The 144,179-nt window shown below is 40.5% G+C and overlaps 1 protein-coding gene and 1 long non-coding RNA gene across 2 annotated transcripts; one reads left to right on the top strand and one right to left on the bottom strand.

Annotated features, from left to right (window-relative positions):
* The first annotated feature begins 79,899 nt into the window (after positions 1–79,899).
* Positions 79,900–81,628, top strand: LOC119253472 (uncharacterized). The gene is made up of 3 exons (XR_005127090.2): positions 79,900–80,149; positions 80,235–80,290; positions 81,327–81,628. It is a non-coding gene; the product is annotated as an uncharacterized LOC119253472 (long non-coding RNA).
* A 10,930-nt stretch (positions 81,629–92,558) lies between these two features.
* SAMD5 (sterile alpha motif domain containing 5) lies at positions 92,559–143,774 on the bottom strand. The gene is made up of 2 exons (XM_037520540.2): positions 143,125–143,774; positions 92,559–98,458 (listed from the first exon to the last, which is right to left on the bottom strand). Exons 1-2 carry the CDS (start codon positions 143,587–143,589, stop codon positions 98,396–98,398), a joined length of 528 nt encoding a protein of 175 aa, XP_037376437.1. The 5' UTR covers positions 143,590–143,774; the 3' UTR covers positions 92,559–98,395.
* Positions 143,775–144,179: the final 405 nt, after the last annotated feature.

Raw genomic sequence — 144,179 nt, 5'->3', positions numbered from 1 at the left:
TTTATGGTGGGAGTCTATCAAATTCAATACATTTTACATGATTGCAAATTCCTTAAAATATGAAGATGCTAAAACAATGTAACAATGAGGGACTATGGTACTTTGCAATAACAAATTTTGTTATTCTTTGTAAATTCTGCTTTTTTATTTTTAATAGTAACAAGACACAAAATGCTATCGATGTTATTTTCAAATAAATGAATATGTGTGTTTTAATGTGCATATGAAAAGGTTAAGAACTGCCTTGCCTTTTTTCAGAAGCATAAGACTGGCATAGAAAATAACAAGAAGACAATCTGATGGATAAAATGCATCTATAAATATCTATGATCATTACTATAGACTTTATCTTGCTACCCCCCCCACCTGTTGGTGAAGTAAATGTTCTTAACCAAAGATTTTGGATGAGGACAGACTGTACCACTCTTTATATTTTCTGCATAAGTTCTACTAAATACAACCCTAACTGGAGAAGCAATATGGGGTAGTATGACATTTAGGATATACCAGGAGTGTTTCGAATATCCAAGAGTAGCCCCAGCCTGGAAGTGGTTTACTTGCTCACTCTTTGCTTGGGTCTAACAGGTCATCATGTACGACACTCCCTGTGAGCTGTGACCCACCACCCTCAGTCCTTCTGCCCATGCAATGCCACTGCAGCACTAATGTCAGTGTCAGGCTTGACACCCCCACACCTCACTTCTCCTGAGGCATACCTACAATCACTAGGCACTGCCCTGCCTCCATCATGACATCATGGGGACCCAAGACTCTTCTGCTGCCCTTCTCACTCTGTGCTTCATCCTTTCTGGGTTTTTCATCCCATTCTCTGTGTTACACATTAACTACATAACCAATCTTTTCTTCTTCCTTCTCCCATTTAGTTTTTCTCAAACTCAAAACCTGATCCTCAAAATCTTCCCTGGGCAGCTGCTATTTCTCCAACATCAGAGTCTGGGGCCGGGGCGGGGGTGGGGGCAGCCACTGCTGCTCCCAGTGGCTGCTTTCCCAGTTCACCAAGGCTCCTGCACAGAGGTCAGGGCATCAAGGGTACCTGCTCTCCCCTCCTTCCACTTTACTCACGGGATCCACCTCATCACTGGAGAACTTACCACCTCCAATGCCCTGTCCTTCCAGAAGCTCCTTAGCCTGCCTAACACAGGGAGGACCAGGCCCACCTCCTGTCGGTCACACTGCCCATCTCTCAGAATTCTCAAATAGTCCTTGCTAATCACAGTGGACTGTCCACTGTCACCTGCTTCCCTGTCACCCTTTGCTGCTAAGTCTCAGCACAGATTTGGTATTATTAATATAATCACAATCACCAAAATGACATTTTCTAGTTATCTGAACCAAAACATCGATATCATTAGTAGCTTTGAAGATTTGGTTTATAAGCTGAAGTCATAAAAACCAGGAAAACAGATGCTGTCTTTAAGAAAGAAAATTCTCCTTTTGATTTATCACAGCAAGTTCATCTATATGCTAATTTTAATTTTTATCAGTCCTTCACCATCTGGCTCCAACATCCTTCATTTTTCTATTCCCAATCCATCCTCCTCTATCCCACAGCCCTGCCAGTGCCCTAATCCTGGCTCTCTAGCCACTCCTTCCTCCCTAGGCAAGGTGTGACATTGTTCATGGTTACTCTCAACTGGAAGCTACATCCCCATGTTAATTCCTATCAATTCTTGGACTAGTTCAAAAACATTTGAACATATGCTTTGAATATTACCCCAGCTCTTTTAGGAATATTAATCCCCACTGAGTTGTTTATTGAGTCCCTGCTACAAGTCAAGCACACTCTAGAATCTAGACATTCATAAATAAACAGAACAGATGAAAATTCTTGCCTTCCTGGAATTTGTCTTCCCATGGGAGGAAACTGATAATAATCAAGATAGTAAATGACAAAAATAATGTATTATTTACTAATTTTTTTTAATAAGTGCTACCAATTGGATTAGAATAATAAGAGGTGCTGAGAGTTGAGAAGGAAGTTGCAATAATAATGGTCAAAGAAGGTTCCATTGAACAGCGACCTTTGAGCAAACATCTGCGGGAGGTGAGGAAGTGAGGCTGCAGTTGAAGAATAGCATAAAGACCAATGTTCACTGCTAATATCTTGATGTCCTAAGTTGGACTGTGACTTGGGGAGGAGCTATTTCTTATCGATGTTGGCCCCTCCAGCTTCCAGTATGGAACCTGGCACTTCAAAGATGGTTGAAAAAAATTATGTTTCAATTGAAATTAATAACTACGGCATGCTCTGTTTCTCCCTGTCTGAGACAGTTCCCATTTTCAAGTCACCTTTTCTCAGGGGTAACACTGCAAACAGGCAACTGAGTGAACGATGACAATCTTCAATTACCGTAAAAGCAACATATTCCCCAATTTCAGCAGTCCTTGTAAAATAAACAGTTAGAAGGTAACTGTCCTTGGTGTTGATATATTGGACCTTAAAGTGAAATCCTTGGCCTTCTCCAACATATTTACAAGAGACTAATAAAATGCAGAGGAAGTTTATTTCTTTTGCATTGCATTTTATTAAAGTAAATGACCAAAAGCTCCATGCAATGCATTATCCTTGAAATGTAATGATTCGCTGCAGCACCACATTAATGAAAAATCACTGTCAGCTCACTTTAAATGGATTCTGTGAAGGTATTACAGTCTTCCCCAGCATAAAAATATCCTGGAATCTATATTTAAATTATACTATTAAACCAATAAGTGACTACAATACTGTATCAAATGCAGCAAATTTAACAGATACCTTAATGACATATCTCATGTAAGTCTTAATCAAAATAAATCAGAAATTAGTAACCAACTGCCATCAAATTTTCACATAAAAAGGTTTTACATATGAAACCCTCATAGAATGAGTTGAAGTGACTCATAAGAAAAGAACAAAGATGGGTTTATTCTACGAAGGTGACATCACTGAAGAGTAAAACTATCTCTAGAATATCTGTGTCAAGTATGCTGTTGGCAAAGCAGGCATGTTTGATAGTGTGGGTGTGTAGGTGCTCACTTGGAGAGATGACCTCAATAGTGAAGTAGTGAGAAAATATTTGAAATGAAATTAACACAGCATGATCTACCTCAGGATATTTCCCATTCAGAATGGGCTTCGCACAGTTCAGAACTTGTAGCTATAATTCTAAAGGAAGCCCATGGATATAGGCTGGAACATACTTTCATCATAATTAAAGCATTTAGTCTCCTTGTTAGAATGATAGATTAGCCATAAAATCTAAGGGGAAAAGAACGTTTGATGTGTGAGCTGCCTACTACTCTCTGCATATGATTGTTTATGCATCAACATTATGGTTTTATGTCTTTGGGGGTTTTGTTCAAGTTGTGGGCAGTTCATAAGGTCCTTTTTTACACGTCACTTTCAATCGATTAGTAGTGGCTGGCCAGATAGCTGTGCTGAGAAGAATGTAGGTCAAATCTCTATCAGCAGGCGAGACTGCTGTAATCAATTATTAATGTCTGCCTTGGGCAAGGGTTAGTGTTATCATATATGCTGTTTTTGGCTTCAAAGGATGAGCAGGCACAGTGATGGAAGAGAAAATCTAGCTTGAGTCTGAAAAGAAATATGAAACAGCAGCAAGAGAGGAGGTAAAAATTTTGTCTAGCTGTCCCTTCTCACTTGTGGGTTCTGCATCTTTTTCTAAAAGCTTGGGTTTTTATATATTTTTGTTTTAATAGAACAGAGTAGCTACCTTTCAGGATATTAGAAAGTGACAGTGTCTTTATTATAGTTTGGTCAGGAAAGTAGACTCCACCTTAGATCTTTTAGGCAGTAAGAAGTTTATCCAAGGCTCTATAACAGAGCTCAATACCAGAAAGGTCATACAAACAAGGTGTGAGGCCCCCATGAGCTCCCAAAAACCCAGGTTAGTTGAGACACAGATTTAAAGATCATCCACTAGATCTTTCACAAGGAAAACCTCATTTTGGTGTGCACTAGAGGTGTAGTTATTTGTGCTGCTACTATAGGCTTTTGGGTTGGTGTTACAGAATGTGAAAGAGGAAATGGAAACAGGTGAACAATAAGGCTGAGAGAACGATGGCCCCAGGTCATCCTAGGTCTGCAGGCCAGTTTCCAGGAGGTAAATGCTGGCAGTAGCGCCTTGCTCCACCTCTATTACCTAGGAAAAGCTGAGATTGTCTTGCATTTCCTATGAACTTCTGTGCCAGCACGTTTAGGGAAATGCAACACTTAGGAAATGACAATTTATTGTGACCAGTGTCCCCTATTTCTCTCTTACACAAACAGGGCATAAAAGAATTGTTTTCCATTTATATTTAGGGCACATTAGTGGACTCACTAAACAACTATGATTAAATACAAATTTAAACTTACTGCTAACCTTTCCTAATAATCCCAGTACTTGAAATTGCCTTGTACAGTATAATTATTTTTATTCACTGTCCAGATATTTGATGATCCCATTATGTTTTTCCCCCTGGCAAATTGATCGCAGCTTTCTTTTAAAATCCTTTTCCTGAATCAATTAAACCCTCTCCTTTCCACCCAGCTTTCATTCATGTTCTTGCTGATAATGCCTGAAATTTATGTGAGCTTCATTGTAATGCCATCATTGAGGAATTGACATTTAAGAATTTTATTTTTTCCATGTAGACTTCTAAATAATTAATCAATATGCAAGGCATTCCACTAGAGTCTGGACAAGATAAGTATAAAGAGTATTATCATTACTACTTAACATCATTCTAGGAGTTCTAGCAAATGAGATATGAAAAAAAAAAGAGACAAGCAGCATAATTTTAGGAAGAAAAGAAACAAAGATATATACTAAAAATGCAACACAAATGAAATCACGGCACTATTTGCCCAGCAAAAAAAAAAAAAAAAAAGTTAAAGAATTAAATATAATAATAATAGCTATCAAGCTATCTCCAGCCACAGAGCACAAGTTCAATCCCAGGTCTGGGAGCTAACCCACATGGCGCAGCAGACCTCTCCTGTCTCGCCTGATGCTCCCCTCAGCAGTGTATTTCAGTAGATCAGCCTGTTCTGCTCCCCACTCTCTCTCTGGTGAATCCTCTCATGCCCGCACCTCTGGCCTACATCCCTGTTCTTATATGCATAAATAAATAAAATAAATCTTTAAAAATAAGTTAATTTAAAAAATAGTGATATTATTATTTGGGAGGAAATGAAGGAGCAAAAGAGAGGTGCTTAAAAAAACTGAGTTTTCACCTGGAACATCTATAGAAGGTGATGTATCAAGAGAGCAGTATAATCACAACATACAAAAGTATGGAAAAAATGCCAGAAAAATAATAAAAAATTGCTTAAAGTGGTGGCTTTACCACTTTAAATGTAACCCACACATCATATAAACATATGCATATAGGTGTATATATTTGGTTAAACATACATCATGACTATCCATGCTATGAAGTAACATGTGTTTTCTCAAAACAGTACATTCACATGTACTAACATGAAAATAAGTCTAACATATGATAAATGAAAATTCATGTTGCAAAATTATAAAATGATAAAAGTGATAGAGAAGTATTTCTCTTTATACTTCATAATCTTGGACTCTGCATATTTTACCCCTTTTATTATTTTGTATCTTAAAAAGAGATCGTGAATAAGAAAATCTTATGAAAGTATATAGACAAAGGTAAACAAAAACAATAGCTTTACTATGTATCTTTAACAGCCTTTAAAACATATAATGTGAAAATTTCCCATTCACAATGGTGACAAAAGGTATAAAGTGTTAGCAATAAGGCAAAAAAAATCAAATGTACATGGGCTATAACATTTTACAAAAAGCTACAAATGAAAACATGTAAGTGGAGAGGCTAACCATGTTCTTGGTTGGAAAACTCAATATTGTAAACCCATAAACTCTCCTAAAATTAATTTATAGATTTAATGCACACTGCAATAAAATCCCCAGTAGAATTTTCTATGGAATTTGTCCAGTTGATTCCAAAATCCATCTGGAAGAATAAACGTGCAAGATTAGCTAAAAAATTTCTGAAAAAAAAAGAAAAATGGAAAGGAACTTGCTCTAGGAGCTATAAAATATAAATCTCCAGTAATTTTTAAAATGTGGCATCAGTGCAGGCATAAACAAGATAATAAATGGAGATGGAAAAGAGAAAAGCAATTCACATTCAGGAAATATCACAAACACATGAATACATGCTAAATTTCCTTGACAATAGGAGAACAGCATGTGATGAAATGCTTGCTGCCCAATTAGTTAAAAAATATTAAGAAAAAAGTTATTAAAGCCAATTCTGGAAGACACAGGGAAAAGCTGTGTTCATTTATGCTATTTCTTTTTTCAGCCATGCTGGGGATAACTGGACAGAAAATCTACACCTTAAATGTGCTTAAACCTTCACCAAGAAATTCTACTTCCACAACTCTATCCTGAAAATACATTCATACATGTGCCATAATATTTGGTGACAAAAATTATGGAACTTATTCAAGTGTCAATCATTATAGGAAACATTACAAACTATGTAGCCATAAAAATCAATGTGGAAGAGTCTTCAATATTAATACGGACAGATTTCCCCAGGTATACTTTATATTGAAAGTGAAAATAGCAAGCTGTAGAAAATTATGTAGCATATGATATAAGTTATCTGTAATGTAGATAGACAGATAGATAATATCTATCCATACCGCATCGGAAACTATTAGCAAGAATATGCATAAAATGCTTAACAAAGGTCCTTCTGGAAAGAAGAGAGGGACTGGGATAGGATAAAGGCAACAATTCACGTTTTACTTATATATATTCTAGTATAAATGTCAAATTTTTGCTTAGGGCAGATTTTTTTTCATCCATTTGTAATTAGACATTTTCACACTGAAATATTAAAAATATTGTAAACCAATCTAGCAAAGAAGAAAAGCCGATGGCAAGTATATTTTGATCATTTTGTGTTAAATTGAAACTTTAATTTTATCGCCCAACTTCTTGTAGTAAAAAAATTATAAGCAGCACAGACTTTCAAAATTAAATGTTTAATTCTCAGTTTTATCGGTATCATTTTTCTCACTATGATATTGGTAGAAAAGGAGATTAGGAAGAAGGAAGAGGAAGTAAGGAAATTTTGAGTAATCCCAGAAGATGTGCAAAAAACTTAGGTGCATTCTCACTGAATAAAGTTGCCATTCACAGCATAGAAATCGATACCTTTGGATTATTATAATATAAGGAGACAAGAGTTTGAGTTAGTGTAGGTCTCAGGACATAGAAAACAGTCTTCCTGCTGTACACATCAGATGCAAATGGGACAAGAGCAAACAGCCCTCTTCCTGCCTTTTTTTTTTTATTATATATCTCTACCTATTAGATTTGTCATAAAGATGTTCCAGGCCAGGCTTTGCCATTAAGTCTTCCCCATTATGATAAGCCAACGCCTTTTTGTAAAACCTCAAATCGCCATACAAATTGTTAGATGTGATTATTACCAATTTCTGCAAATTACTTTTTAATGCCTTTCTTCCTTTCTCTAATCAACACCTCACCATAAAAATAAATAAATGTTGGGAATTCAAATTAAACAACAACAATAAACTCTTACCTGGTGCTTAATATGTGCAAAACTCTTAGCAATAAATTGTGGGAAAACAAAAGATGAACAAGACTAGGTTTTCCTCTCTAAAAACCCTAATCGTGTTGCAGAGAGGACAGATAAGTAAACAAGCACATTAATTCCAGGCTAAATTTGATAAAAGGATTTACTCATGGTGCAGCTCACAAGGAGTAGGGTGGATTTTAACCAGATGGGCTCTAGAAAGCTGCATGTCATCTACACCTGGAAAAAAATGGGGCAGAAAGATATTACAAGAATGATGCAGATGACAAAGAGCTTAAGGGTGAGAAATGCCAGTAATTGGGTGGTGAAATTTGGTGGAAAGGGGAAAGATAAAAGGAAGGAAGGTAGATGTAAACAGAAATCAATCTGAAAGTTACCAACAGCATCTGATTAAATGTCTCTGCTTATTTGAGGGCCCTTTTTTTCCCTCCTGGCTTGGGATGTATTTCTTGCCTATAGGAGCTATGTAATATGAAGACTCCCCCATATTTCACTCTATTTCCTAAATTGGGATTTTGAATCAAATAGAAAAGATCTGTTATTTCCAAATCATTTCATTTCTACTCTGATCACAAAAAGAAAGGGTATTCCAACTCAGGCACAGAGGGAGAGTGGAGCCAGCTGAGGCCGCCAGCAGGGCTACATTTCAGTCCTCTGCTTTCAAAGCTGCTGGGGACCAGGAAGGAAGAAGGTCCAGAGCACTTGACAGCAGACAGGAAAAATAGAAGTTGGCTGTTAGATGCACCTTGTCCTTATAAGAAGAGTATGAATGAAGTCATTTGGGGAAATATTTTCATTTAAGGTCCTCTTCTGAAAATAAGCATATACATCCCAAGGAGCTGGTACAAACACATTCTACCCAATTCCTTGTTCTAAATCAAAGTAAGGCACACTCACTGAACCATTTTGTAAGGAAAGCAAAAATGGAAAAAAAAAAAAACACTTATACAGAGCGGTAAGATATTTCTTAGACTGGGAAACTGTCAGGTCTTTCCTAGTCTTTGCCTAAATAAGCACCCTAAGAGGACAAAAGCAATACAGAAAGTTAAAACTCTGCTAAGTTCATTTCTAAGGCTTCCAGAAAACAAAAACATAACTTATGAAGACTTTCACACTGAGGCAAAACATCTCCTTCATTGCAAGATGCTATTATACCAAGGATTATCTTGGCAAAAATTATGTCAGTTGCCATTTCAGGGACCCCATCCCCAGCTGTGGGAATGGTTTCTGCGGCTGGTGGAAGGGGCAGATTCCAAAAGCAGTAGGAAGTCACCCTCTAATTATATCAGGCTGGAATCCTGACCATGGACTTGATTGGTGAAAGCTCCCCAGTAGGGAGTCAGCAAGGCCTGATCTTTACTGATCTGATGTTCATTCTTTCTAGAAAAGAGTTTTTTGTCTCTTCTGATTATATCTCATTATCAATGATGAATTTTTAGAGGATGCAAAAACCTTCCAAAAAGGAAATAAAACTCACCCATCATCATACTGATGGAACCTTAGAGTTGGAAATTTGGGAAGGAGGCATCACAAGTCCAGAAACTGTAGGTCAGGATAGAGATTATTAACATCACCATTGAAACAGTTACAGTAATGAAAAGTCCTCAGTCCTGCAAGAAGTAGGGATAAGGAACTTGTCAGCCAGTACAAAGACCTGCTATAGAAAACACCCACAGGCATGGATCAGAGGTGGGGAGATGGAGATTGAGGGCCATTATAGAGGAACAAGGGTCCTTACAAAGTAATTGAGCAATAGATAACAATTCCACAAGGGATAAACACCTCCCATAGAAAGATTATGTAAAAAGAAGCCGGTCCCTTTTGAAGGCAGCCTGCTTTTGTAGCTGCAAGTGTTTTCACCTTCATTTTTTAATGATAACCTCCCCTTTGGGATGTAACCAAGTCTTGGTCTCACATGCCACTGAAAGAGGAACTATGATGAAACTTTCCTAAGAGGTATCCCAAGGAACCCCCTCTCTGAACCTAACACCTCCAAAATGACATCACCATGAAAATGTAATAACTTATCATTTTGATGTTTCTCACTTTTTTTTCCTATGTCATTCCAACATTTTCAAAACATTCATTTATAAGATACATCATAGGGTTTCTCTGATTGGTTCTGACAAAAGAGAAAAAGACCTAGCCATACAAAATGAAAAAGTATGTTGGCAGAATTGTACAAACTACAGTAAACTGTACATTCAGTTGTTTAAATATTACCTGGAAATGCAATAAAGGCAAAACAACAAAAGATATAATAAAAACAAAACATCCTTTTAGGAGAAGTTATTCATTACCAGACCATGTTCTACAGTAACCATGCAAATGCCCATTCTAGTTAAACAAGGTTGAGTGAGTCTCCCTTGCTACTCTACATCTTGGTTCACAATAAAGAAATCGCTACCCTAGTAAATTTTATAAAGTTACTGTAGGCCAAACACAGAGAACAAGGGTTTATGGGAGAGGGGCGGGGGACAATATTCAAAGCAGCAACAAAAACATAATTTAAATCCTCCAGCAGATGTCTGCTTGGTGCTATTTGTTTTACCTTTTGTAGGATTTAGGAATTTCTAATTGCAAAAAAAACAACAACAACAACAACAAAAAACCCTAGATACATCGTGCTTTTGAATATGATACACATATCAAATATACAATTTCCAATTAATTCTGCAAATACTCAGCACAATCATGAGAGATTAGAACAAAATGCCAATAAAATTTACATATGGTGATTAATGCTTCTGGGTTTGTGTTTTTATTTTTAATTTATGGAGATCCTATTTGCCAAACACTAGCATATATTTTCATCTAAAATGGAGACCACCCCCCCTTCCAATAAGCACAACGGGCATATTTTGACACGAAATATATTAATATTTTTTCTATGAAAGGATCACAAACAAGCACATCTTTGGGCATCAGTGAGAAACTTGGTCTTATAGAGGAAATCTTTCTGCACAATACCTGGGCCTCAAAGGGATCGTGACCAGTTTGGCCCACTCAGAAGATGACTTATAGTATATTTATCTCTGCTGGTCTCCTGGAGTTATAATGATTACTGTCAGCAGGGATGCCCTCTCCTCTGACAGAGCTGACACTGCTGAGGACAAATTAAAGCAAAATCAGATTTTTTTTCCGTCTCTGAAAGGGTGGTGCAAATGAGGGAAGGGAAACCTTTCCTTCCATATTTTTCTTCTATTTTGAGTTTGTCCAGGAGACTCAGATCTAGGCAATTTAAACAGAGATGATGCATATTGAATGGGAATGTTTTTATTATTGAGTGAAATAGACAGAGGCGATGACTGCTTAGAAATCCCCCAGGTTCCCTCTCACTTCCTTAACCGTCATCAAGACCAACAAGACGCGCCCTGGGCCTGCTCAGAGCATTTTCTCAGCTTAATCTGTTAGAACTGAAATATCACGTTTTGCAACCAAGCATATACATTTCTTTTAAAAAATAATTGCCCATGTAAAAGTCACAGAGAAATGGATGACTGAAACAATTGTATAATTCTCTTGTCATTGGAGATTCCTCGATTAAGGTTTCAGGATTTCACTGTGATAGACACAATGCAGTATTTTTGAATAGCTGATCAAAAGTGTAACATAAATGCAATATTATTATTAAATCTCATATTCATGTTTTTCTCTAGCTTCATGGCAATTTGCACTAAAAATGAAAGTCAAACCCTATTCTGACTAGAGCCTTAATTGCGTAGAGGTATGCTAATGTGGTAATGACATATTATCAGATGTTGCTTTTATAAAATAGCCTACAAGACAGTTACTACTATACTGTGAAATATTAATAATTAAAAACAAATCACACTTGTCAAAATAAATACATCTGTCTATTATAATATCCTTGTTTCTTTGCTTGCACTTGTTTTCTGAAATGGCAGGTGTCAAAGTGGATCTTTTTGTTGTGGTACATGTACCCAATTATGCACACAGTTTAGAAAAAAACTGACAGCAGATTGAAGTGATTAGATTTGAGCAAAAAGTGATGTAGCAAAAGGGGAAAATTCTCTGGAACTATTGTTCTAGGACAATTAAAGATAATAGAATGGGTCCCACTCCAGCTATTAATATAATCCATCAGGGATATTTGGCCCACGCCTTGGCACCCCCAATATCCTCATGTTCACTACAGAGAGTGGACTGAGGGGTGCTGATGTATGGTTGTACATTGCCAACAAGGCGAAAGCAATCAATATTCCCAGGGGAATTTCATTCATCATATAATTTACTGCATAATACAGTGACTAGATTCCTCCCTTTCATTTTTAACTTTTAAATCTTCCACTAATTCAAATAATTTGCTTACATATCAAAACGGAAATTAGCCATTTCTCTCTGTTTCTATGATTTCCTGTTCTCATCCATTTCCATTGAACATAAGCCAGAGAGTCCGTCTTCTAGTTTAGGGTGAGACCCTTAATTGCCAAGTGGACGACAGTGTCGCAAAGGCACGGAGCATCCATCTCTGAGAGGAGATAGTTATAACCTCATTTGTTTCTGTTCCAAAGTTTGATAAATTACAAATGAGATGAACTTGAGCTTTTTAATTAAGAAAGGTGAATAAATACATAAAATACTATACTTCTTTCATCTTTCACTTATTTCAGACCATTATACCAACGATCTTTTGCTGCCCAGTAAGAGCCTTACTAAGTTAGTCCCTGCCCTTCCCTTCAGAGTATCTATAGATCATCTGCCCATCTGCCTTTTGCTGATGAGTCTTTCTTATCCATGTGAGGATGTGAAAAATAAAGAAAAGGAGGAAATAGGTGGAGGAAGATTATTTATAGGTTACAAAAATGAGGAAAACATGAACTTAAACCAGTGGTAAGCTCTCTTAGAAGAATAGAGGGACTTCCTTCTTCTGAATGAGGGTGGCCTGGTTAATCTCAACATTGCTCTTTCCAGCAAGCCAGTATCTTAGCTGATGAGTTCTGTTTTGAGTGTGACTAATAATTTGACAACTAACAACTCCTCCAAAGATCCTATGATGTTTGCATATTTCTCAGACATTTATGAGAATTTTAAAGAAAACTGCCTTAAACAATTTAAAAGTTATTGTTTTCCATCACAATATGGTATCTAGTTGGGTTTTCCTAAATATTTTATGTAATTACTCCTTCCAAGTAAACAAAATCTTTTCTTTTATATCTAAATTTTTTAAACTATATTCTTCAATTTAAAGTCTGAAAGGGAGATTTATCTGGAATCTCAAGAGTTTATTTTTATTTCATGCCTATTCTTTGCCAGGAAAAGACAAAAAAGAGAGGCAAATTTTGGTCATCAAGGGATACCCACAGAAAGCTGCCATTGCCACCTAGAATTTAGGTCTGGCATCCAACGTAGAGATTTGTACCTCCTGATCCCACATATAGGGACAAATCTGTGGGTAACCCCACTGGGCACCTTAGTAGACAGGAAGGGTGATATAAATGAAATTTCGGAGTTGAGTCTTGAAACATCATCCCAAAGAAACCATGAGACTTCCCCAAATTTAAAGATCTTAGATGGGCTGTTTGACCAGTTTCACCCAACACTTACCCAGCAGGGTAGAGAGACAGGGTGGCCCGAGGACAAAGGTCCTGGGGAAGGGAAGAGTCTTGCATGTCACTCTATAACCCTGTTTCCTAGGGCATGTGAATTTCAGTTGGAGAACAAACCACTACCATAGCTGCATCCACATGGACTTACTGCACTCGTGTGGAATAAACTGTGGAAATCTGAAGACATGTAGGAGATGAAATCATTTAGATGTTCACACATATGCAGCTCCAATTCTTGCCTGAGCATCCTTCCCCAGGAGGAGCTGGGTCATTCCAGTTGGTATGAAGACATGCAGACTTCTAATTCAAGGCTCTCGAGACCCATCGGTTCTCAGCAAATCTAAGCATTTGAGCTCTATCAGGGTGATCCTAATAGCATCGTGATTGCCAAGTGATTGAGGACAATCACTTGTCCTCAGGAATGGCCTATGAGGACCTTGGGGCTATTGTTCCTCTCTCCCCACAGGCATTACAGAGGAGTGGCCTACAGCAGATTTGCTATAACTTCTCCTACTTCTGTTTTCAGCCACTACCAGTTATAAAAACCTAACACAGAGAAGTGGGGGAAAATGGGAAACATACCCAAATGCTATAAATACATAATCTATTGCTAGATCTGTCAAAAATAGTATTCGATGTAGTTTATTTCTTATACTGTAATTGCTACTTGTCTCATTTTTTTTTTTTTTAGTAAAAGCAAGTTAACAGAAATTACTAAGAAGGCTGAGGTTGGTGTGTAAAAATACAATTACTTTTGTATTCTCTTCCTCTGATTCCATGATCTTTTGGGGAATCTCCCACATCATCACTGAGAAAACATGCTGACAGAAAAACAGCATGGAGTAAAGAAATTCACAAGATGGACAAGATGAAAAACCCCACAATTTCCCAGACAAGCTTTCAATGCCAACAATGTGGGAACTATGTTTTTTAATGTTCTGTGAACATACCCTGCTTCCCAGTTTTATTTGATCAGGAAACTCATCTCCTCAAAGAATGACCTATTAGTCTACTGACAACTCACAGCACACCAACCATCATCTGCCAATTTTAAAGCTGTTAAGGACTCACTGTTATATTCCAGACCATCCTATTACATAGTCCTCATCTTTGTATCCTCTACACAAGTTTGCTCTCGAGAAGGTGTCTTCTAAACTCATTTATTCTGTATTAAATACCCTTAATCTCAGAGTCAATCTGTTTTAGTAGCTCAAGTTCTGAAGTAATTGCCACTCATTAACGGAGAAAATTACATCTCTGTGGCTGTTTCCTCATCGCTAAAATGAAGACAGGGAGCAAATTCGCTGATTCATCCAAGGGTTTATCTCAAAGTGTTCCCAAGAACACTCCAGAAATTCAGCTATTACCAGTATCATTTAAATACCCAAAAAGATTGAGATCAATCCTCACAAAATAAACACAATCTGTATTTGCCTTACCTTCTTTCCAGTGTGTCATGCCGGCACCCATCCACCCACAATCTCACTTGAAAGTAGAAACAACCAAGTTATCTCAGTAGGAGATGAACATCTGGGCTTCTAATTTCTTTAAAATCCATCATGCCATCTTAATTAAGTTGCTTTTAAGTACGTAGATGGGTAGAAAACTGTGCTAAGACTTTAAAAACTGCTGTTTGGGCTTTCTTGCTAAGGTTTTCTATATTTTGAGATGAGTAATATCAATTGTCCCAGCTGCTAAATTAACCACTGTTTTGCAGGAAAAATTCACGAGAGTTCCATTCACTCTGGTCCTTTATCTCGAGGGGTTCTAGCCTGGGCACCTTTAAGTAGAGCATACTCCCTCCTGCAGTTCACACAAAGAGCTCGGAAAAAATACTGATCTTCACACTATCTCATTCACACCCTCTGCAGTACAACCATAGTGACACTAAAGGTGACCAGTCTATGGGCTGGCTGGTCACTGGCTGCTGGGAGTGGATCTCCCTGGAGTGGTCTCTTGAGAGAGAACACTGGACTGACTGCAGTAGCCCTGGGGCTGGCCTGAAAGGTTTAGAATCTGATGCCTTTGGACAAAGTGACAAAGATCATCATTGAACAGCTGTTGAAGCCCCCTTTAGGTGCAAGTGAGAAATCTAAATTTTCCCATTTTGATAGATCATTAATTGGGAGACAATTTCAATGCTTAAGATAACACAAAAATGAATATAGAAAAATCCTCAACTTCCGTTGACCAGATTTACTTATTTTTAACCCTCTAGCCTATTTGCTTTATCATTCAATCTCTCTCTCATTTTTTTTTTCATGAACCATTTGAAGGTAGGTTATCCCTGAAATAGCTATGTCCATCAAGCCCTTTATAATCTAAGAATAGAGATATTGTCTTACATGGCCACTATACTGTTTCCAACTTCAATAGGTTTTACATTAATACCAAACTCTAATCTACAACTAGTATTCCAAATTTTATCAGTTGTCTCAAATATGTCTTTTACTACATTTTTCTACTTTATAGGCCAGGATCTAGCCTGGGGTCACAAATTTCCTTTACTTGTTATATCTGTAGATTTTTTAATCTGGAACATTTATGTAATCTTTAATAATAACTATCAATAACTTTTACATTTGTTTAAAGAAAATAGTTTCCTATATCTTTATTATTTTATTTTTTAAAGGTTTATTCATTTATACATACAAGAGCCAGGGTACAGGCCAGAGGTGCAGGGTGTCAGAGAACTCACCAGAGACAGTGTGGGGAGAACAGGTGGGTCTACTGAAATACACTGCTGAGGGGAGCAGCGGGCAAGGCAGGAGAGGTCTGCTGTGCCATGTGGGTCACCTCCCTGGCCAGGGATCAAACTTGTGCTGCAGTGGCTGTGGACAGCTTCATAGTGCTGTGGCTTAACCCCTTGTGTCACCAGAGAGACCTCTGCTTATTATTTTAATAGGACATTCCTTTCCAGTTGTCTGATTCCCGTGATTATGTTCAGGCATCATTCTAGGCCAGAGATCTGCCTAGAGGAGGTGTCCTTTCTCAGGGTCCCAGCTGATGGTCCACACTGCCTCACTGCTGATGCTAATTTTGATCAATTTCTGGTCTGTAAAATTCTAGACATTTTTTTCTCCCTCATCACTAGTAAGCAGTATGAGGAAGATACTGATCTCATACAAATATCCTCCTTCTTGTCACCAAAATTTCTCCCTAAATGGAACATCAATTGATGATTCTTATCTGGTCCAGTCTTTGCCATCACTTTTCAAATTCCTGTATATCCTCTGCCCTCAGCATCCCACTGAAAGCAGAGCTCTGCTTTCTTCCTCCTTTTATTATTGTTTTTGGCATAGTAAAGTTCAGTAAATAAATGTATGCTTCTTAATTTTTCCTTCTGTCATGTATGAAAAGAAGCATATGAACAGATTTTTTTTTGCACACAGCTTTTTCACTAAAGTAGGCATCCTGGAAATCACTCCATTATAGAGGTGTTCCTCATAATTCTTTTATAGTTGTAGAATACTAGGGTGTGTATATATTACAGTATATGCAACTAATCTATGCCTGGGCACTTAAGTCATTTCCAATACTTTGCAATCATAACATACTTCAGTGAAGTATCTTATGCACACATATTTTTGTATTCTTGGAGGCTCACCAAGGTTAAATTCTTAGAAGTGGGATTGCTGAGTCAAAAGCAAATGCACAGATATTTTTGGCCAGATCCTCCTCTGTAAAGACTGAACCATTTTCTAATTACATCAGCAATGTCTGAGACTGACTGTTTCCATATCACTTTGCCAAAAGAATGGACCATTACGCTTTAAGTTTGCTAGTTTGTTAAATGAGAAATATTTACCAGTGTTGTTTCAATTTGTATTTCTCTTGCTATAAGTGAATTTAAGCATCTTTTTATATGTTCCCTTGATGAATTACTTCCTCCTGCCACCTGCCTATTATTACAGGATTTCCCTGCTCATTTTCCCATTCATTTTTAAAAGACAATTATTAATTAGTGGTATGAGTCCATCCATGATAGATACTGAAAATATTTCCTCCTAGTGTGATGTGTCTTTTAAACTCAACTTCTTTGCTTAGCATTTTCCTTTTCAAGTATCTTCAGTCTTGACAGGCAAAGGGTTTTATTGTGTATGTAGTCAAATTTATCTTTTGTTTTGCTATATTAGAATTTCTAATAATCACTGAAAAGCCTTTCCCCACACCCAGGTTAGAGAAATTCATTCATTTTATTCTGTTATATATATTCTTTTATTTTTTCACTTTTAGATAGCTGATGCATTTGCAGTTGTTTTTATGTGGTATATGAAGTGGATCTAAATTTACCTTTTTCAAATGGCTAGCAGTTGTCCAAACACCATTTATTATTAAGAGAGCATATTTATCCCATGGTATGAAGAGATTACTCTTATTTTATACTGAATTTCTATATGCAATTGGATTGCTCTGGAGTTTGTTTTTTATTCCATTGGTTTCTGTTTTAAGTAGGTGGATACTGTGTTATTTGGTGCATAGATATTCCTAATTGTTACACTTCATTGTAAAGCGTGGCTTCCAATAAAGTATTTTTCTTTGTCTTAATGCTTATGAAGTTCACTTTTTCTTAAACCCTATAAGAGTTTTGCATTTACATGATTTTAAATGTCGAATTTATTGTACTCTGATTAACACATTTATTTTTTGTTCACTAGCCCAGCTTTGCACTAGAACAGCACAATAAAAAGTAATTAATTAGATGTCTGAGGCGGAGAGTTTGCAACCTGCTCTGTTTACCTGACATGGTACCTCTAGAGTTCAAGCACATATTCCAATTAATAAATTACATAAACGTTCTTTTGCACTTGTTGTGATGGCTTTAATGAATGTTCTCCAGGAGCTGATTTTGTTACACAAATTCTGATTAATACAGTCACTCTGAAAGTCTTCGTGTAGAAATTTGTTTTGCTGTCTATTCAGTAATCTAGTTTTGAGAAACTTAAATATATTACAAGAGAATTAGGCCGAAGTGGATACATGTGCTTAATTATTGTTTCAGAAGATAAAATGTACACAAATAAAAAAAGGTTGAACTTTTCATTCTGGAAGAGATCAACATATCACAAAAATGAGGTGCAACAAGGTGAAGTGACTTGCCTAGTCACTTAGCGGGTTAGTACAAAATCACATCTATCTCTCTGCTTAACCTCTAGTCAAGTTTTCTTTTCAGACTTACATAGTAAGTCAATTTCTGTACATATCAGAGTGCCTTCTTCATTTTGAAGAAGTCTTGGCAAAGAGAAAATGCGAGCCCAAGCAAGTGTTTGTTACCCAAGTGCACTTATTTTCATCCTCCTTTTCACAGGCCATTCATATGAGAAATGAAATCTTAAAGGGCATCCACCTCTTCTTTAGGAAATAATGTGGGAAGTGCAAGGAAAAGACAAAGGACAGGAGTGAAAATGGATTTTGTTGCCTGGACACCCCCTATGACGACTGATGTGTGGGACAAGTAGACGCACTTGGTCCTGATCATTTGGGCTCAGTCTTCTTGTCATGTCTTGTCTGAACGTGATCACCACCATTGAGTCCCAGGCTGATCCAGATGATCTTACTGGTGAACTGACAACAAGCAGACTTCTAAAGTGCTAGGAAGGCATTTGGGATCCCCAGTCTGCTTTTGGACTTTAAGATAATATCTAGCTACTATAGAAGTATATCTATATAGATCTCTATTAATAGATAGGTATCTATCCAGATATAGCTATAGTGATATAGAGATTTTTAAAGAACAAAATAGACAAACCAATAATCAGGCAGAAAAAAATATTCTTACATAAAAGCTGCTAAGAGATATGAATTTAAAAAAAAAAAAAGCCTGTCCTGCATGCTGGGGCTCTGAATACACTGCTTACTCACAGGCACTTATAACAGTACAGCAGAAAGCAGAGGTTGATTAGAAGTCCTAAAAATGCTAAAATGGAGCATCAGATGCTTTGGTTAAAAAAAAAAACAAAACAAAAAAACACACATAGCAGCGAAGAATTTAACTCCCTGAGATTCACTGAAATTGTACAGAACTCCCTCTACTCTCCCCTACGAGTTCCAAGCCTTGTAAATCCCCCAGGGAGCTCTTTGTGCAGAGATAATTTCTCAGACTACTTAGGAGGTAAATTCATACATTTATAGGGAGGCATGTGATGATGGTGTGTTTCTATGTGAAAGAGGAACAAGGCACCTACTAGTCTCTCCATTTTCAAGGGAGAAAACTCAAAGGATCTTCACACCACCACCTATGGATCAGGACAATGCCTTCCAGAAAAATAAACAGGTTTCCTTTCATGGTTTTCAAAACTGCAATGCAAAATTCAATTATTTATTTTAAAATCCCTAAAAGGACTGTTTCATCTTTCAGGAAAAAGGTCCCCTTAGTAAAAGGAATCACAAGTGCTAACAAAAAATAGAAAAAAAAGACAAAAAGGCTCATTATAGAATCCTCAGTGTCAGGGGATTCTTTTCTAAACTGTTTATTAAATTCTTCTTGTCATTCTCAATTGCATCTGCCAGGCTGTGGTTGGTGTTATAAAAGGACAGGAGAAGCAGGAAGTCTCCAGGGCTACTACTCCTCTCCTCCACATCCATGGGGAATATCTGAGAGCTCACAATGGGTTAATAAAGAACCCCTGATTCTTGATCTCCTGGATAAAGAGCTCACCAATTAACAGGCCCACAGGAAAGCACAAAGCAGCTTCATATCAAAACAGAAAGGAAGCCCTGCAATTTGCAAAAGTCCAAGAAATGTATGAAATATCAATAAATCATGGAGAGGAATAGAAATTTTAAAACAGACTTGGTGCATATTTAAAAGTGTCTTTTTCCAGATAAATAATTTGAGATGAACAATTTTATAAACATAGAACATTTGAATAATTCCATAGAATCCATTTTACTAGATCTTTCTGCCTAATTACAAGTCTTTGAACCAGACGACAGTACTTGAAAGATCAATGCCTGGCTGCACAAAGCATATATAAAGCGTAATTAAGAGGACTGCTTGATCGAGCAATAGATAACATGCATATGGATGCGTGAAGTCTTCACACATACACACTTTATATTTCTGATATGTGCAGTGGAGAAGTATGCTTCCACTTCCTAAATGTCTTTGGCTGCCATTTTGTAAATGAGACAATCAATTGAAAATGAAATGAAAAATACTATTGCAATCTTGCATTACATACATTTTTCTTCCATGAAATTTTAAATATAAAGTGAGTCTAATTAGCTCCCTCTAAGAATATTTATTTCTAACACTAGTTTAGTTGCAACTGAGGTCAAAACGTGATCCATTTCTAGGAAATAGGTAGATTTTCCATGTCATAATTTGTTCAGTGCTTCTCATTTTCTTACACTTAATCAAGACAATGAAACAGTGAGATATGAATTACTCAGAAGGCATATTATACCTTTCAGGAAGGACGATGGCTAAGTGTGTATTTAAATAGGGGCATTCTGATTGAGAATTAGGAAGGTGCGGGTAATCTGTCATCTCTGAGCACCAAGCACCTGGAATTAGCTGGAATTGGATGTTCTCAATTCTCATAGGAGAGATGTCTGATGACTATAAGAGATGACAGGCAAAACAAAAAACAAAAAAAAAACAGCATCTAAGAAGTGGCTGGCACCAAGTAGATAAATAATAAACAGTAAATGAATGTTGAGTAGATAAAATGAAAGGCTCACACAACACATTAGATGAGAAAAAGTATGAGGAGTGACAAATTGCGGGAGAATGAGAATGAATATCTTGACTGTAGAGGGTAACAGACTGATAGAATTGCAAGGGCCCATGAGAACAACCGCGCAGGATGAAGGAGCGAGAGACTCTGGATCAGATGAGAGGCCGCGTGGAACCTCCCTGCCTTCCCCACTTTCCTGAGGAACCAGGCAGCTCCAGCATCTGGAGCTCTCACTCATGAGCTTTCGGTCAACAGCATCATAGAAAATCAATGGGCGAAAATAGCAGAGGACCTCACAATCTTACTTCTCTCTCTCTCTGTTTCTGCTAGATTGGGAAGAGAATGGCAATTTTTATAAAACGTTTATAATATGGTTTCAAAAGCCACTTTACAGAGAGAAAAAAAAAAAAACCTCTTATTAAACCAGAGGCAATATTTGGACCTTGTGATGAAACCAAATCGTTTTTAGTGCCATTAAATAAAGGACATGTAACGAGAAAGATAACATACTTGGTATTTTGCAATTAAGAAGAAAAATGCAAAGCAACTGCATAAGAAATGCTCTTTTGTCTCCCTTCATTTCCTGTCCTTACATTTTGGCAATTAAGATGGAGTTATTATGCACTTTATTTATCAGTATTTTGAGACAGCAGTGGCTTTTAAATGGCTAAAATTGTATTTATTGAGGAAGGAAGGCAATGAGCATTAATTTTCACAGGATCCTGAGCTGGGAGGAGCCCAATAGGAGTTGATTCAGGAGCAGCACAATGACCCCCACCCCACTACCAAGCGCAAATGTCTGACCTTAGGGGAAGGCACTGAAAAGCGGTTGTCTCCAGCTTCCTTTTCTGAAATGGACACAGATAAAGAATCTCTAATGTCGCCTCATTGTACTCTGATTATTTTCCCTCTTATTTGATTTTGTCCTTTATGTAAATGTTGAATACTAGTAAGACAAGCAACTCTCAGAGGGGAAATCATATGTGAAAGATTAGCAGAGGAGAGAGTGGTAGTAGCTACAATATGTCAGGATTGTTTGTGGATTTCAATGAACCAAAGCCTCTCCATCCTCACAATTCAGGCTGGATTGTAACCATTTGCTATTTCTAACCAGGAAGCTGTAATTACCTCTCCTTATTATGAAACAGTGATAACAGTGACCTTTTAAAATTTGATTTTTGGCTCAAAATCTCTTTTGCCTATTTCTTTGGACACTAAATACTGAATGGTAGTATTTCATGTCTCCCAGACAAATGTTTCGTTCATGAAAGTGGGTGGGGATGCAAGAATTTCAAAATGTCATCATTTTAGCCACCATTTATTCTACTCTATTACAAATTCAATAACCTTGAACCAGAGTTAATAGAAATTCATGATAAGTAATGAAAATCAGACTGGCCTCAAATTCCCATGGCTATAAAGCCTGCCTATAAACTACCAATTCCTCAATTTCTCTTTCCAGCCTGGCTTTCTATGCTGAGATCCAACCTAAATTACATAGATGGAGATCTCCACCCTGGATGTATTACTAGAGCTTCAAAAGGAACACATCTATCCTTGTTCCCTTTCCCTAAGCCAGATCCTTCTTCAATGTTTTGTGCTACTGAGAATGTTTCTACCATCCTGTTTGACTCAATGACACATTTCTCTCCTCTGTCCCCAACACTGTTGATTCAATCTCCTTCATGTCATCAGACAAGTCTCAATCTTCTCCACAAAGAGCTTCTAAATCCAGCATCCTAAAATGCAGGTCTGACTTTCCTACTTAAAAATATGCTGGCATCCTACAGGTAAAATCTAATTTCCTAGCATTACATGCCAGATGGTTTATAATCAGAGCTCTGTCTTCCTGGTCTGCCTCATCTTAAGGCCCTGCTCTTCTTTCCACCAAACATTCATATCATTCCAAGTCTTTACAGTTTTCTAATGTCTCATATATTACTGTCCCCTCTAGTTGTTGTTTATATATTCTTTCTTAGTGGGAATGTCCTATGCTCTCTTCTTTGCTAGGCTAACTCCACTAATCCTTTGAAAGTCACCCAGCCTTGTTATTCAGCCTCAGCCTTCAGGGGCTGAGCACATTTCTCCCCTTACTATAAAAAGCATCCTTCATGACATGTCATGCCATGATTGTTGGACTGTGTCAGACATTTCACTGCTGTTGGGCTGTGAGCCCTTAAGGGCAGAGTCTGTGTTGTATTTATTTATTGACTAATGTCTGGCATATAACAACGTTCAATAAATGTGTCATATATTAACAAATATGTATATAGTAAAGGGTCCATGAGGAGGGTAATCCTACTCTAAGGTGCCTGGGAAAATCTGGGTACACACTTGTCAAAGTCTGACTATTGATAGCAACCCCTTTCACTCAAAAGTCTCCAGGGGTGGATAATAAGTTATATGTTCACTTTCGGTGAGTTAGCAAATAAGGCATACTTACAGCCTTATCAGTATCATTTAAAAAAATATGGCATTACATTCACAAAGAGAGATCTGGAATGATGGTAAAATTTCCAGTGACCTCTTTTTTCTCCTATTTGTACCTTTATTAATCGATGTTCCTTTCATTCATTGGGCATGTATCACTTTGACAAAAATAAAAAAGCCATTTGGAAAAAAATCATAGTTTAATCATCTTCGAGAATAATCATCTTCATTTTTAGAGCTATGGAAAATGCCAAGATTCTTCAAATCATAACTCAGCTAAACATATGACAAAAGGATCCGATCATAAAGATAAAAGCCATCTGAAGTTTGTGATCATTTTCACAAATATGTCACCCAAACCATTATTCCTTGAAAAATAAAACCAAACTAAAATAAAATAAGCAGTTTTGGCAGTCAGAACGCCAGAATATTCAGACATTTGGTTTGAAGCTGCTGCATAGGGTCTAGACTTCCACAGCTGGTGATGAGAATGAATTCACAGACCTAACTTTCAAATAGTAACAGCATATGGAAATCATTAAATGGAACATAAACATCACTAATCAGAATCCAACAGAGGTAATCTAAAAAATATCCTCTTGTGTGAATGCACTTGCACAATCATGCCACTTTTCAGGACCATAGCTTTTAGCAGTTCAAACAGCAAAAACTTAACGGAATTTTGGTGTGGAAGAGAAGTAATCATGCATCCTATCAGGTTTTTAGAGTGATTAAATGTATAGAGTGAATCATCAGTGCTTAGGAACTTTTAGCCAGTACTTATGAAAGTTCAGAGTAAATTTCTGTTGGAGTTACAATTCTAAATAAAGTTCCAGACCAATTACTGTTAGTTACTTTATATTTTCACTGACATGCAGATGTATCAAAAGAGAAAAATGCAGCACATTTGTTCTGCCTACAAAGAGATATTGAAGAAATCAGCTTCAATTTTGTAGATCCAAAATTGAGATGATTGCTTCCATCAGAGCAATGAATGGTCGGTCTTGTACATCAACTGAGAGAAAAATGAAGGTAGGGGTGCATCTTGGTTAACCAGAGACCTTAATCTTTTCTGGTAGTAAATCAGATGTACACAGGAGCTCTTCCACATGTGCTTCTTTAAAAGATAGTTGAAGTCCCCCCACTAACCAGGTTCAAGCTAACCAACAGGTATGTGGCAAAATCAACTAAGTCCTGGAGATCCAGGTTCTAAATGTGTCATATCATGTAACCTCGATCAATTTACTAATCTGTTAAAGAGTACCCATAGAGTACTGGGGTTAAGTGAACATGAGCACGCTGCCACCTAAATTGTAGAGGCATTTTATTTGCCATAAGCTCAAAGCTTCAGTAGAGGGTATGGGTTATTCAAGAGAACAATGATTCCTCAGTCACCTAAATTTCCTAGTGGAAGATGAATTTAGCACTACAGTGGGGATATTCCACCTGCTCAGAGTAACATCCCCCAGGAGCATCAGAAGCACTGGTGAGAGCTGCCTTCGGCAATTAAAAATGTTTGAACAAATACTCTGAAAACAAACGCACCTATTGTTAGTACAAGAGGTCTATCTTGGTGAACCCATCCTCGTCCATAAACTTCATCAACATCTACACACTTACAATTTATTTGCTCACCCCATTGCTCCTCAGAAATCTCACCATCTGATTTCTAGAAATTTCCACTGGAATTTCCCACTTGTTATTGCATACTTAGGACTTCATACTTGGTACTTTTTGTATACTATTTTATACAAAGACTCAACCCATCCATACCTGATCACTTATATGACAACCCCCTTACAGCCAGTTCTTTCAAACACTTAGTATTTGTAAATGGTTTTACCATCTGCACAATCAGCAAAATAGAAATCAAAACCTCATCTTTGATTATTCTTTGTAACTCCCTGTATCTACTCAGTCACCATTTGTGACTACATACTTCTTAAATATTTCATGGCAAGGAATTATCCCCTCCCCTAGATTACCCCCATCTAGTTTTCCAAAGGTCTGCCTGCCTCTATTATCATCCCCTACAAACAGTGACATCCTCAATCTATTCACTCCATATTGTGGTCAGAGTGATTATCCCAAAACTCAGAGTATCCAGTCATTTAAAAGTCTGTTTGTGAAACAACCATAGATCAAATACTTAAATATAAGATTTGAAAAAGTAAAACTCCTAGAAGAAAACATAGGAGGAAAAGTCTCTTGTCATTGGCCTTAGCAATGATTTTTTTGGATATGACACCAAAAGCACAGACAAAAGAAAAAACAAACAAGTGGGACTCAACTCACCTAAAAAAAATTTACACAACATGGGAAACCAACAAAATGAAAAGGCAACCTATAGAACAGGAGGAAAATGGTTGCATATATCTAATAAGGAGTTAATATTCAAAATATATAAGGAAACAGACAAATCCATAGCAAAATACTAAAAACCCAACTTTAAAATGGGTAAATATGAAAAATATTTTCCTAAGAAGACATACAAATGGCCGACAAGAACATGAAAAGTTCAACATTCTAATCAACAGGGAAATGCAAATCAATCTCAAAATGAGACAAGACCGAACACAACTGTTATCAAAAAAGCAAGAGATAATAAATTCTAGTGAGGATATGGAGAAACGGGAACCCCTGTGAACTGTTTGTGGGGTTATAAAAGTGTGTAGCTATTATGGAAGGAATTATGGAGGTTCCTCAAAAAATTAAAAACAGAACTCACTTAAGATCTAGTGATTGCATGGAGAAACATAACAAAGGATGAGTGAAAACCAAACTGAACGGGGCACTGGTGGTGGGTAGGTTGTGAAAGCATACATTTCTAGAGGTTTGAACCTCTATGCCCAGAGCAGATAAAAAGATGTAAGCCTCTTTTACTTCAATAAACATAATTTGGGGGAAAATAAATTAATCAAACAAAAAAGATCTAGTGATTCTACTTCTGGGTATATAACCAAAGGAAATCAGTATCTTGAATAGGCATCTATGCTCTCATGTTCACAATAATCAGGACATGGATATAACCTAAAATATCTGTTGATGGATGAATAAGAAAACTTATGTATGTTATAAATATACAATCTCACGTGTCTCTCATATATACATAATGAAATATTATTCAACCATAAAAAAGGAAACCTGCCATCTACCATTTGCCACAACATAGATGAACCAAGAAGACATTATGCTAAGTGAATTAGGCCAGACCCATTAAGATAGATGCTTTATAGTCTCACTTACATGTGCAATCTAAAAAAAGTCCAAGTCATAGAACCAGAGTGCACAGCAGTGGTTACCAAGGCTAGTGGTAGGGAGAAAAGTGGAGATGATGTTGATCAAAGGGTAGTTTCATCCAGAAGATGAAATTTAAGTTCTAGGGACCTGATATATAGTATGGCAATAATTATTAATAATAGTTATTAATACTTTACTATTTGAAGTTTGTGGAAAGTGTCGATTTAAGTGTTTTCACATACAAAAATGAAATAACAATAGGAAGTGAGGAGATGTGTTGATTAACTTGATTGTGGTAATCATTTCACAATATATGGGTATATTAAATCAGCATGCTGGACACCATTTTAAAAAAGTCACATAAGGGCCTCCCTGGTGGCACAGCGGTTGAGCGCTGGGTTGCAAAGCTGCCCGCAGCCTCTGCAGCGCTGGCTCGATCCCCGGCTGCTCCCCGGCCACTGGAGGAGGGTCCCACGTGGCGCGCAGACCTCTCCTGCCGCCCGCTGCTCCCCTCAGCAGTGTGCTTCGGTCCTTCTGCCTGCTCTGCTCCCCGCTCTGGCTCTGGTGAGTTCTCTCACCCTCCCGCGCTTCTGACTGTACCCAGTGCTTGTGTAAAGAAATAAATAAAAATAAATCTTAAAAAAAAAAAAAAGTTTAAAAAAAAAAAAGTCACATAATACAACCTAAATATACACAATTCTATTGGTCAATCATACTTTCAATAGAACTGGGAAAAAAATAAAATTCTTAGTGTTCCCTTTGTTTTCTCTCTTCAGCTTCCTTTCTTCCTGCCATTCCCCAATTTTATCTCTATCTCTAGTTACCCCAAACACCTATCGTTTCATAGGACACCTGTCCTCTCCCATCTCTGGGATTCCTGCTGCTAAGCCTGCAAGGCCACATGCCTTCATTCAGTCAGCTCCTACTCATCCCTCAGCCTCCTATCCTGGATGTCTTCCGCTATGTGCTCCAAAAGCATCTGATTCTTGCCTCACCTCCTGTATTTTAACTAATATAAATACTAAGTACTAGTATATTTGTATCATTTCTTATTGCATTCCAAGGACTTGGCAAGTCCCCGACAGATATTTTTATATTCAGGAAATACCTGCTAACTCAAATTTTGAGTATGCAATGGGATCTTTCTCCACCTATAAATTAGCTACTAAATCCTAGGCATTTACCTAATCCACTGAACATCAGTATCCTTATCAGTAAAACAGGACAACAATCTGTTTTACAAGGTTGTGGTAGAGATTAGGAGTTCACATATACCCAACACTTGGCACAGAGTTTGACATGTAATTAGCCATTTAATGATGCTGGTATGTGGCAAATTGATGACACAAGGGCCAGTTCTAGGCTGTAAATGCACTTCATTAATTCAAACTGTGAATACTGAAATTTTTCACATAAAAACTTGAGAATTTACTTATTGCAAAAACAAGCTGACAGCCGGGTTCTATATTTCTTATGCAGCAATCACCTAGGGCTGAGTAATACCAACTTCGCCTGGATGAGACACAGGGTTCAGTTTGCTACAGACCTCCATAATCCTTATGCTGTTAACCCTGGCCTGCTTTTCACCTTAAGGCCATCTGTGCTTAAAACACCAATTGTACAAAATGATGGAAAATCCTTTGAGATGAAAAGCATTAGTACATATGTGCGAGATCTGACCTAGTATGCTGGAATTCAATGTAACTGGCTCTTTCTGTCTCCCCAGATGGCCTACATGGTTAAGTTGCATTAAATTTATAAATATATTTAGCTACAAAAAATCTCAGTGACTCTAACCTGGGAGTCAGCATTATCATCTCAAGCAGAAGGAGGGATAATGTTCCCTTTGTTTTAGAAAGAGATGGCAATGCATCTAGAGTACGAACCTGGAGAGTTCGTGGAGAGTGCTTTTATGAAAACAGTTTCCAAACCAGCTTCACAGGTGGTGTTGACGGGAACGTTGACCTGAGAAAGCCCAGGGGAGCGGATCTGGCTCAATTTCTTGAAAGAAATATGTCAGGCACAGAGCCTCCCATGCGGGATCGTCATCCCTCCCTGCACTTGTCATCAGCTGCTGGTGGCTTTTCTTCAATCAGCCAGGCATCCTGTTGTGCATGGTGGGGGTGCACAGCCTGGCAGCCCCATGGAGCCTGACTGTGGCTTCCCCTCCTGCGAGTTCTGAGATGCTGGTGTTGTACATCGTCTGTGGGGGCTTCCCATGTGGTCTCTGATGTTCAGTTTTGTTGTGTCTTTTCTGAGTCCAGAAACCTGCTAGTGAGTGTCCTGACCTGAGCTTCTCTGCAGATCAAATCACAGCCAGCAGGCTTCAAGAGCAGGCTCCACGTTCAGGCTCACTGGTGAACTCTGATTCTGACCCCAGACCTAATTAATTGTTTAACCAAGGGCTAATCAAGGGGATTGTATGAATCCCATTTCTCTTTGATGACTGGGAGAATTATTGGATTAAAGTATCACATACACATATCAATAGCATGCACATAAAATTATTGATAAACATGATGAACTCATGCTTTCACTATAATCTAATTAAATGAAAGGGCTATAAAGCAAAGCAAAACTATCAATCAGTGGAAATACTTGATAATGTTTGTAAAAAATACCACAAATATTTAGCTTTTGACCAAATTGTAAGGAAGACCCTCTAAATCTTGAAGAGACACTAGACGCATTATACAGGAAAAGTTTACCACATCCCAGTCTCATAGTCAAGGTTATTTATGCAAAGGGATTAAATTTATAACTAAAAAAGTATATTAGATCAATAGAGAAACTTTAAAAACACAAAACAATAGACAAAGAATAAATCTGATTTCTTATAGTAGAGACTTCAAAAATATCACCTAAGGAATATGAATAAAAATCTATATCTGCTGATCTCTAAGATTTCTTAGAATTGCTCTGCTAAATATAAAGACAGATTAAGGAAATGATAATCTCAAAAGGGCAGAATTCCAAGTCTCCCTGCTTCTGATTGGGTTAAAAAAAACAAAACACTTTTCTAATTGGAGCAGTATTTCAGAGAGCAAACACTTCTAGACTTGGTGTCTACATTTAGAGTCAGTAAGAAATATTGTTTATAATTTCACGGAAGGTAAAACATTTCACCAAGGGCAAACATTCATCACCCAATGAATCAACATCCAGTCACCTTTATCCCTATTCACATGCAAATGACATCCCTATTTTCTGACTTGTCATTAGATGTGACATTTAAACCCAGTTCCTTTGGACCTACAACACTAGTTAACCCCAGGCAAGTTAAGACACAAATGAACCCTTGCTAATGTGTCAGGAACTCATAATTTCTTTCTTTCTTTGACTTTAATAAATAGAGCCTTCATAAAAGCCTACCTAATTTTGCAGAACAAAATAGTTCAGACTATACATTTTACACAAGCGGAAAGCACAACTTGAATTTGCTTCTTAGTGGTGACAAGTCTAATGACATCAAGGTGATTTTTCCAATTGGAGATTTTGTCCTCTTCCCTCTTAATATTACCAAAGGATTAAAGAAATAAAATTCAAATGAGACTAGTGGTCCACTTTCCTTTTACTACATCAAAGTCAAATGAAGGAATAGAACAACTATCACACAGTTGGGTAAAATTAGCTTCTGTTCTGTATGTTTCAGTTAGTCTTGTCCCCATTGCCATAGATATTAAGGGGGGAAAAATCTAGCCACAAGATTAAAAGGGCTGTATAAGGCACATCTAATTGCTAAGCAAATAGTTAATTCCTTTTCAAAAACCAATGGAGTGCTGAAGCCCATAGTAAAATATATTTAGGAAGACATGTCTGGGAAAGGACTCTGGGTGTCTTGGTGTTGGATGTGATGTGGCAACATACACCCAAAGAGGTGGGGTCTTCTATTTCTGAATCATATATAGTGTTGTAAATTAATGTTACCACAAAAATATATAAAAAATGAAAAATACGTCAAATGCAGAGAAAAAATAGAATACATAGAGAGGATATAGAACAAAAATCACATATAGTATATATTTGCATTAACAATAAATTAAAAAAATGAGACCTGTTAGCAATAGAAGCACAGTCTTTTCAATTTAGCAAAAAATTTCAGGTGTTCTCATCATAGTATGATAATACTATTCCTCAGGCTTTCTTGATACTCCTTGATAATTGTTACTTGCTAGAACAGTCATTCTATGGAACGGCTTTCACTTAAATGCCTTTGTTTCAGTTTTATGCATTTGATTTAGGTATTTTATGGTCATTTGATTATGAATCCTTTCCCCAGCCCCACTGCTCCAATTTACATCACTCCGGAATTTCTTCCATGAGCTGGTCACTAGAGATTAGGAAGCTGCTGTCTGCTGTCGGAGAAGCATGTGGATAATTTTACTGAATACATACACAGGGCCTGCTCGTGAACACTGCACAAGTCACCCAGTCTTCTCTCTGCCCAGCTCCAGGCTTTGGTCAGTGGGTGGAACTTTCAGTTCTCTGCTTCCACACAGCAGACAGCCCTGTGCGACAGCTGAGGCCAGAGGGTCTGTGGTCTCTAGCCTCCGGCTCCGGCTCTAGCCCAGCTAATTACACAGAGACAGTGACATACTTCTACTTGTCCCTTCATGAAACCTGTGGTTTTATTAGTCTGGCAACATTTTTATTCTCTTTTAAAGGCATTTTAAAACAATGAAATTTTTAAGTATCTACAAAAATGATGGACACTCTTTGGGGTAGGTGGCTGGGCATGCCCCTCTCCCAGGATACAGGACAAAATTTAGTTTTCAACTTTAGGCAGACCTTGCTGCCATAACTGTTATATCACTTGATATTGTTCTGAAATCCCACAAAAGTCCCATTGCAAAACACTAGAAGCAATTTTGGCAGGGATGCCATGCTTCAAGGCCCAAGGCACTGGGTAAGATCAAATTATATATTCAACATTGTAGAAAAACAGAATGTTATGATGGTGGGAAGATTTTAAAACTGTTTTTCATCCCTGCTGGGTTGTTGGATAAGATGGTGGATAACTTAAAATCTGATTAAAATTTCTGGCAGGATTCAGTTGTGGGTACAGAAGAGGAGGCCACCATACTTGACCGAACCCATCTCAAGATCATCTCTAAATAGCTAGGCCCTGCAAGGAAAGCATGAGTGTTGCTAAAGATGATAAACTGCTTCTACCATGAGTGTTATGAGTGGTCAGTGTCACACTCATTTTGGGTAATTTGAAGGCCTCTGAGAGAAACATGAGTGATACTGTCAACTCACACCACACTTTATCCCATCAGAGCTACAAATCTCCAGACCAAGCAATTCTTTCTTGAGTTTATCACAGGCCTAGGCACAGAGCTCCGATCTAAAAAATCAATCTCTTGAATGTGCAAAAGGCCAGCATTAACATCTCAATATTGTAAGATGAAAGGTAAGTAAATAAAGCAATAATTCACATGTCTGTCGACATGTAGGTTTGCAGTATCAAACAGAATATCACAGCAGAGAGAATGAAATAGATATGAAACAGCTAAGTGTTTCTCACCAGAATTAATGAATAAAACTGTATTACATCATGATGACTTTATTACTAAATTTCTTCTATCTGTGAAGGTAATAATTATCTTCCCTACATAGGCACCTCTAAGCAGTGTGTGTTTGCTGCTTCTTTTTGGGCATCTTTTTCTGGGGTAACAATGGATCAGATGCCAACCAGAGAACTCTGGGGGGCCTGCAAACATGGGTATTAAGCTCTGTACCCCAGACAGGCAAGAAAGGTAGCCCCAGAGGCATTAGGTAGGTTTCAACCATAACCAGGAAGGTTTTATAGAATTAGCTTTGAGGTTTTGCAACCTCAGTTTGGGATTATTTATAGTAAGACTGGGGTTGCATAGCTACTAGGAAAAAAAAACAAAAACAAAAACAAAAAGTCAGTTTATTTGCTCTCACATTGATGTTTCAGTAAAACACTGTTTTGTTTTCCTTATCTATAAAATGAATGGGTTGGGCTGTATGACTGCAGGCAGAACATGAAAGAGATAAAACACAAGTGTCTTTCATAGAACCTGCAAAAGAGGAGCTTACAGCTTGAATGCAAAGGTCACAACTACAAATATATAGTTCATGACCAGACTAATTCACCACTGAAGAGATTAATTAACCTGGATTGCTGTCAGGTAGAGTGTCCTCTCAGCTGGAGCCTTAAAAAAGCTCTGGAATCATCTAGACTAATTCTCCCATTTTACAGATGAGGCATCTAAATACCAGAGAGGTGCCATTTGGACTACTGGGGTTATTATTCAGGGCCACTTTCATAACTGGTGAGAAAACAGAATTAAGTACACTAAGAATTAAAGAATGGAATGAGAATAGGCACAAACCAATGCTTTTATCAAATTTTTAAAATGAGGTTTAACAGGAAATGTTTTGTGTGTTTTTTTTTTTTTTTAACTAAGAAGTAATTACATGTGCCACATACATTCTTACAGTGGACTATAATCTAGCTTGTTCTTTTCCTACCAAGAAAGAGAAAAAACATTGTGTGATGTGTGTATAATAACCTCATTGTTCACTTTCACAGGATACAAAAGGCAAAGTTTTCACAAAAGGTATAATTCATTATTTCTGGATCTATATGAATTAAACTAGAACAAAAAGGTAAGAAAATAAATCAGACATCTTCATGCTAGACTGTCATTGCTTAAACAAAAAACCAAGTATTCTAAGAATATGATTTTCTTCTAACCATTGTATAAATGAATTAAGGAAAAATAATTTTAGTAAACACATCATGAATTCAAACTCCAGTGAAACAAAATTAAGAAATTTTAAAGTTAAGTTATTCAGAGTTCCTAGTTAAAACAAATAGTCTCTGCATTGTTTGCTTCTCATCAAGCCTTATAAGTATAACCACAAAAGTGTGGCGATAGTGAGCAGGGAAGGACAGCAAAGAAAGCTCACAGCAGGGCTTCAAGACAGCTGGATGCTGATCATGTGCAAAACTATCACATGCAAAACTCTTAAAGATTTAGGATCTGAATCATCATTGAAAAGCACACATACTCTTAACAGACATTTTGAAATTTTATGAGACTAGTCATCTAACCATTACATTTTTTAGCCAGAAAATCTTTTCAGCAGAATGAAAGGGAGTTTGTGAATTGCACAGAGCAATAATCACATTGGAGAGGTTGATCTGAGGTGGATATCTGAAAATGTGCTCCTACTTCTTGGCCACTCTCCTGAACTGCACTTGCCCAAGTCCAGAAGGTCTATCTTCCAGGTAAGGGTGACTTGCTCTATCACACACCTTGTTATGAGAATCCTTTGACTTCACTGAAGCCAATGAAGCATTTGATTCCACAATGGAAGTCCCCAGCAAGTAGGCAGAGCATGAATACTGTGTGCTACTGAAACCTATTCCAATGGAGGGCTGTAGGTAAGGAAATTTTGGGGGGCATCTTCTGATTTGGGTCTCCAACTTTGAATGAAGTTTTGTAATGGCAAGGGCTGGGCTAAGCTTCAGCAGGTTGTCTCAGGCAGAAGAATTCAGGGATCACATTAATAATGTGGGTCTTGCCCCACTCTTCAAAGCAGTGGCCACCCATCATTATCCAACTGTTATTAATGTCTACTGGATGTTAAAACAGGTTTACAGAGGATTAAGGAGCCCGAATGTACTCTTAGCAATTTTAAAGATTCTACATGAGTTTGCTGAATCTTCAAAGGGATATTTGAGGAGTTGGGGAGGCAGAAGGAAAGAAGCTAACATTAAATTAAAACATACTTAATTGCTAAGCAACAAGATAAGCATCTGTGTGCTCTTAAAGGCAAAGTCCCCAGGTCTAACTTTGCAGGTCATGACATTGATAGAAAATCTTGCAGAGCCAGTGTCCATGTGGCTTGACAACTCTCTGTAAGGTTTTCTATTTTGATATTAATGAAACAGCATCATAAACTTGTATTTCTTTTAGTAGGGATGTATCCCACTGAATGTGCTTTAAATGGAATAATCACAATAATTCTGGTTTATTTGGATAATTCTGGTTTATTTGGTTGATCACAATAATTCTGGTTTAAAAGTTAAAAATGTGTCTTTCTTCCATTTGTGAGAAAATTTTTAGCATTCCAACCACACTTTTTCAAGGTTCCTTCTTGGAACATGGCTAGATTTTGCAGAGCTCTGCCTGACTGAGGTTTAGTGTCCCTTACTATTAAAGATTTTTGATATAATATGCGTGTCTGCACAAGTCAGATCACAAATTCTCCCCCCATCTCTACTCTTATAAAAGGGTTAGTGAATATTCTTGCCCTTCACACTCAGCAGCGATCTTTCCTAACAAAAGTAAGTCAGGGGCCTCCCTTGGGGGCACAAGGGGTTCACACACAACCTATGAAGATGTCCGCAGCCACTGTAGCATGAGTTCGATCCCCAGCCAGGAAGCTACCCACATGGCACAGCAGACCTCTCTTGACACGCCCGCTGCTCCCCTAAGCAGTGTATTTCAGTCAATCTGCCTGTTCTGTTCCCTACTCTGTCTCTGGTGAATCCTCTCATCCCCCACACCTCTGGCCTGTACCCCAGTTCTTGTATGCATAAATAAATATTAAAAAAAAAAAAACAAAGTAAGTCAATAAGTAATTGTCTCAATGAGAAGATATCCCTGAACTACATGGTTCTCAAAAGTTATGTTTGCTGAATTTTTTAGGGTCTGAGCAGCAAAACAGAGTGGAGGCTCAAATTGATACATTAAAAAAATTAGTTCGTGATTTTCTGAGAGCAAACATATAAATCCATCCAAAGAAAGATGCAGAGTGAACATTTATAAGCACGCTTTTCAATGCTCAGTGGACAGCAAGGTGTGGCTATGAGGGAACGCAGGTTTAATGCTGCCCTGGATCCTGCACCTCATTCAGACTTATAGCTGACAAAACAGAAGGTTGGGGAAGGGGCCATATAGTGCCCACACTTTGGTAGTGGAGCCCACAATGATGTGGCACCCACAGATGACCCTTAAATGAGGAGTTGAGCTGCCCCCAGGTTGAGTGACAATCAGTTTTTCTTGTAAGCTGACAATGTAAAGTTACAGTATCCATAAATACAGTTCAACAGTGTAAATGTATTATATTTTCCTTATGATTTTCTTCATTGCATTTTCTTTTCTCTAACTACTTAACAGTAAGTGTACAATATATAAAAACCTGAAATACAAAATACATGTTAATCAACTGCTTACATTATGGGTAAGGTTTCCATTGAACACTAGACTATTAAGTTTGGGAAGAGTCAAAAATTCTATGTGGGGGACCTCCCTGGTGGCCTAGGGGTTAAATCTCAGCACTATCACTGCAACAGCCTGAGTTCGATCCCCAGCCAGGGAGCTAACCCACATATGGTGCAGCAGACCTCTCCTGTCTCGCCCACTGCTTCTCATACAGTGTATTTCAGTAAATCCACCTGTTCTACTCCCCACACTGTCTCTGGTGAATCCTCTCACCAACCCCACCACACACACACCCCAGTTCTTCTATGCAAAAATAAATTTTAAAAAATCTTTAAAAAAATTTTATGTGGGTTTTCGACTGTATCAGGGGTAAGTTTCCCTAGCTCAGTGCTGTTCCAGGGCCAACTGTGCATGCTTCCTGGTCATATGGGTATAGCCTTGAGTTATTTATGCATGAAGTTTGGTGAAAATACCATTCATACTCATAATCATTTATACTGGTTATATAGAATAAAAGTTTAATATCCTTATGTACACCCATATTTTCATAGATAAAATACTGGATAATGTTCAAGCTTTTTAAAATTATAAACTTCATTAATTGTGCTTTTTAGTTCATTAAAAATTCATCAAACTACAGTATTATACTTAGATCAGAATTGTAACCACAGCAAAGTCAGAAATTCTGACTTCCTGGCATAGATTCCAAGATTATTAAAATTCAACAGATCTTAGAAACTGAATAGCTTTCATTTACCAACTACTTGCAATTTACAGCTTAAATAATTAACTTTGTCTTGTCTATCTCTAAAACCAGAACACATAACACAATGCCTGGCCCAGAATTTGCCCAGATCAGTTATGCTTATATATCCACCCTAATTAGTCTCTCTTCATGGGAAAAACAACCTGTATGTGGTCTCACAAAAAAAATAATAAACATATTTGAAAACACTAGCTTACCAAGTCATCAGCAAGTAAATTAATATATTAATTTTTCATCAAAATGCTCATCCAGATAATGCAAAGTAAATTTAACAGCACTGTCCTTGAATTTCAAGACATTACCATCTAACAGAAAATACCAAAGTTGACAGTATTTATTCAGAAAGAATAAATGTGCATTTAATTTAGTTCATCATGGGCTGTAAAAGTGTCTGGCATTACAGACTGAGGTCCTCCATATGTATTTGCCTGAAGATGACATGGCCAGGCTGCCGGTCTCGGCAGACACAGCCTCTGAGACCTACAAGCAGCACAATAATGCCACCCAGCCCAGGACATGCCCTGCTGGGCTGAGGCAGCTTTCCCTGCAGGCTCAGCACCATCACACACCAGTCACTCTCATCTTTTCTGAGTCAGGTTTTTCAAAGGAATTCCCAAGGCAGATGTGATTCACGGAATGGCTGGGGAAAATGCAGTGATGCTACTTTAAAACAAAATCAAATTGCCAAAGTATATATCGAGGTGGAAAAATACCTTTATGTCATTCTTTTGAAGCCTTTGGTGAGCAAAAGGAACATTTTCAGTAGTGTAGATAAATGGACTAATGGTCCTACCTGACAAATTCTAAGAAAAGGACACGTCCCATAACTATCCTGCTTCTTATCAAGAAGCAAAGCATTTTTCCAGAGTCATTTTTTAAAATAGCACAGAAGTAACTTTTCCTTTGCTTTTTGCTAGATTTCGTCCTAATATTTGATAGAAAGAGAGAGAGCACACAAGCAAGCAGGTCTAACCGGTCATGCCTTTCTCTGCAGTCCCCATAATCATTACGAAATGTAATTGAATGTATCCCTGGGTCTCTGTAGGAATGTGATAGGCTAACACACTCTAATTTTCATTAGTTTCTCAAAACTGTCATGTGAGGAATTTAAAATATGTACATGAAAGGAATTAATAATGGCTGGTACTGAACTAAAGTATGAAACAGGTTTTAAATAAAATAATAATAACAAAGCAAAACTTGCCAATGCAAAGGAAGATGCTTAAATCCTACACAGGCAAGCGCACTGGTAACAACCCACCATCCATTGTCCAGAAATAGCTGCTGGGTCAAAGAGAGAGAGTAAACTGCTAAGTCCTCACATCTTCCTCATAGTGAACAGTCTTGTTGCACCACAGCGAAGGCAGAAAAGCTACAAACAGTGAAGAAACAAAGGGTTTCTCTTCCTTTTTTCAAAATGAAGAGGCACAGAAACCTCAACATAGTCTCACCAGTTAGTGGGCAGGTTTTTCTTAAGAACAGATGGCTGAAGAAAAATCCAGCCTCCCTAAGGTGTTCATAGCTGGGTGCCTTTAGGGAGGACCAGATAGCAACCATTTTCTTGTCTTTTTCATCCTTCCATCCAATAGGGTTTAAGTCCATTCAAAGTGGGTGTTATCTCCCTTCCCTTACAGATAGGAAAGTTGCAAGTCATAGACATATTCACCCTGACCCAGGTTGATTCAAGGTCATCAGGGATTAGAGCTACCAGTAAGGTTTATGGAGAGCCTGGAGGGTCTCAGACCCTGAGGTGCTAGGTTAGAAATGAGGAGACACTCCTCACCCAACCAGAATTCTCTCTACAGTGGCCATGGGACCCCCTCTTGGCTTACGATGGAGAGGGCGGCACCAATGGAGCCCTGTTGCCTGGAGTGTCTGAACTGATGGCAGAGACTGGTCCAGCTTGTGGGCTGCTGCTCTGTGCCAGGCGAGTGATGCATACCTCCAGGCACCAGATCTCAGCCCGCTACTCAAACACTATGCGGGGCTACCAGTTCCCTCTCTACCATCCCTGCAAGGCTTGGGGCATTGCAGCAGGCATGAGTGATTCTAAGACACATACCTCTTCATTAGAGACAATGCTTTTTAAAAAGTAATTTTCCCTGAGTTCATCATTTGGTCTGAATGAAAGATATATTTAAAATTAATCTGAGGACCACCAGGATCATAGCATTAGCGAGCAGCAGGGCAAAGCTGGATCTCAGAGGTGGTTCATCAAGGGTTTAGATCAAATAATGAAAAACAATATATAATTTAATAAAAAATAAATTAAAATTTATTTTTAATTTAAATAAAAACAACATTTAATTTAGTAATGGCCAGTCATATGACTGACCTTTTAGGAGAATTATTAAGATGACTTGAGGGCAGGCTTTTCACCAAGTTCACCAAGGTTCATCCAACCCAAGAGTCTAAATGCTTGCCCTTTGAGCAGATCTACTCCCAGCCGGGTGACCACACACACACACAAAAAAGTAAAAATTGCCAGAGACAGATATAGGAATCCAATGACAGTTATCTTTTTCTCACAATCCTGGTCAAGTGACATAAAAAGAACAAAACAAAGGGATTGTAGCTTCATTCTTATGGTTTCATGCAAATATCTTGACTATATGCTCATACCAATAAATTTTACTTGGCAGAGATTCCAATTTCTCAATTCTTGATGAGAATGTCATCTCTATTTGCTAAAAACATGATGGAAAACCTCATGAAAATGAACATTCCTTGATGTTCAAGGGAGTTAAATTATCCTACTCCCAGCATACATTACTTTGCATTTGAATAGCCCCTCAGTCTTTCTAGATATCTCCAATCAGTCATAAGATCTCTTGGAACATCCAAAGCATCGATATGCCACCTGCTGGGGCACTTACCAGGTTTGATCCTGTCTTCTATTACATATGACACACTGTCTTTCCCGACTAAACACCAAACTCAACACAACAAAGACTTTACTGGATCTATCTTTCTATGCCCAATATCCACTACAATGACTGGCATGTAGTAGAGAACTGAGTCAGCCTTGGTTGAATTAATTATTAAATGAACAAATGAAAGCACAGATACTATTGTAATAGTATTGCCACTGTAAGTCTGTGTAACAAACACCCTACCCAGTGGCTTGCTGGGTCAAACATTTATTCTCATGCTCACAAATTTGCATTGTTGGTCTGATCTGAATGAGTTTCAGGTAGAGGGTCTGTTGCACTTGTCACCTGGTCATTGGCTGCAGGCAGGTTAGCTCATTCTGCCCCATCTATATTTATTCTAGGGTTCAGACTGAAGGAGCAGTGGCTATTTGGGCAACTTCTATCCCTGGTGCATCAGTGGTATATGAAAGGCAAGTTGAAGAATGCAGGCATTTTAAGACTTCTGCCTACAAAACACCTCAATATTCCACTGGCTAACGTCAATGATATAAGCCCAAAATAATATGGTGGGGAAAATAAGCCACCCACTGGGGGAAGGAGATATGTGAATATTTGCTAGCAATTGTCTAGCCAACATAAATACTAAATCATCACATTGCTAACATGTTGCAAACATTGAAATAAGTCTAAAAATATGGGAGTTACAACTAAGAATTATTTTAGAAGAATGTATAGACATCAGAGTCAGTCAAACCTAGTTCAAATTTCAACCTTACTCTTCTCAGGTATAAAACTGGGGAATTATTAGGAAGATGAACAAAACAACCCATGTGAAATATTTTAGCGCAGTGTCCTGAACATGAAGCCATTTTAATACATTGTAATATGCATTCAATAAATGTCCATGATGATGATGATGGTAGTGGTGATAATGAGATGGTGACAATTACAAAAAATTCATTTATTTATGAACCATTTTACATTCTAATTTAAGCAGTTTTAGGATATATAAACTAAGCAAGCAAAACAAAACAAAATCTTGGCAGTTATCTCTGCCAAAATTTGCAAGGCAATATATAATGAATAATCAAAAATCTTGACTCTTATTCAAACGTCTATGCAGGTTTCTCTTTTTTATTTCATATTCAATCAATGATGTCAAACCAATTCTTTTACTTTCAAACTTTTCCTGCATAATCTTTACTCTGTCAAAGCTAAAAAGATGCCAAACTCATTTTTCCACATTTACCTCTAGAACATTAATTCAGCAAAGCTGAATTTATATTATGTTGTAGGTGCTGTATTACATGTTGCAAAAAAATATATAACACTAGTAGGAAGGAGAAAAATTCCTACCCTCAACATACTTATAACCCAACAAAAAAGTTAAAAACTTGAATCTTCAACATAATGACAGAGTTCAAATATGGTATACATGAACAAGAGAATATTATTCAGTCATAAAAAGGAATAAAGTAGTGATACATACTATAACATGGATGGATCCTGGCAACTTATACTAAGTGAAAGAAACCCATAAAAAGTACCACATAGTACATAATTCCATTTCTCTTAAATGTCCATTTTAGGCAAATCTTCAGACATGACAAGTAGATTAGCAGTTGCCAAGGGCTGGGGCAAGGGATAGATGCAGGGAAACGGGAAATGACTGTTAATGGGTAAGGGTTCATTTTTGAAATATTAAAATTGTTCTAAATTTTATTATGGTGTCAACTACACAGCTCTGTAAATATACTAAAATTATTAAACTGTATTGAATTAAATGGCATTTAGATTGTATCTCAATAAAACTATTTTTTTAAAGAAATAAATATAGTTTTGCACCAAAAACAAAAAATGCACAAACAAGAAAAGTAACAGGAGGAGAAGGAAGAGAAGAAAAAGAAAAAGCAGCATTTGCTAGAATGCTTTAAATGAAATATCTGAAAATTTTAAATTATATACAAATCACCAGATCAATTTGAATGCTTTGCAATATAAGTTGTTGTGTGTTGGCCTCCAGAGAAAATTATTTCCAAACCAATATCATTAATTTCCTTTACTTAGAAAAATAGCGGTTTCAGCCTATGAGGGTGTAGCTTTCTCCCTAAGGCTAGCTCCACAAAATGCTAGACCACACTAGTGTGAGCAGAAGATGTCCCCAGTCACTCCTGATCCATTCAGCAAACAGCAAAGCTGATAATGTCATTGGCTATTTTCCCCCAGGGGGAGAAGGAATAAGAAATGCAGCCTGAAGGAGCCCCAGGGTTATGAAACCTGACAAAGAGGCAGGATAGTGGGAGGTGCCAGCTGAGATATTTTATTTTTTTCAAAGCAGGTAGTATGTAATCCTGGTGAAAGTTTATCAATAGTAATTACCACAGTCTTAAAAGAAAGAAGGAGGCACTTTGCCTAAAAATGCTATTTTTGATTGATTTTAGAAAAGAACATCACCAAGTTGTATGCACAGAATTAGATGACTCTCTTTTCAGTGTGCAAGATCCCCCACCCTATCTGGATGTAGCACATTCCCAAGAAACCTTTCATAAGCCAAAGTGCTATCAAAGGAAGAAGTAATTTATATGGGAAATTTTTGAGCATTCCAAGAACCAAAAATAACGTGCCAAATCATATCAAATAACACATAATACCTAAAGTAACACTAATTTGTAGTAAAAGCAAGAATGATCTGATATACAGCCCCTAGAGAGTAAAAATATCATGTGTCGGTCACTTTGACTTACCAGAGTGGGAGGGCAGTGAACACACTGGAAGACTCAGAGGGGATGATGGAGGCGTGTTAGGCTGAGTCTTTGGAGGTTGGGGTGGTGGGAGGTACAGGAGACTGGGGTGTAGGAGAGAGAGAGGAAGAGGGTCAACTATTAACATATCATCCATCAGGGCAGACAGGTCACTAATATCTACACCTTCTCCCATGTCTGCCTGTGGCTGATATGGAGCGCTCGGAATGCAACAGGATGCTTCGTTACTTAGCCTGTGCCTTTTCTATCACACGCTTCTTGGCAGGCATTCAAAACATCTTGAAAACCTGCCCTAAAACTAATGTCTTTCAAAGTCAAAGTCATACTTTTCTACAATTACTGCCCCACTGTCAATTGTAGAGAAAACCCGCACGTGAGGGATTCAAGTTCAGTTTCTGACAACTGCTTACAGGCTGTTTGCTGTTGTCTTCAGTTTCCATCCACATCCCTTTTCTTGCAACCACATCAACTCTTCCTCTGTCCGTTCTTGGTCATGGGATGCCAAAACCTCTTCCAAATCATTTTTGTTCACTTTCACAAACCAGTCTCCTGAGTCAAACCTTTAAAACTGTTCACTGCTTGAGGACAGTTTTCTCAACCTCTCGAGAGCACCTTCAAGATTTGGTGATTGCCAAATCCACACTGTAGTTTTTCCAAAGCTCTCCTAGAGAAGCTCCAGAGTTACTTGGGCAATGGCACTTATGATGAAAGGTGTCACATTTGTCCTAGAAAGTCTGAATCTGGCTATTTGTCCGGGCCTATGAGGTTCTAGCAACACCTCGGCCTTAAAACAGACATGGACAGGCGTCGCTTATCACCATTCGTTGTAAAACCAAATTTCTTTTGGGTAGTGAAAAGAGGACTCGTGTAGGTCTTTGGTAAAAACGAAGTGGTGTAATGTGAACTTTCAAAAACCAAGGGAAGTCAAAATGCATCTGTTGCCACAGGACAGGTGTCAAGTCTGTGCTCTGAACTAGCCCTCACCTTTTGACTCATTCAGGTGAGAAAACTGGACAATTTTGTCTTCAGAAAACCCAAAGATCACGACTCTGTGAAAACTCAGGGGGTGGGAGGACTTGATCATCCCCAATATTTGTATCTACCCACGAAATGTCCTCTTTTTTTTAAAGATGTATTTATTTATATATACAAGAGCTGGGGTATAGGACAGAGATGCTGGGGGTGAGAAGATTCACCAGAGACAGAGCGGGGTACAGAACAGGCAGACTGAGTGAAATACATGGCTGAGGGGAGCAGCGGGCGGGACAGGAGAGGTCTGGTGTGCCATGTGGGTTGCTCCCTGGCCGGCCAGGGATTGAACTCATGCTGCATACCCAAGAAATTTCTAAAGTAGGAAGTGTGGGGCATAAGGGATGGAGCGCAGCATCCAGGCTTCCAGCAGGACACTAATGAGCACTGTTTGCATATGCTCATTCAGTCCACTATGAATCTGACCTAAGAGAGTATCAGGTGGGGCACTGGTTTTCCATCTGTTCTCCAAAGAGTTCGAAGTTCCACAGGATGCAAGGGGTCAAGGGAGCAAAGAGAGAGGTGCTCTCTCCTCTCCCTAACACAACTCTTTCTCTTTCTCTGTGCACCCCCCGCCCCCGGCCAATATTACATTTTTTCTTGTTCGTCAGTTCAGAAAAAAACTCCTCTTGTGTTCAAACGAATCTTTGAAAACCATTGATTTAGACCAAATTTCTCTATTTCCTATGAGTATATCATGAGATCCTTTGACAAATGTCTTTTAAAATTCAGATAGACTGTTCTGACCTTCACCTCACTATCACTCCAGTAATCCTCTCATCAAAGCAAATAATCCTAGCAAATCCACGTAGGCTCCTGGTGATCAGCTTCTTCTTTTAAATTCTTGAAATATGTTTGTTTTAAAAACTCTTACTCTGGGCTGAAATGGGTATTACATTTGCTGTTTTTGGCAAATTAGAATGATATCTCCCAAACCAGATAATTTTAGAAATTATCATTTCCCTAGAAATCCTTAATAATGATCAATAATGGCCTATAAATATGATTTGCAAGTTCTTCCAGTCCATTAGATTGTAATTCTTTCCTAGAAGGGATAAAAGTCATTTAAAGGACATAGAAGCTGTTTTATAACCTCCTTCTATTTGGAGCCTCATACTCCCTTATCTAAAGCTTGTGACGAGATTAAAGAAAGTTCATCAGCATCAGAGAAACAAGCAATAGCTACTGGACCGCAATAATATGTTCCTTCACAAAGAACTATTACATTTTCACAGACTGAAAATAGTTACTTGGCTTTTCATTCAGTTTTCAGCAACCATTTTGAACAAATCCTCAGTATTGGGATATAGTGGCTGATATTATTAACCCTTCTGCACAATCAAAGATATAGAACCAGTGAATGTTTGTACAAAACAGAAGATAAATAATGTCCTTAAAACTGATAAAATTACATTTTTTGCCAATAGCTTGCTCCCCTTTGAGCCAAATTTCTTGTAGGTATAAGACTGGCAGTACTTTAGGCTGTCATCCAAATACAAAGAAATTTTCGCTGCAGATTTACTAGATAGCAATGCAAAATCTAGACTGGGCATCATAAAGAACACAGGAAAAAGGCAGGATAATTATGTAAAGCCAACATTTGAATGCATTGTGTGTGGCTGGCAGACTTCTCCTGACTCACATTAATATTCACATCGGGCACTGTTTAATGATGCCATTCAGAATGGGGATATGGAGCAGGAAGAGGTATAGAGGCAATCAAAAAATAATTTATTGCAATAGAAATATTCCTCCCTTTGAAGCATCATTTTAGAAAGAGGCACTTTTTTTCCCCTGTTCCTAATTTTACTAAATATTCTCTTCCTTGTCAAAACCCCAAGGGTTCTTTATGAGAAATATAAATTGGTATGATAAAAAATCCCTACACAAATGTATATCACTCAGGTGACGTATTACACGGGTCCTTTAAAACCATCAAACTGTGTTCGACATAACAACGGCCTCCAGTGGGGCATGAGCTTCTTCCCTAAATAATTTTAGCCAGTTTACCCAGTTTAACTTTTGAAATCTAAAAGAAAAAGAATCGTTTCCTCTACTTTCTTTTTTTAACAACCTGCCTGCTATCTTTTGTATTCTAAATCTGTCCAATATCAACATTCAAATTAAAATTACACCCAGGAAGCAGAAAGCTTCCGGTTATTTCCAACTTGGAATTGAAAAGTTAAAGCCGTTCCTCCTCAGGTATTATTTGCTGATAGTGCTTTTGCACCAGTAGAAAAGGAGTCCCATATATAACCCCAAATGCTATTCCTTTATTTAAAATCTCAGAAAAGCAAGGAGAATTGGACCTCCCCTGTGGTGCAGCGTTTGAGCGCTGGGCTGCGAAGTTGCCCGCAGCCTCTGCAGTGCCAGTTTGATCCCCAGCCGCCGGCAAGGGTCCCACATGGGGCGCAGACCTCTCCTGCCTTGCCCGCTGCTCCCCTCAGCAGTGTGTTTCATCAGTCTGCCTGTTCTGTTCCCCGCTCTGTCTCTCGTGAATTCTCTCACCCTCCCGTGCTTCTGACTGTACCCAGTGCTTGTATAAATAAATAAATCTTAACAAAGAAAAGAAAGGAGAATTACAACAACAAAGCAATAGCAGCAACAATAACACACAATTTTGAGCATTAATTATGTGCCAAACACGATGGTAAGTGCTTTATATTCATTAGTATTTTTATTCCCAAAAAGGACTGTATGAGGTAGGTGCTACTATTTTTCCCATTTCACAAAGCTGGAAACTGAAAGAGTAAGTGGTTTTCCAAGGTAATACAGGTGATCTTAAATGCATAAAATCAACACAAATTACAAAGGTTAAATCTATATCACAGTGAAGTAATCAGGAGATGGGACAATTATAAATAAATACGTATCAGAAAAAAATCCTGTAACTTTTATTTGACGAAGCAATATTGCCTAAAACACTGGAAGCTACTGGAATTTTTGAACCTGAATAGAGCCTCTATCAGTAGGAAGGTATTTGACTGCAAGTAAGAGATAAAATAATTGCAGTGGCTTAGATAAGCATGGGTTGAATTTTCTCGCGCACACCAATGTCTGTTGCCATTTTCTCATGTAACAAAAGAGCTGCTGCAACTCCAGCCATCATATCACATGCAAATAAGTAGGACAAATGTTCTGAAAGGAACACATCAGATAAGCAAAAACTTTGCCCAAGTGATTCCCTGTCCTCCAATCAGATTTCCACTTTGGTTTCATACACCGAACTAGCTCAAATGACTATTTTTCACTGCCAAACAGGTAAGGAATATGAACAGTGCTTGACCAGTTTGGATTATTTGTCACTACCTGCAGTTGAGCATCCTGTCGTCTAGAACTGAAGTGGTAAAGACAGTAAATATTTCAGATTTTGATGGACACATATGAATTTTCATCTAGGTTTAAGAGGGCACATCTTCATCCTTTTTGTGTTTTAAACAATCCTTAAAAAATTCTTAGTTCCTGGGTGACCTCAAATAAGCTGTAAGTGAAGCTATAGTTTGATGACACAGTTTTGAAAAAATTCTGATTAGTTAAGACTGCTGACGAGGCATAATATTTTCCTGTATCTATACTTCCATTGGCTCGAAAATTAAGACTGTCAAGAAAACCAGTTTCCTAGTCTAATAAGTAACTTAATTTAATACAATTAACTGATGAGTAACTGGGTGACTCATCTAATCATTTTAGTTCTGTTGGTGTCAGACTGTGTTCTGTAGAGATTAGACTGGATGAGCCACAAGTCCCTTCTAGTTCTTATAGGCTGATCCCAACGTTGTAAAAGCACAGAAGACAGAAGCACAGCCTTTATTTTGATGACTAGAAACCCCAACAGTGCAAACAGTGTCAGCAGGAACCATAAAATGCTATTGGGTTGATTCTACGATGCTGGGAGATCCTGAGTGCAGTGTAGCCACGGAATATCCCCACTGTTCATGGGAATATTCAACACACTTCCCATGGACACTCCTCAGAGCCCACATCAAACTCACAACAAAGGGCTGTCAGGAAGAAAAGCTGCCCATTTCTCTAGGTCTCCAACTCCTCCACCCCACCCAACCACCAGTAAATGGGTCTGAGCCAGAGGAAGACTGACCTAAACAGGCAGTTTCTAATTAAAATTTTTTTAATTAAAAATAATTGAGCTCTTCTTGCATTCTCTCTGTAATCTATCCCTGTTTGCTTTAACATAAAAATAATGGTTTTCATTACATTACATTAATCCATGCTCCAAGAAAATGAGGCCCAGTGCCTGTGGCCCATGTTCTGGGGGCACTTGGACATACATTTCCTGGGGTAGGGGTGCATGATGCCCAGCCAGGAGCCATGGCCAGGCCAGCTGGGCATCTCCAATTTTTTGGGGGGTTCACTGTCACCCTAACTGGAGAGTTTAAGAGTCCCTTCTCCCTTTGATTTGAGTATTACAAAAATTTGGATTGTAAAATAAATTTACACAGGAATTAAATACAATAAAAAACAAATGTATATGCCCTTAGTTAAATTTCAGTCTAATTGAAACATCTTAACTGGCCTCTACCATTTACCAATTCTTCATCTCTCTAATGTATTCAATCTTACTTAAATTTAATGGCCCTTTGAGATCTTAAGTTTTCAGATACACTAGGCATAATGTGGTCAGCATAATGATGAGCAAAAGCTACTTTTTTCACAAAATACTCTGTTTTTAGGAAGAATCGTTGCAAGTATCTGCTGAGTTTTATCATTTTGTTCAATGAAAATGTTTTAAGAGGAAAATAAATCATGGATATAGCAAAGATGACATCAGATTTACTCCATTTACCCTGTTCCTTCCTATAAATGCTTTGGGGGGGAGAAGGAGAACACCTTGCTTAATATTAGTGTAATATTTGCTATAGTTGAAAAACACAATATATGCCCTAAAACGTAGACATGACATTTTGTGTCAAAATCTATGAATAGTCAAATAATGATTTTAACATTAAAGTAATTTGTCCTATGCACCTAATTATTCATGGAGGGTCTGATTGTGGGGGGAGAATTGGAGTTACTGGAAGATATTAACAAAATAAGTGATGAGTAGTAAACATATTCTGGAGTGTCTGTAGGGGCAGGAATGGACACGGTGCAGGTTTTCTCCAATCCAGCAGACCGGGCAAAGGAGGAGTCAGAGTCCCCAGTGGTCCTCCGCAGGTCCCCCATTGGGACTACCAGGTACACGGCAGGCGGGGTGCTGGCCCAGCAGGCCTCCCGGCCCCCAGCAAGTCTCCACTCTATCTGGGCTCTCCGGCCCTGCCTTCTTCTCTCTCAGCTTCTGTTCGTTCTCGGCTCCTTGGCTTCTTTTGGCTTCTGCTGCTCTTCCGTTCGTTCTTGGCTTCTCTTTCGGCTTCTGCTGGTGTCCCCATGACGCCGCCCTTAAAAGCCCAGTCTCAGCCCAGGTGAATCCCATCTACCTATGCCCACACCCTATTCCAGGTGTCCGCCATCAGGCATGCATTCAGGACCGCAAGGATCCATCATCCATCCTGATGGCGGGAGAGCAGAAAAGCCTGACATTTTTCCTTACCCTACAGTGTCTGAGCAGCTCATAAGCATAAGCTTCTCCTCTTGATGGTCCCTGCACACACACCCCCCATACACAGCTGCCAAGCTAATAATCTGTAAGCTCACAGCCAGGCAACTAACTAAACCAGGTCAGACTGTTTTTCTAAGTATGTGAGATTAGGACCAAGTAACTACTCATTCTGGGTTGGTCTCCTGAAGAAGAGGTGCTTCGTGGCTGTCTCCCTGCTACGTGACCTGGGAAGTGGAGAGTCAGTCTGCAGGAGGAGGAAGACAGGAATGAGCTCCTGGTGCCTCTTGCAGTGCCAGACTCCTCCCTTCCCTGAGGCCCAGCTGCATTCCAGCAGGTGACTTCTAGAAGACACTCCTGAAAACAAATTCTCCTTTACAGCTTAAATCCGTTCGAGTTACTTTCTGGTATTTGCCTTGAAAAGAGCAGCAGCAGGCCCGGCGCCTGGCCCTGGGAACGGTGTGTCCCACTGGTGCGCTTCAGGCGAGGATGTGATGTCCGCGGGAGCACAGCTGGGACTCGGCGCCTGGTCTTCACTCTCTTCCTGTCTGCACACCACACTCACCTCCTCTTCCTCTCCTCTTCCTCCTCCTCTTCTTCATCCTTACCTCAATTAAGATATATTTGGTCCCAAGCAACAAAAGAGGGACGCGACAGATATGCGTGGTCTTATTATACAGTCTGGAGCTCTCCGCGGCTGGTTCCCAGGCCAGCAAGGTCAGGTCTGCATGGGCTCCTCGGAGATTCTCCACTCCATGTGGGAAGAGGCCAGCCACAGCTCCTGGCATCAAATTTGTTCAGAAGAGCTTTCAACCAGAGGGAGAAGAGAGCAAAGGGACCAACTCCTCAGCTGTTCTCTTTTGGCGAAGTCCCAGCTGACGTCTCTTATTTAGCTGGTTGACCACACCTGGGTCACTGCTGCACTCTGCGGTCACTCGAGACCAGCTCGGGCCAAGGAGGACTGAGAGTGCAGCTTTGTGCCAGCAAATGAAGGGGGCCAATATCTCTGTGTGCTACACAAAAACCCTCACTGATTACCAGAGCTTTTGAATGAAATGCAAGCTCATCAGGCTGGCACAGGAGACCCTCAGGCCCACCTTGCCAGCTGTTGCCTCACTCACATGAACACTCAGAAGCAGCCATGCTCCTTCTAACTTTGTCCCCCACTGAACTCCTGCTCACACCCCCAAGCCCAACGCCCACATGTAAGCCCTGTGTAAGAGAGTGTTCTTACCTTCTTCACATCAGGGCTCACACGGAAAATAATACTGTTTGTCCAGCTCACACAGGTAACAACAGCCTCCACACAAGCCAGGCCCCCAGCAGGCTGACTGTGCAAGGGATGGCGGGTGAGCCACTTGCATCCTATTCCCAGCATCCTCGTGAGGAAGCCCTGCGTCAGGGAACAGCCTGCTTCACAGAGTCTGTGGGTTCTTCTGGAAGTGTTTTCTTCCTCTTTAATCTGCTGTTCCACAACCATCCCAGGCCGGGTAGGTTCATTGTCAGTTCATGGAGCTTCAAAGAGAAACTTGGGGCCCTTGGCTTCATCCCACAGGTTAGGAGCAAACAAGCCAGGAGGGAGACTGCAATTTAGGCCTCCCTGTGAATCCCTAATGTTTTCCCTCTCAGAGCCATTCTCCGCTGCTCGCCACTCACTCCTACACTCTTATAGGCTTGGTCTGTAGGCTCAGGTGTGCCCACTTAGGCACGTCCACACCATACTCCAGGTGTCCACCATCGGGCATGCGTGTCCCAAGCCCATGGTCCCAAGAGCCTCATGCAATCAAGGCCACAGGTGATAGCCACAGAGGCCAATGGGGCAAAAGCCTGAGGAATCTTCATTTACCCTACATTTACCTTGTTTTTTTTATGAAAAAGGTAAGGTATTATTTTTGTTCAACTGTACCATATTTATTGTGGTAACATTGGTTTATAACACTGTATATGATTAAGGGTTAAAGGTCCGAACCTTTTCAGCTGTGTGTTACCACATCGTACTCACCACCAAAGCACCCACAGTCCTCCAGTGGCTCTTACTACTTCTGCCTTGAAGCAGGATTAATTACGTCTGTGTCTGTCTCCCCCAAAACTGTGAATTCCTGTCCATGCTGTGCCCATAACTGGATACACGGAACACAAGTTTAGGAATAAACATGCAAATCAAATATGTGATAAGATCTTTGTTCTGAGAGCAGAGCCCAGTGGGGGAAGTTGTCACTTACCATTGTCCAGATCAGGCGTGTGCTGCTTTTCTGTCAGGATAGAGGAACTAAATAACCAGTGCATTCCCCTTTCACCCTGGCCACCTTTTCACCCTGGCCATCTGAACTTATATATAAGTTCAGATATAAATGCAGAGTTCATTTAAGTGCTTAATTCAAGTACATAGTGACTTTCTATGATTTTTTTTTTCCATTTTAGATTTCCTACCTTAAATATTTCTGGAAACAATGAGGAGGAAGATGTTTTTAAAAGATTTGAAAGCATATCTCCCATTCAACTTTGTTTTTGCAAGAAGTTCCAACTTCTTAGTCAGGGAGACATTTTCCATGAGAAGTAACTCAAAAACATTAGTGAACCAAGTAATGAGGCCAAGGGTGGATTAGGGGTAGGGAGAGCACAATGGCAGAGAACAATGGGTGCTTTGGTGGTGGGAGAGGTTCGATAACCTCACCTAAGTGGAGAACTCCTGTACTATCAAAACATTAACAAAGATGGGAGCTCCCCAGTGGCGCACTGTTTGAGCACTGGGTTGCGAAGCTATCTACAGCCTCTGCAGCACCAGTTCGATCCCCGCCACCGGGTGAGGGTCCCACATGGTCTCTTCTGCTGCCCGCTGCTCCCCTCAGCAGTGTACTTCATTATTCTGCCTGCTCTGCTCCCCGCTCTGACTCTGGTGAATTCTCTCACCCTCCCGCGCTTCTGATTGTACCCAGTGCTTGTATAAATAAATTTAAAAAACATTAACAAAGATGTAAAACAATGGTACTTCATTAATAATAATTTTAAAAAAAACCATTATAATGTGCCAAAAGAAATACAATGCTTTGAAGAAACGAATCCCACAGGTAAATCTCACATCACTTACAGAGAAATGGAACGCTCAGGAATATAAGCTTGAATGGCGTAAGTGTCTTTTCTGCTCTGGGATGGCCAAGCAAGTACAGGTGGCCCTTTTCGAAAGTTCTCATTACGGTCACTTTGCTTTTATGAAAGATCTACATTTGTGTCTATTTTTATAATGGAAAAAAAAATCCGATAATGATTTTTGACTTTATGTCAAAAAAGTGAAAATAGCAAGTTTTGTTTTGCAGCAGCTGTTCTAGAGGCAAACCTGAGCAGCCAGAGTGGCCCCCCAAGCTCTTTCCTCAGGGACCACTTTATACAGTTACCATAGCATTCCTGCTTTCACTCTAGGAGTGTTATTTTAGGATTTATGGGTCACTTGGCATGAGTTCGTAGGCTATTTGGAGGTCTTTGAACACTAAACAATTTTTCCATATCATTTTCCTTACACCAATTCAGCTTAAGAAAGGTTTCATGGAACACTCTGCCTTCAGATATTGGGGGACAGCTGTAATTGGGTCCAAGCCTCAGCAGAATTGTAGCTGCCAGGCTGGCTAGTTAATGGAATTCATGAAGGACCTGGTATAAGCAGAGCATCTGTCTTCTCATGTATGGCAATGGATAAACTTCCTGAGTTTCTGATCCACCTTGCTCATCTGTTCAGTTCCTGATCATTTGATTTACTTTGACATCTAATATCATCAACACTGATTCCAGCGCACTCTCTTTGGTCCAGATTGCTTCCAAACCACCTATAGAGCATTTGCCCCAGGCTCCACTTAGTCCTGCCTCCTCCAGTCTCTTGGAATTTGCCCCACTGCCAACCATGCAGTCTAAAGTGCTAGTGGATAACCCTCTCCAGGGCTCCCCCAGCACAAACCCATTTTTCCATGTTTAGCTTAAATAGAAGCCAACTAGACTTTATAATGCACTTGTGCCTGGGACTGATCTTATTATGTTCTGAGCATTCAGCATAGGGTCTTGCACATTCACATCATTCAGCAAATACTGGGTAATTCATTTAACCTCTTTGACTCAGTTGTTTCAGTTCCCCACCCCACAGAGCAGAAATGATAGACCTATTGTGAGTATTCAACACTAAAATTAGTGTCCTGGCATATTCTAAGCATTCACTAAAATGTAACTATTACCATCAGGCACTCAATAAATGTTTGTTGAATGTAAGACAAAGTACGTATTGATACAATGACAAAGTCAACATTTAAAAAATTAAATGATTCAGCTAAAAGTTTCTCTTCTAATACTGTCATAGTCAATTAATTCAACAAGTCTGTGTGATAGTGAGGATGCAGGTATTATTACTTAACATGCACTTGCCTGTACTGGACAGAGCTGGAAAAGCACCGCACATGTGTATACATGGAAGACTATGAGCAAATTCTGCCCCTCCTACCCCTGCACTCTTTCCTAAGACACAGGCCAGAGTGACAATTTTACATGTGAAACAGTGGAGAAAGTAACCCCCATAAGCTAATGTAACCCAGCATTTGTTTCCGGCATCTGCCAGAGCAATTTCAATTAGCTTCCAGAATAGACACTGCCATGTAGCTGATGCAGCAATTTCCATTTAAAGCACTATGAAGCAATTTCATTTCATAAAGCTATCCCTGCAGCTTAGATTCGAGAGTATGCCACATTTGCGAAGATGGAAATGACATAATTATGTTCTAAGTTGAGTCTATAAGTCACAAACCAATTCCAAAGGCCAATGAATCAGAAAAGTTGCTTTCTCCAGGTATTTTTTTTCAGTCCTCTGGAGCCCAGTGGCATGGTGCCCGGGGCTGAGCACACTAACTACACAACCGATTCTGCTTTTACCACAGATCTTGAGCCTTCTAACTTGTCCATCAAGGTATACTACTACTTTTCTTGATGTCCTTTTGAGTTACCATGACCCTATGCAAATCATTCACCAGCAGATAGCATCTTCTCACATCAGGTGTAAGGTTCACTTAGAAGAAGATAAACCCTCATATGACAGAGATTCACACGAAGAGCAGAGCGCTGACTGGGCATGATCCCAAGTCTAATTCAGCAATGAGAAACTTGTACCCCATAATTTCAGCCCGTTCTATCTCAGTGGAATATATTTATTAACACTGAAAACTGGGGGGAAATGTATCTGAACCAGATCCTTCATTTGTTTATTTTTAAAGATTTATTTATTTATGCATACAAGAGCTGGGGTGCAGGCCAGAGATGCAGGGGGTGAGAGGATTCACCAGAGACAGAGTGGGGAGCAGTACAGGCAGACTGACTGAAATACACTGCTGAGGGGAGCAGCAAGCAAGACAGGAGAGGTCTGCTGCGCCATGTGTGTCATGTCTCTGGCCAAGATCCAACTCCTGCTGCAGTGGCTGTGGATAGCTGTGTAGTGTTGTGTCTTAACCACTTGCACCACCAGGGAGGTCCCAGATTTCTTTCTTGATAATATATATTCTACAATGACTTTGTAGCAGGTGAGTAGAACCACTGAAGCTACACAGCAGTATTATGAGGGGAGCCATTGCAACTGCCCCACAGTGGCCAGGAAGTCCCTGGGGAAGGAAGGAGAGGGGCAAGTGTGTAGTAAGCATCTCTTCTTCGTCATATCCTGTGCCTCCATCTTGCCATACCATTCAGTCCTCATAAGGCCACACATACAGGTACATCCAGATATAGAGGCAGGTACTAGTGACTCAGCTCTTACAGATAAGGGCATTAAGCCTCAGCAAGTTTACAGAAAAAGGCGTAGGTCACCCAGCCACACAACCTGGGGATCCTGAATTTAACCCAACCTCTACCAACTTCTCATGGCCAGGCCCTCCGCCACATTCTCTCTTAACAATAGAAAAGCTAGGATGAGAGTCAAGATCTTGGTCTACAGCAACACAGTTACAATAAAGACACTACTTATTCTCTGGTATATTTCAAACTGTGGAAACAAAATTTATTTATATAAAAAAATACACATAGAATTTTTGTTCATAAATAACAGGACTCATGCTGGCCAATATTTTCCTATCACTCTGCTGGGGATGGTCTGTGTATACGGACACACACTTCAGGCACATTTCAGAGATCTAAACATGCATTAATATTTGGATTTCGCTGGTACAGTATACACAGTAAGTTCTTTAGCTATTTCTGGAGGGTTTTATAAACAACTTCATAATCATGAATGAAATAAGGGGTACTTCCCCTCAGACAAATAAACCCCAATTTTTTCTCAATTTTATTAATTTTGCAATGAGTAACAATGAGTACTTTTCCCCAAATCATGGAAAATAGGTGCCGAAAAGGCATGAGAAAAACATTAGTGGGGATCTATTTTTAAGTTAATAAATATTTAAAAGTACACATGTAATGAATCTAATCTTAACGTCAGAAATATAATATATTCTCATGGTTAATAGAGTCTAATTTTAAATTTCAAGAAAACTTTTTAAAAGCAAGAAAAAAATGATGAAGCCAGGGTTAGTTTGTAGCCCTTTATTTAACCGTATTGGTACTTCAAATGTACTATTCTACATGTATAATTTCTTCTGCTTAGCTTCATTTTTTAATTGCAGTATATTTTATAGATAGTAAAATGCAAAAATTTTAAGCGTGCAGCTTAATGAATTTTGACTTATGTATATTCCATGATCTAAATCAACACGCAGAAATTACAACACCCCAGAATGTTCTCATGAGCCCCCTTTACGCAATACTACCCTCCAATCCCAGGTAATCATTCCCAGCTTCTAAAATGGTAAATTAATTTTGCCTTAGTAGGTTTTATTTTCATAGAAATGGGATCACAGGGATGCCTCTCAAGTGTCTGGCTTCTTTTACTCTGTGCAGTGTTGCTGAGTTTCCCACATGGCTGCCTGTGTCCAGAGTTGGCTTATCCTTTTGCAGGCTGCTCTCTTCAATCTTAGATGCCACCTTCTTTTCCCCGCAAATCCGCTGATCTTGCTAAACTCTCCCCGTGTCATCTCCTCCCTCAAACTTTTTCTTGATCACCCCAGACAAAATTAGCAGTTTCTTCTCTGTTCACGTCGTCTTCGTTAAAATGTATTTCAGGCTGCTACTTGTGATGTGAAGCTCCTGCCTACAAATCCATCCAGGCAGAGAGCAGGCTAGACAAACGAATAGTCATGTGAATCGTGATAGATGAGTTAGTGGAAGGTCCAGCTGTGATGGAAAAAAACGTTCAATTTGCACAAAGACCTATTTTCACCAATTTCCTTCCCTCATTTCTCTTCTGCCATCTTTTTAATCTCTGCTATCTGTATTCCTTCCTTTTCTCCGCCTCTATTATCTCCCACTCTCTTTCTCTTAATCACATTCATGCTGCTTTCTTTATCCGTATGTCCATTGCTTTCTTTCCCTTCATTAGCTTATTCATGTGAAAGACATTTAAGGGAATATCCAGCTACTGTGTTTCCAGAAGTTTCCTGACTCTGCCAAGAGAACAGATGATGGGTCTGGTGGCCGCTGTGCAGGTACCACAAAGACATACGAGTGACTCAGGTGTGCCAACAGAAAAGCACAAGCGTTAGGAGAAGAGAATAAGCCCCCATGAAAGACCAGGTAAGTGTCCACAGGTTTCACTAGGCAGGACGGTGTTGAGAAATCTGATGATAAGTCAGCCTGATCTCCAAGACATTTATGGGGATTCAGGGGTTCAGTAGGAAGGAAAGCCTCAGATTCACAGGACACAGACCTGTTCACTGGAAACCCTCGCTCTGCACAGCACAGCCACTCTGGGAATGCAGGAAGGTGGGAATCAGATTCTAGGGCAAGTGCTCTGTAAGATGTCATTGTCATGAATTTTCAAACACAAGCTGGACTTTAAATGCCATGACTTCAGAATATTAAAAACAGAGAGAGGACAGAGTCCAGCCAATAGCTCAGTCCCACAGAAGGAATAAGAGCAAGAAGGAACTTAGAAGACACAATATAATTTTGTATATTTTATAAAAGCCAATGGCCTAGAGATGAACAGTGAGTTATCCAATATCACACAGCAGGTTTGCCTTCTCTCCAGCAGTGGTTAAAGATCAAGTCTAGTGTTGTTTCCACCCCATTTCTCAAAAAAGACATTCAAGAGCATGAAAGAAATTCAAGAAAGCAGAGAAGTTTAGAAGAGATTACTAATGGAAGAAGAGGTTAGGGAATAATGAGGTCACATTACTAAGGATTTCCATGCTAAGTAATGAAGTATCAACTTGATCCTTAACCAACAGTAATGAAATTAAGGACATTTGTTTAGTCAGAGAAAACATGAGGCAGAAACAAGGTTTCCACGAGTCAGTCTGGCAGCTGTGCATGCCTGGGACTACTGGGGCACTCTGTGCGACCAATTGGATCTGAGAATGGTACCGGACCCACAGCCCCAGCCAAAGACACTATGTGACCTTCCCATAATGGCCAGAGATGGTCACTTGACCCAACATCTGCTCCTGGACAGCGACAAGACAATAGTCCAGCCAACTCAATCAGTGCTCCCGTTGCTTTGTGAGAGTCTAACCCTGAGACAGAGTGACAGAGAAGCAATCGGTTGGGTATAGAACCTAAAAGGCATTTGTAGGAAACAGATTCAGAGGGAGATGTGAACCACACCAAAGGCTCATATCACGGCAGGGATCTACACCAGCGTGCTAAGATAATCACAGCAGGAAGACAATCCCAAGTTCCAGCTGATTTAGAGCCTGATGTTAATTCTTTTCCCAGATCACATTGTCATCTCCATGGGCCCAATGGAGACTGTTTCCAGGGCTCGAGGCAACCTCAGTGAGATTCCAGCAAGGGATCCTCAGACTATCATTTCAGGTGATTAAGTGCAGTCCTGTTGCTCCTACTAGAGAATTTAACCTCTAGAAAAGCTGACTAACTCCATTTCAGATCTTCAGAGGAGACCAAGCCTCCATTCACAGTACACGCTGGAAACCCCAGAGAAGGGCAGAGCAATTGTCCCTCATTCTCCTGTCTTATTTCATTTTTTTAAAGATTTACTTTATTTATTTATACATACAAGAGCTGGAGTGCAGGCCAGAGGTGGGCGTGGGCGGGGTGAGAGGATCCACCAGAGACAGAGTAGGGAACAGAACAGGTGGATCTACTGAAATACACTGCTGAGGAGAGCAGCAAGTGAGACAGGAGAGGTCTGCTGTGACATGTGGGTAGCTCCCTGGCCAGGGATCAAACTCATGCTGCAGTGGCTGCAGATAGCTTCATAGTGCTGCGTCTCAACCCCTTGTACCACCAGGGAGACCCCTCCTGGCTTATTTCTAAACATCTTCCATTTGAATCTACGCTCAGTCTCTGCGCTCAGGGTCGCTCTCACACTTTCCATTTAAAGCGTGCAGTCACTCCACAGCCATGCTTCTTAGAGTCCAATAATGAATACTGCATTGACCTCCACTGCCTCTTTCTGCCTCAGTTTCTCTCCAGTGGAACATGCATCCCAGGCCATTCTTTTGCGTCCAACCCCAAATCCCTATCAAACCTTCTACACTGTGAGGAACATGAAGGCCAAACCCTCACCAGAACGACTGATCAATGACTTAGGTCAACTGCACAGACCGAGGCTGATCTCCAGGGGCAGTGTGGGAAGGTCTATGACAAGGATTAGGAGGTGACCACAGTGCCAAAGATACTCTGTTATGACTTTGACATGTCCAGCAAGTATCTTACTCATGGAAAACTACCAGTCATGATACAAATTTCAATTCCACACTTGAATACAAATTTTGCAGGAAATGTGTTGCACAACAGATGGTGACAGGGAGAGACAGCTAAGGAAGCGCATCCCATGGGCGCCGCTCACACGGAACACAGCCCAGCACGTCGTCATTGCGCCAGAGTCAGTCATTCCTGAACCAAGTCTCTGCGCCAAGGGGATATTTTTCTCCTATGCCTATTCCAACAGGGTGGCTCCTTTAGGAATAATAAAAGTTGAAATGGACTAAATGCTGCAGGTAAATTATTCATTTCATTCCCTGCACCGTGTGTTTATCAGCCAGCCCAAATATTTTTTCACATATAAATGTAAATGGAAAGCTGAACTCGCACACACGCACCACGTAAGATGTGTAACAAGAGGTTTGTGCCCAGCATGGAAAGTATCTCATAAGTGAGGAAATGATACTCGTCACTCATGGAGCACAGTATTCGGCATAATGCGCATCTTCATGCTTTGTTGGTGGCGATTTCCCCAACTGTTTAATGAGAGCAGCAAATGCCAGGCGTGGTATTAACTTGAACTGGACGGTGAGAAAATGAAAGCCAGATGTATCGAAGGGAAAAGAAAAGTTTACTATAAGGCAACTTTTTTTCTGAGCTATTAAAAATTTTTCTTCTTTTTGCAATCCAGGGCAGATGTGAAGTTATTCAGGGGGAGTATTCCTTGCCTGGGGAGGTGGTAAAAAAAAAAAAATAGCACAAACCAAGTGGTTTAAACAACAGATACTGTCTAGTGATTCTGGAGGCTTCAAGTCCCACATCAAAATGCTGACAGGGTTGGTTCCTGCTGCAGGCTAAGAACACCTGCTCCAGGCCTCTGTCCTCCATGGTAGAAGATCATCTTCAAGTTCACTTGGCATTCTCCCTCGTTCATGTCTGTCTGCAAATAGCCCCTCTTTCAAGGGCACCAGTTCTGTTTGGATTAGAGGCCATTCAAATAACCTCACTTTAACTTGACAACCTCTGTAAAGACTATCTCTAAGTAAGGTCACATTCAGAGGTGCTGGAGGTCCAGGCTTCAGCAGATGAATTGGGGATGCTGTGGGAGGGATACAGAAAATCCACAGTAGGGGTCTTAAAAGTTAATAGCTTTTAAAGGCAGCTCTTACCCATCTGATACAGGAAAAGAAGTATCTTTTCAAGAGTAATGGTGTTCTGTTTTCAAAAAAGAATTCAAATCAAAATTCTATTAGAGTTCATCAAAACAATTCCAAGAATTAAAAAGCAGTTGAAACATACCTATTTGTGCCACAGACAGTATTGCCTCAGAGGATCCACCTGGAGCCCCACAGGCCCACCCACCTCACTCATACTTTCTTGTTTTGCTTCGTTTGAATATGTTTTAAGGGCACTATTAAAACCTCAACATTTGCCAAAACAGAATGAGGAAACTGAATAGGAATTTAAGAAAAATAAATTAAAAAGATCACTTTATAGCATGTCAGAAGCATGTCACCTGACCCAACCTGAGCACGTCCTGAGTCCTCACCAGAGCACCCCCACTGAGGGGTCATGCAGGCTGCACTGGGCAGCAAACCCACCACAGAGGATGCTCAAACCCCCTCAAACAGCTGGAAGGTAAACAGGTCTTCCTGTTTTTTTAGCAGAAGAGATTCTCATTCTCTCTGTGGACCAAACAGAATCTCTCTAGGTTCTCTGCCATGTAACAGCCCCCGACTGTCTAAAGTCCTGTACTCATTGACATGTTCAACAAGCATTTCCTCTGTATGTGCTACGAGGAGGATACAGCCCCAGGCCCACTAGATTCCTCTATACGATAAATATCCTTGTGCCTGCAAATATCCCGCATGGGGCTTCTTCTTTCAAATGAGGGAATTTTGTCCTTTTTAAATATATTGCCCAGAGCCAGAAAAATCCTGATGGTTAATTTAGTATTTTTTGGTTCAACTTGTCACTCCATCTTCAAACTGTATGATAAATTTGCAAAATGTTCCAATCTAGTGATTGTAAATATACTCTGTTGAATTTAAGAAACATGAAGGAGCAAGGGGTTGGTTCGGATGGAATTTTAATAGACTTTTTTAAATGCATTAATGTTTTTTTAATCTCTCCTATCTGTTCCATTTTCTGCAAGTTGTGTTGCTTATTATTAAAAAGAAAAAAAAACTTGAAAAATATTTATTTTTTTATGTATCTGCAGTATTTTTTTCAGAATAGGATTAAACCACAAAGATTACATACAGATTCTTCACCATTCATTCCTACCGATACATTTTATAAAATAAAAATACTCTTAGAAACAGCAACAGGTGCACAACATTGACCTAGCACTGAAGGTGACACCGAGGATCACGTCAAAACTCACATGTGGAGGTACAACGAGACCATATTTCTTATCTAGGTGGCCAAGACTGATTAACCTCACAAGATACATAGAAGCAGCATCTTGTATGACATAACAGTGGCTTCCCTTTAGAGCTTTAAAAATTCTTCTGGAAAACATGTTAACTTCCTAGCTATCTTTTCTATTTTATTTCTTTAAATAACGATTCTACTCTCCATGCTGCATAACCCAGTAAGGTCCAGTCCACGTTTTCCCAGCTCAGGAGGAAAGGCGCTCTTGGAGAACCTCATGGGAAGCGACCGTTAAGGCAATTACGTACTAGGTGAATTCATTCGGTAAATTTGCCAGCCTTGGTTCACAAATTCCATGATGCTGAAGCTTAATTAAGTCAACGTGTCAGAGGATCAAAAGAATTCTTCCAACGAAGCTGAGCAAAGGCTCTTTGGCTTCAAGGAAAGATGAGGCAAAACTAGTTCCCTTCCTGAAAACCAGAACTGAAATTGGATCCTCCTTTAACACCGCTGGCATGGACTCTTGTGTTTCAAAACTCCCCCAATCTGCCAACTGTTTTTCCCCCCTCTTGAAAATGATTTTGTAATTTCATAGCACTTAACCTAACAGGGAAACCATCTCCTGGCTCAGATTTAGTGGGGTGGGGTGGGAGGGCATCATTTCCTCACAATCTTACCCCACCAGGGGACATTCTGACTGTCTTTTTAAACTATATTAATCAAGAACCACTGTGTCTTTCTAGTTGGAAAAATTAAAAGTAGTATTAAAAATGAGATTTTTCACCGATGTAAGCATTTCTGCTAGCCATACAGATGCTGTTTGAGATGTTGATATTTAACCATTATTAAATTAAAAAGTCAGTACATATTGTGTAAAAAATGATCTTGCTAGTCTGTTGCTGTGGTGGTTTCACTAAATCTAAAGTTTCTCCAGACATCCGTCTTCATGTTAGAAAGAAAACAGTATTTTCTAATAATATTAAGCCTATAACCCACATTAAAAACCAGGGTAATTAGATTTTAAACTATATATTTTTAGTCCAGCCACTAAGAAACATTACAACTTAAACATATACAAGTGACCTCATAATTAAAACAGAATGTCTTTTTGAAAAATCATTAAAGAATAGCAACCACTGTGGCTAGAAGCACAGAGGGACTGAAGCCACCCTGCCTAGCTTACAATCCTTGTCTTTAAATAAGGTAAAATCTAAATCTCTAGGGGCCTCCCTGGTGGCGCAAGGGGTTAAGACACAACCTATGAAGCTAACCGCAGTCACTGCAGCATGAGTTCGATCCCCAGCCAAGGAGCAATCCACATAGCGTAGAAGACTCTCCTGTCTTGCCCGCTGCACCCCTCAGCAGTGTATTTCAGTCAATCTGCCTGTTCTGTTCCCCACTCTGTCTCTGGTGAATCCTCTCACCCCCCACACCTCTGGCCTGTACCCAGCTCCTGTGTCCATAAAAATAAAAAAATAAATAAAAATAAAAAATATCTAAATCTCCATCTCAATCATCAAAAGGGTTTTCTCCATTCATAAATAAGCTAAGGGTCATTTTACTGAAATTCCTGGTATAATAATTTAAGGAACACTGGTCTGGGAACTGGGAAACCTGACTTTCACACTCTACTTCACTAGTTATGTGACACAAGTCACATGCCCTTCCTGAGCATCAAAATAAAAACTGAACCAAAAAAATAACCCTAAAAAAAAGCAATTATCAAAAAACACAGGCCCTGGGACGATGTGTAGGAGAGGCTGCTGCTGAGAGGGAGGGCACAGGTGTTCCTCACTCCCCAGCTCAACTTCTATGGCTCGCTTATAATTGGAGCAACTTTGAAGCACTGATGTCTATAGCTTCTCTCTCTCTCTGTCTCTCTCTGTCTCTCTCTGTCTCTCTCTCTCTCTCACCCCCTTAAATTGTAGTAAGACCATTTAACAGGAGAGGTACCACTTTAACAAACTTTTAAATGTACAGTACAGTATGGTTCACTACAGGCCCACAACAGATTTCTAGAACTTAGCCATCTTACATAACTGAAACTTTCTACCTCCCTGAATAATAACTCCCCACTTCCCCCTCCCTTCAGCTATAGCAACCAGCATTCTACCATCTGCTTCTATGGGTTTGATTATTTTAGATACCTCCTGTAAGTGACATTATGCAGTATTTGTCTTTCTGTGACTGGCTGATTTCATTCAGCAAAAATAACCCCACAGAAAGGATTTCCTTCTTTTTTTTTTTTTGTGGGACCCCTCGTTCCGGGGAACGAACCTGCACTACAGAAACTGCGGGCAGCCTCGCAGCCCAGTGCTCAACTGCTGCGCCACCAGGGGAGGCCCAATTTCCTTCTTTTTTAAGGCTGAATAATATTCCCGTGAATGTACACCACGGCACATTTTGTTTATCCATTCAACTGCTAATGGGCACTGAAGTGATTTCCACATCTTGGCTACTGTGAATAATGCTGCAATGAGCATGGGATTGCAAATACTGCCTCGAGATCTTGATTTTGATTTCTGTAGTTTTAAAGCACAGATTGCCTTCGGGGAATGCCTGCCTCTAATAAAAAAGACAGGCCAAAACTAGAAACATAATGAACACTATCTATTAGTCAATAGAAACCCAGATTAACATCTGTATAGACCTCCACACAAAAACATTGTTGTAACGAGCACTAAAAATATTACACTTGCCTGGACGATATATCAGTGGGCTTAAAATTATGCTGACAATAAACTCTGTTTTGTTCATAACCTGAGATATTTTCCTCCCTAAAATTCAATTTAATTTCTGGCATAATCACCTAGCGGTAACTTCAGTTAGCATATCTGATATAAATTCCCAGGAAGAAAAGTAGATCAGTTTTAAAAAAAAAAAAAAAAAAAGAATGAGAACCTTGAATTTAGCAGTCTTATCTTTTCAATTTCATCTTTTCCTTTACATGGCTTTAAAATCACATCATGGCAATTTGTTTCATACTTAAAGACATGTATTTCCAAGACATTCAATCTAGTTGATGCTTATCAACTTCACATAATGTAGCCTTATTCCCCAGCACCAATAACTTCTATTCCCCTCACACTTTTGTTTCAATTCTTGACCTGAACTTGTCTCTCTTTTTTAATTTTTAGAAAATTTTAATTTAATTTTTAAGTCCCTAACGATTTTTCTTACTTTGAAATTATTCTTATCTTATTAGATGAAACTACTTTTGACTGATGGTTTCCACAGGATGCTTTCAAACATGCTAAAGTCATAATTCCAAAATACAACCTAATAGCCTATTTTCATATGTAATTTTAAACATATTTATTACAATAGAACAGGTTAGGTTGGTGGTATAAAACTGCAGGATTAATGGCGCTGGCTCAGCACTGTCATTCTTTTCGGTTCAGAAGTTCGGTTTCAAATTCAAAATGTTTTATGAAATATGATGCATTGCACAACAGAAAAAGGGGCGCATGCAGATTTGAACCTGTCCAGTCACAAACAGGCATGAAAAATATTTTCTAAGAGACAGTTCACTACTTTTAAAGCTGTTACATAGCTCTTGATCTGTGCTAAGATATTTAAAAAATGTAAAGCACTTTTGTGTCTTTTGCAAAGTAAGACAGCACCTATGAAATGAAAGGAGTTACTGTAATTTGGGGTGAGCAGATTCAGGCAGCTGCTTGGTGCTAACAAAACTGGAGGTCATCTTCTCGTCTTGCAGAGTCTTAAGTCCCTTCCTTTAGGATAACTGAGTGCTAATTCAAGTGAAGGAGGCAATCGACCAAGATTAGTTATCATAAAATATAAACACTCCCTAGCTTACATGAACTCTGGCAACTGCTTCTTCATGACAGCAGTGGCATGAAAGAACTCACATTGGAGTGAGGTTAGTTATGTCAAATCCATCGGTCACTAAAAACATAGCGTGATTAATCCTTTAGTATCATGTGAGACAAGAATAACAATAATATAAGACCAAAAAAACCTTTAACCTTTAATTATTTAATTTTTCCCTTAGTTTATATCTTCCTAATGAGTGTTGCCATTCCCAACCAGGATGGAAGACTATAATCCAAGGCATGTGTATGTTGTATGTTGTAGACCTCAGGAGGTCCTCAGTTCCAAAACATATTAAAGACACACACACTATTAAAATAGTGTTTAAAATAATAATAAATGGCAAGTATGGTTAAAAACAAATCTTACACTAAAATAAGCGCTTACATGAGTCAGACAAGTTGTTCTAGAGAGAAAAATAACCTGATTATCCAAACACCCATGTGAGTCAGCGTCATGCAAACCACCAGAAAAATTCCAATTTAAGATGCTTGGTGCATGGAGAGTGTTGTGAATTGATAATCTGTTAATTGATATGGCTGAATCCTGATGGATTTCATGATTTATTTCTGGATATTCATTTCTCATGAACTGCTGCCAGCTTGGTGGGCATGCCATAAAGATCCAAAGTAGGAGATGGCTCTCCAATAAGAATGGCGGTTTCATCTGTCTGGAACATTCCATAGGAAACCTATGGAAAGCTGAGCAGCGTCAGTTGTTCACGTTATGTTTGTCACACAATAAAACAATCTTCACAAACAGTCTTCACAGGACAGTCCCAATCCCAGCAAGAAAAAAGCACATGTCTTTTTGAAAGTTGTGCTCTTGTGGATGACTTGTTCTCTGTTTTAGCATCCAGGCCCTATCGCCTGGTGCACCATTCACGCAGGGAGCCAAGGGCAGTACGGTTGTCGTGAGGTTTGATTTCCTTATGGAATTCTAATGTGGTGCAGCCTCATCTCTGCCCTCACCCACAAGAATCCATAATTTGTTCTCACACCTCTGCTTCCTCCACATCTCTCAAAGGTGTCCTATTACCATCCAGCAGAACACAGAGACCTGTGATCAAGTCTTGACAAGCCTCATCTCATTAGTGCCTTTTTTAATCATCAAGGGTGACAACCCATGATAAATTATGTCAAAACACAGGATTCTAAATGAGGAGAGGAAAAGTGGAGAAAGGTAATGTACTCCAAGAATAGATCTGTTTATTCATCTAGTTTGAAATTACAGAGAAAGACTAACTGGAGCACAGGGAGCACTTTGAATTAGAAGGCAGGAGGGAGGTGGCATTCCAGAGGAAAGTCCCCCAGAGGAAGGGAAGGGGAACTGGTCACTTCTCAGTTCTGTTTAGTTATCTCTTCCATCTATCAACTAATAGAGAATTTGTCTGAGAGCAAGGGAAAAAAAAAAAAAAAAGAGTTTGGCATCCCCAGCTCCAGACCTGGCGAGCTGCTGGGCAGGACCCCCTGACTCCCTGCTCACCTTCCTGAGCAGGGCTGGAGTGAAAGCAGAGGTAGCCCGGCGAGGAAAGACAGATGGGAGAACCACCCAAAACTCCTTCCAACCCTGGGCTAAGGAGAGGAGGGTGTCCAGAGCAGCCACACCCCAGGGAGAGCTTCTCAAGGACCCAGAGGCTGACTGAACATGGATCCGGTTCCAACCACACCATGAAGATCACTGGTGTCCTCTCCTTGCTTGATTTTCATCACGAATAAGGGTGACCCCCCCACCTCCTGAAAATAGAAAACCCCAGGGAAACAAGTTAGGGGGAAGAACGGAGAGGACCCAGAGCTCCCCTAGTTAGGGATTCCCCGAGGCCCTGCAGGCTGAGTTCAGCATCTGTTCCAGCCCCACAGGTCAGGTGAGTCTAATAAGACCATGTAAATAAGACCGTTCAATGAACAACTAAGAGAAATTACCCAGGACCACTTTGACAGATACAGTGGGATGTTCGTTTTACCAAGCAGCCAAGCAAAGAAAGACGTGTTCATTTTTACAAATGTCCTGTGATGAGAAACTGGCTGAAACATGAACTGACAGAGGATCTGGTTCTCATTGTTTCTAATTGTAAGGGTAGAAACATGTGAGGTGAACTCTGAGAAATAAAGATATTCACAGGAAAGGATTTGATTCTTTCTCCCCTGATCTATTTCACTCGTCAAAATATCAGACTTAATCTAGGAGGGGAAAGATTTAAAAAATAATGCACTTCTCCAACTGACAAATTCTATAGTTAGATTAGAATTTATACTTTACCTTAATAATTAAAATTGAAGTGACAGACGAATTGTCATTTTTATGATTTTAGAAATCTCCTGTCATGGCAAATCTGACATTGTTTTGGCAAGCAGAGCTCTCTACAACACATCACAACATGCTCACTCTCCTCCAGTTCACATTAGCCCTTTGATCTTCTTGCCTGCCTTCCCTCCTTCAAAAGCACACTTCTTCCAAAAATTTTGTATTTTCTCTTAGTCACTTCTCACCCTATGGCAATTTGGCATCCTGGGCACTACTCCATCAGGGTCACCAATGTCCTAGCCTTACTCAACCCACCAGAGCTGTTGAAGCATTTATCACGCTGCCCTCTAACTCTGAGGAATGCCATCCACTGGGCTCTCCCTAGCTTTTCAGGAATCATACTATGTCCATGTAGTGTTTGCTCCCATTAAATGTCTCTGGTCCCCAGAGACCCTGTCTTTTTAGCTTCTCTCTCTATATAAAGATGAGGACAAATAGGACTCCCTGGAGGCACAAGGGGTTAAGTCTTAGCACCATGAAGCGTTCAGCAGTCACTGCAGCACGAGTTCGATCCCCGGCCAGGGAGCTACCCACATGGCACAACAGACCTCTCCTGTCTCACCCGCTGCTCCCCTCAGCAGTGTATTTCAGTCAGTCTGCCTGTTCTGTTTCCCATTCTGTTCTCTGGTGAATCCTCTCACCCCCTGCACCTATGGCCTGCACCCCAGCTCTTGTATGCATAAATAAATCAAATAAATCTTAAAAAAAAAAAAAGATGAGGACAAATAGGTCCACAGATCAACTGCATACAGCTCGGGAATTTGTCTTCTCCCATCCTCTTCCCCACCCTGACGTGCTTGTGACACACCATCAAGATATAAACCAACCTTGTGCTAAACACATAATGGATGCCCAGTAAGTACTGACTGATGAACAAATGAATGAAGGAATGCACACGTCTCTAGTACAGGAAAAGTTGTTAACTTTGCTGGGGGATCCAAGGACTTAGTGTCTAAAGAAGGCCTTAGGGCTAGTCTTTCAAATGCCACATCTCATTGTCTCCTGGAAAGTCACCATCATCATCCTTACCCTGTTTAGTCTGTTGCAGATTCTGGGTGAACAAATGCTTCAAATCTAAAGTCGACATTGTTTTCTGCTATATTATATCGCCGCACCCAAAGGTGGGGATCATTTGCTCTCACTTTTTTTTTTTAACTGAACAAGTTAAAGTTTATTGCTTTTTTTGGCCATTTATTTTTTTTTAATTATTATTTATTTTATTTTATATTTTTTTACATCATTATTCATGTGGTACATATATACAATGGAATATTACTCAGCAATCAAAAATGATAAACTCATGCCATTTGCAGCAACATGGATGGCGCTGGAAGGGATCATGCTCAGTGAAATAAGCCAGAAAGAAAAAGAAAAATACCGGATGGTCTCACTCATACCAGAAGTTTAGAAAACCTAAATAAGTGACAAGGAAAAAGACTAATAGTAAAGTAAAAATCAAAATCAACAAGCAACTATAAACCAGAGATGCACTGCAGGGGTGGCGGGAGGAGGAAGTAGGATCAAAACAAGGAGGGGGTGGGAATTGTATGGGGACTATAACCAATATAAAAATGCATACATTGTGCATAAATGAAAAATGATGTTCTCACTTTTAAAAGGAAAACCCTGCAGCTTTGTCACCTCAAGGATTTCCCTGTTTCAGTGGGGCTGACGCTGTGCCTGGCGGGCTTGAGATAACTCAGAGAAACCAGAGTTGTCCAGGAAGAAGATAGAAGTAGCAGCAGGAGTGACCAAGCAAGGCAGAGGTGCTGAGGGGTCTGCAGAGGAGAGAGGAGGTGGCTCGGCCTGGTCAGAATCCAGGTGACTCGCGGCTGGAGCAGTGCAACCACAATGAAGGAGGAAGTCACCTCTAAACCTACCTAAGCAGGACCCCAGGGGCTGCCTGGTACGGTCCTTGGGCAGAGCAGGGGGCCTGAGAGCCACACGAGTGTGAAGCAAGAAGCCCTGGCAAACAGTTTGCCACACAAAGTTTTTCCTTAGAAAACAGGGGTTCTCAGAGCAGTGATGAAATTTATATGACTAGAAATATCGGTGTAATTTTCTTGCTTTATTGAAATAAATAAATCATGGTTTAGAATGTGATGACTCCTCTCTTTTCAGTTGCAATGTTTAATTTTGTAAGTACACTTTCCAGTCTGGTGAGAGGAACTACATCTGAAAAGCTATTAAGATTTTATCAAACGTTATCAATTCACGACACAGAAGTATGTCACATACGTGAGTGAGAAGGATAACCTGAAATAATTACAAATGGATTTTTGCTCACAGCAAACCCACAACAAGCTCTCTTAATAAATAGTCTCCTTTTACTGTAAAGTTGAGTAAGTGGAAGGAATTAATTCTTGGTCTGCAAACACATCCCAGCAGTGCTCAGGGGACAGTATCTCAATAGACATCTGGAGAAGCCACTGATTAATTAATAGATTAATTAATCAGACAGCTGTACTCTTAGGAGAGAATTTAATTGTTTGGATTAATAACCCTACTAATTAATCCTAAAAATCAACAGCCCCACAGTTGAGAAAATGCTGCTTTTCGAAAGACCCATCTGTATGATAAATACCCATCTCAAATACCCACTGGCGAACTAGACCTTGACATAGCGGGATGTTCAGTACTATGGAGAATCCAGGTGATTTCTCAGCGGGTCACCACTCACCCCCAACATCACAACCTGAGAAGCACCCACAGTCTTCCCATGCTGTCTATTTGAAATTTGAGATGTGCGGCACTAACGGATAAGTCATTTCCTAGAAATAAGGCTCTGAATAAATTTAAAGAAAGATTACTAACAGATGGTATAATTAGTCCACACGGCATTTTTCAAAATGAATTAAAACAGGCTCTTCTTGCATAGCACCTATCTAAGAGAGAAAACAGAACTATCCATATGTTAGTACTGGCAAGTCTGTCAAGTAACTAAGAAAAGTCTAATTTTACAGAAATTTTGTCACATGATATGCAAGTGACTACAGTAAATCTAAATGATGTTTATAAACAATCATTCTTACAACTTTAAGGAGTTGTGGGTAACACTTCATTAATAATGAGAGAAAGAGAAAAAATGATTGAAAAGTCTATTTAAGGGCCTCCCTGGTGGCACAAGGGGTTAAGACACAACCTATGAAGTTATCTGTAGCCAACTGCAGCACAAATTCGATCCCCAGCCAGGGAGCTACCCACATGGTGCAGCAGACCTCTCCTGACTTGCCCGCTACTCCCCTCAGCAGTGTATTTCTGTCGCTCTGCCTGTTCTGTTCCCCACTCTGTCTCTGGTGAATCCTCTCACTCCCTGCACTTATGACCTATACCCCAACTCTTGTAAGCATGCATAAATAAATAAATCTTTAAAAAAGATGAAAACTTTGAGAATATTTTATAAGAAAGTTTATAGTCTATAAGTCATAAAATAAAGACAAAGTCATGGACCATTAGATCCTGGAAAAGAGGAAAAGGTGAGTGGGGTCAAAAGAAATCATTAAATAATGTAATTTTCAGAATAGAAGGGGAAGGATGGTGAGTCAATTAGGTAAAAAGGGTCAACTGTGTGATGAAGAACAGTATGAGACTTTGAATGGGGAATTTAATGCAGTGTACAGATGTTGACTATAATGATGCACTCCTGACACAGATACATGTACAATGTCATGTTACAGCAATTTTTAAGAAAGGCAAAATCATGATTCTCATACAAATACAAAATGATCTGGCTTTCTAGATCATTTTTAGTGACTTCTACTTGGCCCCGAGTAGCTTACTTATTTGGGAACCCAGCAAATACAGAATGCTTAGAGCTAAACATGTTGGCAGAACAGGCTATATCTCAAAGATACTGCCCTTTGACATTCCTGGTCAACAAAATCAATCCTGCCATAAGTTTATAGCACATTCACCTGTATCTTAAAAATAAAATAATAAGGATAATATCAAGCCCTGTATCAGGCAATTATTATTTTCCAGATTTAAAAAATCTAAGGTGTGAAGAGTATGGATGACTTGACTAAAAATTAATATTTGGTAGTGCAACTATTATTAAAGATGGGGTGAACTAGTGATCAACCCCATAACCCCAGTAACCCTCTGCTCTCCACTAGGGAATGGCCTCAAGGCAGCTTCCACCCCTCCCCTATTGTGTGATCATAATAAATGTTCCTTGTTTGAAAACAAAAAGGAATGAAGGAGGGAGGTAGGGAGGGAGAAAATGAGGGAGGGATAGGGGGGCACCAGCCCAGGGCACCTTCATTCTAAGGGGTTCAGAATGGTAAAGGACTATAGGTCGCACTGAAGACCTGAGTTAGAATTTGGGCTCCACTGTCTAACTCTTAGGAAAATTATTCTAAGCTGCAAACTACCAAATGAGGGAAATACTAGCACCTGCCTCCCAGGGATGACGTAAGCATTAAGCTATACGCTGCTTGTAAAGCTTTTTGCATGCTGTTAATAACAGTAATGCTTGTTTTTGTCCTTACTATGAATGTAGATCTGTGTAAGCATTCCAAATATAGCACGGATATTTTAAGGTGTTGCTCAAGATAGAGTGAGTCTCAGAGCTAAGTCACTTCTCCAGGTGACATGTTATGTAGTGATTTTTAACAGGCAGAGCAAGTTCTGGGGAAGTTTATGAAAATTATTCTACCATGTAAATAAATGACTTCACTAGGCTTTTCTCTGTAGTTTTAGGCAAGTCGAATAGACTCTGTTTTGAAGTTGGGGTTGAAGGAGGGATGTGCTAGTTGAGTAAATATTTGGTAAACAGAACTGTCCCACGCTACGGGGCACAGATCACCACTTTTAAAGAAAGTCTATATAAATACTTAAAATTGACACTGAAGTCACTTCAGTTCTCCTATGAGGCTTCAGAAGGTGCTTCAACACCCTTGAGTTACCTAAAGAGCTTCAAGCTAAAGCCTGATTTTCCTCACATGACCACAGTTTAGAGACAGTCCACTGGGTGACAATCACTGATGAAGCGATTGACAGAACTTAGATATTTTTCAAAAAATCAGCTGCAGTTTCAATGGACTCTGGACTTACCCCATCTTCCCTGCTCCATCTTCCTGCTGAGTATCTTTTCTGTTGCTCTATGAAACTGGCTGTCAGAAAAATTCCACTCAATCTGTTCAGTAATATTCTTTAAAGCGGAAATGACTATTTACCAATACCTGCCTTTGTAACATAATGGTTTAGATCAAAACGTGTAAAATAAGCTCAGTCTCAATTATCTCCACTGCTCAGAACTGGGCATAATTAAAGGCAATGACATTATCCACAAACATTGTTAAAATCTCATTTTACCTTCAATCTTCTTTGCCACCAAAACCTTTTACAAGAGCTATTAATAAAAAGGAAAAGACACTATTGCATTCTCCTCATTCTGCTCTTAGCTAACCTCTGATCAAGTCTTAACAAGCAAAGAAATGAGCAAAAGATGAGCCAGGAAGGGGGGAGGAAGAAAAAGACCACAGTGCTCAGATGATGCACAAACGGACTAATTAAGGCTGGGAAATAGAAGCGCTCAGGGCTGCACTTTACTCTTTTGCTCCTGCTGCTATTTTACTTTCAAGGGGATGAGTTTGAAAAAAAAAAAAAAAAGGTGGCCCTACAATGAATGCGCTCTCGAAGCCTTTGGACGCAGAGAAAGAAAGTAAGTGTAAGCAATGATTACAGAAAAGAGCACACTGCTGCAGGATTTTGCAGGTTTAATTCCTTAGAAATCTATGTTCAAGTCATGCCAGTGTAAAATCCTTCAGATACAGGCGGCTGAAAAGGGCTGCTTTGGGCAACAGCGAATGCCCAGTGCCAGCACTACTACATAAAGCTGGGGCATTAGCTACCCTTTTAGATACATTAACAATGAAGAACACACCAAATGTAATGATCAGGCATTTTACAGTAGTAAATTGGTAAATTTTTGTTTAAAATTTTAAATTTTTGTTTAAAGTTCCTCTCGCTCCCTTAATCTAAAGCAGTTTCCCCTTTTCCTCAGTCACCTGGTCCTTTGGCTTCTATTGGTCACTCTTTTTATTTGAATTTGATCTGTATTTGTGTTGTCTGCCTCTCTACTGGACTGTAAGTTCTGTTGGGACAGGGAGCCAGGTTTGCTTTGTTTGCCACGATAAATCCACATATTTTTGTAGTATGATACAGGGTAGATTCTCAATAGTTATCAAAATGAATGAATGAGTGGATGAATGAATGATAAAACGCATGTGTGCTGGATTCCAGTACTGGTCACTCCCCTTTACCATAAGTTATTTTCTCGGGCATGTGAACACAAATACAAAACACCACAAATGCTTAATTATATCGCTGCAATATCCCAAGACACAGTTAAATATTTTTTTAAAAAAACCAACTCTCAGGCCACATGATATTAAAGCCCTTCAGGAGCCTATGATTCTCCCCCTGCTTGAAGAGGGGTGTATAACTATACACTAACTATAATGTGGAAAAGATGAAGAATGGTGACAGCCATCACTGCCTTCTATGAATGCCCGTTCCATGCCAGATGCCAGGCCAGGAACTCTCATCTGTTCTCTGACCTACTCCTCAATTAACCTTTATATATGGATATTATTTTTTCCATTTTGCAAATGAGCGCAAGATGCCTCACAGCTAAAGGAAGTTCGGAATCATCAGCATCACTTAGTCCCCACTGTGCTGATGTTATTCACACAGACTGTCTTCTAGGACCTCAGGGTCTATTTAAGTAAGCAAGTGGGAAAACTTCTGTTGCTTCATTCATCGTGAGGAGAATGTAGATCAGCGAGCTTGGACGAGTGAGGACGTGGACTTTAAGAGTCAGAAAAGAGGAGAAGGCAAACCGAATGGGACCCAAAGAGTTTGGGGACCACAGGCAGCGGTGATGGGCATGTAAGTCTGGATAGTGGGAGGGTGAGAAAGAAGTCTAGAAATATGGATGGGAAATGGATTGAGTAGAGTAGAACTTTAAATATCAGGACTTCATTCTTTAAATCATCAAGAACCAATCTGTTGGCTTTGGGACATGCTGACGGTTTAACTAGGATGCCTCAGCCCTTCCTGAACACCTGGGACCATGTCAGGTGCCAGTCCTGTGTCCCCAGGCAGGCTGTGTCTTCTTCCTCTCCCCTTTCCCAGCATTAACCCTACCCTATTCTAGCTGCCTCTTCATTGTATGGTGGGAGGGAAACATTTTCCCCTTAAATATGAATAAAACAAAGCCACTGCAAGTGTGGAATAATTCAGAGTAGTCAAAGTAGTGCTTTGTTTAGGAAATATCTGAGCCTCTCCTTGAATATCAAAGGTGGACTCCAGGACATTCAAAGAGAAAGACTCTCCAATCCTTCCTAGTCCACTGATGGGCTTGCTCACTGCCCCTGAGGCTGTCTGCTCACCACCTGCCCCGTTTGCAAGACATTGAAGAGACTGTGGAGACAGACTAGCTGCTTGCAGAGGGACCATACAGCCTGCCCTCCCCCACCTCCCAAGCCCAGCCTTTCTCAGTAGGGGGGCTGTGGATTCAGAAGTTCAAGTTCCTGGAGCCTGTATGCTGCCCTGGGGTTGGGGATTGTGGGGAGACAGCTACATGTGGGAGCTACATGCTTGTCACAGCTCATCATTTTCCAAAAAATGTCACAGTGGTCTTTATAGCCTAATTCTAAACACAGTAAGTCAAATTAGTGAAAATCTAATTCGAAGTTAACCGAAACCCTCTGTTTCAGTGAAGAACCGAGCAACACCTGAACGGCTGATAGGAATTTATGTTGGAATGCCAACCCTTTCATTGCAACCTAGTTACAAAAATACAATTAAAAACCTGGCATAAAGTCTCACTTACTAAGTAAGGTGAAGTAGGTATCTTATTACTGAACTTTGCTCCTAGTAAATAAAAGCGGGAACCAGAAATTTTGAGTGGTGAAGGTTACGTAAAATACACGGTTTTTGATTTATAATGCTGTACACTTAAAACCTATATAATGTTATTTTAATAAAAATGGGAGGAAGGAAGAGAGGGAGGTCAGGAGGGAGGGAAGGAGGCAGGCAGGCTGAAATCAAGCAGTGGCTGACCTCTACTGAGGGGTGTGAGCCTTTTGTTTCTAAAAACATCCTGTGAGCTCTGACAGGTGCAGCGTCCACGTTGGGGACATAGAAACAGAGGACAGTCAAGTACCTTGTTCACTAAAGGAGCTGATATTCCTCTGGAGCTATACCTTTCGTGGAATGTTAAAGAAATAAAATTTCTCCAATTCATGGGGAACTAGCTATGGGTCATTTAAGAGAGAAATATAATCTCTCTCCCCTGGAAAAACCTGACGAAATATTTAGGGCCATTAAACCATCACGATTCTGGCTCTGACTTCAAATAAACAGGATAAATAAACCCTCCTTTCTCTGCATCTCTAATTTAGCAAAGCTTTTAAATGCCCTCTCCAAGCAAGTGAATTTCATATTTGCATCTTATTTGAAATGTACTGGCATTTTGCTAGATTTTTTAACAGCAGTTTGGCAGCCCTGAGCAGTCTATTTGGAGATATAAAGCAATATCTGCCCAGAGCTTCACATTCTGGGGCCAAACACACATACATATGCATGCACATATTTAGAACACCTATGATGAATATATAATTGCTGGGATTCGGCAGGGATAGAAACCAAAGACTTGCCAGGACAGTATGCAGTACTACGACTAGATCTCATTTGCTGAGAGCTGAAAATGTGTTAGCATTTGCATTTATACCATATTTACTTCTCAGAGCATTAATAACAATTGATAACATTTACTGAGGACTTTCCAAGTGCCAGGTTTTGTTGTAAGAACTTCCATACATATGAACTCATTTAATGTTCTCACAGCCCGAAGTTGTGGTGGGGCTGGGATTTATACACATGCAGTGGAGCATCAATGTTGAGGCATAGATATGATTCCATCCTGCCTTTCTAATGCTATTGTTACCCCACAGACAGATGACACCAGAGTCTGGAGAGGCTAGTAGGCTGGTCCAAGGTTATACAACCAGCAACTGACCAAGCTGGGCTTAGTACCAGATCATTTGGCTTCACATCCCAATTGCAGTGGTCACACAGGGTAAGACACTGTGGCATTTATGACAAAGGAAAGCTTGAACTTGGAGAAAACTGGGAAATGCTCAAAGTATGAGGAGATAATCTGAAAGTCCTGGTAGAGTGAATGGCCATGCTAGTCATTGTCTAAATTTTTGAAACTGAAATAGGGCACTGTTAATAATAAAGCAGAATAGGGACAAAATAGGAGGTGTGGCCGCTGAATGGGGCGCTGATAAAATTATGCCACTGTTTTTCATTAATTGACTTACTTGTTGAAATGAATTTGTCACTCTAAGTTAAGCAACCCTAACAAGTAATAAAAGTATTATAATATGACCATGATAAGTAAATTGTTTCAGTAGTCTTCCCAATTCATTTGAAAATTGTTATCGCAGAGTAATAAAATACATTTTATTCAGGGAACTGAAATGATTGCCAGAAACAAGGCAACATTAATCACATTGTATATTTATTTAAAATACTTAAAAACAAATTAGACATATATCTTACAGGCTCCTACCAAGTCTTGTTAATTAGCATGTAGTGATTTCTCTTAAGAATAAATGAAGGTGATTTAAAGCAAATTGAGTCTGCTCCACATGCTTCCATTGACTCACATTATTGCTTATTTTATCTCAATTTCTTAGCTTCCATTTTATAAGCTCTACATGAGCTAGTATCTCTCCTTTCAGAAATCTATATAGAGAGGTTTATTTATTATTATTTATTTATTCATGCATAAGAGAACTGGGGTACAGGCCAGAGTTGCAGGGAGGGGGATGAGAGGATTCACCAGAGATAGAGTGGGGAGCAGAACAGGCAGATCTATGGAAATACACTGCTGAGTAGCAGTAAGCAAGACAGGCGAGGTCTGCTGTGCCATGTGGATAGCTCCCTGGCTGGGCCTGCCAGGGAATCAAACTAATGCTGCAGTGGCTGCGGATAGCTTCATAGGTTGGGTCTTAACCCTTTGTATCACCAGGGAGGCCCTTACATGTTGATTTTCAATGATACACACCTGACATTTATAAAATGGTATAAGGCAATGTTTTGTCAACAAAATTACACATAAAATATATGGTAAGAAAAAAGGTAATTGAAAAATAGCTTTATTTTTTATTTTATATATTTTTTACATCATTTTTCATTTTTGCACAATGTATACATTCAAGGGGTTAAGCACCACACTAAGAAGCAATCCACACCTTCTGCAGCACAAGTTCGATCCCCACCGGCCAGGGAGCAACCCACATGGCGAGCCAGACCGCTTCTGTCTTGTCTGTTGCTCCCCTCAGCAGTGTATTTCAGTCAGTCTGCCTGTTCTGCTCCCCACTCTATCTCTGGTGAATCCTCTCACCCCCTGCAACCCTGGCCTGTACCCCAGCTCTTGTATGCATAAATAAATAAATCTTAAAAAAAATAGCTTTAGCAAGAATCACCTTTTGTTGTAGGTGCTGAGTACAGTAGAGAAAAGGACATGATTCTTACCCTTTTGAAGCTTACATTCTTGCAGGGAAGACAAGCAGCAAGTAAACACATAAATAAATTAACTCTAAAACTCCATCACGGAATCTAATAAGAAAATAACATTCGTTTCATCGGCATCCACTTTACAATCAACTCTGCACGAATGCTATTCTTCAAAGTTTAAAATGACATATACAACCTTAGATGCAAAGCAAAACAATTAGTGTCGACATAATTTATGTACTAATAATTGTTTAATAGTTCCCATGATTCAATTTTTTCTTCTTACAATTTATTGGGGAAAGGCAAGAAGCAAGAAAATTGGAAGAATGCTAATGTATTTCTTCATTTTGGCTTTGATTTCATTAGCTGGCCTTTATTTTGTTTTTGCTGCTGTAGGCTCTTTCCCACACTTTCTGGATCTTTATATTTGTCTTTGTATCATTTGTATCTTTACATTATTATAATGTAAATTATAATAGCTAAATACTTTAGTCTCCATTATCATCACTGAGTATAGCGGAAACGATGAATTTTTTAAAAACTAGGCAATGTGGACTTATTTGAAGACAGACCATGGTTATGCTGATTAGTTTAAATGTGCAGTTCAGGCAGAAATATTTTAGACTTTCCATTCTGCTCTCTCTCTGTAAACACCCATTGAGCTACTTAACATCGCCCTTAACACAGATATTTCTTCTTTAGTTCTGTCTCCTTTGTCAAGACATAAGCATGTTTATTAAGGATTTATCAAAGAGTGAAATATCATACATTTTGGTATTTTCGAATGTATGTACACAAGGATTTTCCCCCACCCTTTAAAATATATAAATAATTTCTGTTTCCAAAGCATTCCAAATACACACATCCTAACAAATTGGTTGGTGATGATATGAGACTAGGCAGTTTGCCCATAATTGAAGACATTTTGCCAACAAGTCACAGGCTGCCAGGAGACGCAGGAAAAGCACCTCTGAATATAAACGCATGATCCCAATGTAAATATCAAGGCTTTCTGCCCTTTCCGAAGCCATGATTCCAGCCCACATGACTGGCAGATACCTTAATTAATCATGGCGCCACATGACGGGCCTCCACACAGACAACTGTTATCTCAGCTCCAAGCTAACGTTCACGTCCCACCCCACTCTTTGATGTGACCCACTTCTCTTTGTCGTGACCGTGCTGTTCAGAAATGAGACCCTAAGCAAATTTGATTTAAATTACAACCCTTATCTTTTTTGTGTGGTCTTTTCAACAGGATTGATGTCAACACTGAATTTGGACATTTTCACTAGCTGTTTTTAGCGTTCATGGTGTGAATATACATGTATGTTTTCTCCCTCAAACTGAGATGGCATTAAGATATAAGAAAATCAAAGTTCTTTTGAAATTCATAATTAGAGACCAAAAATAGGAGTCCTTTAAAATGACAAAGAAATGGCAGCTTCTTAACACTATGTACGGGGCTGGTTCCTCCCCAGTGAAGGGAGCAAATTGCTACTCTTTTGGAACACTTTTGCAGGCCATTAAGGAACAATTTCTTATGTTAGGGTAGCAATTTATTAAGTGAATTCCTCGTGGCAAGAGAGACTTAATGCACCTACTAAACAGGAGCACTTAGTCACCTTCTCATTAATAGTTCTTGCCCATTACATAAAGTTCATAAGAGGCAGTAGTGAGATTGTCATGGCTCTTAAGAGCAAAATCTTATTCTCTTTGGTGAGATTAATTATTGATGTTGGGGACATGTTTTTGGACTTAACAAGCACTCGGAAAGGGTTCATGCTAAATAACTGCTTCCTGCCTCCATCCCACTGATAATATTTACAGTGGCATTTGGAGTTCCTGCTATAGCTTTTCATTTGAACCTGTCAATGTTTAACAGGCCTCCATGTCCTCCATCCCTTTCCATGAACACATCTTCCATCTGGTTACCATGGCATCCTTCAGATTCTTGCATCACTATCAATGGTTCGCAAACTTTTGTCTGGCCCAGGACACTTCCCAAAAATAAGAGTGGCTCATCCAAGTGCCCAATGTTTTCTAATAAGGATTTTATAGCTGATAGCACATCTGCCAAGGAGAACACACCAGTTACATTTTTCTAGGTACTCACAGTTAACCTAATTAGTGACCTGAAATTCTCTAGAGAAAAATGTGCTCTCATTTATTTTTTTTTCTAAGAAAGTATATTACCATACTACCAAAATACGCACAGAATTGTAATGCAAGTGTAATCCATCAGTGAGAAGATGTGTAGAACCAGGGGAATGAATGCCAAGAGCCAGGTGCCCACGCCACTTGGTCTGATCCCTGAGCTCCATTATCCAGTAATAAAGGAGGAACAGGGCCAGAAGCCAGCCAGGCCTGTGACTCACAGGCGCCTTGGGCCTCTGGGGAAGCAGGGGCAGCAGCTTCAGTGAGCACTGTCCGGGGCCAGTAAGGAGGTCTTTGGCACTCAGGATAAGGAAAAAGAAGAAGGAATGTGAGCAGGGAAGAGCTGAAGGAGCAGTGGATCAAATCACAGAGGCGAATCTAATACAACGCCAACACAAATGAGAGCTCTTCGACTGAAGGAAGCCCTTGGTCAACAATATTCAAATGATGTTTATAAACCCTTCACCAAAGTGTAGGCAAGACTGAGGGCTTTGGGTGGGCTGTGTTTTAATGATCATGAAAGAAAAAATGTATTACTTTTTTCTTATTTTTCTTAGAGGAAAAATAAGAAAACATGACTGCAGTCACATTGATCCCAGAACTTTTCCTACAGGTACAGACTGTACATATTTCTACTTAAATAATATACTCTCAAAAGTGTTTTGGGACATTTTAAATACTTTTTTTAGAAATTCGGTAATATGATTGAACATTTTCATTTAAATATATTTTAGAAATGGAGGATGATGCAAGAGACTTATCTTTCATCTGTCCAAAGAATCAACTAGTTTTCTTTTCTAATAAATTTCTTCTAGGCAAATTGCCAAATTTTGTAGGTTTTTGTATATTCCACTTTTTTTTTTATAGAATTATCAGGAAACTCATTCTAGAGGGAAGGAAACCTTCCATAAATTTCTCCTGCTCTTCCTTGAATCACACTATGGTACAGAATGGCAATAGGTTACAAACTGGTTTATGAGCAGTTTTTCATTTCAGTATAAGGCTGATGGTCCCTGCATCAAAATTACCTGTAACCTTCTGGATCTATCTCTCAAGTAGTTATGCATATGATTTAATACACTGGCCCAGGCATATTAGAGTCAGCTAAATATATGGATTGTGTGTGTCAGCTCCTTCTCATAAATAATAATGTTGTACTTTCTCTCTCAAAACAATTGGCCTCCACAATGACAACTGATTATAGGAAAAACAAAGAGGGTTTCTTGTGATGGGTCCTTAATAGATTTTAAATAATAACAATTAGAACATGGTAAGCCCAAAATCATAGCAATTACGTATCCCTTGTTTAGAATGTAATCTGAATTCTCACATCAATTCCATGCTGTGTGTTTAAATTTCAGTTCACTGAGACTTACTGATTAGACTAGAGACATCTTGTAGTATTTCTTTCAATATCTAGCTAACTGTGGTATTGGATTTAGCAACCATTCCCTCAGAGCCCTAATGTGGCATCTGGAGAAGCAGCTGCTCAGTTTCTTATTGGAGAAATATTCATATAATGAAATGTTTATCTTTACAAAGCGATATAGATTTTATACATCCTGGTTTTATTTAATGAAAAGGTATATTCTTTTAAGAAATCATTAAGTATTTTAATGTTTAGTCATATTTTTGTTTTGCATAACAAGATTTGCTCAGAGGCTGATACCACCCAGATCCCAACACATCTCATACGCCTGCAGCAACTGTGTCTTCCAGCACCTGCAAAGCTAATGTCTCAGCTGCACACCAGGCAGACAGGCGGGCGGCACCAGGCACTCCTTGCATGGACAGATGCTGCTCGCCGGGCCCCTCCCTGGACACAGACTGATCTAATTGGAAGCCTCACCCAGAGCTTGGGGTTCTGCACCTTAGAAATTCAAGAATGTGCTCTCATAGATGGTTTTTAAATTAAAACCACATACTTAAAAAATAAATGGCAGAGAGGAGAAGCCAGAACAATTGCTGTACTGACTTTTAATTTAGAAAAGGGGAAAGCCTAAAGCTCCCCTGCATTTTAGAGCTTCCCCACTGCTTGCTGCAGAGAAGCCCGAGCGGACGGGGCCTGGCCCTTTCAGCAACCCTGCGCCGACTTTAGAAGCACAGCTGATTTGGGCTGGGCCTCTTTACCAGCATGTTTATATTAGCTCAAATAGAAGCTCACTGTGGGAATAGATAGAATCTTACAGTGAGAGCTGGTTTTGGCAAAGAGAGACCTCAAGTGTCTCAATCACCGTCATCAGGGACTGCTAACTTTTTTTTTAAAAGATATATTTATGCATACAAGAACTGGGGTGCAGGCCAGAGGTGTGGGGGGTGAGAGGATTCACCCAGAGCAGAGTGGGGAACAGAACAGGCAGACTGACTGAAATATACTGCTGAGGGAGCAGCGGTTGAGACAGGAGAGGTCTACCCCTCCATGTGAGTAGCTCCCTGGCGGGCCGGGGATTGAACACTTGCTGCAGAGGCTGTGGCTAGCTTCACAGTGCTGTGCTTAACCCCTTGTACCACCAGGGAGTCCCTGAGGCTGTTAACTTTCTTTCCCCCTTAAACTCAAAATCCTCCCTCAGAGCTTCCCTCTGCCCAGGGTTGACATCTCCCTTCTCAGGAGTCCACTCTGTGGAGGACCTGTACACTCCTTCCCCACATGGCCTCTCCAGCCTCTCTCCACAGACCCCTCCACCTGATCCAGCTTGAGTCCGCCTTCAAAACAAGATAGAAGAAAATGCACCACCTCTCCATCCCTCTCACCCCCTCCAGCAATAGCTATTCCAGCTCGTCTCCTTCCCAGTCAAACTTTTTCTACCAGGTTGTCCATCCTTGCTGTCCTGGTCCCCTCCCCTCCTACCCATCCTTCAAAGCTAAGTCACCTGTTCCCACTCAAGTCTCTGCCCCCAGGTCGTGGAGGCTTCATCTAGCGGTGACTATTCAGTCCTCACCCGGGCCCTCTGCAGCACACGTCCCCACCAAGGTCCTTTTTTCTTGGGATTCTCTGTCCTTTTGTCTTTGGTGACTGTTTTCTCTTATTTATTTCCTCCTCCCTCATTCACGGCTCCTCTCCCTGCTTAGCCATCCATCATGTTGATGCTCTGGCAATGCTCTGTCCCTCCTCCTTCCTCTTCTCACTCTACACGGGCTGCCTGGGCCATCTCAGTCACTGCTGGTGCTTTAATCAGCACATGCCAATGACCCCCAAGCATTTATCTCAGAGCAGATTATGCTCCAAGATGCAGACTCCCTCGATGCCGACCCTGCATGCCACCATGAAGACCTTGAATTTGGCAGGTCTGAAACAGAGCTCCCTTGTCCTGAAAACAAATCCCTTCTCTTGTGCACCATTATGAATGAAGGGTGCCATCGTGAGTCAGGTAATCGGTCACCCCTCCCTCTACTTCACCTCACATCCATTAATAGACAGGACCCAGCGAGGGACTTACATTGCTTTTCAGGGCACACTTTTGGCAAAACACAGGTTTGTCTTTTCTCCTGCAACTCTAAGCCCAAGGTAGCCTGTTTAGAAAAGAGAAGAAAACTGTTCTTTTCTCATCCGGGGAATGGCAGGAGTTGCTCCACAGTGAAGCCTGATCGCCGCGGTGGCCTGGCTTCCCTGCCTGCTGCTCGGCCATAGACCAGGAGTAGCGAAAGCTACAGCCACTCTCCTCTGACATCTAGGGAAGAATTTTATTTTTTAATCACAGTATAGTTGCCAAAAAGATTCTAAGTACTTAAAAAGCTAGAAAAGTGAATAAGATTTTGCCAGATATATGATTGAAAAGGAAACAGAAAAGGAAATTGGATTTTTAACATCTAGAACTGTGTTCTCTTGTTCTGCTAGCCATGTAAAGCTATTTAAGTTTAAATTAATTTAAAAATGGCATTCCGCAGGGCCTCCCTGGTGGCGCAGGTGGTTGAGCACAGCGTTGTGAAGCTGCCCACGGCCTCTGCAGCGCAGGTTCCATCCCCGCTGGCCGGGAGATACCCACATGGCACAGCAGACCTCTCCTGCCTCGTCTGCTGCTCCCCTCAGCAGTGTCTTCAGTTCATCTTCCTGTTCTGTTCCCTGCTCTGTCACCTTCCTGCACATCTGGCCTATACCCCAGTTCTTGTATAAATAAATAAATCTTTAAAAAAAAAAGGCATTCCACAGCGGCACTCACCACATTCATCATACGTGGCTAGTGGCCACTATATTGAACAGAGCAGAATAAAATATTTCCATGATGCAGGTAGTGCTACCTACTGTGACAGTCTGGAAAAATATAATCATAGGGAGGTGAATGGCAAATAAAACAAAGGAAAGTAGGATATAATGAGAGGGACAAGTCAGTGGTGAAATTAGTGGAAGGAACTACATCTTTGGCCTTTGTGGTATAAGAGAAGGTGCTAGAACAAGGAGAGGAGGTCTGGGGGAGCTCAGAGAAGGGATGCCCATGAACTCAGGGGTAGGTGGTGGTCAGATGAACTTGAATGAGACTAGCCTTGATATAAGCACTCTCTGGCTCCTTCTCAGATTACAACACTTCCCTCCACAACCACCTGAGTCAGAATCGTCAGTTCTGGGGTCTAGACAACACTGAAGAGCTGGTGTTGGTATTGAGTGTACCAATAATTTGCTAACAAGTATATTTAAAGTGGAAGTTTGTGCATGATTTGTGAATTTATGCATTAGACTCTATCATAACCCAATTATCATAGATTTGTATTCTCCTATGCCTTCCTGAGTGAAACAGAAAGTAGGAGCCAGCACTAAATGCCCCCCACCAATACTTCTTTAGAATACAGTCTCCAAGAAGGTAGGATCAATATCTAATTTTCCCTAGCACTTAGAACAGTGCCTACTGAGAGTAAAGATTGAATAGATAGTTGTGGCATGAAAAGATGTTGGGCCTAGAAATGTCATCAGTCATATACCTTGGGAAAGAAAATTTGACAATACCTAGTCTACAAAATAAGATAGTTCCCTGAATATAACACTTCAGAACCCATGGCCTGCTTCTAAGCCATAATGCACATATCTGTAGCTTCCTTCTTAGTCACTTATTCATCCTGGACGCCTGAGGCACTGGGCAAAGCCCTTTCTCCCACACAACACCATGCGTTTTCCTCCCTTTAGCCAATGTCCATTTGATCCCCAAACCTGAGAATCCCTTGTCCTTTGCTCCACTCCCATCACCCAATAATCAAAATCCTTCTTTTAAGACTATTCACCTAAACCATATACATCTTCTCTTTGTTTCCCCAGCATGCACTAGGAATTTATTTGTCATGAATGTCCATTTGTTTGGAGTTTGCATTCTCTGCACACTCCTCTCCTCTTATACACGGTAAATCCACTGTTCAACCCTCCTTGGCTTCCTTCAAGGCACCCTGCTCAATATATTGTTTCTCAAACTGGATAATCATGTAGGAATTTCAGAGATCTTAATTCATCATACAATCTTAATTGAACATTTGTCAACTATGAAGATATATTATGAAGACAATTGCTGGCCTTTATTTGCCTCATGCTATATGCACAGCACTACACAATAGCTCATAAAATGTTGAGGTAGGTGTGGTAACTTGCCCAAGGCCACATGGATTTAGGTGGAAGAAAGGAATTAAAATCCCTAACTCTTTCCTCTGCGTGGATGCACTGTGTTTTATTATGTGCAATAAGAATGAATTTGTTCATTTTTTTCACTTTGCACATATGATTCTGGATGTTAGGTATAAAATATGAATATTACTTATACACAACTTTCAACTTCTGCCATATGTTTACCTATTTTAACTACAGAACATTTTAACTACAGAACCATTTTAGCTACAGAACATAGTCACAACCTAAAACCTAAAATTTTTAATATTCTCCATATCTACTATAACCAACTTTACTATAAAGGGGCAAATTGGGCTAATTATTTTTCTATAACTGGATAATGCCTCTTAATTATTTTGAATCATGTGAAGAATGAACTCATACTTTATTGTAAATATTTAATCTCATATATTTAATAAATAATGTGCTTTAAAATCTCCACCAGTATTTATAGGGTAAGCAGAGAGGAGCATTATCCAAAGCAAGTGTCCCTTTTAACTTAGGGTACACTTTGTACAGGGAGGAAGGGGTGGAAATAGACATAGTATTTTATAGTTTCTGAACATTATTTACTGGTTAGGAAGCCAGTTAGACTGCATATAAATAAAGCCAAAACATTCTATTAACTAAACAGCATTGCATCAAAATAATTAAATTGTAAGCAACGATTAATTCTAGTGAAAACATCTAATAGCAAGATTCAAAAAATGTACAAAGCAGTAGAAAAATAAACTTGGATAGGCAATAAACTAAATGAATGGCATTTTCTCGTCCTTCCTTATTATCTCATCTGTACATCACTCCATGAGTGGGCTCTGTAAATGCCTTTCAACTTCTCTCCCCAAGTAATTCAGCCAGCGGTTCTGCCTTATTCAACATCCATTCAACAGATCTATTATTTTGGACTTTGATAATAGTGTACAACGTACTAGAATATAGCCCTCATGTGTTTATTCTTTTCCAATTATTGGTTGAGATTTCACTACGGTTTGTGTTATAAAAACACTCAATTCTAAATTTACATATATATTCAGTAGCTAATTGCACTTTTTCCCCCTAAAAACTCATTCATCAACACACAAACAACCTGCCTATTTTCCTTACTGAAAATGGCTACTTTGGTTTATTTAATGAAGTCTCTGGGAATTTTAAATGTGAGTATAGACTTAATTTTTAATTCAAAGATCACATTTGTGCCAACGTTTTCCTTACACCTCCCAAATCCAGGAAATGTGCCAAAATGATCAGAAAATACATTTACTTATTCTTCTAAAATACTTGGAAGGAGATTAAAGCATGGGAAACTAGAAGCAGTTGAATGGAATTTGTGGGCTAAAAGAGTTTTTCTGGTTCATTTTATTGTCAGTTCCAAGAAAGAGAAGGAGGGAGGGAGGGAAAATTTGGCAACAATTGTAATGTTTCTCAAAACAATGGTTTAATCAATTGTCTATCAAAATACTCAGTGAACTTACTTGTCTTACCATGTATATAAATAATAATCTTGTTTTGTATTTGATGGATGCAATAAAATAATTTTCCTTTTTTTAAAAAAAAGATTTATTTATTTATTTATACAAGCACTGGATACAGTCAGAAACGTGGAAGGGTGAGAGAATTCACCAGAGCCAGAGTGGGGAGCAGAACAGGCAGACTGATGAAACACACTGCTGAGGGGAGCAGCGGGCGGCAGGAGAGGTCTGCGTGCCATGTGGGACCCTTGCCAGTGGCCGGGGATCCAACCTGCGCCGCAGAGGCTGCGGGTAGCTTCACAACCCAGCGCTCAACTGCTGCGCCACTGGGGAGACCCAATAAAATAATTTTCTAAAGAGAAGATATCTAATACAGGCACTGGATTTTTATCAAGATAAGAACTACTGGAAGTTACAGCCTGTTACATATCCAATTGGATTGCCATTAATTCATTAAAAGTATAGAAGGTATTAGGCTGTCTCACCCAAAGGTCCATTAAATGAAAATGGTCACTAAATTCCTTCAATGTTGGCATTATGGAGAATATTTAAAGCAGGAGGAAATCCTGGACATTGGTATAAAGCTGTCTACTGGTTTTTCTAAATTAAAACAAATTAAAGCTTATCATCACTTAAGACAAAAGAGAAAATCACTTTGTATAATAGAAAAGGAGGTGTACAAAAATTCAAAAGTATTTATTTTCCTCTCGGAATACATAAGGCAAATTCAAGTGGCAATTTAATACTCTTTAGAGAGGATGAAGGAAAAGAAAATGATTTAAAATATAATTTAATAAAATAAGCTTCCATTTTAGACACCTGATATGTGCAGTGTCCCTTACCCAGGGCATTGCTAGTCCTCAAAGCAAATCTTCCATTTCTTAGTTTAAGGACACCTAGGGTAACAGAGGGAAGGGATTTTCCTAAGGTATTTAAAATCTCTGAGCTTTAAAATTTTCTCACCTGTAAAATGGGACAGTAACTATTTTATTGGGTTATCATAAGGATTAAATGGAATTTCTATATAATTTGCTCTGACCAGTGAAATCACTTAGTATTTTTTTTTTAACCAAGGCCTTGGAGTAGTGAGTGGCTTGGAGTTCCTTTCTTCCTGGCCCCAAAGTCCAGCCCTTCCTATTATATCACACATACTCAGGTATGGGAGGCTAACAGCTCTCAAAGGCATTTACACACATTAAATATTTTAATGAGGGTTCTATTAGCAATAGACTAAGTAGTAAGTTTTGAGCTTCCTTTTGGAATTCTAATTACAACAGAGACTATTTCTGACCCTGGTGCATTAGTAAGACAGACCTCCTCTTTCCAACAACCAGCAGCTGTACTAGACTTATGAGGGTCGACTCTAGAATCAAGTATCGTTGATAAAAATTAAAATACTCTAAAAGTTATTATCATTCCATGAGGGAAGTTGCTAAGTTCTATACGATAGTGTTTAGATCATTGTTTAAAAACTCTCCACGAGCCTAGGATCTCCATGAAGTTCAGATTACAAAAAAGCCAAACATTACCATACGTATTATGTGTCTGTGGGATAAATCACGCCAGAAACCCCCTGGAGAATAATATTAACCCTGACTCAACTCCAAAGAGACTCAAAAGAAAATTCTTATTCTGAGTCCAAAGTAGTTACAGACAAATTACTATACACAATTATCAACAAAGCAGAGGGGCCAAAGGTAAAATGAGGTGGGGGAGGGTCAAAGGAAACAAAATGGTGTAGTCAAGGACCAATCTGGACTTTCAGTGGTGACTTCATTGTTGAGTCTGGATAATGCACCCCTGAGACATAAAATGTTCTGATGCAATGTTACTACAAAAAACAAAAGTACAAGGATTTTGACTGAAAAGCTTCTTTCATGGATTTGAACGCACACATTTTCACACGTAAACATGTATGTCACCACGATAGAGAACAGGAGATGGAAAACTACAGTCCATTTTGATTGGCAGCTACAGAAGCATTTGCCACCTAGTGTGCATGGGCACTACAGCTGCTACGCCTGACCACGGGACCGTGGAGCTGCAAGCACAGGGCATTTCGGCCAAGACATCATTTGATGACCACAGGAAGAAGAAACGAGCTGCAGTCTGGAAACTTTCTGCAGACTTCAGGTGACATCAAGAAAGTACCAGCATGGGAACGTGGAGGGCGGTTTGGGTGACCTCCAGAGATGCCAGGCGGGCTGCATGAGCAATGGCCCTGCGGCCAGAAGCTGACTCTGAGGACGGGGGCACTGGTGAACATACGTTGACAAGTGATTCCGAGGTCGGCCCAGAAAAACGCAGTAGGACTGTTTCACGTTTACTTAGCTTCACTTTTATTTCATGTATATCTGAATAATAAATCACAAACATTTATGTATAAACAATTGAAACATCACTCTGTCAACACATCAAAGATAAAAATCTTAATAGGAAAGCAGGGTTGTAATTGTGCAACTGGCAGCATCCTTTTCCAGGGGCATTTCCTGGGGGCTTTGCCTCAATGGCATCCTAGAATGGATGAAATGTGATTTCATACTTTCTTCCCCAGTTTCCAGGACTCTTAAGCACCCCTTGTATATGTTTAGCCCCCGCACCACAATCTGTCCTCTCCTTCTTCTGAATGTACAGTTCCTCTATTTGGTCCCGCATTACATGGGGACCCAAAAGACATAAATAAAGGTAAGAGGACAGGTTTAAAGTCACACTGGTGAGATTTAAATTCCAGCTTTTCCTATTACAACTGGGTCTTAGGGAAATCACCAAATAAAACCCGTTTACTTCAGTTTCTTTATGACGTATTTTCTTTATGACATTTTCTAAATGACATATTAAATGTCATTTAAAGTGGTGCCATCGATACTTTTTAATGTTGTTATTCTGTGATCAGTCCAATACTGGAAGCTAATTTCTAACACATCTTGAGAATAATTTTACTGCCTGAGTCACCAAGGTCTCTTCTATATCCCAACCCCCTGCTTCCTATGTGCTGAGACTCATCTTCCTCCAACACAAGACCCTCTGTGGGCATCTTACATGCTACTTTATTCAATTTTCACACGATATCTTTGAGGAAGTGTTATTAACCTCAATTTTTATTTTTTTTAAAGATTTACTTTTTTTATTTATGCATACAAGAGCTGGGGTGTAGGCCAGAGGTGTGGAGGGTAAGAGGATTCACCAGAGATAGACTTGGAAACACAACAGGCAGATCTACTGAAATACACTGCTGAGGGGAGCAGTGGGCGAGACAGGAGTGGTCTGCTGCGTCATGTAGGTCAGCTCCTTGGTCAGGAATTGAACTCGTGCTGCAGTGGCTGGTGATAGCTTCATAGTGCTGTGCCACCAGGGAGGTCCTAACCTCACTTTTTAGATGGCAAAACACACTGGAAAGGATTTAGTAACCCGGTGAAAGTCACTCCAGTAGGTGTGGGGAGCTGGAATTTGCTTCCAGGGGTCTGAGATGCCAACACTTCTCTACTGCCCCTTCCCCACAAAATGTACACATTAACAGAGGAAGGAAAGAGAGACCAAGCGTGTGATCGCTGCGCAGTTGCTAGCTTCCTCTCAGGTCAAGCAACACTAATTCTCAACATCTCTATGGGACTCGAGCCCAAGTCTGCACACCCTGGGCCACCTCTTCTTAACTACTCTACTGTTTGGTTTTGGTTTTGGTTTTTGCCATTCCATTGGTAAAGGCTAGAAGTAAACTCAGGGAACTAATACTTATTAACAAGAACAAAATCATGGGTCAGATACTTATAATAAATATTTCTAAAGAAGGTTAACCCAAATGCAACCTAAAAGGAAAGTCAATGTTTATTTAGGGTAGGTTATCAAAATATCTTTGTATTTTGTCTAGCATCACACCACACAGCGCATATATTAATCATAATTTGGTTTTAATTACAAGAGTAGATTAAGGGCCTCCCCTGGTGGCACAACTGTTGAGCGCTGGGCCGCAAAGCTGCCCGCAGCCTCTGCAGCGCAGGTTTGATTCCCGGCCGCTGGCGAGGGTCCCACATGGCGCATAGACCTCTCCTGCTGCCTGCTGCTCCCCTCAGCAGTGTATTTCATCAGTCTGCCTGTTCTGCTCCCCACTCTGTCTTTGGTGAATCCTCTCACCCTCCCGTGCTTCTGACTGTACCCAGTGCTTGTATAAACAAATAAATAAATCTTTAAATAAAAAAGAGTAGATTGATATTTTATTGGCTTTGATTGGAGGAATAGATGATATCCCTCTGACAATTCAGATAAGGAAAAGATGACCAGAAGAAAACTAGTGGGCCACTTGAGTATTTCTATGTGCCTCCAGAAATTATGTTTACTATATTCCTGCAGAAGAAAACCTAAATGTGAGTGTAGAATTTTAGAAATTATTTGCATTTATGACTTTACACAAAAAAAGAGGACCTGAACAATGACTAAACCACCACCCAAAATGAACTCCTGATAAACTCAGTTTCCCACATCTTGGGGTGAAAGGCATGTTCTCCTTCAAAACCAAGAGCCACGGCATTCCTCGAAGGTAATACCAACACATACAGCTTTGGGGTTCAGTATCCTTTGGCAGGTGAGAAAGCTCATTCATTCCTTCATTCAGTTCACATTACTACTTAGTATCTACAATGTTCTAGAAAATGCACAAGGAATGAGGAGTAGCAAGTGGGAACGACACGAGAGGGGATGTACCTGATGTATTCAAAGCCTAGTGGACATGAATGCAAAAGCTGATCATGTGCGATTTGTTTCTAAAGGACATGAGGTTGTTTGCAGACACGATCTTCCCAAGCCTTCTGGATGATGTGCTTGTGTAATTCAATCCACTGGACACTTTCACACGTTGGAGAGCAAAGGCATAAAACAAAGTGACTTGGACAGGGATTTGTCAGGAAATCCAAAACTGTAGTCAGGGTTTCTGATGCGCAGGCCAGGACTCGGAAAACATTAAATGTGTCTTCTTCACTCAAAACAATTATTTTTGTAAAAAGCTGTTATGTAGATTAGTTTTCAAAATGAAATTAAACTGATCGAGCTCTACATGCAAAAGAAGGCATGCTGAATACTTGTAGTTCCCAATAGTGCTTCGACTCAGAGAGAGCTGACATCCCCCAGACATCCTGCTAACGGTGCGTGGATATATTTTCCAGTAGAGGAGGTTGGCCAAAAAAGTGTCCATAATTACAGGAATGAACTCTGTCCTCAGGGTGACTCTAGGAGGGGGAAAGTAAGTTTTTCATTTAAAATTGTTCAAGATACTTCTTTTAAATTAAAAATCCTTAGTAAGGCAACATATGACCTGGAATGAGACTAGAGGGTATTCATTTTCTAGAATCAGATGAGACTTCAAAAGTAGTCTTATGTGGAATAGTTTTATTTATGACATAAATCCTCCTATTCTTTGTCAACCACTCCTTATTTGAGATCTTCACTGCATGCAGCACTTTCCCATTTAAAAAAAATATATCTTATTGATGTTTATCAGTATCATTGACTTTTCTAAATATTCTGGCTAGGAAAAGGAAAACTTGACATGTAAAGGATGAGGTTTCTCGGTTTCTGCAGACCCAGCACCATTTGGAACTTGAGTTTATGAACAAAAGTGTTCTAAGGCTATATCTTGAAAACCATGGATCTAAAATGAAATTAAAGTTGGGCAAAGTGAGTCTCTTTTGAAGATTCCCTGAGCCTCCTGAGGTATGCTTCGTAGGATCTCAGTTGGACAGACAAAAGCCTGGAATGGAGGATTCAGGAGAACCTCAAAACCAGTGTCACATGAGCACAGCACATGACTCCTCAACATGCAACTTCTATTATTTTTTTGAAGATTTATTTATTTATGCATACAAGAGCTGGGGTGCAGGCTAGAGATGTCGGGTGGGGGTGGGGAGGGTGAGAGGATTCACCAGAGACAGAGTGACTGAACAGGCAGACTGACTGAATACACTGCTGAGGGGAGCAGCGGGCGAGACAGGAGAGGTCTGCTGCGCCACATGGGTCACCACCCTGGCCGGGGATTGAACTTGCGCTGCAGTGGCTGTGGATAGCTTCATAGTTCTGACACTTAACCCCTTGCGCCACCAGGGAGGCCCAACATGCAACTTCTAAATCAGGTTATCCTAAGGTTCCCTTTTCATCTCTAAAATTCAAAGTGTTGTATTATTCTTCCTTATATTGATTTTACATTTTGCTGTCTTTACATTTACTCTCCTCTCATCTTGTACTTAGTACAAATAAAAACTTATCCGTTACCATCAAATGATGCCATCTATACATAAACCAAAACACTATTACAAAACTTCTTTTAATCAGATTTGGGGCTGCTTACTTGGGGCTGTGATAAATATTGTGCTAAGCATTCACAACAGTTGTTCCAATTGTTCAAGGTCACTGAAGCCAGAAAGTGATAAGGCTGGGATTCAAATCCAATAGGCTCCAGGTCCCAAGAGTTCTGAGATGCTACAATTTTCAGGTGATGAAGATTCAGGGGCCATGGGAATCACAGCAGGAGCACAATGAATATGCCCTGCCACCCCACCTCCCACCATTTTGAGCCAGGTGTCCTGGCACAGGATCACAGGGGGAGAAAATCACAACGTATTCATATATAACAATTGTACAAAAGCATCAGCACACATGCTAATGACTTACTTGAATTTTGCATGCAAGTGTGGGGAATCTTGCTTCCTTCTTTCTTTCAAGTGAGAATTCTGACTTCCTATGCCCACTGCCATGCTACAGCACGGCAACATTTACAGATCATCATTTAAACGACACACACGCTCTGTCCCATTCAACGAAATGTGGACGATTACAAAAGAGGCCAAGACAGAAGCGCTGTGAAAGCCATTTATTGAAGAGAACATGTCTGCAAACACAGCATGCATGGGCATACACCCCAGAGCTCACAACGTTGCTCCCTTTAGGCTTTTCACAGAGACTTTGAAAACAATAGATGAAAGGAGGTTTGGGGGGGGCGGGTAGAGAATGGCCATTGCAATTATATTTACATAACCAAACTGCTGCTTTCATTCAGAAGGAATCTGTGCTTGACTACTTGGAGGGGCATATGTTGATTTCTCATGTCCATGCACACATTTCTATAGGGGCAGAACTTTTCACTGAATGTAACCTGAGTAACCCATCTTAGAATACTGTCAAGTCTAGGGAACAGGGCAACAACTACAATGAACAACAGAATTTCCGACTCTAGCCCTCAATCAAGGTATCACTCTGTCCTTGAGATATTCAACACAGCATTTCATTAGGGGGGTAATAAGGGAATAGCTATCTGACAAAGAGTATGCTACAGAGTACATCTATACAGGACATTTCTCATCTTAAATCAGATTTAAAAGTTGACTTCCTTTTGCTGCAGTGGAAGAAATTTTGGCCAACTGTCAAAAAAAAAAAAAAAAAAAAATACCACCTAGCCCTTAATGTGGAACTTAACCTCTTGCTTTCCTCTAAAGGTTTTCCTTCAAATGAGCAACAATCAAAAAAGAAACCATTTCCAAGAATTTAAACAATTTAAAAGAAAATCTCTATTTTGATATTTAAAAAGCTGTCATTTTTCTGAACTACCATTTTATTGGTTTTGGCATTTTATGGAAATGTGTAAAATGGTGGGTACTAATCATGGAGTAGAAAGTTATTTAATTTTATCTCATTAGAGAGTAATAATATAAAGTTGAAGAAGAATTTCTAATCAAAGAATCTGTTAGTGTAAAATATCTGATGCAGGAATTTCTAATTGATGACCACTGAGGTTGCTAATAAGAGTGAAATTAGAAAATTCTAAAAGAGAAGGGCTAGCTGACATGCTCTGCTCCACACAACTTATTTTGTTTAATTTAATAAAAATTCTATAATGGCTTTATTAGCAGCACTAGTTGTCAGCTGATCTCTTCTAAGAATTTCCTGTTATTTCATACTTGGTCTGAATAGAGAATTGGCAATATAAGGTCAGGTTCATTTCTCTTATTTGTCCCTGGATAGAATATTCTACTCTTTATTCCTTATTTATTTTGAAATTCAGAAATTGTGCACCTGCTTGAACATGACATGCTCGTACCTAATTAAAAACTTACAGGTTAACCACCCATTTTGTCCAAGAATGTAATTTTATTTAACCTCTGTGTTTGTTATTCTCGAATGCCCATGTGGGGGATCTGTTTTCAATACTCAGAATCTTCACGGAGAACAATCCAGACATGCTCATCTCAGTTTTCTGGCAGGTGCTTCCCAGTCACTGGCACATCTGGTTTCTCTTCACACAGAAAAAAAGAGTTTGCCGATCCACCATCATCTGCTTCGGCTCTTGGCTGGATTCATCCCAGAAGCAGCTAGAGGGAAATGCCTATTTGCATCCCTAATTTTTAAATCAGTCATAAAATCAGAAGAAAAAGCTCATACGCCACTCAAGTTGTACACCAACTTCATCATGTAATGTAAAGCTATTATAAAAAAGAGGAAAGTTAAAGAAATACTACCTTCGAATATGTCTGTGGGACTTAATTTCCCAGACTTCAAAAGTTCTAGCCTTACTCATTTGCTTATTGTTTTTAAAACCACACTCTGCACTCAGCCAATAAACAGTCACTGAAATCCTATTATGAGCCGTCACTGTAACCTTTCTTCCAATTAACCTTCCTTTAAAAAAGAAAAGAAAAGAAAGGGGCCTTATTCGGTATGTTTAAGCCTTAGGCAGCTATAGGGACATGTCAACTTGCCTGAGTTTTCATCTGAGAGGAAAGGAAGGGAAGGGAGACACTCAGCATCCATTATGGCCAAGCAGTGAGTCAAGAACTGTCCGTGGGTGTTGATGACAGAACTCACAAGCTTCCAGAGAATCATAGGTGGTACTTATATCTAGGAGGTCCCAATTTATGGATGGGGGAAAGTTTTAATGACTTTATTAATTGTTTGAGATAATTTCCCATGCTACACTACAGCTTATGTTCCTGACAGATTCACCACATGAGAAGACAATGGACATGATTCTAGAATTTGAATCATCTGGAAAGTCCAAAGTACAACTCAGTGCATATTGTTTTTGTTGTTGATTTCACAACACATTAATGCTGTATATGTCTTTGGATCAAGAACAGTTACTCTATGTCACAGCAAATTCCTCTGGTAAAAAATCCTTAAAATCATATCTTCCATATGCCAAGAAATAGATTATGTAAGTGAAATGTTTCTTTTCTCTTCCCAAAAAATTATGTTTTAAGATGAACTGGATAGAATTTTACTATAATCCTCCAAATTCTTCAATAGTATGTAGCAAGTCTGATATTAATCTCTCTTGATGTCTTGGGAAATATAAATCAAGATAATCCTCTAGTTTTTAAAAATTATATTAGTTTCAGGTGTGCAACATAATGAATCAATATGTGTATATACTGCAATATGACCATAACATATGTCATTAACGTCTGTTAATATCCATCCCCTTACACAGTCCAAAAGAATTTTTTTTTTGTGAAGACTTCTAAGATCTACTGTCTTAGCAACTTTCAAATACTTAATATAGTATTATCATCTACAGTTGTATAGATAATCTTCTAGCTTTGATAATTTATATGCACCACAGTATCTTCCTTTACCTTAAAAAAATGAAGGATATTATGAATGTTCAGATAAATGGAAAAATCACTGTGAAAAATTATCTCCTGATACAATTCATGGTAATTCTACTTCCTTTCTCTTACATGCTAGCTCTTGAGTCAATGCAACAGAATGAGCTTCCTTCAACACCTTATTTTAAGGTTTTCTTCCTCTGGTTTTTGGTAAGAAGTCTTTAAAAACCATTAGCTATGTTGACATTCTAGATTGCGACTCTTAATCTAGGTAGAGGATTGTTATTTTTAAGTTCCAACAGCTGACACAAAAACTAAAAACTGTCAAGATAATTGAAGTTAGACATTACACATATGGAAAATAAAATGTGAAATGACCAAAGAGCCCCCTTTTTGGTTGCAGTGGATTACATTATAATGCACATAGTGAAAATAATAGATTTTTCAAAAAAGTGGGGTTTTCTAGAAACTGTTCAACAAATGCATGTAAATGTACATCTGTGAAATAAATCTTCTATAGATGCTGTACCTGGAAATGATTCCCAAAAAGGAAGCCAGTTATGATGACAATAAATTATATCTGTAATCTATACAGGCCCCCCCCCCCAGGGCTCTAGTTGACTTGAAAAAATGATGAAAGGTTGATTGGAGTATAATCCTTATGAAATTATGAGCTATGTATAGTTTAAAGGGTAACTTACAGATATATTCAGAACTTAATTTCCTTACACATTTATATTTAAGAATGAGATAGAGTTTACCCCCTAGTGTCTAATCTCTAGAAGTATTTAACTATGTAACCTTAGATGTTTTAGAGCAGATACTATACTCTTTGGAGACCCAGTTCTAGGGACCAGTATGCCCCAGGAAGAAGTGCATGTAATACTTTCTCCTTGAAGAGTTTCCTTAACTCCAGAAAGCATCATCACTGTGAATTTACACATCTCAAGGACTTCTATATAGTGCAGTCAGGATTCTGCAGTACTGCAGGAGCTCTCAGAAGTTTTTTGCTCCAGGACCTTGTTGCATATCTACATCTTTTTGATGATATTTCAACTTAGTTTTTGGTCCTGTCAACAGAGGGGCATTTTCTAAGCAGAAAATAAAACAACCAACATCCAAAGGCAAGAAGAATAGGAATGAGAAACATTTCAGATTCATCCTAATCTCACTCCATCTCATTGTGCCCTCTGCTTTTTGACTGCGGCTATACAGGGATCTCAGTGCCCACTGTCTCTGCTCACCCCCTACCCCAACAGGCCTGAAGTCAGAAACTAAGGAGTAAAATAAGCAGAGAAGGCCCTGCATAGGCCAGGCAGTGCACTAAGCAAGGATAACTATCTCTATGTAACCGGCTCTTGCTCCATATAAGTCAAAGCTAGACACTCTTACTGGTCCTAACCCTAAATTCTAGCTAGAGTAAATTTAAAAGAAGGTAGAAACAACTGTCTTCCCTTGGTGACTATCCTTAATGCCTCAGTTTCATGATTAACCTATACATGAAATAACTATATAAAACACCTTAAAATAAGAATCCCCATACCAATCTATTCTATATAGAATGACATAAAATATCTCAAGCTATCAAAGCATGGCTCTATATGAAGTGAAAGAATGTATGTTAAAATCAAATATTAAGGCTACTTATTCTCTGAAGGTTAATTTGGAAATAATGCAATTATTAGTGAATGCCAGAAAACTGTTTTTCTTGTCTTGTCCTACACTTAAAAGCAGTTACCACCCATATGCCTTAGTCAATCTTACTCATTTTCATTAAGAACTCATAGAATGGAAGGAAGAATCCCAAAATATGCACAAGACTGTATCTCATAGCAATGTGTCTTCTAAACATGAATGTGGTACTTCTTGATGTGTGATATTTCATTGCCTGATGTCTAGCTATTATACGTTAGTTACCCAATTTACTAAGTTGATTATTCCAGAATTTTTCCAATCAAAAAGTTAAGCTGATGCGTATTTCCAGGGTCACCATCCATTTCCCTTTTTGAAAGAAGATTCTAAATATGCCCTTTTCCAGTCTTCAGGCACCTCATCAGTCCTCGACGAGGTCTCAAAAATGATATCTAGCGGTTCTGTGATGACTTCGGCCAATTCATTAAGTACTCTAGGATGCCAGCCATTGGGACCTGTGGATTTGAACATATCTGGGTTATTTAAATTCTCCTTTACCCAATCTTCCCCTAGTCAGTCCATCATGGATTCCTGCTCCTCTTTTTGAGTCATAATGTGTCCCTTTCTGGTTACCACGCAAACTTTTGAAAAATAGGTTTAAGTCTGCTTTTTATTTATCAATTTTCTCTTTGCAGCTAATAAATGGGACATGTATTTTATTCTTCTCGAACCTACAATTTGTTTTTTTTTTAAAAAAACTACTTATTTTTCCTTTTACATTTCTTCTAAGGAAAGGAAAGTTTTTGGAAAAATGAAATAAAAACGTATCTTCTAGGAGTTTGCCTTCTTATGGGACATCATTCATTCCTACACTTTAACAGCCTTCATAATATAGTAGTAGATCTTCTGAAGGCTCCTGATCGCATGCTCCGAGGGTACACACTTATTCAACCTGTATCTACAAGTGCTCATTACAAATGCACCTTCCAAAATCAAAAGATTCACAGCCATCGTTAATCATAATCACCGGTATCTATAAACAGTAACTTCTCCCACAGTTGTTTAAAAAGCACAGGGGTGCCTGAGCTAGAAAGAGATCAATAAGGATTTCTTCCAGAGCAGTCACCCAGTAGGATTTTTTTTGTGGTGGGGTCACTTGCCTCAGTGTTCTGGGGTTCCCATTACTCAAATTATCTCCCAGCCCTGATCCCTGTGGATAGTTTTAACCCTTTCATCGCCACAGTGACTACTCTGAAATTGAAAGACAGCAACAGCTTACAGTTTGCTGCCCATCTGTCACGACCAAACCTGTGTGCGAGAATCGTTTGACAGGTCTCTTGACCAAGGAGAGGCAGGAAAGAAGAAAGGAGAGGAAATGCAGAGGAAGCAGGCGGCCATCTGAGTCCTCCCCAGGATTTTAGACATGACAGGCAAACTGCTGCTGGGATTCAACTATTTACTTGTTGATGGTGTTTTCATTGGAAAAGGTTGAATCCATTTTGCTTTCTTTTCTTCTGTTTTTCGAGTTGATAGCTCTCCAAGCCTACCCTTAGTTTAATCTCTTAACAAAAAAAAAAAAAAAAAAACATACTGCAGGCATCATTAAAAGCCTCTTCTAATAAACGATTCTGCACATTTCTCTAGGGTACAACAATTTGTTTTAGCACATGCCATTTTCACCTCTGCTCAAACAGCCACCTGCTGATGGCAATATGTTAACTAATATGTCATTATTAATTAGTTTGGGTAATAGCATCTTGCAATTGTATCTAACTGGATAGAAAGTATGTCTGGCCATGCCCAGGAAGTTGCTTTCTCTGGAGAATCAAGCTATTTTTATGCCCTTTTTCCCTGTAATACTAAGTGATAAGTTCCTACTAATTAGTATATCCAAATAGTCACTCAAATAAACTTATAACCAAGCCAATGGTTCTCTTCAAGTCCTGTGAAAAAAAAGTAATGTTGTTTTATCTTGATAAATTAAGGTTTTGGAGGGGAGTGAGGGGGATTTCTTTAGAGGAGGGAAGTTACCTTAACATAAAAAAGGCAAAACTGTTAGGTGCTTAGTGCTCTGATATGAAGGAAACTATACAAGAGAACTAGCTATTTCTATGAGAAAACGCAGAAAGAGCCTCCAGTTACAGCCATGAAAGCAACTAAGACAGCAGAATCACTACAGCTAGGGAAGACCGCAAGTAGGAAGCACCTTGAGGAGTCTAATGAAAAGGAAGATTCTCTCATGTCTCCCTGAGTCAAGATGACGGCCCCGCCTACCTTTCAAGGTCATTTAATTCTAGGACAGGTGATCACAGAGCAAGCACCCAGACACTTCACACGAAGCTCTCATCAAGATGTGACCCCCAGGTCATTCGCAAATCCAGCATCAAGCCAACAGCCTTGGAAACCTCTTGTGTCTGGGGTCCAACAGAAACCAACCTCATTCATGAAACAAGCCCAGCCTTGCTATGTGCTACTTCTCATTCTTTGGAGGAGAGGGTGGGAGGCAGACAAACAGGATTTCCACAGTTGGGTCATGGAGAGTTGCAAGATGTGAGAGCAGGCGCAGAGAAGAGTAATTAGCTGAGCGCATGTTGCTTCATGATCACTCAGAAATTTCCCTGTTACCACCGCTCCTCCTTAGGGGGTCCCGGCACCCATGGTGACATCCCTGCTCCCGCTCGATGCCACCGGTTGAGGGGGAGAGAAATGAACAGATTTTTAAAATCCTGACCAGCTTTAAGGAGATAACAGTTGAAAATCACTCTCTGGCACATAAGCCTAGCCAGTCCAAACTCATTTCACAGAACATCTGCCCTCACCACACATTTTTCCTGTTTCACTTTCTCCAGAAATTATCTGGCATCCTCTTTCAAAGAAAAGTGTTTTTCTTTCCTGCACCAAGGAAAACAATCATCTGTGTCTGTGTTGAGAAGTCTTCTTCGCCTCTAGTACTAGGCTGACTTAAAAAATCTTGAAAGGAATTGCCTTAAATCTGGTCTTTTCTCAAAATACATGAAAGCCAACTGGGGAATAGTTAAGTAGCAAATTCTATTTTTTGGTTTATTAATGCTGCTGAAGTTGTGCTATTTTTAAAGCTGAACTTGTTTTAAAAAAAGGGGTGGGGTCTATGCAGGCAGTTCCCTTGCAGTGTGCCAGATTATAATCTCCCCGTTTCTAGGGAAACACCACTAAGAGGTTTCTACCCCCACAAGCCCCCGTGCACCCCTCGCCCAGCCTCTGTGATCACACTCTCCATCACAGAGTTCTTACATTAGGGCCACACAAAACTAGTTCTTGGGCAGAACTATGCCTTTCTCCATTTTATTTGTTCCAGGCTCCTGGGGGATGGGTGGGGGGTTGGTCTTTCTCATTTCACAGAGAGTTGGCAATTCTCCTAACCTATTTTAAAATCCCAATTGAAGAAACCGGGAGGGACAAAAAAAAGTTATTTAATGAATAAAGAAATTATTATCCTATGGTTAAAAATTAAGATTTATGAGATTAGTTTTTTTTTTTCTTCAGTTGATTACTCTGATTTTTAACTGACTTCAAGTCTGTTACTCTTTTTAGCTTGTGATTTTCCCCCTAATTAAAGGCAATCAGTTACATGCAGGCTACACCATTTGGAAGTCATTTCTCTATTGTGATATTATTCTTAAGGATGTAGCTCCATGGCAGATGGAGAGCCAACAGGCATAAATTCTCCACATTCGGTTGCTGGATGGAAAACTTTGAACTGGTCATCAGACATTACTAACCAATGCACTTTCCTGATAATGGGGGGAAGGGTAATTGTGCATAGGAAAAAATTAAGAATGACAGGACAAAGACGGCCTTCTTTTCCCCTGGGTGGCACAAGAGCACAAAGCTAACCTTTGGGTGGGTGGCTGGTAACAGGACATGAGATTTTTTTTTTTTTCCTCTTGACTTTCTCCAGCTACGTTTACTCACATTACGGTAGGAAGGAAGGTCAGGAATTTACTTAGAAAGAAGGCTCAAATACAACCTTAATTTCTCACCAAGCTAAGTCCTTAGTGGGAAATTTCAGTCTAGCCAGTCAGATGGGAGTACAGTTTCCTCTGCTCATACAATGGAGAAAAAAATAATCGATACATGCTCACTCAAGCTACAGGCATCTTAATAGTCATCTTTCAGTTCCTCCAAAGGCCTCTGAGATTCCCTCTCAGATTCCACGCCACTGAGGTCAAAGCTGGCTCCCAGATCCCAACAGACTAGAGGATGCAATCTTATGTTACACACTAGCTGGCATATGTGTCCTTTTTCTGCTAGAGAAGGCTGGCAGGGTAGATTTCCTAAGGATTCTATAGACTAGAAAAATGTTTGGTGTACTCCAGAATGACCCACATAAATTTTCTTTTTTTTTTCTTCTTTAAACACAAGCATATAAATGCTGGATAAATTATGTGGGCCACAGTCCTATTGGTCTTCCTTCATGGCATACCCTTGGTAAGAACTGATTCACTGGCTTATTCTGAAATTCAAGGGGTTCCAAAGAAATGGTCTGCATCTCCCTATCTCTTCCTGACCCACCTGTGTTCTGAACTTCATGTGTCAGACTTATCTGCAGGCTTCAGCAGATGGGAAGTCACTGGAAAGGCTGGAAATTTTCTTATCTACTTATTATTCAGAAAACTCTCAGGAGCAAATTCAGAGGATAAAAGACAAAATTATCTTTGTTTATGCTCTCCTCGGGGCATTAACTGATTTTAAAATTTTTCCAACTGAACAGCTACGTACATGGTACATTCTAATTTCTTAAAAACACTTTGTTATATTTAACACTGAATACTTAACACTCCCCTGCCCAGAGTTAGAGCCCCATCTTATCTCAGGAGAAATGTCCAGTTTTAAAGTACAGAGGCTCCCCCCTCACGACCTCATCACCTCCAAAAGGCCAACCTCTAAGTACCACACTAGGGATTAGGTTTCAATCTATGAATTTTAGGAGGACACAATCATTCATTCAAACTATAACAATATCTCTACTAAACTTCTTGCTGAAGAATTATCATTCTCTCCCTCCGTCTCTCCTCTACCTAGTCACAGCAAAAGCATACATTATCATCTATTAAAGGTCTTCGAAATCACCATTAACATTAATCTGCTAACTCACATTACACACAGCATCAATATAGTTGCCATTAACAGTATTTGTATAGAATGTACTATACTATTGTTACCTGCCTGCCCTGGCAACAGTAACATGACTATTAATATTTGCCAGGACATTCCTCTGGTCCCAGCACTGTGCTAAGAACATATATTTTACATATAATCTCCTTCACTTCTCATGACGAGCCAAGATGAGGCTATCATCAGCCACATTTTATAGATGAGGAACCTGAGGTTTTATGGTACAGATAACCTGTCCATGTCAAAGAACCAGTCAGTGGCCAAGGGGTTCTATCCAACAGCAACATCTAACCTTGTAAAATTACCTCTTCCCTCCACATCCTTTTTTGATCAGGAACCTGTTGCAGTTGAACTACAAAATTCACATTCACCTGAAAACCCATAGTGTAATCTTTAGATACAGCCTTTGCAGATGTAATTAATGAAGCTATGCACATAAAATGAACTTTGGCTGGGGGTGACTGGGCCCTTTATCCAATCACTGGTGTCTGTGTGAGGAGGAGAGGAAACCCAGAGAAGAACCAGATCCACACAGAAGCAAAGATCTTGGGGGTGCAGAAGTAAGCCAAGGAATGCCAGGAGCCCCATGGAGCTGGGCGAGCCCAGGGAGACCCTCCCCTAGAGCCTTTGGAGGGAGCACGACCCCACTAGAAGCTTCATTTCAGACTTCTGTACTCCAGAACTATAAGAAAATAAACTTCTGTGCTTTAAGTCACTCCATTTGTGGTACTTTGTTACAACAGCTCCAGGGAACTACTTTGGGGTCCTTTCACAGAAATGCATGTTTCTCAAATGCTGTTAAGAATACTTTATTCACTTTTACTATTTTTTAGCAGTATATGAAAATGTGATTTTAGGCAAAAGGTATTCCTTTTTTTTAGAACACAGAATATTGTTCATAATGCTTATTTAGATACCATATTTAATGTCATTCATAATACATGAGGAAAATTTTTACTTTTCCCTATTAAATAAATGATGGAAACTGTCTAAATTATGTAAGAAAAAATATGATTTATAAAAAATACATGAAAATCTATATACTGTTTATTTGTGGGCTCTGTGTATACTAAAATGAAGACTGAGACTTAACTGTTACAGAATCAAAAATAGAAAATAATCAGGGGCCTCCCTGGTGGTGATGGAGTTAAAGACAATGCTATCAAGGTATTGGCAGCCACTGCAGCATGAGTTCGAACTCTGGCCAGCCAGGAAGCAACCCACATGGCACAGTAGACCTCTCCTGTTTTGCCCGCTGCTTCCCTCAGCAGTGTTTTTCAGTGGATCTGCCTGTTTTGCTCCCCACTCTGTCTCTGGTGAATCTCTCACCTCCCCACACCTCTAGTCTACACTCCAGTTCTTCTATGCACAGATAAATAAATCTTTAAAAAAAAAAAGAATCAGCATTTGGAATGATTGCTTTTCTTTTGCTTAATGTCCACTGGCTTGTTTATTACATGCTTGAATGTCTTGATTTGCAGTGGCTATTTGCAAACACCTCTTTAAAAGTAACTCACAATATATGTAGATATTTCTACTTCCAATAAGTTAAGATGAAATACAATTGCCAGTGTTTTTCTGTTTTGATGTTTGTTATGAAGAATGTTAAGTGTAAATATATTTAAGTTCTCTAAAGTTATCTTTTTTTTTCTTACAAGGTATCTTGGGGTGTCACAAAGCCCTCTCACTTCCTAACAACACTCTGATTCTCTAGGTTGTGGGTAGGGGTATTGAAGTTAACAGTGCACCCCTCAATGACCCCCACCTGTCCCTCCAGGGATGCTTCTCCCAGACCAGTCAAGGCTTGTTGAAATGGTGATGTGGTTCCATGAGCCAACATAGTCCCACTGTTGCTTAAAATGCTTTGATTTGGGGGCCTCCCTGCTGGCGCAAGGGGTTAAGCACCACACTATGAAGCAATACACAGCCTCTGTAGCACGAGTTCGATCCCCAGCTGGCCAGGGAGCTACCCACATGGTGCAGCAGACCTCTCCTGACTCGCCCACTACTCCCCTCAGCAGTGTACTTCAGTTAATCTACCTGTTTTGTTCCCCACTCTGTCTGGTGAATCCTCTCACCCCCAACATTTGTGGCCTGTACCCAGCTCTTGTATGCATAAATAAAAACAAATCTTTAAAAAATATATAAAATAAAATGATTTGCTTTGCTTTTCACTTCAGCCTATAGATTTGAATTAGTTTTTCCCATGACCTTCCCTGATACATATTCTCTCCCTCTTCATCTCAGAAGATTCACTTCTTTTATTAGTAGTGTCCACTAATTTTTAAAAGTATTTTGTTTTGATAGAATCATCCACTATGAAAATGTCCAATATTTGCTTTGTCGTGTTGACTTCCTTTATTGCACATAATTTTCTCCAACTCCTTCAATTTAGTTGTAAATGGTAACAATTCATCTTTCCTTATGGTTGAATAGTATTTCATTGTGTGGATAAACCACATCTTTTTGACCCAATCTTCTACCAGTGGGCAATCTGGTTGTTTTCATGTATTGCTTCTTAGAAATGATGCTGCAAAAAAAAAAAAAAAAAAGTTTTGTAGAGCATTTAGTTTTTGGAGTTGATGGTTTCCTGTTCTTTGGACAGATGCCCAAGACTGGGATTGCTGGATCATACGGTATTTCCTTTTTATTTTTTTTTAAAGATTGATTTATTTATTTACACAAGCACTGGGTACAGTCAGAAGCACAGGAGGGTGAGAGAATTCACCAGAGCCAGAGCAGGGAGCAGAGCAGGCAGAAGGACCGAAGTACACTGCTGAGGGGAGCAACAGGTGGCAGGAGAGGTCTGCGCGCCATGTGGGACCCTCGTCCGGTGGCCGGGGATCGAACCGGTGCTGCAGAGGCTGCAGGCAGCTTCGCAACCCAGTGCTCAACCGCTGCGCCACCGGGGAGGCACTACTTTACATTTTTGCATTTCTCTTCAATGGCTGCTTTGACAGTCTACTGGCTTCTCTCCACCCACTGTGATCTGTGGTCGTATCTTTTCAGTTGATGTATATGGACAAAATCTGGTCTCACATGTGTTATTGTGTTACTGGGTATTCTATTTATTTCTTTTCTTTATTGAGGTAACACTGGTTAACAACACTGTATGTGATTTAGGGGAGTAGGTCTGCACATCCTCCCAGAGGTATGTCACTACACCACTCCCACCATGGAAGCACCCAAAACCCTTTACCCTAAGCCATGGGGCCCCATCCCACCTTTGATCCCATCCCCAGCTCTCTCCCACTCTGGCAGCCTCAATTCTGCAGTCATATTTCTAGGATTTGTTTTGGTTTAGTTTTGTTTCTTCCCTTTTTTTCCTCTATATTCCATACATAAGCAAGATCCAGTATTTGTCTTTCTCCTGAATTATTTCACTTAGCATATTCCAAGGAAGAGTCTTTTAATAGCTTTTTTATGTAGGTAAGTATAGAAATTCCTTTGAATACCATGCCAAAACCTGACAATATATATAGGTTCTTTAAGGTTAGTTGCAATGTAAAAGCTGAAATTCTGCCCATGAACTTTTCATAGTCTGTCCACTATATTAGAACCATTCTACCTGTCTTCTATCACCCATGGACCAATTCTCATGAGTGATTTAATAACATCATACATTGGACATTTGCAAAATATAGGGTTCCTGAGTTACAAAGATCTTGCAAAGGTTGGCAAATATTATTGTATATCAAAAAGTAACAGTGGTCAATACCATCACCCATGTCATCAAAAATGCCTTCACTAGGAAACTGTCAAGCTCGATGTGGCAAAATTCAAGTTTTCCAAAAATTTCACTGACTTCAACATTCAAATTTTGTCAATAACAAGTACTTTCAATTATTTTTTTGAAATAATTATCTCCCAAATATCCAAATACTCTAAATAACCATAGTACATCCCTCAGATGGTATTTCAAGTGAAAATGATATTCTATGAAAACCTAGTTAGTTCAGTTAGCGACTCAAACAACAGCACAGTAGTTTGCAAGAAGACAAGGTTCACACACTTCCATTTGCAACATAAGTGTTCACAAGTAGCTGCCATTTTGTCATATAGGTTATTTTTGAAATTACTGAAAGTTGAGATTAATTAAACATATTCATTTCTATGGCTTCATCCTTCATCAGGGAGACTGCAAGGAAAATGACTATTTTCTGGTATATGTGCGAAGATTACAATAAGCACTAGTACAGCTTGGTGTTATTGACTTGACTGGCATTAAGGTGCCTACATTTTTACCCACTGCTGCTTTTGTGCCACTTGGGCAAATATCCACATGGGGAAAAAAGACAAATAATGTCATAGTGTTGTTATGAAATAATCATTACTTTGCATCCCTCCAACATGGGTCTTGAGGACCCCCCCCCCAAATTTCTTTGGACCACATGTTTCTAGATGCAAGAATTAAGGCGGAGGCCACAAAAATCTGCATCTGCAAGTCTCCAATCAGCTCATGAAATAAAATTCTGTGCTTTCAATTGATAGCTCCTTCCAAATAATCACTCTTCCTTGAACCTTCTACCCCCCCAATTTGACCCAGTCCCAAGAAACTAGAAAGTCTGGCAGGAAAGCAAGTTGGCTTTCCTCCCAGGTATGGTGAAGTTTGTAATGATGGTGGGGCTGGGTGGTAGGTGAGCACAATTCCCCAAGGGACTGCGATCCTGGACAACAGTAAGAGCTTTTGAAGTGATCAGACAACCCTGCACACAGCCAGCCTGCTACATCAAAATAACCCAAGGTCTCCCGGTGCTAACTCCCACCAACCTGAACTTTGAAGCGTGGCCTCCACTGGGCCTGGATCTCACCTGCCAAATTGGAAGGGGCAGGGAAGCAAGACAACTGCCATAATCCTCTCTAGCAATGCCTTGCAAAGCACATTTGCATGCCTGCAGCCTGGCAGGCAAAGTGAAGGATTAGCTCGGAGGTCTGTGCTATTTGCTACTGCTCTACCTCCTCTCTGGTTTGGCAGGGACAACAGGGCATTTTCAAATATCTCACAAAAGCCAAAGGCTCTGATGTCATCAGCTGGGTCTCAAGGACCAAGGGCTAATTGCTTTAAAGGAACAGTACTTAATGTCATCTGAATAATCCTCAGGTTGCAGGTCTTGTCTAAATGAACTCTGAGGATATGTAAATGAATTACCTGAAGCAGCAAAATATGCAAATAGGAATGTGTTCCAATATGCATTGGAAATCTTTATTACAAACACTTGCTGCTTTCTTTAAATGTATATATATAAATACACCTGTAATCTAGATTAGTAGTGAAACTTCTATCTTGATTACGTGCTTACTATGGGCTATTTCACTGAGGTCTAGTTCATATTTATCTTTTCCTTTGTGGGATCCAGTTTTGTGTGAAAACATAGTCCAAATTTTGATTGCAGGACTGTCTGGCTACGAACTAGATGGATCAAATAAACCCTGCAAGTGAAAGGCTTTTCAAACAGGTCTGGCAAAGGATGTGTGCCTCATGGAGATAAATTTCATGGCTCAGCCTTGGTAGAGTTTCTTTAGGAGAAAATAGTTAATATTGCACAACTGGCATTCCCATGACCTTTTTTTTTTGAGATAAATAAGGGAATCTGTCCATGTGGGAAATGATGCTCACACTTGCTATGATGAAGTAACAGTTCTGGGAGATTTGGGAGCAAAGGGCCTTAGGGTCATAGTTGAAAGTAGCTTAATGTCACTGTGTGCTCAGTAAGTCCAGGGTGGGTGTGTATGTGCCAGTGTGTATGAGTGTATGAGTGTGTGTGTGTGTATGAGTGTGTGTGTGTGTATGAGTAGGCATGTGAGTGTGTGAATGTAAGATTGTATGAGTATGTGTGAGGGGGGGTGTGTATGTGTGTCCACATGTAAGTGTGATGTTGCGGGTCTGGAGGGGGATAAAGACCATATGGGGTAACTGCCTCAAACCAAACCAGCCCATCTGCCAGGCATTCCTCCTAGTCTTGGCATCCCTTCCTGCCGGGACCCAGTGAAACCCCCATGGGAGCAGTACAGGGCTAAAAAATCCATGCTCAGCCTCTAGAGGGAAACCCCAGGTTTACTGCTTCCTGGATGGGTGGCCTTGAGCACATTTCCTAACCTGACTGCTCTGTGTTTCAATTCCCCATCCATAAAACGCAAACAGCACAGCCCCAACACCTCCGAGGGTGTTAAGAGGATTTAATGAGCTAATATTTGTAAGACTGTTTACAACAGTGCCGCGCACAGTGTAAGCCTATCTGAGTGTCTGCACGATTTTCTCAGCACCTGCCCTATAAAAGGTATGGAATTCTATTTCTTAGTTCAATCACTGAGTGATATAAACCCGCCCCTAAGGAGGCAGGTACTTAGTCACATCTTCAGAACAAAAACATAACGGATGTGCGGCAGCATTATTAAGTTAGCCATCCACAAATGTTATTAGAATAAATCATGAATAATGTGTGTGCTTTAAGCACTGGCTAGCCATTAACTTTTAAAAATTTCATTTAGCTTTGTGAAGCATGCCCTATAGAACATAACTACTGTGGTAGTAGTTCTCAGCTTGTTCAAGCATAAAGACCTCTTTAATTGCTTTAAAAGCATAGATCACCTCCCCCCACCACCCCAACCACAGGGCATGTACATGTATGTGACTAAAAAAAAAGAGTAACTTTATTGTTATATTTTTTCTACCTTCCTATTGCCCTTTGAGTAAATCATTGCTTTTAAAGAGACCAAAAATTTAAGAATAGCTTCAAACTAATTTATACAAAACATATTATTTATCTGGAGACCTAATGACAAAGGTTTGGTCAGAACCCTTATAGATTCCAAGAGCCTTGTATTATTCCTCAAGGGTTTGTGTTCTTTTTGGAACCACCTGCCCAGAAGAACAGAATAATTAGAAAATACACTTGGACCTTTAAAGAAATTAAAATAAAACCAAGTTAACCAAATGAAAGTCAAACCCCAGAATCCAGAGGTCAGTATAAGGCAGTGGGTTTCTGCATTGTTAGGGGTATGGCAAGACTTCAGAGCAGTATTTCAAGAAGCTAAAAGCTAACATTTTTTTAATGCCTTAAATGAGAATAACTTGCTTTCCCTCCGCACCGTCTTCCACTGCTGGACCTTACAAATTTCCACTGGGTTCTTCAGAAATCAGACCCATGAGGCAAAGACATTCAAGAGAAAGTTAACCCTATATAGTTTTTGCAGAAACCACGTGTCATTCCAGAGATAATCAAAAGGACCCAAATTTCCTGGAACTGATACAAATCCATGGAAATATCTCCATGCAAAAAGCACAAAAACTCAACTGGAGGGTTTTCAGAAAATTCAAAACCAGGATAAGAAAGCCTTTTATAAGCACCCTTCCTTCTGTGGTTAGGAGTTTCCCCTACTGGTACAGGATGCAATTCTAAGCACTGGCTTTTGTTTAGCAGATAAAACCGGACTTAAAGTAGACATATCCATCTATAAATCACATTCAGGAACAAGTTCTTCCATTCTATTGTGCTTCTCATTCCTTTGAGACCAAATGTAGAATAAACTTTCTCATTACTGCATTTTACTATCACTTTAAAGAAGGACTTATTTTTATTTTAGGACATAAAGTGCAAAATCATGTATTTAACACTACATTATATTCACAGATCATGCAAGTTAAATAAAGACACCTTGCTGATTTCTTAATATAGATTCAGCTAAGATTAGTTATGCATCTGCCACCTTAACATTCAGATTGGGGGGAAAAAAGCCTTAGTTAAAAATCACACTTGCATTGTAAGTGCTTAGAATTTCATGGTTCATTTAAGAGCATCACAATCAAGAATTTAATTATGTCAAAAAAGAATGGTGTCTTCTTAACAGCCAGGATTACATCGCCCCGCCACCCTCCCCCTGAAAAGTGGATCATTTTCTTTAACCTCTATGGACTTGTTTCCTGACCTATGAAATAAAGAGTTTGGTTAGATGATTTAAAGATACCCTCTGGATCTATCACACTGTGATTTTAAGATTTCTAGGGAATAGACTGACAAGGAGGCAGAGTAAGCAGAGCCAAGACACCCTGGGAACTCAGCCAATTCAATTTCCTAAACAAGGCGGTATTTCTCATGATGTCAAACACCCCACACAGCGCTCAGCAGACTGGCAACTCAGGGCTGAAGGGGAGCAAAGAACAAGTTACCCCCAAATCTCAACTGCACATGAACACTGAAACATTTGCCTAACAACGTGCATTCATTTCACCAAGCAGTGACTCTCCAAAAACATGGATCCCTCCCAAACAAGATCTCTATATTATACCATGGGATGGACTGAGAACCAACATCAGAAGGTTAATCTATGTGTGCGTGGTGGGGGAGGGAAGGTCTTGTTTTTGAATCAGCAAATCTAACCATAACTTCCAGGCTACACTGAGCAGTGAAGAGTTTATATGCGGGCCTCCCTGGTGGCGCAGTGGTTGAGCGCTGGGTTGCGAAGCTGCCCGCAACCTCTGCAGTGCCGGTTCGATCCCTGGCTGCTCCCCGGCCACTGGAGGAGGGTCCCACATGGCGCGCAGACCTCTCCTGCCGCCCACTGCTCCCCTCAGCAGTGTCCTTCGGTCCTTCTGCCTGCTCTGCTCCCTGCTCTGGCTCTGGTGAATTCTCTCACCCTCCTGCGCTTCTGACTGTACCCAGTGCCTGCATAAATAAATAAATAAATCTTTAAAAAAAAAGTTTATATGCTACAAATATATAGTGTATTCCTTTACCCTCCTGAGCTACTTAAATAATTCACAATTCATTCTGGAGGTAGATTATGTTCTAATCAGTTAATGTGAGACCTGTACCCCAGCAAAGAGAGCCTCAGACAAAGGCTTGTATGCAGACAGTTCACTAAGGAATGTGATCCCAGAAAGCAGAAGGAAGGTCCAGGGAGAGTGAAACACAGGCCAGAAAGGTGACAAGGATGCATTATGGAGTTGGCCACTGGTTGATGTGTTACTCCATTCTGCAAGACCTTCCAAAGGGCCTTAGGAAATGCATCTCAGAATCATGCATGTAATGGGAAAAATAGGGAAGCATTTATGTCCTCAGCACCCATTACTCATTTGTCTAGGTGTGCCCAGTGGATATTAATTTCCCTGCATTTCCTGTTCACACATGCATGAGTAATCAGCTTCCACAGGTGAGCATGACAAAATCAGGGGAGACCCTGGGCCTAAAGCAGGAAGCACAGACCTAAGCCAGGAGCTGTCATGCTGCACCTCTGTGATCCAAGTTGAAGCCTCTGCAGAACTATTGACTTAGCCTAGGTTGGAATAAGAGTTAAAGCCAAGACGATCTGAACTGCTGCCATGCGTCAGGCCTATCTCTCAGTCAGGATGGGTCAGTCATACTGCAGTAACAAATGATGACTCCACCATTTCAAAGACATGCCACAACAGAGATGAATGTTCACTCATGCTCCAGATCCAGCGCGGGTCTGCAATGGCTCTGTGACATTTTGTTGATTCCAGGAGCTGGAGCCTTAGAGTTCTTGAATCTATAAAGTTGACCAAGGAGTCACCATCAGGAAAATCACCAGTTACTGTGACTTAAGGGAAAAGACTGAATTTGTGAACCATGCATAATTTGTAAAGCTTCTGCCTAGAATAAAGCCACATCACTTCTACACACCTTTCATTGCCCAAAGCAGGTCATATGCGTATGACCTGTAGGGAGAAGAAACGCAGAAAGGGTGATTTAGAGTGCACTGTGTCTTCTATCACGCTCTGCCTTCATTTTCATGGGAGAGAAGTCAAGGGAAGCAGGTAAAACTCTCTTCAGGAGCCCTTTGAAAATTCTTACATAGCTCCCCTTTTCTTTGAGAACATGGCAAATGGATATTTAGAAATAATAAGTTCCAATCAAAGGAAACAGATCTTTTCCAGCAGATCTTTAAAAAAAAAAAAAAAGATTTATTTATTTATGCATACAAGAGCTGGGGTACAGGCCAAAGATGTGGGGGGAGGTAAGAGTATTCACCAGAGACAGTGGGGAACAGAACAGGCAGATTGACCTAAGTACACTCCTGAGGGGAGCAGTGGGCGAGTCAGGAGAGGTCTGCTGCACCATGTGGGCTGCTTGCTCCCTGGCAGGCCGGGGATCGAACTCGTGCTGCAGAGGCTGCGGATAGCTTCATATGTTGAGTCTCAACCCCTTGCGCCATCAGGGAGGCCCCTAGCAGATCTTTTTCTAATGAAAAAACAAAGCCAAACATGGGGGAAAACTTTGGCAGAAGCATTAGACATCACCTACTTGTTATGCTGTGAATTTCTTCTGTTTATAGATGTTAAGATGGGGTCAGTTCTCAGAAATCACAAATGAAGTGGCTTGTAGTCAAGACAATGACAGAGCTGGAACTAGGTTTCAATTTTCTCTGTTTCTATTCCAGGGCAAGTTGATTGTTAGCATTAAGGTGTAATTTTACATTCATGTTACCTAAAAATACATATAGAGTCGATCTTCTGTATCCAAGAGGTCAGCATCATCCAACTGCAAGTTGAAAATCTGTACTATGTGGTTAAGTCTATGATGGCTGCTTCTGTGCTGAACACGTAGCTTTTTTCCTTGTCATTATTCCCTAGACAATACAGCTTAACAACTATTTACATGGCATTTACATTGTATCATAATCAATTGAGAAGATTAAACAGCATATAGGAAGACATGCATGGGCTATATGCAGATACTATGCCATTTTATATAAGGAACTTGAAGATCCCCAAATCCCCAAGGCAGGTCCTGGAACCAATCCCTCTCTGATACTAAGGGTCAGCTGTATATTTTACAAAAAATAGGCTTCAATCATGTTATCAACCTAACAACAAAACAATTTTAAATAGCTAAGTTACACTATACTCACAAGACAAAATCCAACTTCTCTTATTCATAAGGTCTATTGCAATGAAGCATGTCATAGAACAAGTGAACAGAGATAACAGATCCTTTGCACACACTTAAAAAGCGTCAGAACGTTGTTTATGAGAAGACTAAGCCCCAAGAGTTAAGCGAGGCTCATCTAAATCAGGAGTCCTGATTTGGAATGGGAAATGTAACTTCCAGGCCTTCTGTTCATTTGACCTGCCTCACCGGCCAGTGATGAAAATGCAAACCAGTTCATTCAGTAAATATTTGCTGAGCATCATGATAGACAAAGCACAGCTCTTAGGCACTTGATTCACAGTGAAAAGCAAGGCAGGCAAAGTCCCTACCTTCATGGGGTGCACATTTTAGGAAGGGGATGGGAGCTGCAGGGGATAAGCAATAAGCATGTAAATAGCATGATCACTTCAAACTGGGGCACATTCTGAAAAGGCAGTGCACAGTGATACCATGCTGAGAATCGGGGGCCAATCTGGGTCTCTGATGAGGCAACTGGTAAAAAAGTTATGAAACTACCACTGTAAACCACAGCATGGCCTCTGGCACTAGTTACATTATCCTACCAGAGCTGCTGTTTCTCTGTGAGGAAATGTGATGGAGAAGACCCTCTGTGCTTTCTCCCCACTTCCCACTCCCTACTAAATCGCTCTTAATAGGTCATTGCTATTTTTTCCTTGTCATATTATTCAGTGCAATTTTATGATTACAGTTCTTAATTTTAAAATTAAGCAAGTAAGCTCTTTTATATTTTATACGCCCATTACTTAAATTAAGTTGCTTTTTACGTAGTTTATGTATAACAGAAAGCCTTTGAGAAAAAAAAAAAGCTTCCTCTCTCCTTACCAGCTCCAGCTACTATCCTCTTTCTTCTCCTCCCTGCATCTAATTCTTGTTGTGGAAAGATTGTTTTATCTTCCAAATTTGTGTCTGGGCAAAAATACAGATTCCAGTAAACATAAACCTCCTTTCGAACATTTCCTAGGCAGGATCCTAACAATGACTCCAATGAGTATTGCTTTTATCAGACTCTCTCCCTCGAGTGTGGGGGAGCCTGTGTGACTCTACAAGATCACTCTGGGGTGGGGTGACCTTATATGACAAAAGGCAGGTCATTGGGGTTGGCTCCATGTAGGCACATTTCTTTAAAAGCCCAGTGTTTCTCCAGGTATGGGAAGTTAGAGATTGTGAGTTGGAAGACCCTCCCATGGTGGCTGGTCTGGAGATGGGGGCGCTGCAGGGAGCCTCCAAATGCAGAGGGCGGCCCCTGGGTGAGGCCTGCAGGGAAATCAGGACCTTGGATCTACAGCTGCAAGGAACTGGGTTCTCCCAAAACTTCCATGAGAGTAAAGCAGATTCTCTGCAACTTCTCCAGATAAGAACCCAGGGTGGCTGATACCCTCAGGCCTTAAAGACTCTGAGCAGAGAACTCGATCCAACTTGCCGAAATGTTGACCTCCAGGTCTATGAGATAATAAATGGGTTTTATTTTTAGCCGCTAAGTTTGTGGTAATTTGTCATGCAGCAATAGAAAACTAATACAACATGTAACCAGATTTATCAACTGAAGGGTTCCACTGTTAAACAGCTAAATAATGACTGTTTCCACCTTCAGAACATGCACCATTAATTCTCATGAAAGGAAGGGAATTCCCTGGGGGACAGGGGAGGCGGGTCAGTGATGGAAAAATAGGACTCCAGGAGGGACAGAATGATGGGAGACACAGCATCGCCCTCCCTACCCGGGTGCTGCGGCTACTTATTTATAACAGAGAGGCGTTAACTGTTTACAAACCAAGGGTGACTCCACCATCCACTACTCTAAGGCAGAGAGGCAGAGCCACTAGGACTAACTAAAATGTACCTCAGTGACAGGAATGTGCATACAGCCAATAGATTTTCTTCCCAATTCTTAGTACCAGGGTGGGAGTGGAGAGAAGATCACGAAACTGGTTAAATGGTGCCATGCCTTGATAGTCTATTTTATTATAAATTCTCATGTCATCTCTGAATGCAGGAGCATTCACATATACCCTCGCAGAGCAAGCCTGGCGTGTTCACCTGATAACCTTCCTTTTCCTTGCACAAAGGATCGCTCTCTTCCCAGCCTCCCTGCAATAGATCAGGGGCATCTGCTGGCCTTCTGACCAATGGAGTATCAGTAGGTATAATAAAGTCATTTGCAGGCTCTTAAAAAGTGCCCTCAGCCAACCTTCAGAGACAGAGAAGCCAGAGCATCCTGGAGGGGCCTGGACAGCTGAGTCTCTGGACTTTAAGGGAGCCAGAAACAATTATTTATTATGTGAAGGTTTTGAGACTGGAGGAAGGAGACAATATTTTCTTATTACAGCATAGTTTAGTAATGCTAACTTATCTTGAAGAATACACATATATCTCATTTTATTTGATTTAATAGGATTAGACAGAATCTCTGCATCTCAGACTCTTGATTTAGTACAATACCCAGGTGTTACACAAGAACGTTAACATAGGAATCTGAATATCAAATATAATTCCTATTAAGAAATTATTGCAAGAAATTCAAATTCTGACACATCTGATATTTATAATGGGTGATTTCTATCTTACATGAAATTACGATGGGAAGTATAGAATCATTTGTATTATATGTGTATCATACACATATATGTGTGAACATACATGCATATATACTTGTAAATTTATGTATATTAGTAATAGGTATAATGACAAACTCCTTCCTGAAATGCCAATTGAAAGTGCACTTTCTCTGCACCTAACTACCCCACCACCTTCTATTGCGCCCACCCCCAAATCTGCAGAAGGACCACCTCTCTGATTTTTTAGCCTAATTTAAGAATGTTAGCCTAGAACAAAGAGAAGTTTAAAATGAAAACTAATACTTGTTGGGCCTCCCTGGTGGCACAAGAGGTTAAGTCTCAGCACTATGAAGCTATCAGCAGCCACTGCAGTATAAGTTTAATCCCCGGCCATGGAGGTGACCCACATAGCACAGCAAACCTCTCCTGTCTCACCCGCTGCTCCCCTCAGCAGTCTATTTCAGTAGGTCTGCCTCTTCTGCTCCCCACTCTGTCTCTGGTGAGTCCTCTCATCCCTTACACCTCTGACCTACACCCCAGTTCTTGCATGCATAAATTGTTTTAAAAATTATAAAAAAAAAAGAAAACCAGCACTTGTTTAGAATAGAGATGGACTCAAAATAGAAGTAAAAATTATTTTTCTAAACAATCACAAATGGAGTTAACTATTCATAAACTAGGAAGCAAAAGTGACTACAGTGAATGGTCAACCCAATTATCCACTTTTCCATTTACTTGAATGAGTTTCAAAAGACTGAAGAAGAGACAAAGGGCTAATACATGTTCTTTAATGTACAAGATTATAATTAACCTAACGTCTGTTTCAAATTTACTATTATCTATTAAAGAATAAATAATTTTACAGCCCTCTAATGTAGCTCTTAAGCTTTAAATCACTGACCCTAACTAATAAGCAGCTTAATAGCAAGAATACCCTAAATAGAGCCCCAGACCGCAATTTCACTGAGTGTAAATCATCATCATTTTTAATGCAAAGGCAACAGCAAATCTCTGTAATTACTGGGTGCATTTTGAATCACTTTTATTATTACTGCACTGGTCCCATTAAAAATCCAAAACACTGAACTGCATGGAATATAAAACTGGAATTACGATACCTTACAAACTGTAATTGAAATCCATAAATTTCCTACTAGTATTCAGAATTATTTTGTTGCCAAGGAATTTCAGCTATTCAGACTTTGAAAGTATTTGCTTTGTCTAGAGCAAAAAGTAAGAGCATTTTACACTATCAAATTTGAAGAACTGGTTCTGGAGCAAAAGTACGTGAATGGTTTCTTCCTCACTCAAGAATTTACATTTCGAAAGTAAACCATATAAGCCCAGAAAAAAAGAGGGTAAGGAAAAGTCAAATAAATGACAAATATACCATCTATGAAAGGTTATCAAATAGCATCCCTTCCAGAATTATTGTCACATTCACCCTCCCCTCCAACAGGCTACATAAAACAGTCTATATAAAACAGTCTACAAGGGACCCTTCAGTATCAGCACTGATCTGCTTACTAAAAATAACGAAGGCATGACACTAAGTTTACAAAAGGGTAACAGTGACAGTATTCTTATTGTGTGCACATGAGAAATGAACAGAGGGTACGCCACCAAGTCATTTTGAAGAATGGTGATGTTCTGAACCTGATGTTGTAAGCACCCTTGTGGCTAATGATGTAATAACTGCCTCTTAAATATGCTCAATACTTCTCTGATAAACACCATCCATAACCATGGGTTGAGTTGTTTTGTTATACACATGAATTTATTACAAATGTTGCTTTTAGAAGAACTGCTGGTTACCTGAAAAACCTGAGATTGTATCTTTTAAAATGCCCAATGAATACTCTGTAGATACTGGATTTCACATGAGGGTAGGCATATGGAGGAAGCATTCTCCATCCCATGGCTCAGCGTGCAGTGTGATCATCTACTAAAACCAAATATTCTGTATACTGACTCTTACGTTGTTATGATGCCCACCATAGTGAGGGTCACCCTGCCAAATCAACTGTCTTAAAAACAGGCTGTGCCTGGGCCTCTCTGGTGGCCCAGGTGTTAAAGTCTCAGTACTATCAAGCTAACACCGGCCACTGCAGCATGAGTTCGATCCCCAGTCAGGCAGCTGACCCACATGGAGCAGCAGACCTCTCCTGTCTCACCTGCTGCTCCCTTCAGCAGTGTATTTCAGTAGATCCGCCCGTTCTGCTCCCCACTCTGGTGAATCCTCTTAGCCCCCGCACCTCTGGCCTGCACCCCAGTTCTTGTATGTATCAATAAATAAATCTTTAAAAAAAAAAAGAAAGAAAAAAATCAGGCTATGCCAGCTTAAGGAGTCTTCTTTGTAAATTCTATGTGTTATTTTTATTCATAGTATACTGGCCTTTGAAGGATCTTAATCTCCTGTGAACATCTTAATATTAGATATATATTAGATACACATTTTCTACATTAGATACTTCCTTTTCCAGTCTATATGTTTGTTTATATTTTACATTCTTCTGGACTGTCCCCAATTCCTCCTCCCAACTCACATCTAGACCTGGCTCAAATTCTATCCTTTATGTTATAAATTCCCAGATCACCCCATCCTGAAGAATTCGTTCTCCTTATTCTAAACTCATAGATTATGTAACAACCATCCTGATTTCCTGTCTTTGCTGCCATACATTACCACTTAACTAATACATTTAATGTTTTATAAATGTCTGTCTTCTGACCAACCATAAGTTCGTCAGTAGAGACTATCTTAGTGCTGAAGCATTAAAGAAAAGTGTCCATAATTCTCAATACTTAACACTTGCATATTTCAGAACTGGGTGTCCATTCTCAAGTTACTTAGACCTAAGTATTTTATATTCTGGTAATCATACCCAATTTGCCTCCAAAAAAATCAAAAACACAAAAACACCAATATGAAGAGTCAGACAGTAAATTTTTTAGTTAAAACTGTCTCACATCTACACGTGTGTTACATTAGGCTCTAGAATTGTGACCTTGCTCTCATTACAACTTTCTCTAGCAGTGGCGTCTTCTCTGCCTCAATATTCTCATTTGAAACTCTGCAGATGTTTCTAGATATCAGAATGCACGTGTGCGCTTAAGCCAATCAATAAAAGCAAGGGCAAAACTAGACAGCTTTTCAGAAAGAAAAAAATTGTTTACAATTCAAAGGAGTGTGACTTCAAAGTCTGACTTTGTCATTCTATCATCTGGAGACACTGGGTCAGTGATTTGAAAACCTGGGATAGTGCAATGCAGTTAGAATGACCCAGCCACTGGGCCTCCCCGGTGGCGCAGCGGTTGAGCGCTGGGTTGCGAAGCTGCCCGAAGCCTCTACAGCGCCGGTTCATTCCCCGGCCACAGGGTGAGGGTCCCACATGGCGCGCAGACCTCTCCTGCCGCCCGCTGCTCCCCTCAGCAGTGTACTTTGTCAGTCTGCCTGCTCTGCTCCCTGCTCTGGCTCTGGTGAATTCTCTCATCCTCCCGTGCTTCTGACTGTACCCAGTGCTTGTACAAATAAATAAATTTAAAAAAAAAAAAAAAGAATGACCCAGCCAGTGGTTCTCAAACCACTCTCCTCAGAGTCACCCCTCTGGCCTTTCAACCAGACAGGCTACTTTTAACTCTGCCTTGGGGACTGGGATTCTTTCTGTGATTTTTCCTTGAAATGTTTCCACAAGAAAAAAAAGAAATGGCAAACCCCCGTCCTTTCATCTCTGACATGGCACATCTTGACAAACGCTCTCATTTTTCCAGCAGAAAACTCAGACTGGAAAGGTGAAGAGTTCACCTCTCTCAGGGTCCAAAGCCAAAGTGGTTAACGGCAGGGCAGTGATCTGACTGTCCTGTCTGGCTCGAGTCCTCCTCCTCCTTCAGGCTGTGGCAGACCATCTCCACACGGCAACGAGAGGTGACAAGCCCTCCACATTCCAGGTTGTGGTCCAGGCCGACAACTTGCACTGGGGCTTAATGTGGCTGGGGCTACAATGTCTAGCTCTGTGGTCCAATACAGTCTAGATGTTGCCATGAGGTCTATTTTAGGTATGATCAGCCTTGATACTGAAGACTTTGGATGTGGGTGGGCCTCATGCAATCAGCTGAAGGACTAAAGAGCAAAGACTGCCCTTGCACGAGAAGGAAGGAAGGGATTCTGTCTCCAGGCATGCTTTGAACTCAACTCTCCCTGGGTTTCCAGATTATTGATCAGCCTGCTTGCAGGTTTAGGACCTGCCAGCCCCTACTCTTACATGAGTCAATTCCTTAATAGACAACAATCTCTTTATCTTTTAATAGAGGGAGTTATAGAAATGAAATACACATACAGATTTAGATAGATGTACACACACACACACACACACACACACAGCTAGTTCTGTTTCTCTGTGCACCTCATCTAAAGAATCTACAGAGACTCCCTCAGTCTTCTGCTACCACTGATGCTCATACAACTAGAGAGACAAAGTGGGGAGAACAGTGTGGCAGATGCCCAGCAGACTATGGTGAAGGATGACGGATGCTTTGTCCTGGGTGTAGTGTAGTAACAAACACTTGACGGGGCGTGACTCTAAACCTCTGAATCATACAGTGTTTTAAACCAAGTCACTGCAAAAAAAATTAAAAAAAAAATATCCTTTTGTTTATCGCCCTATCTCAACCAGAAAGCTGGCTTGTTCTCTTAAATGCTCCCTTTGTATGACTGAAGGCAGATCTAGAATAAGGTTGAAGCTCCAAGAACTCTAATTGGGCGCCTCTGCAGGCCTATTATCTACTTGTGCACTCTGTTCCTTTAAGAGCCCCTCTGTTTTAGAAGTCTCATGCCCCACAAGACTTGGCTCTGCCGCTAGGTTGCATGGAAGGTCTGGATCTCTGAATGTGCAGATCTTGCCACTGGCAGCACTGCCTGAGGCCTGGCCACGCCCACAGCCAAGCTGTATTGTAGGTGCAGACAGGGTAGGGGGTAAAACACAACCATTCCTTCAAATCTCAGCTCCGAACATACTAACCTGCACTCCTCAAGGTCCTAGAAGCAACTCTGATAACCTGGCCTCTTCAGGGGGCTGCTGTTTAATGTCTGATAACTGGCTCATAGGAAGTGGGGTGTACACACACACACACACTTAATAGTTTTTTTTTTTTACAATAAATGAAATCCATTTATTTTAAGTTCTACTGACATAAAAGAATAATAGCACATAGTTTTAAAAATATCTGGGGCCTCCCTGGTGGCACAAGGGTTAAGTCTCAGTGCTATCAAGCTATCAGCAGCCACTGTGGCTGAGTTCAATCCCCTGCCAGGGAGTTGACCCACATGGAGCAGCAGACCTCTCCTGCCTCGCCCTCTGCTCCCCTCAGCAGTGTATTGCAGTAGATCTGCCTGTTCTACTCCCCACTCTGTCTCTGGTGAATCCTCTTGCCCACCTCCCTGCACCTCTGGCCTGCACCCCAGTTCTTATATGCATAAATAAAAAAAAATCTTAAAAAAAATTTTCAAATGGGGCCTCCCCTGGCGGCGCAGCAGTTGAGCACTGGGTTGCAAGGCTGCGCGCAGCCTCTGCAGCGCCAGTTCGATCCCCGGCCACTGGCGAGGGTCCCGCCCAAAAAAAAAAAAAATCAAATGAAAATCATAAACTCAATTAATACCCCTGACTGTAAATTCCAGATAACCAACTGATTCTCAAAGAATGCCTTTGTTGATCTGAGCTGTATTCATCTACTGGCAGTCAACCTATGCTGGAACCAGTACAGTTCTGACATGAATTTTGGCTGATATGTTTGTTCACGCTAATGAGCAAGAGGAAAATGGAGGTAAGTGTTCTGTTACGAAGCATCCCATCCAGGCAGCCCTCCCCAGGAGCAGGCCTGGGGCTGAGATGAATAAGACAGGAACCTGCCTTCACATTTTATGGATCTAAGAAGACTTAAAACAGCAATTATCCTGCTAATAATCTAAGATTACAATTAAATACTGCAATTTCAGGCAGGATATCTTAAATGCTTAGTCAAATTCACTTCTACAATTTACATAATCATAGCTATTTTGACTTCAGTGCAAATTTCATATGTGGACTAGACCTTATTCCCATTAACAAGATTTGTGTTTTTTTCCTAAAACATTAAAGCAAAAATTGAGTATTTTAGTGCCTAAAGAAACTCTTGGATCTCTAAAGTAAAAAAACAAAACTATTGTTTTTAAATTTTTGAAAACTTAAACACCCTGGAATATATGAAATATATCTAGTGGTCTTGTTCTATAGACATCTCAAATCAGAAAGGACCGACTGTGGAGGCATATGTTTTATAAACAGAACACTATTTAATATGTCATGCTATTGCTGTAATTATGACAGTAGTTTACAATTTTAAGCAAGGCTAATTCCAAGTGAAAGTAGGTCACATTCAGAGGTGAATGTGGATTAACTTGGATCCATGTACCATGATTCTGTAGTTCACAGAAAAACAGATTAAGACATCAAATAGCAGAAATTGCAAAGAAGGATGATTATGCAAAACACCCGGGGCTCAGAACCCAAAACAAGGCCCTGTTCCCAGGTCTGGGAACCACTAACCAGGTCCTAATTCTCACTAATTCCTCAACCCACCCCAAGCCACTTTGCACCCTGCCCTCTTGCTTTCAGCTGGTGATCCTTAGCATTTTATAGTAAATCCTTTACCTGTAAGGTTTATGTCTCACTGTCTTGTTAAATTAATGACATCACCCTCAACAATAACCACAAAGTTACAAAAACAAAATTTCAAGGCAGTTGTGGCCGTGGAGACGGGTTGGGGCCAAGAAGCATGGTTCCAAGATGCCAGAGAAAGGAAGGAATTAGGTGGCCCAGAGGGCACCTGGGGTTGCTTTAATTAGTACTTTACTGCAGGAAGGAAATGAGAACCGACAAGCCCTGTCCCTTAAAAAAAAAACAAAAAAAAAAACACCGCTGTCTGCACCCACCTCCTGCAAACACACAGGTCCAGCTCCAAGATAAATGCCAAGTAAGATGTGCATGTGGGCAGCAAGTTACTATGTCCCCCAAAACCATCCCCCATTAGTATTCATGTGATTCCTGTCCATGTCACCTCTATCTACAATTAAATTACTAAGGTTAATTATTACTAAAAAGAAATCTCAAACACGAACAACAAATATTTCTTTTCCTGCAGCAAAATCTCTTAATATGTTTGTTTGATAGTTCCATTTGTAGTTTTTATTATTTTTTATTTTTTCACTTTAACATTTAACATTTTTTAAATTTTTTTAGACAATATTTGCTTCCCCCCCTACCCCCTCAGATTGAAAATGGAGCTACCATACGATCCGGCATTTCCACTCCTAGGGATCTACCCAAAGGACACAAGAACAGTGATTCAAAAGAACCCTATGTTTATTGCAGCACTATTTACAATAGGTAAAACCTGGAAACAACCCAAATGCTCAAAAATAGATGACTGGATCAAGAAGATGTGGTATATATACACAATGGAATATTATTCAGCAATCAAAAAAGATAAACTCATGCCATTTCGCAACAACGTGGATGGAGCTAGAAGGAATTATGCTCAGTGAAATTAGCCAGAAGGAAAAAGAAAAACATCGGGTGGTTTCACTTATAACAGGAAGATGGGGGAACCAAATAAGACATCAGAATAAAAATAATAATAATAACAGTACAAAACACAACAAAGCAAAACCAGACAATCATAAACCAGAGACATCCTGCAGGGGAGGAGGAGGGAGAGGGGTGACAGGGAGGAAGGAGCACAGGAGACTGAGGTGATGGTGCATGGGTGCCTTGGGGAAGGAAATTCTATGGGGACCATTTGTAGTTTTTAAAAGAAAATCTAAATATCAGAACAAGCTCTCCCTCCATATATGGTAAAGACAAATCTGTTTTTTAAAGGAGAAAGACCATCACATGAAAAACTGCAGGAGAATCCCATCTATACAAGAGATTCTTAAATGTCCTGTCAACTCACTGCCTCCGTTAATAAAACCTTTGTCACTAACGTTATTAAATGTTAAACACACATTACAAATTGTAAGTATCTCGGTTACCTTTTCTGCTGTATGAACTGGGCAAACCCCGAAAGAATTATTTTATAATAATATTTAATAGCTTTATATTACACAGTGTTTATAAGTATCCAATTCATGTTATATTGGATGTTTCAAAATGTTCTAAAATGAGCATATTACCAGTAAAGTCGTGGTCTGAAAAGCATGAAGAATAAACCACTTTCCTTCAGGTGGAAATGATGTATGTGGAAAGTAAAAAGGTCCAAGAAAATCATGACTGATGAGTTTATTCAACATTTCATATCAATGCTGCTCTTTCTTCATCAAACTTCCAAGAAGGCTTCCTATGACATTAACTACAAGGTTGCAACAATGGCATCCAATCCTCCTACGTATATTAAGAGCACAAAGAAATGCAGGTTCCCTCAGCTGTCTGTAAGTAGAGTGTTCCAAGTTGGTATGATTTGGTAGGTTAGTATTTGGGTTTGATAATTATGGCAACTGTTCCCAGACTCCCCAAATGATATACCCAAGTCTTACAAAAATGAACCCTCTACTTTTGGGTAAGTGGGGGGAAACCGCACTTATTTGTGCAGACTTCATAAGAAAGACAACATTTATATCATTACAGACAAAAATGTTCAATACTAGAATACAACTCCACTTAAGTTATATCTAAACTGGTATCTGTTAAATTGTTGGATTAAGGCCAAGGGAAGCTACTCCTAAACAACACTGGTGTATGCAGAAGAATTGAAAATTATGTTTTGTTTATAAGAATACCAGAATAGTATTTATGATGCTTTAACCATTGGGGATATATGCTTGCCAGTTGGAGAAAAAATATTTCTGCAGCATCTATAAATATGGCTACAAAAAAACAATAATTTGCCAACTTCTACTACTAACATGTTTGTGACGAGATCTGCCATTTTCCTCTTTATTAGACAGCACTGAATACATATAAGACCAGTGAATTTACTGTGTGCTTACGCTGTAGCAAGAACTATGTCAGGTGCTTGACACATTTTCTCATGTAACCCCCAAAACATCCTATCAAGTGGGAAACACTATCATTTTATTTGTATTTATTTATGCATACAAGAACTGGGATATAGGCCAGAGGTATGGGAAGAGAGAGGACTCACCAGAGACAGAGTGGTGAACAGAACAGGCAGATCTACTAAAATACACTGCTGAGGGGAGCAGCAGGTGAGACATGAGAGGTCTGCTGTGCCATCTGGGTCAGCTCCTTGGCCGGGGATCGAACTCACGCTGCAGTGGCTGGTGATAGCTTGGTAGCACTGAGACTTAACCCCTGTGCCACCATGGAGGTCTGGGAAACACTATCTTTGATTTAAAGATAAGGAAGGGGAAGCAGAGAAAGGTTAAGCCACCTGCCTAAGGTCATACAGACCCAAATAGACAGAATCCAGTGGTTCTCACTTGAGAGACTGGGATCTCATCAAATGTACCACGTAGCACTTGTTTAGTCGTTTAGTCTCCAGCAAATGTCAGGCAATGATGCTCTGGATTGATGTTCATCCTTTCCAAACTTGCTTAACACTATTGTAATGTGAACTGGTCCCAAATTTGGTCACTTGAGCCGCTCAGAAGGGATAACTTTCTCTAGGCAACAGCTGAGTAGTCAATGAGCCACCTTAAGTTTTAGATTCAAGCTCAGATTCCAACCCCTGGAGATCATTTAAAACATAACTTCCTCTCAGGCGGCAGAACATGGAAATAGCTCCCCAGTCAGTGTTACTAGTTCGGTTGGGTCCCTGCCAAAACTATTATGTTGAAGTCATAACCTCCAGAAGGTTAGAAGATGTCTATACTGGAGATACAGACTTCAAAGAGATAATTGCAGTAAATAAGGTCATTGGGTGGGTCCCAATGCAGTATGAATGATGCACTTCTAAGAAGAGATTAGGGCACAGACACACAGAATGAAAACCACATGAGGATGCAGTGAGAAGACAGTCATTTGCAAGTCAGGAAGGAGACCTCAGAAGATATGAATCCTGCCGACACCTTGATCTTGGACTTGTAGCCTCCAAAACTGTGAGAAAATATCTTTCTGTTGCTTACACCACCCTATCTGTGGTATTTTGTTGTGGCAACCTTAGCAAATGAATACAGTCAGCAATTAAATCCAAGTTCAGCCCTTTCAGGAATAGCTTGTTCTTGATCTAGTTTCAGGATATGCTTTTGACCAACAAAAAAAGGAAAGTTAATTGATCACCATGTAGACAGTTCTTTCAATCAAAGCCCCAAAGATGGATTGTATGGACATGCATGTGCGCACGTGTACACACACACACACACACACACAAACACACACACACACGGTGCCTTTGGGTAAAGAGGTTAAGTACACCAAGGAGGCAATGAGAAAGACATCAAAGAAAGTAAAAGTTTGAAGGAGAAGGGTTAGGTAGTTCTCCAGATCAAATATAGGTGACAGATCCATGTCAGAGATGTAAATTCTAAACTCCTTAGCCCTCGAGGAGAGTCCCTGGACAACCCAACCCAAGCTACCCTTCACCCTACACCACATACCTCTGCACCATCCTACCACCTCTGTTTTCAGAAGATAGGTGGAGTTCAAAATTGACTTGTGCGGAAAGAATGTCACCTCTTTCCCCACAAATCAATTTTATACAATCTAGCATATGCACCCCAAAACAGCAGTGGGATGAACCCATGCTGAACCCCTCGCTCATCCACATCTCTCCTTTCTTCAGATTTTGCTTACACTCTTTTATGCTTTCATTCACTCAACAAATATTTCCAGCAAGATGTCAAATATACAAATGTTTATAAAATGGACAAGATCCAGTCACTTTGTGTTTAGTGTGAGCCCGAGAGAGACAGAGGATTTTTTCCTCAGTGCTCTTGCTCCACACCAAGTAAGTGAGCGAGTCTGTTTTTGCTCCCCCAGCCTTAGACTTATTAGAGGTGGTACCGAACTGGGAAGGTAAAGCAGACCCTCATTGGGACTGAGTTTCCTAGAAGCTTGAATTTATCATGAACTTTAGCCTAACGAAAGTAATTTAATTCACATATAATTTTCTTTCCAGTCTCCTTTTGTTGGTGAGTATTCAGAATACATGTTGAAAAAATGAGTAAGTCTCTTTGAAGTATACACTAGTTTGCTATTACATTTATAAAAATAACAACAACCTCCAGGACGGAGCCACCCTACCCCACACCTATTTTCACCTACTGAGAGTAGACAGCCACCAAGTGCATAAAGCAATGCTTTTAGTCAGACCAGCACAGCAGTGAAGAGCATGAATTCCGGGGTAACACATCTGGTTTTAAAGTGAGATTTGCTAATTGCATGATTTTAGGCAAGGATCTAGGCTCTTTATGTCTCATTTTCCTCATCTGTCCAAGAGGGATGGCAAAAATAACATCTACCTCAGAGGTTTGTTATGAGGATTGAGTGAAATGAGGCAGTAAAAGCACTAACAAATAATGCTCCATATTGAACATTATCCCTAATGCTGTTATTACTAGTTCACACATTTCTAAGCTCTTTCCTCATGTTAAATCTGAAGAGGTCACTGACAGCAAGAAGCTTATTTTAACTTGTGCAAGGTTGACTAAAAAAGTAAACCTAGATGGAATGGAAAATAAAATGTCACCTTTCTCAACTCTGTGAGGAGGCAAGAAGAGATGTGCTCTCCAGACCTGGAGAGAAAAATCAAACATATCCATAGCTAATTAACATGGTTGAATGAAGAATAAACCCAATTTTCAGAACACAATCAAAAGGTTTTCAGAAGACAGGTGGAGTTCACTCTACCAGGAGCTTTCCAAAGAATGTCACCTCTTTCCCCACAAATCAATTTTATACAATCTAGCATATGCACCCCAACACAGCAGTGGGATGATAAACATCACCACACTTCCTGTCAGAAAGCAGGACCTCCTGTCAGCAGTTCAACCACATGACGGTCGCCATGTTTTAAGAAGTGATCAGAAGATCAGAGACCAATTCCCCACAATGTCAACATAAGCATGTTAGGGGATCATATTTACAGAAATAAATACTTTGGCCCAAGTCAGTGGCAGTAAAAACTCTTATTTAAAATGACATAGCAGTAAAACTCAAAGTTAATGTCACCAATCTCATGCCAACTCTCCATCACCTCTGTGTAACAAAGTAGGTCTGAAAATAGTAAATGACTATTTATACCTTCTGGCTCAACTCCAATCAATAGGGGATGTAACTTGCATATCTGCCATTTTTTTCCTACTGCTTAGGCCTAAGCAAGCCAGAAATATACCGAGTTTGTTGTGTGATTCCAGACAGCAACTAATCCCATCCTTTCTTTAGATCCCTTGCAAATGATGTGACTACAACACTGACCTTGGATGCAATTAACTAATAAAAGTAGAGGTTTTTATTTCACATTTACGTGGAGCTATTTTTCACCTTAACTATACCCTGTAGGAATCAAGTCCCAAGAATTGCTCAGTGGTTTTTTATATGTAAAATATTTTCTCTTCCTAAAGATTATCTATAGTTTATTACTTTCTGGTCATATAAATACTGCTGCTACTTAATGCAGCACTATTTTTGTCAATCAGGGTTTCCCAGAGGGAGTAGTTCATAACACACAGTGTTCCATTCTGTGTTGATACATGGTTGCTTTAAAGTGGCTGTATCTCTAGTGCATGATTGATGGCTAGCTTGGGAAGCTTGGGTGCATCCATTTCTGCAAACTCAGCTAAATTCAGCACCTGATGTAGGTATTTTTTTCAGAAGCATAACACTTCTGTACCCCATCTTTAATCCCTGCTTCAATGACCTTTAAAAAAAGCATTCTATTTGACCTGTCAACGAACGTTTAAATGTAAATCAAGGATTTATTATCATATTCTAATAGAGTTTTCCAATTCCATATTTGTGACACACTTGGCTATTGTTTCTATGCAAAACCAAAGATTCAAATTAAAGTGAATGCCACTTCAGTTTTTTTATAAGGGTTTTCAATTTAACACAGCATCTGGCAAACAGCCCCATCCATATTTTCCACTAAAGGATCTGGCTTAGGGTTGGGGGCTGCAAGGAAGCAGAGTAGCTGATGGGGTGGGAAGGGCACTGAGTGAAAGACAGTGTGGGTGCTGTGGAAAGAATAAAAGCAATAAGGATTCAAATTAACCTCTAGACTTCCCTCTGAGTCTGTGCCTTCTGGTTCAAACTCAAAATCTCTGTACAAACCAAAAAACTGAACTTTTACCCACAATTGCGTGGTTATTGCCTTCCAACAATGTGAGGTCACTGCATCACCCGTTCTTGTACTTAGCCAGACAATCTGCAGCTTTCATAAAGCTGTTGGCATGAAGTCAACTGTAATAATATCACAACAATATCCAATGAAGTGGTTACCAAACCGAAGGTAAATGCAAACACTATTCATGAGAGAAAAGAGATGTAATGTAAAGGAATCTAATAATCTGGGAGTAAGATTACAAAGTCCCTCTTCTCACATTCAGGCTGCTTTAAAAGCCATCATTTCCTTCTTCACTTCAGCTATGTAAGGATGTCTTTATATTAGGAAATCTGGGGCCTCCCAGGTGGCGCAAGGGGTTAAGTACCACACTATGAAGCAACCCAGAGCCTCTGCAGCAAGAGTTCGATCCCCGGCCAGCCAGGGAAGCAACCCACATGGCACAGCAGACCTCTTCTGTCTCGCCCGCTGCTCCCCTCAGCAGTGTATTTCCATCAGTCTGCCTGTTCTGTTCCCTACTCTGTCTCTGTGAATCCTCTCACCCCCCTGCATCTCTGGTCTGTACCCCAGCTCTTGTATGCATAAGTAAATAAATTTTTAAAAATACATACTATAAAAAAATACTAGGAAATCTGTTAATTTAATAGAATCAAATACTCATTCTCAATAAAAATTCCTACCAAAATAGGAAAACAAAAAAAAAATCTTTTCTTTTACATCATGAACAGTCTTAAACTGACACAATTCTGCCAATGGTAGAATAACAGCAAAATTTTTTGCAGAATACTGGCAGAATGCACTATACATTAAATTCTGGAATAAGACAAGAACTTATTTATTATTATTATATTATTAATAATTCTATCAATTCTAGTCAATGCAATTAAGTCCAGAACACAGAAATAAAAGCTATAACTCCAAAAAGTATGTAATAAAATTTGTGTATGATCATATATAACATTAGAACATTACATCAAGGCAAAATAAATTTCATATTGAAGAGTTAAATATAAATATAAAAATGTCTTAGGATATATAGGTAAATAATGATTATGTGACAGGAGATTTATAAAAAATAAAAGTAATCACTAAAGTAGGATTAATTATATTCTCTACAAAAGCTATGAAAACAAAAAGAAAACCCTAAACAATAAATGACAAACTGGAAAAAGTGTTTTCAATGATTATACCAAACAACACAGCATATGTGTTGGTGTTATTTAAAGAACTTTTTGAAATTATGAAAGAACACGTAGCCTTAACAGAATAACAGAATAAATCTTATCAATTTAAGAGAAGATCATCATACTGCTCTTCAACTGACCATATGACCATAATCATAAGGTTGTGTATACTAGAATTATGAGCTAGATGTGTTGAATGATTTCTATTCACAGGTGTTCTATGAAGCTTAAATATACTCACTCACTAATTACAATCAGTAGCTTTAAGAAGTAGGTAATATTATTTCTTATATATTTATAAAGGAAACAACTCAGTTTGGAAAGATTCAGAAACTTGTCTAACTAAACAGTAAAAAAATAATTCAAATTCAAATCTCTGTACCCACTATATTCATCTGGTCTGGAAGAAATAATTCAAATCACTGATAAAGTAGGCTATAGAAAGGTTTTTAAATTGGGGGGGGGTTTAAATTGTAAAGGAAGCCGCATTCAGGATAAAATCTCTGTAAACTCTAAGCAAGCATGATTATTTTTCTTAGTATATAAGGAACACTTACAGATCAACTGGAAGTCAACTGAGACCACTAGAAAAATATAGGCAAGCACCATGAATGGGCAATAATCATTAATATAAAATCATTTATATTAATAGCCATTAATATAAAGTCACAAATATGAAGTTATGTAAACTATCAATCTAAGAAATGTAATCCAATGATGAAATAGTTTCTCAAACACGTCATTTTCAGATAAGAAATTATAATAATCCATAATAACATAGGTAAGATTTCAACTCAGTAGGAAATGGTAAAATTCATTATGGTGTTAAACTAAGAATGTCTTAGTATGAAAATCATTTTCAAATGACATCTGCTGACACAGAAATAGCTTTACCCTTCTCCAAGCTTAGCATAATACTATATTTGTATTGCATATGTATAAAACATATAAATGCATTTTTTGAACATGGAGTGTATTATTAAAACATAAAATACAGACCAGTTTAAATTTCTTCTGATCTGCTTCAGTGTTCTCCATATTTTCTCTATTCTGCATCTTTACTTTTCAATCAAAAATATTTCAAAATGTGGTTGTAAATATAATGATTGGTCCATTATCAAGAAGAATGCCTATGTCTGTAAAGTTTGAGTTTACAAAGCAATTTCATAAGTATCCCACATTTAATTTACATTGCAGCCAGGTGAGATAGAGTGACACCATTTTACAGAAGAAATAACTTCTCCTGGGCCTCCCTGGTGGCGCAGCGGTTGAGCGCTGGGTTGCGAAGCTGCCCGCAGCCTCTGCAATGCCGGTTCAATCCCCGGCTGCTGGGTGAGGGTCCCACATGGTGTGCAGACCTCTCCTGCCACGCCAGCTTCTCCCCTCAGTCATGTGTTTCGTCAGTCTGCCTGTTCTGCTCTCCGCTCTGGCTCTGGTGAATTCTCTCACCCTCCCGCGCTTCTGACTGTACCCAGTGCTTGTATAAATGAATAAATAAATCTTAAAAAAAAAAAGAAAAAAAAAGAAAGAACTTCTCTTGAATTAAAATGTTCACATTTCCCTATATGTTCCTTGGGCAGGACTGAGAATAGAGTTCACCCCACTTGCAGGTAATAAACAATCTTTAAAAACAAAACACAACTTTTAATCATGAACATGTCCCACAGACAGATAACCAGAGACGTCACGACTGAAACCAGACCTTCTGAAAAAGTGTTTTATTGGCCTAAACTATAGTTGCTGCAGTTACTGTATATGTTTAAAGGCATATAGATTAGCTTCCAGTTAGCATTTTTTTTATTGTCCCGTCATAAGCATTATGTGCCACAGGAAAGCTAATTCAGTGAACTCCTAGCAGTACAGTAGGCACCAACCATCAGACTTATTTACAAAAGTCCTTTACCAGAATAAGTTTGTGAGTTATTTTGTTTGTCCCACAATACTATCAATCCATATTCCTACATTAAACAGGAAGTCTGAAATAAACAATGATTGCACCATGATTTCCAAAAGCAAGAAAACAAAACTGAATTATTTCAGTTCTATTATTCCTAAGTGACCATGAAAGAGTTTATCTGTGTTAAAAATTCAAAACAGGGCCTCCCTGGTGGTGCAAGGGGTTAAGCACCACACTATAAAGCAATCCGCAGCCTCTGCAGCATGAGTTCGATCCCTGGCCGGCCAGAGAGCGACCCACATGGCACAGCAGACCTCTCCTGACTCGCCCGCTGCTCCCCTCAGCAGTTTACTTCGGTCAATCTGCCTGTTCTGTTCCCCGCTGCTCTATCTCTGGTGAATCCTCTCACCCCCCGCATCTCTGGCCTATACCGCAGCTCTTGTATGCACAAATAAATAAATCTTTAAAAAAAATATTCAAAACAGTGACACAGAATACAAAATGTAAGGTGTAATACTTTGGTTAAGTACAAATTCCATTTCATAGATGAAATATTTTTACCAAATTGGAACACTTTAAAACTGCCAAATATCCCTTATATTATTTGCTACTTGCTTTAAAACCAAAGAAGAAATCAAGAAAATAATTATTGGGTATTATTCTTAGACTATTACTTAAAACATTGTTGTCATATAGAGAAGAGTTGTTAAAAAATGATACCCTATGAGTGTGAAATAACAGTCAGTACACCTTTTAAGTCTAATTATAAAATTATGATGTTTCTGGGAAAACATCTTAACATTTAGAAAATCTGTTCATTATGATTTTGGTAAATACAGAAAACACACCAATTGTTTTCCTTTCTAAATGAAGTTAGTCTCATTTTGCTTGTATTTATAACTTTATGGTAACATAACAGTAAGATTTTAGAGCTCATCAGTCCATTTATTTCAATTAGAAGCAGTAATGAAATCTCTTTAAACTGTTAGATGTCACTTAGTCTCTATGTAAGACAGATTGAACACTTAATTCCTTTTGGCATGATCTACACTTATTTGCCCTTAATAGTTTTTATATTGACCAAAAATGAGGATTCCCTTTTTACTCCTCCCAGGCTTTTCCACATCCAAATGTGGCTGATGTAAGAAGGCTTTAAAAAAAAAATTTAAGTAGAAAATAACTGTTAAAATCCTTTCAGCTCATATACCCGTAGTAATAATAAGCACTGGCTGGAGCCAATGGCTAGATGCTGATTCTAACTCTCCACAGGTTCTGACTTTGAGAACTGACAGCTTCCTGCTGTCCAGTCACTCCTCAGGGGTAACATTCTGCCAAATTCCTTAGGGGACCTCCTGTTTAGTTCAAGAACCATCCCTCTTTGAGTCCCTGTCACCTGACTCACCGTACTTTAAGAAAATCCAATTCAGAATCTATTTCTGGTCTTCCAGAATCTGTGCACATAGATAATCGAAAAAGAATGTCATTGTCATCAAATGTCTTAGTTCTTTCTTATTTTTCATGGTAGATCTTAGACATCTAGCTAAGAGCAGACGGCATCCTTAATACTGCTGCCCTGGCTCTTAGCATCTTTTCATTTCCACTTAAGAGTGAGGATGGAGTATGAGTATAATTACGAAGTCTTCAGGACTTAGGCAGCAGTGTGGGGAGAGTGCTCTCAAATGAAAGGCCCTCAGAACCCCATGAGACCACCCAAAATCCGAGGTAACCCAGAGAGCACTGCAATTCACTTCAATCCTTCCCTCCAGAGCCACATGCATGTCACCCCATCTATTTGGAGAGTGTCATCAGTCCCTTGCTCTTTGCAAATAGATAAAGAATTGACTATTGCATTGTAAAGTCTTTTGGGGGAATTGCCAATTTGCAAACACGGATCCACACTGACAGCATATTTTAAGGCCTCAAATTAGGAAAAAGAAGATAAATATTATCAAATGCAAAACTAGCTTACAAATCATGCCCCCCAAAGAGAAAATACTCATTGTGTTCCCAGATTCTATTTTCCATTCCACATTTTATTAAATATAATGACTCTTAATTGTGTGATTTGATTTCAAATTAATTGAGGTGTTTAACCCCAAACCAGATCCACCTTAGAAAAAATGAAGCCTTGCCATCGTTGAAAATGCTCTACAGAGCATTCTGCAGGCACCTGAATTGCAGAAATGTTTTGAGAAATGGCAACACTGTAATCACCAAGTGCCTGTTTTGAGGATCACAACCTAAATTTGAATTTATAAATTCTGAAATGTTTACTTTAAAAAAATAATTTTCAGGGCCTCCCCTGGTGGTGCAGCGGTTGAGCGCTGGGCTGCGAGGCTGCCCGTAGCCTCTGCAGCACCAGTTCATTCCCAGGCCGCCGGTGAGGGTCCCACAAAAAAAAAAAAAAAGCAGATAAAAAAATATTTTTCATTATTGTATCCCCTGTCACGCAGAAACAACTGAAACAGCATTTGTACTAAAAATCTACCACCAGTTAATCACCCAAACACCTATCACCGGGAATGAGACCCAGGCGAAGAGGTTCCTTGCATACAGCGGATGCTCAACCAGTACAATGGAGGCTAGAATGGCTGAGTCAGGCTAGTACCAGGTACTAGGCACGAACCTAGGTGAGCTCTTCACAGGAGCCAGACAACTTATCTGTAAAGAGCTTTTATCCCAGTGCACATCAACACCCACATGAGCAGTTTGCTTCCAGCACGACCACCATCCGCCTTCACTGTCCTACTGCGAGTGTCTCTCAGCTCTCCAGCCTGATAGCAGAATTTCATTCATGAGGCTGATGACCCCCTGTCTCTCCCAAAGGAGATCACATCAGTCCATTACATGGATGACATGATGCTGCTTGGACCTAGTGAATGAGAAGTAGCAAATACTCTATACTTATTGGTAAGATCTTCCCATGTCGAAAGGTGAGAAATCCAACAAAAATGCAGGGGGCTTCTGCCTCAATGAAAAGTTCAGGGTGTAGGAAGATATCCTTTCTAAGGTGAAGATAACTTGTTGCATCTGGTCCCTCCCATGACAAAAAAAGAGGCAGGGCACCTAACAGGCCTCTCTGGATCTGGAGGGCAGTGCAGTCCTCATCTGCATGTACTACTCCAGCCCTTTGACCAAGGGACCCAGGAAGCTTCCAGCTTTGAGTGGGGCCTAGAACAAAGGAAGGCTCTGCCGCAGGGCTAGGCTGCCCTAGAAGCTGCCCTGCCCTTGGCCGTAGAGTCCAGTGGATCCAATGGTGCCGCTGGCTCAGTGGGAGAAGGGAAGCTGTCTGGAGCCTTCTGTGGCCTCTCTATACAAATCACAGTGCAGACCCTTAGGATTTTGGTCAAGAGCCTACTCCAGCTTTCTAGTTTCCAGAACTAAGAAAGAAAACATTTCTGTTGTTTTACACACCCAGCTTGTGATTCTTTGTTATGGAAGCCCTAGGAAACAGATACGAATTTTGGGCTAAAATGCTCATGAATGTTAGCTCGTGTGGTGGCCACAGGACTATTCAGACAGTCACTGGCGTTGCCTGCCTAGGTCAACGGTGACCTAGCAGAGCTGGGGCTTGAACCCGACGTCTGTTCAAGAGCCTAATCCCTACAGCGCAGTGTCAACAGGGAGCAGCTGCGTGAGCGCACAGTAATTGACCTACATGGACCCCCCTGGGCAGCCATAACTCACAGAAAACACATCTGAGCTTGGGAGCTTGGCACCGTCAGCTCTCAGGACACTGCTGCTGAGGGCAGGCACCAAGCACCAGAAAAGCAGGCGACTGCTTAATGTACGATTTGAGGGTTGCCTACGACACCAGCAAATCACTGCTATCTCATGACAGTGTCGTTTATTCATGGCAGCCAGTTCACCAGCAGGGCCCAAAATAGCACAGGCTGGAGATGGGGACCTCTTTACACTTTGTGCGCGGGGCCTCCCCTGATGGCCCCTGGTCCTGGCGCTGCTGCAAAGTTTCTTGAGCTGCAGGAGGAGCCCTTCCATCCCCAGCCCTTGGAGAACACTTAATGAGTAAACATACTCAAGACTCAACCACGGTTGATTATTGTTTCATATCTGAAATATACCTAAGTGCAAAATTCACCAACTCTTAGCATCTGTAGAAATAATATTTAAGTTTTATAGGGAGCGATGACTCCATGTCAGCCCTGGGTTCGGTCCTCCACATACATGTCCATTAAATTATAAGCAGAGACCATGTCGTGTTCAGTGCACTGCTGAAATCCTAGGGCCCGTCTGGCCCATGGCATGTGCTACATGTTTGTTAAGCAGGCCGATGGACAGATGAGTGGCTGGACAGATGGACCGATGGAGTGAAAGGCCTGGCTGGCTGAGGGTCCACCTATGTAGAAACTCTGGAGACAGTAAACCAGCCACCAGAGCAGGAGACTACCACCCAAACTCTTGTCTCATTCCCCCCAACACCATCATTCTTTCTGCAGCATCCTCTCCATTCAAATAGGGCAACAAAAAGCTTAGGACCTTTGGTGACCTAAGTGGAGGACACTTTAAAATACTGATTTGAATTCAGAAAACTGACCTTCGCCAGCTTCCAGTCTTCCTTGGTAACTTCATGAAGGTTGAGGAATTCTTGGAGAAGGAATTTTTATTAACGTTTCAGTTTCTGCCAGGAAACAAGGCAAAACTCCAGAAAGCACAAGCTGATCTTTGCCAACTTCTCTCTTTTCCAAGCACTTCCCTGTCTTCTACCTGGCCCCACACATGGAAGCCCAAAGTCTCCTCTGCCTCTCTAAATTCTTTCATCCCAGTAATCTCTCCCAAACACCCACTGGCACCCAGGGAGAACCTTGCTTATTGATTAAATTGACACTGGAGTGTGAGTGAGGTTTAACACTCCTGCAGCACTCTTAAGGACGGTCATACTGACTCAAACTGCTTTCACTGGTAACAGGTGGCAGAATGATCTTTTGCAGGTTCAGAAGCTGAGAAGCCTCGCCCATCCACTATCCACCTTAGGGCCTACTTTTCATTTCTCCAAGTCAGCCAGGAAACAAAATTCCTTCTCCCCCTTACCACATACCCCCCCCAAAACCCCATTCACAAGTCAAATCACTCAGGATTTAGTAAAATATCGTGTGTAGCCAGTATAAATATAGGCATGGGTACAGACATATGAATGGCGAGTACACATTTTACAGATGCAGTATGAACACCTGTCAATAGTATTATGTGCACACTGAGGCATAACTATAAAAACATTTGTATATTAACACAGTGATCCTCATAAGCCTCTCAGCCCTCCATCTTCCCTCCTCGTTGGCATCAGGTGGATGGCAAAACTGAGGGCTCTTCTCTGTCCCCCTATAAAGGTTCCAGTCTCCCCATCCACCTTCCCCATCCACCTCACACTCAGCAAGCACTTCTCCCACTGGAAGAAAATTCCTCTTTCTCTCCCAGCATCTCACACAATTCCCTCCGCCCTCCTTGGCCTCTGCGCCTGGCTCCTTGCTCCCGAATCTCCACCAGCTCCCTTTCTCTGGCTCCCCAGCACCAACACTAGGACATGCTCCAGTTTCTCTCATCCTCCAAGAAGACACAAAACACAAAACTTTTTCACTTGCCCCCAAATCTCCCTTCCTCCTCCGGCTGTAGGCCTAGTTCTACCTTCTCAGTCCAGCTTCTTTAAAAGGTTGTCAGCATTGCCCTCACACAAGGTGAAAATCAATGAGCTATCAAGCTGTGAAAAGGCGCTAAGGAAAGTTACATGGGTAGTTCTGGATGAAAGCAGCCAGTCTGAAAGGGCCAACGACGGGAAATTCTGGGAAAGACGCAACTATGGAAGCAGTAAAACCATCAGTGGCTGCCAGAGATTAGAGAACCGAAAAAGGCTGACTAGAGAGAGAACAGAGGATTTTTAGGGCAGTCAAAATGCTCTGGAGAATAGCATCAATGATGGCTACACCCCATTATACATGTGGCCAAACCCACAGAAAGCACAGCACCAAGAGTGGAACCCCAAGGTAGCTCCGGGCTGTCAGTGACCACAATGCATCAGTGTAGTTTCACCAGCTGTAAATACAGTATCACTCTGGTGGGGGATGCACTAGCAGGGACAGGCGCTCAATACACAAGAAAGAACTGTTCTCTCAATTTTACTGTGAACCGAAAACTGTTCTTAAAAAAATAAATCTTAAAAAAATAAAAGTTGCCTGCATGCATACTTCCTCTCCTTCCTGTCACTGGCCCCAACCCCTAAAGCTTTAAATTGCAGATGAAGGTTCTTAATGACTTGATTGCTGCTTCCCAGGAACAGATTTCAGTTGTGGTCTGACTTGACCTCTATCTGACCTCTTGACCGGGCCCTCTTGCTGGAAGCCTCTCTGCTTCCACTGATTTCTGGAATATCACTTCCTCATCCCGCTCTGCTCACCTTGGAGGTTTCAGCCTCCCTTGGAGGTTCCTCTCCCCCAGGGTTCCACCCTGGTCTCTTCTTTCTTCTCTCCCAGCTCCTGCTTCTGTGGGCTGATGACCCCCAGATCCCTTCCATGCTCCACAGCCAAATTCTAATCGCCGACTAGACAGCTAGGTTTGGACAGTCCCCGGGCAGGTGATACACAGTTATCTTGAACCTGAAGGTAATTTCTTCCATCCCAGGCTTGCTCTTTTCTCCCCGGACCCCCACATCAGGAATGACATCACATTCCTAAACAAGAACCTGCGGGTTTTCCCAGCCTCTCTCCCTTCCACATCCAGAGTGGAGTCCAGTCCATTCTACCTCTCAGTTGCCGCCATTGTGCTGCCCCTGCTGTCACTCTCAGCCACCAACAAACTACTGCCAACACCACCCCCGGCTCCTCATTGCTCACACTGCCTCCGGTCAGGACCCAGCAGCAGCTGCCCTCTTGAGACACAGACCAAGTTCCTAAATAAAACATCAAGTCCATCAAGGACAAGCCACTCTGTCTCTCCGTCTCTGGCCATATCCTCCAAGCCTTCTGAGCTCCAGCCAGACTAAATTCCTCAAAATTCTTGTTGCCCACAGCACGCGAAACTTCCTCCCTTTCTGGCTATTGCACACACAGTTCTCTCTGCTAGAACGCTCCTTCCCTTTGGACCAACCTCTTGCTCGGGTTTTTCCTCCCAACCTTTAATCTCCAGACCAAATGTAGGTCCCAGCCTGCCAACTAGGCTGGATGCACCTGTCCATACCTGTGCTCCTCTGTGCTCCCCATCAAAGCACCTGGACGCACCTGTGCTCCCCATCAAAGCAATCACCACACTTTATCAATCCTCGTGGTCAGTCTCATGTTTTCCTTGCTAGATCCCCAGTTCCCTGAGGGCAGGGCTCCTGCAACTTGCCAACCATGGCAACCTTGAACTTTTAGAAGACTTGGCAGAGAGCAGCTTGGTAAAATACTCAAATATGTATAGAGTGCTTCATCTACGCCACACCCTGCGAAAACACATCCCAACTTCACCGAGAGAAATCACATCAGTGGGAGCAGCTGAATAAATGGCAGGAGTGGGGACCCGTCCAATGTCTTTTCATTTTAAGCGGTTCCCTTGCCAAACTGCTGGTTTTACAAAGGCACGGGCTTCTGTTGGAAACAGTGAAATGTACCCGTAACTTAACATTTCAACTGACCTAGGAGGGGACGTGGGAATTGCTGATAAAATTTAGAGATGGGCCTCCCCTGGTGGCGCAGCGGTTGAGCGCTGGGCTGCGAGGCTGCCCGCAGCCTCTGCAGCGCCGGTTCGTTCCCCGGCCGCCGGCGAGGGTCCCACAAAAATAAAATAAAATTTAGAGAGCACAGCACCCCGAAACATTAGCTGAGTTGGAGCCAATGCTCCAAACCCACAATCCCAGCAGGTGATTCTCGGGAAAATTCTTCAACTTACTCTCCTCTGTGAGAGAGTCACCATTCCTGCCTTGATCACCTTTAACATAACCCACTTTTAACCTCTAATAGTCCCACCAAAGTGCAAAAACATCACAGGGATCCATCATGCAAACAAGTGGCAGGGAAATGTGAGGCCCACTCTCCCAAGCAGAATTCCAAGCGGCCATGACAAGCATGACACAGTCTAATGGAGACAGCGCCAGGGTATCTAGAGACAGCATCATGTTGATCCCAGCGCTTTCTACAAAGAAACAAGCTGCGTCAGATAACAAGTTCTAGAACAATTTAAAATCTAAAACTTAAGAGGCAAGGCCCGAAGAAGCCACATGAGCTGGCACCACAAACTTGTCCGCTCATTTGGGGGTACGGTCAGTATATTTCAGTTTCCATGTCAGTGGGTGTTTTTCTTGTAACAATTACATAAACATACAGTAAGAGGTTTTTGTTTTTTTGTTTTTCAAATAACTAAATTGGTCAGCTCCATTGTTTTAGTTCCCAGGTGGAACTTCCACAAAGGTGGTTAGAAAACCACTTCTGTCCCCATTTTATTCTTTCATCTGTTTGAGGAGAATTAAATATGTATAGGAAGTCAATGATGAGACATAGTTTATGAGCAAACTTATGGAATTTACATAAACATTGACTAAATTAATTCTTCACATGGGAAGTACAGTTTCCCTCTGCAAACTGAAATTTCTTCTATCAATAATCCGCACTACCATCCACCCACTGATCTAGGCAAGAATGTACAATCCAGTGACATATTCCAGAATCCTCGAAGAGGAAGAGGAACCCTTTCCGCGTTCTAAGTTTGATATCTAGACCTGTCTTTTTTAAGTCACAGAGCCAACCTGTGTGACTTCCTGCCCACCCCTGTCACCTCCAGGCCACACTCTCTTCTGTCCTCCAGTCGCTGGCACAGCTCTTTTCTGGAGACTGAGCAAGCCCTGGTGACACCCCTTGCTCTCTGCACCCCTTCCTGGCCAGGGCTTGACTTGCCCAGGAAAAGCCAGCTCTCCTCACACTCCTGAACGGGACACACCTCAGTAACACAGTCCATGCAGGTAACCCAGGTAACCCGCGCACACCTGTCCCTGGAGGCAAACTCTCTTGAGGCCCACCCTCCTGAGTTTGTATAAAACAAATTTCTCCTCTCAAGCAAGTTGTTTAGCAAAATAACCCATTCAAGCCTGTATCCCCATCCTGCAGATATGATCTACTCGTCACAAAGTTCGTGATTAAACCTCCTTACACGCAGACATTATCACCTTAAGATTCTAAGGCATGGTGAGGGCCAAGGAGAGTGTGCGTTTAGAGCACCCACATTTCCCCCTCCCAGCTGCAGCATCTGCCCCATCAAGTCCCCCTGGCCTTCTCCACTGTATCTTCCAGCCAAGCAGCCTGTTTTCCAGGGTAACTCCAGGAGGCTGGGGATGACCCGGGTTGTCTCCCTCTGCTTTTCAAATCAGGGCCCTCTGCTGCAGAAACCAACCCTCAAGACCCTCCGCTGGAGACACAGGTCTTGGGTGAATGCCTGCTCTTAGATCTTGGGCTCACCAGTCCACACAGCGTCCTCCTTCCCTAGACAACCCCCCTCCCCCGCTGCTGTGCCCCCTTCCCAAGTGCCAGTCCACCCAGGCTTCCCAGAAGCCACAACTGGACTGCCTCATCTCCTCTAAACCAAGCCAAAAGCGTGACACCCCTCCCCCCACTGACAGAAAAGCAGGGGAACCCCATGATCTCCAGGATCTTCTCTACACACACAAGCTGAAGGAACTTAACCGTCGTGCACGGATAAGAGTTTCGTTAACTTTTCCCTCACTGTGTTCACTTCTCAAACGTGCGGCAGTCTCGGGGTTCCACTTTATGGAGCCGAGAGCCACAGGGCATCATTTCCCACTGCCAGTTTCCCTCGGGAGCGTCTCCAAAAGGTCAGCCATAGAACAAGAAAAGAGAAGGGCGGGAAATAATGTAAACTTGCAACCCTTCTTTCGGTACCCTTCAGCCCCCAACACCAGAGACAATCTGGACCTTTCTCTGCTCCTGGAGAAGCACGGACAGGAGAGCCCCAGAGCCCGCACCAGACGCGGCCCCCGCGGAGAAGGAGCATCTATGTCGGTGCGGGTCTTGTGTCACCAACCGCTGGAGACACAGGAAAGCAGGCGCGCAGAGCGAGCGCAGGACACGCAGAAGAGAACCCCGAGCACCCCGAGCATCTCAGTCCCCCGCGGCCACCTGCCATGGGCTGCCCAGCGCGGGCCGCAGCGCTGCGCCCGTCCCCTCCCAGGTGCGCCCCGCGCCCCGCCCCGCGCGGGTGGCGCCTCCTTACCTTGCGCGAGTACGGGGGCTTGCTCAGGTGGATGCCGTCGCGCACCAGCTTGTCCCGGATCATGATCTTCAGCTTCAGCTTGGGGTAGCTCACCAGCTCTCTGCCGCGCGGGGCGGCCGTCGGGCTGCGGGGGCCCCCTCGGGGGCCCGGGGCCGGGCCGCCGCCCGGCTCCCCCCGGCGGCCGGTGGGCACCCAGGCGGCGGGCGGCCGGGGCGGCGCGGGCTGCGGCTGCGGCTCCAGCGTGAAGTAGAGGCCGGCGGCGGCCGCGTCCTGCTCCCGCAAGCGGCGCACGGCCTCCAGGATGCGGCGGCGGTGCGCGGGCGCCAGCACCCCGATGGCGTCCAGGTCCGGGTCCCCGATCTGCTTGCACACCTCCAGGTCATCGTAGCCGTTGTCCACGAAGGACTCCGCGTACTGCGGGAGCTGCAGCGCCTTCAGCCACTCGTAAACTATGTTGGTGCACATGGTGGGGCCGCGGCCCCTCGCCGAGCCCCCGCCGGGCGCCCGGGCGCCACCAGTTCTTGCAACTTTCAAGCCTCTGCTCCGAGGCGGAAAAGAAACCCCGGGAAAGTTTTCCTGCGCCCGGGGCGCGCGGGGCCGGCGGCGGAGAGCCTCCGAGGCAGCCCCGGGAAGGGGAAAGCGCAGCAGCGGCAAAGTGAATTCCCCGAGCCGCGCCGCGCTCTCCGGCTCTGGCGGCTGCGAAGCCGCTCCGCGCCGCCCCTGGATACGCCGCGCCGCGGGGAGGGGCGCGCGGGGCGGGGGCGGGCGGGGCCCGGCGCACCCCTCGGCCCGCGCGGGGTCAGCAGCGCCTCGCGCCGCCCGCGAGCTCGCCCGGCCGGGACCGTCCCGGGGCCGCGCGCCGCATCCCGGCTCCTGGCCGCCGCCGGCGGCGTCTGGGCGCGCGCCCCGCGCCGGGGAGGCGGCTCCTGCGCGCAGACCCGCGGCCGCCCGGGAGCGCCTCGCCTCGGCGCGCGCGGCTCACGGCCGTCCTCCTAGCGGGGCGGGGTGTCTCCTCCGCCGCGGGGCGCGGGCGCAGCCCGGGCTGGGATCTGCGC

This window comes from Talpa occidentalis, unplaced genomic scaffold (genome assembly GCF_014898055.3).
Source record: "Talpa occidentalis isolate TD23 unplaced genomic scaffold, MPIMG_talOcc4v2.1 talOcc4.2, whole genome shotgun sequence".
Classification (NCBI taxonomy): Eukaryota; Metazoa; Chordata; class Mammalia; order Eulipotyphla; family Talpidae; genus Talpa; species Talpa occidentalis.
This window is presented reverse-complemented; position numbering and strand designations above follow the sequence as displayed.

Bases quoted from the DNA above. Each gene is read 5' to 3' on its own strand.
- SAMD5 (XM_037520540.2), bottom strand. From the start codon at position 143,589: ATGTGCACCAACATAGTTTACGAGTGGCTGAAGGCGCTGCAGCTCCCG. The intron at 98,459-143,124 runs GTAAGGAGGCGC...TCAAATCCACAG, and splicing joins AGCCCCCGTACTCGCGCAAG to GTCCCAATGGCTGGCATCCT.